At 37.4% G+C, this 144179-nt stretch overlaps 1 protein-coding gene across 1 annotated transcript in view; it reads right to left on the bottom strand.

Moving 5' to 3' along the window:
• Positions 1-140191: 140191 nt before the first annotated feature.
• LOC142915939 (uncharacterized) overlaps positions 140192-144179 on the bottom strand; it is a 13014-nt gene continuing 9026 nt past the window's right edge. The window contains exons 4-5 of the mRNA XM_076061564.1: positions 141603-142200; positions 140192-140462 (exon numbers count right to left, since the gene is read on the bottom strand). Coding sequence (XP_075917679.1) covers positions 140388-140462; positions 141603-142200 — 673 coding nt within the window. The 3' untranslated portion in view covers positions 140192-140387. The remainder of the gene's footprint in view (positions 140463-141602; positions 142201-144179) is intronic.

Below are 144179 nucleotides of genomic sequence, written 5' to 3'. Positions count from 1 at the left end.
GTTCATGTATATATGGCTCCTGGTTCATGCATATATGGCTTCTGGTTCATGCATATATGGCTTCTGGGTAATATATATATGGCTTCTGGATCATGTATATATGGGTTCTGGTTCATGTATATATGGCTTCTGTTTCATGTATATATGGCTTCTGATTCATGTGTATATTGCTTCTGGTTCATGTATATATTGCTTCTGGTTCATGTATATATTGCTTCTGGTTCATGTATATATGGCTTCTGGTTCATGTATATATGCCTTCTGGTTCATGTGTATATGGCTTCTGGTTCATGTATATATGGCTTCTGGTTCATGTATATATGGCTTTTGCTTCATGTATATATGCCTTCTGGTTCATGTATATATGCCTTCTGGTTCCTGTATATATGGCTTCTGGTTCATGTATATATGGCTGCTGGTTCATGTATATATGGCTTCTGGATCATGTATATATGGCTTCTGGTTCATGTATATATGGCTTCTGGTTCATGTATATATGGCTTCTGGTTCATGTATATATTGCTTCTGGATCATGTATATATGGCTTCTGGATCATGTATATGGCTTCTGGGTCATGTATATATGGCTTCTGGTTCATGTATATATAGCTTCCGGATCATGTATATATGGCTTTTGATTCATGTATATATGGCTTCTGGTCCATGTATATATGGCTTCTGGTTCATGTATATATGGCTTCTGGTTCATGTATATATGGCTTCTGGTTCATGTATATATGGCTTCTGGGTCATGTATATATGGCTTCTGGATCATGTATATATGGGTTCTGGTTCATGTATATATGGCTTCTGTTTCATGTATATATGGCTTCTGGTTCATGTGTATATTGCTTCTGGTTCATGTATATATGGCTTCTGGTTCATGTATATATGGCTTCTTATTCATGTATATATGGCTTCTGATTCATGTATATATGGCTTATGGGTCATGTATATATGGCTTCTGGATCATGTATATATGGGTTCTGGTTCATGTATATATGGCTTCTGGTTCATGTGTATATTGCTTCTGGTTCATGTATATATGGCTTCTGGTTCATGTATATATGGCTTCTGGTTCATGTATATATGGCTTCTGGGTCATGTATATATAGCTTCTGGTTCATGCATATATGGCTTCTGGTTCATGCATATATGGCTTCTGGTTCATGCATATATGGCTTCTGGGTAATGTATATATGGCTTCTGGATCATGTATATATGGGTTCTGGTTCATGTATATATGGCTTCTGTTTCATGTATATATGGCTTCTGGTTCATGTGTATATTGCTTCTGGTTCATGTATATATTGCTTCTGGTTCATGTATATATTGCTTCTGGTTCATGTATATATGGCTTCTGGTTCATGTGTATATGGCTTCTGGTTCATGTATATATGGCTTCTGGTTCATGTATATATGGCTTTTGCTTCATGTATATATGCCTTCTGGTTCATGTATATATGCCTTCTGGTTCCTGTATATATGGCTTCTGGTTCATGTCTATATGGCTGCTGGTTCATGTATATATGGCTTCTGGATCATGTATATATGGCTTCTGGTTCATGTATATATGGCTTCTGGTTCATGTATATATGGCTTCTGGTTCATGTATATATTGCTTCTGGATCATGTATATATGGGTTCTGGTTCATGTATATATGGCTTCTGTTTCATGTATATATGGCTTCTGGTTCATGTGTATATTGCTTCTGGTTCATGTATATATGGCTTCTGGTTCATGTATATATGGCTTCTGGTTCATGTATATATGGCTTCTGGGTCATGTATATATGGGTTCTGGTTCATGTATATATGGCTTCTGGTTCATGTGTATATTGCTTCTGGTTCATGTATATATGGCTTCTGGTTCATGTATATATGGCTTCTTATTCATGTATATATGGCTTCTGATTCATGTATATATGGCTTCTGGGTCATGTATATATGGCTTATGGATCATGTATATATGGCTTCTGGTTCATGTATATATGGCTTCTGGTTCATGTGTATATTGCTTCTGGTTCATGTATATATGGCTTCTGGTTCATGTATATATGGCTTCTTATTCATGTATATATGGCTTCTGATTCATGTATATATGGCTTCTGGGTCATGTATATATGGCTTCTGGATCATGTATATATGGCTTCTGGTTCATGTATATATGGCTTCTGGTTCATGTATATATGGCTTCTGGTTCATGGATATATGGCTTCTGGTTCATGTATATATGGCTTCTGGTTCATGTATATATGGCTTTTGCTTCATGTAAATATGCCTTCTGGTTCATGTATATATGCCTTCTGGTTCCTGTATATATGGCTTCTGGTTCATGTATATATGGCTGCTGGTTCATGTATATATGGCTTCTGGATCATGTATATATGGCTTCTGGTTCATGTATATATGGCTTCTGGTTCATGTATATATTGCTTCTGGATCATGTATATATGGCTTCTGGATCATGTATTTGGCTTCTGGGTCATGTATATATGGCTTCTGGGTCATGTATATATGGGTTCTGGTTCATGTATATATGGCTTCTGTTTCATGTATATATGGCTTCTGTTTCATGTATATATGGCTTCCGGTTCATGTGTATATTGCTTCTGGTTCATGTATATATGGCTTCTGGTTCATGTATATATGGCTTCTGATTCATGTATATATGGCTTCTGGGTCATGTATATATGGCTTCTGGATCATGTATATATGGCTTCTGGATCATGTATATATGGGTTCTGGTTCATGTATATATGGCTTCTGGTTCATGTATATATGGCTTCTGGGTCATGTATATATGGCTTCTGGATCATGTATATGGCTTCTGGGTCATGTATATATGGCTTCTGGTTCATGTATATATAGCTTCCGGATCATGTATATATGGCTTTTGATTCATGTATATATGGCTTCTGGTCCATGTATATATGGCTTCTGGTTCATGTATATATGGCTTCTGATTCATGTATATATGGCTTCTGGGTCATGTATATATGGCTTCTGGTTGATGTATATATAGCTTCTTGTTCATGTATATATGGCTTCTGGTTCATGTATATATGGCTTCTGGTTCATGTATATATGGCTTCTGGGTCATGTAGATATGGCTTCTGGATCATGTATATGGCTTCTGGGTCATGTATATATGGATTCTGGTTCATGTATATATAGCTTCCGGATCATGTATATATGGCTTTTGATTCATGTATATATGGCTTCTGGTCCATGTATATATGGCTTCTGGTTCATGTATATATGGCTTCTGGTTCATGTATATATGGCTTCTGGTTGATGTATATATGGCTTCTGGTTCATGTATATATGGCTTCTGGTTCATGTATATATGGCTTCTGGTTCATGTATATATGGCTTCTGGTTCATGTATATATGGCTTCTGGATCATGTATATATGGCTTCTGGTTCATGTATATATGGCTTCTGGTTCATGTATATATGGCTTCTGGTTCATGTATATATAGCTTCCGGATCATGTATATATGGCTTTTGATTCATGTATATATGGCTTCTGGTCCATGTATATATGGCTTCTGGTTCATGTATATATGGCTTCTGGTTCATGTATATATGGCTTCTGGTTGATGTATATATGGCTTCTGGTTCATGTATATATGGCTTCTGGTTCATGTATATATGGCTGCTGGTTCATGTATATATGGCTTCTGGATCATGTATATATGGCTTCTGGTTCATGTATATATGGCTTCTGGTTCATGTATATATGGCTTCTGGTTCATGTATATATTGCTTCTGGATCATGTATATGGCTTCTGGGTCATGTATATATGGCTTCTGGTTCATGTATATATGGCTTCTGGTTCATGTATATATAGCTTCCGGATCATGTATATATGGCTTTTGATTCATGTATATATGGCTTCTGGTCCATGTATATATGGCTTCTGGTTCATGTATATATGGCTTCTGGTTCATGTATATATGGCTTCTGGGTCATGTATATATGGCTTCTGGATCATGTATATATGGGTTCTGGTTCATGTATATATGGCTTCTGTTTCATGTATATATGGCTTCTGGTTCATGTATATATGGCTTCTGGGTCATGTATATATGGCTTCTGGGTCATGTATATATAGCTTCTGGTTCATGTATATATGGCTTCTGGTTCATGCATATATGGCTTCTGGTTCATGCATATATGGCTTCTGGGTAATATATATGGCTTCTGGATCATGTATATATGGGTTCTGGTTCATGTATATTTGGCTTCTGTTTCATGTATATATGGCTTCTGATTCATGTGTATATTGCTTCTGGTTCATGTATATATTGCTTCTGGTTCATGTATATATTGCTTCTGGTTCATGTATATATGGCTTCTGGTTCATGTATATATGGCTTCTGGTTCATGTGTATATGGCTTCTGGTTCATGTATATATGGCTTCTGGTTCATGTATATATGGCTTTTGCTTCATGTATATATGCCTTCTGGTTCATGTATATATGCCTTCTGGTTCCTGTATATATGGCTTCTGGTTCATGTATATATGGCTGCTGGTTCATGTATATATGGCTTCTGGATCATGTATATATGGCTTCTGGTTCATGTATATATGGCTTCTGGTTCATGTATATATGGCTTCTGGTTCATGTATATATTGCTTCTGGATCATGTATATATGGCTTCTGGATCATGTATATGGCTTCTGGGTCATGTATATATGGCTTCTGGTTCATGTATATATAGCTTCCGGATCATGTATATATGGCTTTTGATTCATGTATATATGGCTTCTGGTCCATGTATATATGGCTTCTGGTTCATGTATATATGGCTTCTGGTTCATGTATATATGGCTTCTGGTTCATGTATATATGGCTTCTGGGTCATGTATATATGGCTTCTGGATCATGTATATATGGGTTCTGGTTCATGTATATATAGCTTCCGGATCATGTATATATGGCTTTTGATTCATGTATATATGGCTTCTGGTCCATGTATATATGGCTTCTGGTTCATGTATATATGGCTTCTGGTTCATGTATATATGGCTTCTGGTTCATGTATATATGGCTTCTGGGTCATGTATATATGGCTTCTGGATCATGTATATATGGCTTCTGGTTCATGTATATATGGCTTCTGTTTCATGTATATATGGCTTCTGGTTCATGTGTATATTGCTTCTGGTTCATGTATATATGGCTTCTGGTTCATGTATATATGGCTTCTGATTCATGTATATATGGCTTCTGGATCATGTATATATGGCTTCTGGTTCATGTATATATGGCTTCTGGTTCATGTATATATGGCTTCTGGTTCATGTATATATTGCTTCTGGATCATGTATATGGCTTCTGGGTCATGTATATATGGCTTCTGGTTCATGTATATATGGCTTCTGGTTCATGTATATATAGCTTCCGGATCATGTATATATGGCTTCTGGTTCATGTATATATGGCTTCTGATTCATGTATATATGGCTTCTGGGTCATGTATATATGGCTTCTGGATCATGTATATATGGCTTCTGGATCATGTATATATGGGTTCTGGTTCATGTATATATGGCTTCTGGTTCATGTATATATGGCTTCTGGGTCATGTATATATGGCTTCTGGATCATGTATATGGCTTCTGGGTCATGTATATATGGCTTCTGGTTCATGTATATATAGCTTCCGGATCATGTATATATGGCTTTTGATTCATGTATATATGGCTTCTGGTCCATGTATATATGGCTTCTGGTTCATGTATATATGGCTTCTGATTCATGTATATATGGCTTCTGGGTCATGTATATATGGCTTCTGGTTGATGTATATATAGCTTCTTGTTCATGTATATATGGCTTCTGGTTCATGTATATATGGCTTCTGGTTCATGTATATATGGCTTCTGGGTCATGTGGATATGGCTTCTGGATCATGTATATGGCTTCTGGGTCATGTATATATGGATTCTGGTTCATGTATATATAGCTTCCGGATCATGTATATATGGCTTTTGATTCATGTATATATGGCTTCTGGTCCATGTATATATGGCTTCTGGTTCATGTATATATGGCTTCTGGTTCATGTATATATGGCTTCTGGTTGATGTATATATGGCTTCTGGTTCATGTATATATGGCTTCTGGTTCATGTATATATGGCTTCTGGTTCATGTATATATGGCTTCTGGTTCATGTATATATGGCTTCTGGATCATGTATATATGGCTTCTGGTTCATGTATATATGGCTTCTGGTTCATGTATATATGGCTTCTGGTTCATGTATATATAGCTTCCGGATCATGTATATATGGCTTTTGATTCATGTATATATGGCTTCTGGTCCATGTATATATGGCTTCTGGTTCATGTATATATGGCTTCTGGTTCATGTATATATGGCTTCTGGTTGATGTATATATGGCTTCTGGTTCATGTATATATGGCTTCTGGTTCATGTATATATGGCTGCTGGTTCATGTATATATGGCTTCTGGATCATGTATATATGGCTTCTGGTTCATGTATATATGGCTTCTGGTTCATGTATATATGGCTTCTGGTTCATGTATATATTGCTTCTGGATCATGTATATGGCTTCTGGGTCATGTATATATGGCTTCTGGTTCATGTATATATGGCTTCTGGTTCATGTATATATAGCTTCCGGATCATGTATATATGGCTTTTGATTCATGTATATATGGCTTCTGGTCCATGTATATATGGCTTCTGGTTCATGTATATATGGCTTCTGGTTCATGTATATATGGCTTCTGGGTCATGTATATATGGCTTCTGGATCATGTATATATGGGTTCTGGTTCATGTATATATGGCTTCTGTTTCATGTATATATGGCTTCTGGTTCATGTATATATGGCTTCTGGGTCATGTATATATGGCTTCTGGGTCATGTATATATAGCTTCTGGTTCATGTATATATGGCTTCTGGTTCATGCATATATGGCTTCTGGTTCATGCATATATGGCTTCTGGGTAATATATATATGGCTTCTGGATCATGTATATATGGGTTCTGGTTCATGTATATTTGGCTTCTGTTTCATGTATATATGGCTTCTGATTCATGTGTATATTGCTTCTGGTTCATGTATATATTGCTTCTGGTTCATGTATATATTGCTTCTGGTTCATGTATATATGGCTTCTGGTTCATGTATATATGGCTTCTGGTTCATGTGTATATGGCTTCTGGTTCATGTATATATGGCTTCTGGTTCATGTATATATGGCTTTTGCTTCATGTATATATGCCTTCTGGTTCATGTATATATGCCTTCTGGTTCCTGTATATATGGCTTCTGGTTCATGTATATATGGCTGCTGGTTCATGTATATATGGCTTCTGGATCATGTATATATGGCTTCTGGTTCATGTATATATGGCTTCTGGTTCATGTATATATGGCTTCTGGTTCATGTATATATTGCTTCTGGATCATGTATATATGGCTTCTGGGTCATGTATATATGGCTTCTGGATCATGTATATATGGCTTCTGGATCATGTATATATGGGTTCTGGTTCATGTATATATGGCTTCTGGTTCATGTATATATGGCTTCTGGGTCATGTATATATGGCTTCTGGATCATGTATATGGCTTCTGGGTCATGTATATATGGCTTCTGGTCCATGTATATATGGCTTCTGGTTCATGTATATATGGCTTCTGGTTCATGTATATATGGCTTCTGGGTCATGTATATATGGCTTCTGGATCATGTATATATGGGTTCTGGTTCATGTATATATGGCTTCTGTTTCATGTATATATGGCTTCTGGTTCATGTATATATGGCTTCTGGGTCATGTATATATGGCTTCTGGTTCATGTATATATAGCTTCCGGATCATGTATATATGGCTTTTGATTCATGTATATATGGCTTCTGGTCCATGTATATATGGCTTCTGGTTCATGTATATATGGCTTCTGGTTCATGTATATATGGCTTCTGGGTCATGTATATATGGCTTCTGGATCATGTATATATGGGTTCTGGTTCATGTATATATGGCTTCTGTTTCATGTATATATGGCTTCTGGTTCATGTATATATGGCTTCTGGGTCATGTATATATGGCTTCTGGGTCATGTATATATAGCTTCTGGTTCATGTATATATGGCTTCTGGTTCATGCATATATGGCTTCTGGTTCATGCATATATGGCTTCTGGGTAATATATATATGGCTTCTGGATCATGTATATATGGGTTCTGGTTCATGTATATTTGGCTTCTGTTTCATGTATATATGGCTTCTGATTCATGTGTATATTGCTTCTGGTTCATGTATATATTGCTTCTGGTTCATGTATATATTGCTTCTGGTTCATGTATATATGGCTTCTGGTTCATGTATATATGGCTTCTGGTTCATGTGTATATGGCTTCTGGTTCATGTATATATGGCTTCTGGTTCATGTATATATGGCTTTTGCTTCATGTATATATGCCTTCTGGTTCATGTATATATGCCTTCTGGTTCCTGTATATATGGCTTCTGGTTCATGTATATATGGCTGCTGGTTCATGTATATATGGCTTCTGGATCATGTATATATGGCTTCTGGTTCATGTATATATGGCTTCTGGTTCATGTATATATGGCTTCTGGTTCATGTATATATTGCTTCTGGATCATGTATATATGGCTTCTGGGTCATGTATATATGGCTTCTGGATCATGTATATATGGCTTCTGGATCATGTATATATGGGTTCTGGTTCATGTATATATGGCTTCTGGTTCATGTATATATGGCTTCTGGGTCATGTATATATGGCTTCTGGATCATGTATATGGCTTCTGGGTCATGTATATATGGCTTCTGGTTCATGTATATATAGCTTCCGGATCATGTATATATGGCTTTTGATTCATGTATATATGGCTTCTGGTCCATGTATATATGGCTTCTGGTTCATGTATATATGGCTTCTGATTCATGTATATATGGCTTCTGGGTCATGTATATATGGCTTCTGGTTGATGTATATATAGCTTCTTGTTCATGTATATATGGCTTCTGGTTCATGTATATATGGCTTCTGGTTCATGTATATATGGCTTCTGGGTCATGTAGATATGGCTTCTGGATCATGTATATGGCTTCTGGGTCATGTATATATGGATTCTGGTTCATGTATATATAGCTTCCGGATCATGTATATATGGCTTTTGATTCATGTATATATGGCTTCTGGTCCATGTATATATGGCTTCTGGTTCATGTATATATGGCTTCTGGTTCATGTATATATGGCTTCTGGTTGATGTATATATGGCTTCTGGTTCATGTATATATGGCTTCTGGTTCATGTATATATGGCTTCTGGTTCATGTATATATGGCTTCTGGTTCATGTATATATGGCTTCTGGATCATGTATATATGGCTTCTGGTTCATGTATATATGGCTTCTGGTTCATGTATATATGGCTTCTGGTTCATGTATATATAGCTTCCGGATCATGTATATATGGCTTTTGATTCATGTATATATGGCTTCTGGTCCATGTATATATGGCTTCTGGTTCATGTATATATGGCTTCTGGTTCATGTATATATGGCTTCTGGTTCATGTATATATGGCTTCTGGTTCATGTATATATAGCTTCCGGATCATGTATATATGGCTGCTGGTTCATGTATATATGGCTTCTGGATCATGTATATATGGCTTCTGGTTCATGTATATATGGCTTCTGGTTCATGTATATATGGCTTCTGGTTCATGTATATATTGCTTCTGGATCATGTATATGGCTTCTGGGTCATGTATATATGGCTTCTGGTTCATGTATATATGGCTTCTGGTTCATGTATATATAGCTTCCGGATCATGTATATATGGCTTTTGATTCATGTATATATGGCTTCTGGTCCATGTATATATGGCTTCTGGTTCATGTATATATGGCTTCTGGTTCATGTATATATGGCTTCTGGGTCATGTATATATGGCTTCTGGATCATGTATATATGGGTTCTGGTTCATGTATATATGGCTTCTGTTTCATGTATATATGGCTTCTGGTTCATGTATATATGGCTTCTGGGTCATGTATATATGGCTTCTGGGTCATGTATATATAGCTTCTGGTTCATGTATATATGGCTTCTGGTTCATGCATATATGGCTTCTGGTTCATGCATATATGGCTTCTGGGTAATATATATATGGCTTCTGGATCATGTATATATGGGTTCTGGTTCATGTATATTTGGCTTCTGTTTCATGTATATATGGCTTCTGATTCATGTGTATATTGCTTCTGGTTCATGTATATATTGCTTCTGGTTCATGTATATATTGCTTCTGGTTCATGTATATATGGCTTCTGGTTCATGTATATATGGCTTCTGGTTCATGTGTATATGGCTTCTGGTTCATGTATATATGGCTTCTGGTTCATGTATATATGGCTTTTGCTTCATGTATATATGCCTTCTGGTTCATGTATATATGCCTTCTGGTTCCTGTATATATGGCTTCTGGTTCATGTATATATGGCTGCTGGTTCATGTATATATGGCTTCTGGATCATGTATATATGGCTTCTGGTTCATGTATATATGGCTTCTGGTTCATGTATATATGGCTTCTGGTTCATGTATATATTGCTTCTGGATCATGTATATATGGCTTCTGGATCATGTATATGGCTTCTGGGTCATGTATATATGGCTTCTGGTTCATGTATATATAGCTTCCGGATCATGTATATATGGCTTTTGATTCATGTATATATGGCTTCTGGTCCATGTATATATGGCTTCTGGTTCATGTATATATGGCTTCTGGTTCATGTATATATGGCTTCTGGTTCATGTATATATGGCTTCTGGGTCATGTATATATGGCTTCTGGATCATGTATATATGGGTTCTGGTTCATGTATATATAGCTTCCGGATCATGTATATATGGCTTTTGATTCATGTATATATGGCTTCTGGTCCATGTATATATGGCTTCTGGTTCATGTATATATGGCTTCTGGTTCATGTATATATGGCTTCTGGTTCATGTATATATGGCTTCTGGGTCATGTATATATGGCTTCTGGATCATGTATATATGGCTTCTGGTTCATGTATATATGGCTTCTGTTTCATGTATATATGGCTTCTGGTTCATGTGTATATTGCTTCTGGTTCATGTATATATGGCTTCTGGTTCATGTATATATGGCTTCTGATTCATGTATATATGGCTTCTGGATCATGTATATATGGCTTCTGGTTCATGTATATATGGCTTCTGGTTCATGTATATATGGCTTCTGGTTCATGTATATATTGCTTCTGGATCATGTATATGGCTTCTGGGTCATGTATATATGGCTTCTGGTTCATGTATATATGGCTTCTGGTTCATGTATATATAGCTTCCGGATCATGTATATATGGCTTTTGATTCATGTATATATGGCTTCTGGTCCATGTATATATGGCTTCTGGTTCATGTATATATGGCTTCTGGTTCATGTATATATGGCTTCTGGTTCATGTATATATGGCTTCTGGGTCATGTATATATGGCTTCTGGATCATGTATATATGGGTTCTGGTTCATGTATATATGGCTTCTGTTTCATGTATATATGGCTTCTGGTTCATGTATATATGGCTTCTGGGTCATGTATATATGGCTTCTGGGTCATGTATATATAGCTTCTGGTTCATGTATATATGGCTTCTGGTTCATGCATATATGGCTTCTGGTTCATGCATATATGGCTTCTGGGTAATATATATATGGCTTCTGGATCATGTATATATGGGTTCTGGTTCATGTATATATGGCTTCTGTTTCATGTATATATGGCTTCTGATTCATGTGTATATTGCTTCTGGTTCATGTATATATTGCTTCTGGTTCATGTATATATTGCTTCTGGTTCATGTATATATGGCTTCTGGTTCATGTATATATGGCTTCTGGTTCATGTGTATATGGCTTCTGGTTCATGTATATATGGCTTCTGGTTCATGTATATATGGCTTTTGCTTCATGTATATATGCCTTCTGGTTCATGTATATATGCCTTCTGGTTCCTGTATATATGGCTTCTGGTTCATGTATATATGGCTGCTGGTTCATGTATATATGGCTTCTGGATCATGTATATATGGCTTCTGGTTCATGTATATATGGCTTCTGGTTCATGTATATATGGCTTCTGGTTCATGTATATATTGCTTCTGGATCATGTATATATGGCTTCTGGATCATGTATATGGCTTCTGGGTCATGTATATATGGCTTCTGGTTCATGTATATATAGCTTCCGGATCATGTATATATGGCTTTTGATTCATGTATATATGGCTTCTGGTCCATGTATATATGGCTTCTGGTTCATGTATATATGGCTTCTGGTTCATGTATATATGGCTTCTGGTTCATGTATATATGGCTTCTGGGTCATGTATATATGGCTTCTGGATCATGTATATATGGGTTCTGGTTCATGTATATATAGCTTCCGGATCATGTATATATGGCTTTTGATTCATGTATATATGGCTTCTGGTCCATGTATATATGGCTTCTGGTTCATGTATATATGGCTTCTGGTTCATGTATATATGGCTTCTGGTTCATGTATATATGGCTTCTGGGTCATGTATATATGGCTTCTGGATCATGTATATATGGCTTCTGGTTCATGTATATATGGCTTCTGTTTCATGTATATATGGCTTCTGGTTCATGTATATATGGCTTCTGGGTCATGTATATATGGCTTCTGGGTCATGTATATATAGCTTCTGGTTCATGTATATATGGCTTCTGGTTCATGCATATATGGCTTCTGGTTCATGCATATATGGCTTCTGGGTAATATATATATATGGCTTCTGGATCATGTATATATGGGTTCTGGTTCATGTATATATGGCTTCTGTTTCATGTATATATGGCTTCTGATTCATGTGTATATTGCTTCTGGTTCATGTATATATTGCTTCTGGTTCATGTATATATTGCTTCTGGTTCATGTATATATGGCTTCTGGTTCATGTATATATGGCTTCTGGTTCATGTGTATATGGCTTCTGGTTCATGTATATATGGCTTCTGGTTCATGTGTATATGGCTTTTGCTTCATGTATATATGCCTTCTGGTTCATGTATATATGCCTTCTGGTTCCTGTATATATGGCTTCTGGTTCATGTATATATGGCTGCTGGTTCATGTATATATGGCTTCTGGATCATGTATATATGGCTTCTGGTTCATGTATATATGGCTTCTGGTTCATGTATATATGGCTTCTGGTTCATGTATATATTGCTTCTGGATCATGTATATATGGCTTCTGGATCATGTATATGGCTTCTGGGTCATGTATATATGGCTTCTGGTTCATGTATATATAGCTTCCGGATCATGTATATATGGCTTTTGATTCATGTATATATGGCTTCTGGTCCATGTATATATGGCTTCTGGTTCATGTATATATGGCTTCTGGGTCATGTATATATGGCTTCTGGATCATGTATATATGGGTTCTGGTTCATGTATATATAGCTTCCGGATCATGTATATATGGCTTTTGATTCATGTATATATGGCTTCTGGTCCATGTATATATGGCTTCTGGTTCATGTATATATGGCTTCTGGTTCATGTATATATGGCTTCTGGTTCATGTATATATGGCTTCTGGGTCATGTATATATGGCTTCTGGATCATGTATATATGGCTTCTGGTTCATGTATATATGGCTTCTGTTTCATGTATATATGGCTTCTGGTTCATGTGTATATTGCTTCTGGTTCATGTATATATGGCTTCTGGTTCATGTATATATGGCTTCTGATTCATGTATATATGGCTTCTGGATCATGTATATATGGCTTCTGGTTCATGTATATATGGCTTCTGGTTCATGTATATATGGCTTCTGGTTCATGTATATATTGCTTCTGGATCATGTATATGGCTTCTGGGTCATGTATATATGGCTTCTGGTTCATGTATATATGGCTTCTGGTTCATGTATATATAGCTTCCGGATCATGTATATATGGCTTTTGATTCATGTATATATGGCTTCTGGTCCATGTATATATGGCTTCTGGTTCATGTATATATGGCTTCTGGTTCATGTATATATGGCTTCTGGTTCATGTATATATGGCTTCTGGGTCATGTATATATGGCTTCTGGATCATGTATATATGGGTTCTGGTTCATGTATATATGGCTTCTGTTTCATGTATATATGGCTTCTGGTTCATGTATATATGGCTTCTGGGTCATGTATATATGGCTTCTGGGTCATGTATATATAGCTTCTGGTTCATGTATATATGGCTTCTGGTTCATGCATATATGGCTTCTGGTTCATGCATATATGGCTTCTGGGTAATATATATGGCTTCTGGATCATGTATTTATGGGTTCTGGTTCATGTATATATGGCTTCTGTTTCATGTATATATGGCTTCTGATTCATGTGTATATTGCTTCTGGTTCATGTATATATTGCTTCTGGTTCATGTATATATTGCTTCTGGTTCATGTATATATGGCTTCTGGTTCATGTATATATGGCTTCTGGTTCATGTGTATATGGCTTCTGGTTCATGTATATATGGCTTCTGGTTCATGTATATATGGCTTTTGCTTCATGTATATATGCCTTCTGGTTCATGTATATATGCCTTCTGGTTCCTGTATATATGGCTTCTGGTTCATGTATATATGGCTGCTGGTTCATGTATATATGGCTTCTGGATCATGTATATATGGCTTCTGGTTCATGTATATATGGCTTCTGGTTCATGTATATATGGCTTCTGGTTCATGTATATATTGCTTCTGGATCATGTATATATGGCTTCTGGATCATGTATATGGCTTCTGGGTCATGTATATATGGCTTCTGGTTCATGTATATATAGCTTCCGGATCATGTATATATGGCTTTTGATTCATGTATATATGGCTTCTGGTCCATGTATATATGGCTTCTGGTTCATGTATATATGGCTTCTGGTTCATGTATATATGGCTTCTGGGTCATGTATATATGGCTTCTGGATCATGTATATATGGGTTCTGGTTCATGTATATATAGCTTCCGGATCATGTATATATGGCTTTTGATTCATGTATATATGGCTTCTGGTCCATGTATATATGGCTTCTGGTTCATGTATATATGGCTTCTGGTTCATGTATATATGGCTTCTGGTTCATGTATATATGGCTTCTGGGTCATGTATATATGGCTTCTGGATCATGTATATATGGCTTCTGGTTCATGTATATATGGCTTCTGTTTCATGTATATATGGCTTCTGGTTCATGTGTATATTGCTTCTGGTTCATGTATATATGGCTTCTGGTTCATGTATATATGGCTTCTGATTCATGTATATATGGCTTCTGGTTGATGTATATATGGCTTCTGGTTCATGTATATATGGCTTCTGGTTCATGTATATATGGCTTCTGGTTCATGTATATATGGCTTCTGGTTCCTGTATATATGGCTTCTGGTTCATGTATATATGGCTGCTGGTTCATGTATATATGGCTTCTGGATCATGTATATATGGCTTCTGGTTCATGTATATATGGCTTCTGGTTCATGTATATATGGCTTCTGGTTCATGTATATATTGCTTCTGGATCATGTATATGGCTTCTGGGTCATGTATATATGGCTTCTGGTTCATGTATATATGGCTTCTGGTTCATGTATATATAGCTTCCGGATCATGTATATATGGCTTTTGATTCATGTATATATTGCTTCTGGTCCATGTATATATGGCTTCTGGTTCATGTATATATGGCTTCTGGTTCATGTATATATGGCTTCTGGTTCATGTATATATGGCTTCTGGGTCATGTATATATGGCTTCTGGATCATGTATATATGGGTTCTGGTTCATGTATATATGGCTTCTGTTTCATGTATATATGGCTTCTGGTTCATGTATATATGGCTTCTGGGTCATGTATATATGGCTTCTGGGTCATGTATATATAGCATCTGGTTCATGTATATATGGCTTCTGGTTCATGCATATATGGCTTCTGGTTCATGCATATATGGCTTCTGGGTAATATATATGGCTTCTGGATCATGTATATATGGGTTCTGGTTCATGTATATATGGCTTCTGTTTCATGTATATATGGCTTCTGATTCATGTGTATATTGCTTCTGGTTCATGTATATATTGCTTCTGGTTCATGTATATATTGCTTCTGGTTCATGTATATATGGCTTCTGGTTCATGTATATATGGCTTCTGGTTCATGTGTATATGGCTTCTGGTTCATGTATATATGGCTTCTGGTTCATGTATATATGGCTTTTGCTTCATGTATATATGCCTTCTGGTTCATGTATATATGCCTTCTGGTTCCTGTATATATGGCTTCTGGTTCATGTATATATGGCTGCTGGTTCATGTATATATGGCTTCTGGATCATGTATATATGGCTTCTGGTTCATGTATATATGGCTTCTGGTTCATGTATATATGGCTTCTGGTTCATGTATATATTGCTTCTGGATCATGTATATATGGCTTCTGGATCATGTATATGGCTTCTGGGTCATGTATATATGGCTTCTGGTTCATGTATATATAGCTTCCGGATCATGTATATATGGCTTTTGATTCATGTATATATGGCTTCTGGTCCATGTATATATGGCTTCTGGTTCATGTATATATGGCTTCTGGTTCATGTATATATGGCTTCTGGTTCATGTATATATGGCTTCTGGGTCATGTATATATGGCTTCTGGATCATGTATATATGGGTTCTGGTTCATGTATATATAGCTTCCGGATCATGTATATATGGCTTTTGATTCATGTATATATGGCTTCTGGTCCATGTATATATGGCTTCTGGTTCATGTATATATGGCTTCTGGTTCATGTATATATGGCTTCTGGTTCATGTATATATGGCTTCTGGGTCATGCATATATGGCTTCTGGATCATGTATATATGGCTTCTGGTTCATGTATATATGGCTTCTGTTTCATGTATATATGGCTTCTGGTTCATGTGTATATTGCTTCTGGTTCATGTATATATGGCTTCTGGTTCATGTATATATGGCTTCTGATTCATGTATATATGGCTTCTGGTTGATGTATATATGGCTTCTGGTTCATGTATATATGGCTTCTGGTTCATGTATATATGGCTTCTGGTTCATGTATATATGGCTTCTGGTTCCTGTATATATGGCTTCTGGTTCATGTATATATGGCTGCTGGTTCATGTATATATGGCTTCTGGATCATGTATATATGGTTTCTGGATCATGTATATATGGCTTCTGGTTCATGTATATATGGCTTCTGGTTCATGTATATATGGCTTCTGGTTCATGTATATATGGCTGCTGGTTCATGTATATATGGCTTCTGGATCATGTATATATGGCTTCTGGATCATGTATATATGGCTTCTGGTTCATGTATATATGGCTTCTGGTTCATGTATATATGGCTTCTGGTTCATGTATATATGGCTTCTGGATCATGTATATATGGCTTCTGGTTCATGTATATATGGCTTCTGGTTCATGTATATATGGCTTCTGGTTCATGTATATATAGCTTCCGGATCATGTATATATGGCTTTTGATTCATGTATATATGGCTTCTGGTCCATGTATATATGGCTTCTGGTTCATGTATATATGGCTTCTGGTTCATGTATATATGGCTTCTGGTTGATGTATATATGGCTTCTGGTTCATGTATATATGGCTTCTGGTTCATGTATATATGGCTGCTGGTTCATGTATATATGGCTTCTGGATCATGTATATATGGCTTCTGGTTCATGTATATATGGCTTCTTGTTCATTTTTATATGGCTTCTGGTTCATGTATATATGGCTTCTGGATCATGTATATGGCTTCTGGGTCATGTATATATGGCTTCTGGTTCATGTATATATAGCTTCTGGTTCATGTATATATAGCTTCCGGATCATGTATATATGGCTTTTGATTCATGTATATATGGCTTCTGGTCCATGTATATATGGCTTCTGGTTCATGTATATATGGCTTCTGGTTCATGTATATATGGCTTCTGGTTCATGTATATATGGCTTCTGGGTCATGTATATATGGCTTCTGGATCATGTATATATGGGTTCTGGTTCATGTATATATGGCTTCTGTTTCATGTATATATGGCTTCTGGTTCATGTATATATGGCTTCTGGGTCATGTATATATGGCTTCTGGGTCATGTATATATAGCTTCTGGTTCATGTATATATGGCTTCTGGTTCATGCATATATGGCTTCTGGTTCATGCATATATGGCTTCTGGGTAATATATATATGGCTTCTGGATCATGTATATATGGGTTCTGGTTCATGTATATATGGCTTCTGTTTCATGTATATATGGCTTCTGATTCATGTGTATATTGCTTCTGGTTCATGTATATATTGCTTCTGGTTCATGTATATATTGCTTCTGGTTCATGTATATATGGCTTCTGGTTCATGTATATATGGCTTCTGGTTCATGTGTATATGGCTTCTGGTTCATGTATATATGGCTTCTGGTTCATGTATATATGGCTTTTGCTTCATGTATATATGCCTTCTGGTTCATGTATATATGCCTTCTGGTTCCTGTATATATGGCTTCTGGATCATGTATATATGGCTTCTGGTTCATGTATATATGGCTTCTGGTTCATGTATATATTGCTTCTGGATCATGTATATATGGCTTCTGGATCATGTATATGGCTTCTGGGTCATGTATATATGGCTTCTGGTTCATGTATATATAGCTTCCGGATCATGTATATATGGCTTTTGATTCATGTATATATGGCTTCTGGTCCATGTATATATGGCTTCTGGTTCATGTATATATGGCTTCTGGTTCATGTATATATGGCTTCTGGGTCATGTATATATGGCTTCTGGTTCATGTATATATGGGTTCTGGTTCATGTATATATGGCTTCTGTTTCATGTATATATGGCTTCTGGTTCATGTGTATATTGCTTCTGGTTCATGTATATATGGCTTCTGGTTCATGTATATATGGCTTCTTATTCATGTATATATGGCTTCTGATTCATGTATATATGGCTTCTGGGTCATGTATATATGGCTTCTGGATCATGTATATATGGGTTCTGGTTCATGTATATATGGCTTCTGGTTCATGTGTATATTGCTTCTGGTTCATGTATATATGGCTTCTGGTTCATGTATATATGGCTTCTGGTTCATGTATATATGGCTTCTGGGTCATGTATATATGGCTTCTGGTTCATGTGTATATTGCTTCTGGTTCATGTATATATTGCTTCTGGTTCATGTATATATGGCTTCTGGTTCATGTATATATGGCTGCTGGTTCATGTATATATGGCTTCTGGAACATGTATATATGGCTTCTGGATCATGTATATATGGCTTCTGGTTCATGTATATATGGCTTCTGGTTCATGTATATATGGCTTCTGGTTCATGTATATATGGCTTCTGGATCATGTATATATGGCTTCTGGTTCATGTATATATGGCTTCTGGTTCATGTATATATGGCTTCTGGTTCATGTATATATAGCTTCCGGATCATGTATATATGGCTTTTGATTCATGTATATATGGCTTCTGGTCCATGTATATATGGCTTCTGGTTCATGTATATATGGCTTCTGGTTCATGTATATATGGCTTCTGGTTCATGTATATATGGCTGCTGGTTCATGTATATATGGCTTCTGGATCATGTATATATGGCTTCTGGTTCATGTATATATGGCTTCTTGTTCATTTTTATATGGCTTCTGGTTCATGTATATATGGCTTCTGGATCATGTATATGGCTTCTGGGTCATGTATATATGGCTTCTGGTTCATGTATATATAGCTTCTGGTTCATGTATATATAGCTTCCGGATCATGTATATATGGCTTTTGATTCATGTATATATGGCTTCTGGTCCATGTATATATGGCTTCTGGTTCATGTATATATGGCTTCTGGTTCATGTATATATGGCTTCTGGTTCATGTATATATGGCTTCTGGGTCATGTATATATGGCTTCTGGATCATGTATATATGGGTTCTGGTTCATGTATATATGGCTTCTGTTTCATGTATATATGGCTTCTGGTTCATGTATATATGGCTTCTGGGTCATGTATATATGGCTTCTGGGTCATGTATATATAGCTTCTGGTTCATGTATATATGGCTTCTGGTTCATGCATATATGGCTTCTGGTTCATGCATATATGGCTTCTGGGTAATATATATATGGCTTCTGGATCATGTATATATGGGTTCTGGTTCATGTATATATGGCTTCTGTTTCATGTATATATGGCTTCTGATTCATGTGTATATTGCTTCTGGTTCATGTATATATTGCTTCTGGTTCATGTATATATTGCTTCTGGTTCATGTATATATGGCTTCTGGTTCATGTATATATGGCTTCTGGTTCATGTGTATATGGCTTCTGGTTCATGTATATATGGCTTCTGGTTCATGTATATATGGCTTTTGCTTCATGTATATATGCCTTCTGGTTCATGTATATATGCCTTCTGGTTCCTGTATATATGGCTTCTGGATCATGTATATATGGCTTCTGGTTCATGTATATATGGCTTCTGGTTCATGTATATATTGCTTCTGGATCATGTATATATGGCTGCTGGATCATGTATATGGCTTCTGGGTCATGTATATATGGCTTCTGGTTCATGTATATATAGCTTCCGGATCATGTATATATGGCTTTTGATTCATGTATATATGGCTTCTGGTCCATGTATATATGGCTTCTGGTTCATGTATATATGGCTTCTGGTTCATGTATATATGGCTTCTGGGTCATGTATATATGGCTTCTGGTTCATGTATATATGGGTTCTGGTTCATGTATATATGGCTTCTGTTTCATGTATATATGGCTTCTGGTTCATGTGTATATTGCTTCTGGTTCATGTATATATGGCTTCTGGTTCATGTATATATGGCTTCTTATTCATGTATATATGGCTTCTGATTCATGTATATATGGCTTCTGGGTCATGTATATATGGCTTCTGGATCATGTATATATGGGTTCTGGTTCATGTATATATGGCTTCTGGTTCATGTGTATATTGCTTCTGGTTCATGTATATATGGCTTCTGGTTCATGTATATATGGCTTCTGGTTCATGTATATATGGCTTCTGGGTCATGTATATATGGCTTCTGGTTCATGTGTATATTGCTTCTGGTTCATGTATATATTGCTTCTGGTTCATGTATATATTGCTTCTGGTTCATGTATATATGGCTTCTGGTTCATGTGTATATGGCTTCTGGTTCATGTATATATGGCTTCTGGTTCATGTATATATGGCTTTTGCTTCATGTATATATGGCTTCTGATTCATGTATATATAGCTTCCGGATCATGTATATATGGCTTTTGATTCATGTATATATGGCTTCTGGTCCATGTATATATGGCTTCTGGTTCATGTATATATGGCTTCTGGTTCATGTATATATGGCTTCTGGTTCATGTATATATGGCTTCTGGGTCATGCATATATGGCTTCTGGATCATGTATATATGGCTTCTGGTTCATGTATATATGGCTTCTGTTTCATGTATATATGGCTTCTGGTTCATGTGTATATTGCTTCTGGTTCATGTATATATGGCTTCTGGTTCATGTATATATGGCTTCTGATTCATGTATATATGGCTTCTGGTTGATGTATATATGGCTTCTGGTTCATGTATATATGGCTTCTGGTTCATGTATATATGGCTTCTGGTTCATGTATATATGGCTTCTGGTTCCTGTATATATGGCTTCTGGTTCATGTATATATGGCTGCTGGTTCATGTATATATGGCTTCTGGATCATGTATATATGGCTTCTGGATCATGTATATATGGCTTCTGGTTCATGTATATATGGCTTCTGGTTCATGTATATATGGCTTCTGGTTCATGTATATATGGCTGCTGGTTCATGTATATATGGCTTCTGGTTCATGTATATATGGCTTCTGGTTCATGTATATATGGCTTCTGGATCATGTATATATGGCTTCTGGTTCATGTATATATGGCTTCTGGTTCATGTATATATGGCTTCTGGTTCATGTATATATAGCTTCCGGATCATGTATATATGGCTTTTGATTCATGTATATATGGCTTCTGGTCCATGTATATATGGCTTCTGGTTCATGTATATATGGCTTCTGGTTCATGTATATATGGCTTCTGGTTGATGTATATATGGCTTCTGGTTCATGTATATATGGCTTCTGGTTCATGTATATATGGCTGCTGGTTCATGTATATATGGCTTCTGGATCATGTATATATGGCTTCTGGTTCATGTATATATGGCTTCTTGTTCATTTTTATATGGCTTCTGGTTCATGTATATATGGCTTCTGGATCATGTATATGGCTTCTGGGTCATGTATATATGGCTTCTGGTTCATGTATATATAGCTTCTGGTTCATGTATATATAGCTTCCGGATCATGTATATATGGCTTTTGATTCATGTATATATGGCTTCTGGTCCATGTATATATGGCTTCTGGTTCATGTATATATGGCTTCTGGTTCATGTATATATGGCTTCTGGTTCATGTATATATGGCTTCTGGGTCATGTATATATGGCTTCTGGATCATGTATATATGGGTTCTGGTTCATGTATATATGGCTTCTGTTTCATGTATATATGGCTTCTGGTTCATGTATATATGGCTTCTGGGTCATGTATATATGGCTTCTGGGTCATGTATATATAGCTTCTGGTTCATGTATATATGGCTTCTGGTTCATGCATATATGGCTTCTGGTTCATGCATATATGGCTTCTGGGTAATATATATGGCTTCTGGATCATGTATATATGGGTTCTGGTTCATGTATATATGGCTTCTGTTTCATGTATATATGGCTTCTGATTCATGTGTATATTGCTTCTGGTTCATGTATATATTGCTTCTGGTTCATGTATATATTGCTTCTGGTTCATGTATATATGGCTTCTGGTTCATGTATATATGGCTTCTGGTTCATGTGTATATGGCTTCTGGTTCATGTATATATGGCTTCTGGTTCATGTATATATGGCTTTTGCTTCATGTATATATGCCTTCTGGTTCCTGTATATATGGCTTCTGGATCATGTATATATGGCTTCTGGTTCATGTATATATGGCTTCTGGTTCATGTATATATTGCTTCTGGATCATGTATATATGGCTTCTGGATCATGTATATGGCTTCTGGGTCATGTATATATGGCTTCTGGTTCATGTATATATAGCTTCCGGATCATGTATATATGGCTTTTGATTCATGTATATATGGCTTCTGGTCCATGTATATATGGCTTCTGGTTCATGTATATATGGCTTCTGGTTCATGTATATATGGCTTCTGGGTCATGTATATATGGCTTCTGGTTCATGTATATATGGGTTCTGGTTCATGTATATATGGCTTCTGTTTCATGTATATATGGCTTCTGGTTCATGTGTATATTGCTTCTGGTTCATGTATATATGGCTTCTGGTTCATGTATATATGGCTTCTTATTCATGTATATATGGCTTCTGATTCATGTATATATGGCTTCTGGGTCATGTATATATGGCTTCTGGATCATGTATATATGGGTTCTGGTTCATGTATATATGGCTTCTGGTTCATGTGTATATTGCTTCTGGTTCATGTATATATGGCTTCTGGTTCATGTATATATGGCTTCTGGTTCATGTATATATGGCTTCTGGGTCATGTATATATGGCTTCTGGATCATGTATATATTGCTTCTGGTTCATGTATATATGGCTTCTGGTTCATGTGTATATGGCTTCTGGTTCATGTATATATGGCTTCTGGTTCATGTATATATGGCTTTTGCTTCATGTATATATGGCTTCTGATTCATGTATATATGCCTTCTGGTTCCTGTATATATGGCTTCTGGTTCATGTCTATATGGCTGCTGGTTCATGTATATATGGCTTCTGGATCATGTATATATGGCTTCTGGTTCATGTATATATGGCTTCTGTTTCATGTATATATGGTTTCCGGTTCATGTGTATATTGCTTCTGGTTCATGTATATATGGCTTCTGGTTCATGTATATATGGCTTCTGGTTCATGTATATATGGCTTCTGGGTCATGTATATATGGGTTCTGGTTCATGTATATATGGCTTCTGATTCATGTGTATATTGCTTCTGGTTCATGTATATATGGCTTCTGGTTCATGTATATATGGCTTCTTATTCATGTATATATGGCTTCTGATTCATGTATATATGGCTTCTGGGTCATGTATATATGGCTTCTGGATCATGTATATATGGCTTCTGATTCATGTATATATGGCTTCTGGTTAATGTGTATATTGCTTCTGGTTCATGTATATATGGCTTCTGGTTCATGTATATATGGCTTCTTATTCATGTATATATGGCTTCTGATTCATGTATATATGGCTTCTGGATCATGTTTATATGGCTTCTGGATCATGTATATATGGCTTCTGGTTCATGTATATATGGCTTCTGGTTCATGTATATATGGCTTCTGGTTCATGGATATATGGCTTCTGGTTCATGTATATATGGCTTCTGGTTCATGTATATATGGCTTTTGCTTCATGTAAATATGCCTTCTGGTTCATGTATATATGCCTTCTGGTTCCTGTATATATGGCTTCTGGTTCATGTATATATGGCTGCTGGTTCATGTATATATGGCTTCTGGATCATGTATATATGGCTTCTGGTTCATGTATATATGGCTTCTGGTTCATGTATATATTGCTTCTGGATCATGTATATATGGCTTCTGGATCATGTATTTGGCTTCTGGGTCATGTATATATGGCTTCTGGGTCATGTATATATGGGTTCTGGTTCATGTATATATGGCTTCTGTTTCATGTATATATGGCTTCCGGTTCATGTGTATATTGCTTCTGGTTCATGTATATATGGCTTCTGGTTCATGTATATATGGCTTCTGATTCATGTATATATGGCTTCTGGGTCATGTATATATGGCTTCTGGATCATGTATATACGGCTTCTGGATCATGTATATATGGGTTCTGGTTCATGTATATATGGCTTCTGGTTCATGTATATATGGCTTCTGGGTCATGTATATATGGCTTCTGGATCATGTATATGGCTTCTGGGTCATGTATATATGGCTTCTGGTTCATGTATATATAGCTTCCGGATCATGTATATATGGCTTTTGATTCATGTATATATGGCTTCTGGTCCATGTATATATGGCTTCTGGTTCATGTATATATGGCTTCTGGTTCATGTATATATGGCTTCTGGTTGATGTATATATGGCTTCTGGTTGATGTATATATGGCTTCTGGTTCATGTATATATAGCTTCTGGTTCATGTATATATGGCTTCTGGTTCATGTATATATGGCTTCTGGTTCATGTATATATGGCTTCTGGGTCATGTATATATGGCTTCTGGATCATGTATATATGGGTTCTGGTTCATGTATATATGGCTTCTGTTTCATGTATATATGGCTTCCGGTTCATGTGTATATTGCTTCTGGTTCATGTATATATGGCTTCTGGTTCATGTATATATGGCTTCTGATTCATGTATATATGGCTTCTGGGTCATGTATATATGGCTTCTGGGTCATGTATATATGGGTTCTGGTTCATGTGTATATTGCTTCTGGTTCATGTATATATGGCTTCTGGTTCATGTATATATGGCTTCTGGTTCATGTATATATGGCTTCTGATTCATGGATATATGGCTTCTGGTTCATGTATATATGGCTTCTGGTTCATGTGTATATGGCTTCTGGTTCATGTGTATATTGCTTCTGGTTCATGTATATATTGCTTCTGGTTCATGTATATATGGCTTCTGGTTCATGTGTATATGGCTTCTGGTTCATGTATATATGGCTTCTGGTTCATGTATATATGGCTTTTGCTTCATGTATATATGCCTTCTGGATCATGTATATATGGCTTCTGGTTCATGTATATATGGCTTCTGGTTCATGTATATATGGCTTCTGGTTCATGTATATATTGCTTCTGGATCATGTATATATGGGTTCTGGTTCATGTATATATGGCTTCTGTTTCATGTATATATGGCTTCTGATTCATGTGTATATTGCTTCTGGTTCATGTATATATTGCTTCTGGTTCATGTATATATTGCTTCTGGTTCATGTATATATGGCTTCTGGTTCATGTATATATGGCTTCTGGTTCATGTGTATATGGCTTCTGGTTCATGTATATATGGCTTCTGGTTCATGTATATATGGCTTTTGCTTCATGTATATATGCCTTCTGGTTCCTGTATATATGGCTTCTGGATCATGTATATATGGCTTCTGGTTCATGTATATATGGCTTCTGGTTCATGTATATATTGCTTCTGGATCATGTATATATGGCTTCTGGATCATGTATATGGCTTCTGGGTCATGTATATATGGCTTCTGGTTCATGTATATATAGCTTCCGGATCATGTATATATGGCTTTTGATTCATGTATATATGGCTTCTGGTCCATGTATATATGGCTTCTGGTTCATGTATATATGGCTTCTGGTTCATGTATATATGGCTTCTGGGTCATGTATATATGGCTTCTGGTTCATGTATATATGGGTTCTGGTTCATGTATATATGGCTTCTGTTTCATGTATATATGGCTTCTGGTTCATGTGTATATTGCTTCTGGTTCATGTATATATGGCTTCTGGTTCATGTATATATGGCTTCTTATTCATGTATATATGGCTTCTGATTCATGTATATATGGCTTCTGGGTCATGTATATATGGCTTCTGGATCATGTATATATGGGTTCTGGTTCATGTATATATAGCTTCTGGTTCATGTGTATATTGCTTCTGGTTCATGTATATATGGCTTCTGGTTCATGTATATATGGCTTCTGGTTCATGTATATATGGCTTCTGGGTCATGTATATATGGCTTCTGGTTCATGTGTATATTGCTTCTGGTTCATGTATATATTGCTTCTGGTTCATGTATATATTGCTTCTGGTTCATGTATATATGGCTTCTGGTTCATGTGTATATGGCTTCTGGTTCATGTATATATGGCTTCTGGTTCATGTATATATGGCTTTTGCTTCATGTATATATGGCTTCTGATTCATGTATATATGCCTTCTGGTTCCTGTATATATGGCTTCTGGTTCATGTCTATATGGCTGCTGGTTCATGTATATATGGCTTCTGGATCATGTATATATGGCTTCTGGTTCATGTATATATGGCTTCTGTTTCATGTATATATGGTTTCCGGTTCATGTGTATATTGCTTCTGGTTCATGTATATATGGCTTCTGGTTCATGTATATATGGCTTCTGGTTCATGTATATATGGCTTCTGGGTCATGTATATATGGGTTCTGGTTCATGTATATATGGCTTCTGATTCATGTGTATATTGCTTCTGGTTCATGTATATATGGCTTCTGGTTCATGTATATATGGCTTCTTATTCATGTATATATGGCTTCTGATTCATGTATATATGGCTTCTGGGTCATGTATATATGGCTTCTGGATCATGTATATATGGCTTCTGGTTCATGTATATATGGCTTCTGGTTCATGTGTATATTGCTTCTGGTTCATGTATATATGGCTTCTGGTTCATGTATATATGGCTTCTTATTCATGTATATATGGCTTCTGATTCATGTATATATGGCTTCTGGATCATGTTTATATGGCTTCTGGATCATGTATATATGGCTTCTGGTTCATGTATATATGGCTTCTGGTTCATGTATATATGGCTTCTGGTTCATGGATATATGGCTTCTGGTTCATGTATATATGGCTTCTGGTTCATGTATATATGGCTTTTGCTTCATGTAAATATGCCTTCTGGTTCATGTATATATGCCTTCTGGTTCCTGTATATATGGCTTCTGGTTCATGTATATATGGCTGCTGGTTCATGTATATATGGCTTCTGGATCATGTATATATGGCTTCTGGTTCATGTATATATGGCTTCTGGTTCATGTATATATTGCTTCTGGATCATGTATATATGGCTTCTGGATCATGTATTTGGCTTCTGGGTCATGTATATATGGCTTCTGGGTCATGTATATATGGGTTCTGGTTCATGTATATATGGCTTCTGTTTCATGTATATATGGCTTCCGGTTCATGTGTATATTGCTTCTGGTTCATGTATATATGGCTTCTGGTTCATGTATATATGGCTTCTGATTCATGTATATATGGCTTCTGGGTCATGTATATATGGCTTCTGGATCATGTATATACGGCTTCTGGATCATGTATATATGGGTTCTGGTTCATGTATATATGGCTTCTGGTTCATGTATATATGGCTTCTGGGTCATGTATATATGGCTTCTGGATCATGTATATGGCTTCTGGGTCATGTATATATGGCTTCTGGTTCATGTATATATAGCTTCCGGATCATGTATATATGGCTTTTGATTCATGTATATATGGCTTCTGGTCCATGTATATATGGCTTCTGGTTCATGTATATATGGCTTCTGGTTCATGTATATATGGCTTCTGGTTGATGTATATATGGCTTCTGGTTCATGTATATATAGCTTCTGGTTCATGTATATATGGCTTCTGGTTCATGTATATATGGCTTCTGGTTCATGTATATATGGCTTCTGGGTCATGTATATATGGCTTCTGGATCATGTATATATGGGTTCTGGTTCATGTATATATGGCTTCTGTTTCATGTATATATGGCTTCCGGTTCATGTGTATATTGCTTCTGGTTCATGTATATATGGCTTCTGGTTCATGTATATATGGCTTCTGATTCATGTATATATGGCTTCTGGGTCATGTATATATGGCTTCTGGGTCATGTATATATGGGTTCTGGTTCATGTGTATATTGCTTCTGGTTCATGTATATATGGCTTCTGGTTCATGTATATATGGCTTCTGGTTCATGTATATATGGCTTCTGATTCATGGATATATGGCTTCTGGTTCATGTATATATGGCTTCTGGTTCATGTGTATATGGCTTCTGGTTCATGTGTATATTGCTTCTGGTTCATGTATATATTGCTTCTGGTTCATGTATATATGGCTTCTGGTTCATGTGTATATGGCTTCTGGTTCATGTATATATGGCTTCTGGTTCATGTATATATGGCTTTTGCTTCATGTATATATGCCTTCTGGATCATGTATATATGGCTTCTGGTTCATGTATATATGGCTTCTGGTTCATGTATATATGGCTTCTGGTTCATGTATATATTGCTTCTGGATCATGTATATATGGCTTCTGGATCATGTATATATGGCTTCTGGGTTATGTATATATGGGTTCTGGGTCATGTATATATGGGTTCTGGTTCATGTATATATGGCTTCTGTTTCATGTATATATGGCTTCCGGTTCATGTGTATATTGCTTCTGGTTCATGTATATATGGCTTCTGGTTCATGTATATATGGCTTCTGATTCATGTATATATGGCTTCTGGGTCATGCATATATGGCTTCTGGATCATGTATATATGGCTTCTGGATCATCTATATATGGGTTCTGGTTCATGTATATATGGCTTCTGGTTCATGTGTATATTACTTCTGGTTCATGTATATATGGCTTCTGGTTCATGTATATATGGCTTCTGGTTCATGTATATATGGCTTCTGATTCATGGATATATGGCTTCTGGTTCATGTATATATGGCTTCTGGTTCATGTATATATGGCTTTTGCTTCATGTATATATGCCTTCTGGTTAATGTATATATGCCTTCTGGTTCCTGTATATATGGCTGCTGGTTCATGTATATATGGCTGCTGGTTCATGTATATATGGCTTCTGGATCATGTATATATGGCTTCTGGTTCATGTATATATGGCTTCTGGTTCATGTATATATGGCTTCTGGTTCATGTATATATGGCTTCTGGTTCATGTATATATTGCTTCTGGATCATGTATATATGGGTTCTGGTTCATGTATCTATGGCTTCTGTTTCATGTATATATGGCTTCCGGTTCATGTGTATATTGCTTCTGGTTCATGTATATATGGCTTCTGGTTCATGTATATATGGCTTCTGGTTCATGTGTATATTGCTTCTGGTTCATGTATATATGGCTTCTGGTTCATGTATATATGGCTTCTTATTCATGTATATATGGCTTCTGATTCATGTATATATGGCTTCTGGGTCATGTATATATGGCTTCTGGATCATGTATATATGGCTTCTGGTTCATGTATATATGGCTTCTGGTTCATGTATATATGGCTTCTGGTTCATGGATATATGGCTTCTGGTTCATGTATATATGGCTTCTGGTTCATGTATATATGGCTTTTGCTTCATGTAAATATGCCTTCTGGTTCATGTATATATGCCTTCTGGTTCCTGTATGTATGGCTTCTGGTTCATGTATATATGGCTGCTGGTTCATGTATATATGGCTTCTGGATCATGTATATATGGCTTCTGGTTCATGTATATATGGCTTCTGGTTCATGTATATATTGCTTCTGGATCATGTATATATGGCTTCTGGATCATGTATTTGGCTTCTGGGTCATGTATATATGGCTTCTGGGTCATGTATATATGGGTTCTGGTTCATGTATATATGGCTTCTGTTTCATGTATATATGGCTTCCGGTTCATGTGTATATTGCTTCTGGTTCATGTATATATGGCTTCTGGTTCATGTATATATGGCTTCTGATTCATGTATATATGGCTTCTGGGTCATGTATATATGGCTTCTGGATCATGTATATACGGCTTCTGGATCATGTATATATGGGTTCTGGTTCATGTATATATGGCTTCTGGTTCATGTATATATGGCTTCTGGGTCATGTATATATGGCTTCTGGATCATGTATATGGCTTCTGGGTCATGTATATATGGCTTCTGGTTCATGTATATATAGCTTCCGGATCATGTATATATGGCTTTTTATTCATATATATATGGCTTCTGGCCCATGTATATATGGCTTCTGGTTCATGTATATATGGCTTCCGGATCATGTATATATGGCTTTTTATTCATATATATATGGCTTCTGGCCCATGTATATATGGCTTCTGGTTCATGTATATATGGCTTCTGGTTCATGTATATATGGCTTCTGGTTGATGTATATATGGCTTCTGGTTCATGTATATATGGCTTCTGGTTCATGTATATATGGCTTCTGGTTCATGTATATATGGCTTCTGGTTCATGTGTATATTGCTTCTGGTTCATGTATATATTGCTTCTGGTTCATGTATATATGGCTTCTGGTTCATGTGTATATGGCTTCTGGTTCATGTATATATGGCTTCTGGTTCATGTATATATGGCTTTTGCTTCATGTATATATGCCTTCTGGATCATGTATATATGGCTTCTGGTTCATGTATATATGGCTTCTGGTTCATGTATATATGGCTTCTTGTTCATGTATATATTGCTTCTGGATCATGTATATATGGCTTCTGGATCATGTATATATGGCTTCTGGGTTATGTATATATGGGTTCTGGGTCATGTATATATGGGTTCTGGTTCATGTATATATGGCTTCTGTTTCATGTATATATGGCTTCCGGTTCATGTGTATATTGCTTCTGGTTCATGTATATATGGCTTCTGGTTCATGTATATATGGCTTCTGATTCATGTATATATGGCTTCTGGGTCATGCATATATGGCTTCTGGATCATGTATATATGGCTTCTGGATCATGTATATATGGGTTCTGGTTCATGTATATATGGCTTCTGGTTCATGTGTATATTACTTCTGGTTCATGTATATATGGCTTCTGGTTCATGTATATATGGCTTCTGGTTCATGTATATATGGCTTCTGATTCATGGATATATGGCTTCTGGTTCATGTATATATGGCTTCTGGTTCATGTATATATGGTCTTTGCTTCATGTATATATGCCTTCTGGTTAATGTATATTTGCCTTCTGGTTCCTGTATATATGGCTGCTGGTTCATGTATATATGGCTGCTGGTTCATGTATATATGGCTGCTGGTTCATGTATATATGGCTTCTGGTTCATGTATATATGGCTTCTGGATCATGTATATATGGCTTCTGGTTCATGTATATATTGCTTCTGGATCATGTATATATGGCTTCTGGATCATGTATATGGCTTCTGGGTCATGTATATATGGCTTCTGGTTCATGTATATATAGCTTCCGGATCATGTATATATGGCTTTTGATTCATGTATATATGGCTTCTGGTCCATGTATATATGGCTTCTGGTTCATGTATATATGGCTTCTGGTTCATGTATATATGGCTTCTGGTTGATGTATATATGGCTTCTGGTTCATGTATATATAGCTTCTGGTTCATGTATATATGGCTTCTGGTTCATGTATATATGGCTTCTGGTTCATGTATATATGGCTTCTGGGTCATGTATATATGGCTTCTGGATCATGTATATATGGCTTCTGGTTCATGTATATATTGCTTCTGGATCATGTATATATGGCTTCTGGATCATGTATATGGCTTCTGGGTCATGTATATATGGCTTCTGGTTCATGTATATATAGCTTCCGGATCATGTATATATGGCTTTTGATTCATGTATATATGGCTTCTGGTCCTTGTATATATGGCTTCTGGTTCATGTATATATGGCTTCTGGTTCATGTATATATGGCTTCTGGTTGATGTATATATGGCTTCTGGTTCATGTATATATAGCTTCTGGTTCATGTATATATGGCTTCTGGTTCATGTATATATGGCTTCTGGTTCATGTATATATGGCTTCTGGGTCATGTATATATAGCTTCTGGTTCATGTATATATGGCTTCTGGTTCATGCATATATGGCTTCTGGTTCATGCATATATGGCTTCTGGGTAATGTATATATGGCTTCTGGATCATGTATATATGGGTTCTGGTTCATGTATATATGGCTTCTGTTTCATGTATATATGGCTTCTGGTTCATGTGTATATTGCTTCTGGTTCATGTATATATTGCTTCTGGTTCATGTATATATTGCTTCTGGTTCATGTATATATGGCTTCTGGTTCATGTGTATATGGCTTCTGGTTCATGTATATATGGCTTCTGGTTCATGTATATATGGCTTTTGCTTCATGTATATATGGCTTCTGGTTCATGTATATATGCCTTCTGGTTCCTGTATATATGGCTTCTGGTTCATGTCTATATGGCTGCTGGTTCATGTATATATGGCTTCTGGATCATGTATATATGGCTTCTGGTTCATGTATATATGGCTTCTGGTTCATGTATATATGGCTTCTGGTTCATGTATATATTGCTTCTGGATCATATATATATGGGTTCTGGTTCATGTATATATGGCTTCTGTTTCATGTATATATGGTTTCCGGTTCATGTGTATATTGCTTCTGGTTCATGTATATATGGCTTCTGGTTCATGTATATATGGCTTCTGGTTCATGTATATATGGCTTCTGGGTCATGTATATATGGGTTCTGGTTCATGTATATATGGCTTCTGATTCATGTGTATATTGCTTCTGGTTCATGTATATATGGCTTCTGGTTCATGTATATATGGCTTCTTATTCATGTATATATGGCTTCTGATTCATGTATATATGGCTTCTGGGTCATGTATATATGGCTTCTGGATCATGTATATATGGCTTCTGGTTCATGTATATATGGCTTCTGGTTCATGTGTATATTGCTTCTGGTTCATGTATATATGGCTTCTGGTTCATGTATATATGGCTTCTTATTCATGTATATATGGCTTCTGATTCATGTATATATGGCTTCTGGATCATGTATATATGGCTTCTGGATCATGTATATATGGCTTCTGGTTCATGTATATATGGCTTCTGGTTCATGTATATATGGCTTCTGGTTCATGGATATATGGCTTCTGGTTCATGTATATATGGCTTCTGGTTCATGTATATATGGCTTTTGCTTCATGTAAATATGCCTTCTGGTTCATGTATATATGCCTTCTGGTTCCTGTATATATGGCTTCTGGTTCATGTATATATGGCTGCTGGTTCATGTATATATGGCTTCTGGATCATGTATATATGGCTTCTGGTTCATGTATATATGGCTTCTGGTTCATGTATGTATTGCTTCTGGATCATGTATATATGGCTTCTGGATCATGTATTTGGCTTCTGGGTCATGTATATATGGCTTCTGGGTCATGTATATATGGGTTCTGGTTCATGTATATATGGCTTCTGTTTCATGTATATATGGCTTCCGGTTCATGTGTATATTGCTTCTGGTTCATGTGTATATTGCTTCTGGTTCATGTATATATGGCTTCTGGTTCATGTATATATGGCTTCTGATTCATGTATATATGGCTTCTGGGTCATGTATATATGGCTTCTGGATCATGTATATACGGCTTCTGGATCATGTATATATGGGTTCTGGTTCATGTATATATGGCTTCTGGTTCATGTATATATGGCTTCTGGGTCATGTATATATGGTTTCTGGATCATGTATATGGCTTCTGGGTCATGTATATATGGCTTCTGGTTCATGTATATATAGCTTCCGGATCATGTATATATGGCTTTTGATTCATGTATATATGGCTTCTGGTCCATGTATATATGGCTTCTGGTTCATGTATATATGGCTTCTGGTTCATGTATATATGGCTTCTGGTTGATGTATATATGGCTTCTGGTTCATGTATATATAGCTTCTGGTTCATGTATATATGGCTTCTGGTTCATGTATATATGGCTTCTGGTTCATGTATATATGGCTTCTGGGTCATGTATATATGGCTTCTGGATCATGTATATATGGGTTCTGGTTCATGTATATATGGCTTCTGTTTCATGTATATATGGCTTCCGGTTCATGTGTATATTGCTTCTGGTTCATGTATATATGGCTTCTGGTTCATGTATATATGGCTTCTGATTCATGTATATATGGCTTCTGGGTCATGTATATATGGCTTCTGGGTCATGTATATATGGCTTCTGGATCATGTATATATGGGTTCTGGTTCATGTGTATATTGCTTCTGGTTCATGTATATATGGCTTCTGGTTCATGTATATATGGCTTCTGGTTCATGTATATATGGCTTCTGATTCATGGATATATGGCTTCTGGTTCATGTATATATGGCTTCTGGTTCATGTGTATATGGCTTCTGGTTCATGTGTATATTGCTTCTGGTTCATGTATATATTGCTTCTGGTTCATGTATATATGGCTTCTGGTTCATGTGTATATGGCTTCTGGTTCATGTATATATGGCATCTGGTTCATGTATATATGGCTTTTGCTTCATGTATATATGCCTTCTGGATCATGTATATATGGCTTCTGGTTCATGTATATATGGCTTCTGGTTCATGTATATATGGCTTCTGGTTCATGTATATATTGCTTCTGGATCATGTATATATGGCTTCTGGATCATGTATATATGGCTTCTGGGTAATGTATATATGGGTTCTGGGTCATGTATATATGGGTTCTGGTTCATGTATATATGGCTTCTGTTTCATGTATATATGGCTTCCGGTTCATGTGTATATTGCTTCTGGTTCATGTATATATGGCTTCTGGTTCATGTATATATGGCTTCTGATTCATGTATATATGGCTTCTGGGTCATGCATATATGGCTTCTGGATCATGTATATATGGCTTCTGGATCATGTATATATGGGTTCTGGTTCATGTATATATGGCTTCTGGTTCATGTGTATATTACTTCTGGTTCATGTATATATGGCTTCTGGTTCATGTATATATGGCTTCTGGTTCATGTATATATGGCTTCTGATTCATGGATATATGGCTTCTGGTTCATGTATATATGGCTTCTGGTTCATGTATATATGGCTTTTGCTTCATGTATATATGCCTTCTGGTTAATGTATATATGCCTTCTGGTTCCTGTATATATGGCTGCTGGTTCATGTATATATGGCTGCTGGTTCATGTATATATGGCTTCTGGATCATGTATATATGGCTTCTGGTTCATGTATATATGGCTTCTGGTTCATGTATATATGGCTTCTGGTTCATGTATATATGGCTTCTGGTTCATGTATATATTGCTTCTGGATCATGTATATATGGGTTCTGGTTCATGTATCTATGGCTTCTGTTTCATGTATATATGGCTTCCGGTTCATGTGTATATTGCTTCTGGTTCATGTATATATGGCTTCTGGTTCATGTATATATGGCTTCTGGTTCATGTATATATGGCTTCTGGGTCATGTATATATGGGTTCTGGTTCATGTATATATGGCTTCTGATTCATGTGTATATTGCTTCTGGTTCATGTATATATGGCTTCTGGTTCATGTATATATGGCTTCTGGTTCATGTATATATGGCTTCTTATTCATGTATATATGGCTTCTGATTCATGTATATATGGCTTCTGGGTCATGTATATATGGCTTCTGGATCATGTATATATGGCTTCTGGTTCATGTATATATGGCTTCTGGTTCATGTATATATGGCTTCTGGTTCATGGATATATGGCTTCTGGTTCATGTATATATGGCTTCTGGTTCATGTATATATGGCTTTTGCTTCATGTAAATATGCCTTCTGGTTCATGTATATATGCCTTCTGGTTCCTGTATGTATGGCTTCTGGTTCATGTATATATGGCTGCTGGTTCATGTATATATGGCTTCTGGATCATGTATATATGGCTTCTGGTTCATGTATATATGGCTTCTGTTTCATGTATATATGGCTTCTGGTTCATGTGTATATTGCTTCTGGTTCATGTATATATTGCTTCTGGTTCATGTATATATTGCTTCTGGTTCATGTATATATGGCTTCTGGTTCATGTGTATATGGCTTCTGGTTCATGTATATATGGCTTCTGGTTCATGTATATATGGCTTTTGCTTCATGTATATATGGCTTCTGGTTCATGTATATATGCCTTCTGGTTCCTGTATATATGGCTTCTGGTTCATGTCTATATGGCTGCTGGTTCATGTATATATGGCTTCTGGATCATGTATATATGGCTTCTGGTTCATGTATATATGGCTTCTGGTTCATGTATATATGGCTTCTGGTTCATGTATATATTGCTTCTGGATCATATATATATGGGTTCTGGTTCATGTATATATGGCTTCTGTTTCATGTATATATGGTTTCCGGTTCATGTGTATATTGCTTCTGGTTCATGTATATATGGCTTCTGGTTCATGTATATATGGCTTCTGGTTCATGTATATATGGCTTCTGGGTCATGTATATATGGGTTCTGGTTCATGTATATATGGCTTCTGATTCATGTGTATATTGCTTCTGGTTCATGTATATATGGCTTCTGGTTCATGTATATATGGCTTCTTATTCATGTATATATGGCTTCTGATTCATGTATATATGGCTTCTGGGTCATGTATATATGGCTTCTGGATCATGTATATATGGCTTCTGGTTCATGTATATATGGCTTCTGGTTCATGTGTATATTGCTTCTGGTTCATGTATATATGGCTTCTGGTTCATGTATATATGGCTTCTTATTCATGTATATATGGCTTCTGATTCATGTATATATGGCTTCTGGATCATGTATATATGGCTTCTGGATCATGTATATATGGCTTCTGGTTCATGTATATATGGCTTCTGGTTCATGTATATATGGCTTCTGGTTCATGGATATATGGCTTCTGGTTCATGTATATATGGCTTCTGGTTCATGTATATATGGCTTTTGCTTCATGTAAATATGCCTTCTGGTTCATGTATATATGCCTTCTGGTTCCTGTATATATGGCTTCTGGTTCATGTATATATGGCTGCTGGTTCATGTATATATGGCTTCTGGATCATGTATATATGGCTTCTGGTTCATGTATATATGGCTTCTGGTTCATGTATGTATTGCTTCTGGATCATGTATATATGGCTTCTGGATCATGTATTTGGCTTCTGGGTCATGTATATATGGCTTCTGGGTCATGTATATATGGGTTCTGGTTCATGTATATATGGCTTCTGTTTCATGTATATATGGCTTCCGGTTCATGTGTATATTGCTTCTGGTTCATGTGTATATTGCTTCTGGTTCATGTATATATGGCTTCTGGTTCATGTATATATGGCTTCTGATTCATGTATATATGGCTTCTGGGTCATGTATATATGGCTTCTGGATCATGTATATACGGCTTCTGGATCATGTATATATGGGTTCTGGTTCATGTATATATGGCTTCTGGTTCATGTATATATGGCTTCTGGGTCATGTATATATGGTTTCTGGATCATGTATATGGCTTCTGGGTCATGTATATATGGCTTCTGGTTCATGTATATATAGCTTCCGGATCATGTATATATGGCTTTTGATTCATGTATATATGGCTTCTGGTCCATGTATATATGGCTTCTGGTTCATGTATATATGGCTTCTGGTTCATGTATATATGGCTTCTGGTTGATGTATATATGGCTTCTGGTTCATGTATATATAGCTTCTGGTTCATGTATATATGGCTTCTGGTTCATGTATATATGGCTTCTGGTTCATGTATATATGGCTTCTGGGTCATGTATATATGGCTTCTGGATCATGTATATATGGGTTCTGGTTCATGTATATATGGCTTCTGTTTCATGTATATATGGCTTCCGGTTCATGTGTATATTGCTTCTGGTTCATGTATATATGGCTTCTGGTTCATGTATATATGGCTTCTGATTCATGTATATATGGCTTCTGGGTCATGTATATATGGCTTCTGGGTCATGTATATATGGCTTCTGGATCATGTATATATGGGTTCTGGTTCATGTGTATATTGCTTCTGGTTCATGTATATATGGCTTCTGGTTCATGTATATATGGCTTCTGGTTCATGTATATATGGCTTCTGATTCATGGATATATGGCTTCTGGTTCATGTATATATGGCTTCTGGTTCATGTGTATATGGCTTCTGGTTCATGTGTATATTGCTTCTGGTTCATGTATATATTGCTTCTGGTTCATGTATATATGGCTTCTGGTTCATGTGTATATGGCTTCTGGTTCATGTATATATGGCTTCTGGTTCATGTATATATGGCTTTTGCTTCATGTATATATGCCTTCTGGATCATGTATATATGGCTTCTGGTTCATGTATATATGGCTTCTGGTTCATGTATATATGGCTTCTGGTTCATGTATATATTGCTTCTGGATCATGTATATATGGCTTCTGGATCATGTATATATGGCTTCTGGGTAATGTATATATGGGTTCTGGGTCATGTATATATGGGTTCTGGTTCATGTATATATGGCTTCTGTTTCATGTATATATGGCTTCCGGTTCATGTGTATATTGCTTCTGGTTCATGTATATATGGCTTCTGGTTCATGTATATATGGCTTCTGATTCATGTATATATGGCTTCTGGGTCATGCATATATGGCTTCTGGATCATGTATATATGGCTTCTGGATCATGTATATATGGGTTCTGGTTCATGTATATATGGCTTCTGGTTCATGTGTATATTACTTCTGGTTCATGTATATATGGCTTCTGGTTCATGTATATATGGCTTCTGGTTCATGTATATATGGCTTCTGATTCATGGATATATGGCTTCTGGTTCATGTATATATGGCTTCTGGTTCATGTATATATGGCTTTTGCTTCATGTATATATGCCTTCTGGTTAATGTATATATGCCTTCTGGTTCCTGTATATATGGCTGCTGGTTCATGTATATATGGCTGCTGGTTCATGTATATATGGCTTCTGGATCATGTATATATGGCTTCTGGTTCATGTATATATGGCTTCTGGTTCATGTATATATGGCTTCTGGTTCATGTATATATGGCTTCTGGTTCATGTATATATTGCTTCTGGATCATGTATATATGGGTTCTGGTTCATGTATCTATGGCTTCTGTTTCATGTATATATGGCTTCCGGTTCATGTGTATATTGCTTCTGGTTCATGTATATATGGCTTCTGGTTCATGTATATATGGCTTCTGGTTCATGTATATATGGCTTCTGGGTCATGTATATATGGGTTCTGGTTCATGTATATATGGCTTCTGATTCATGTGTATATTGCTTCTGGTTCATGTATATATGGCTTCTGGTTCATGTATATATGGCTTCTGGGTCATGTATATATGGCTTCTTATTCATGTATATATGGCTTCTGGATCATGTATATATGGGTTCTGGTTCATATATATGGCTTCTGTTTCATGTATATATGGCTTCCGGTTCATGTGTATATTGCTTCTGGTTCATGTATATATTGCTTCTGGTTCATGTATATATGGCTTCTGGTTCATGTATATATGGCTGCTGGTTCATGTATATATGGCTTCTGGATCATGTATATATGGCTTCTGGTTCATGTATATATTGCTTCTGGATCATGTATATATGGCTTCTGGATCATGTATATGGCTTCTGGGTCATGTATATATGGCTTCTGGTTCATGTATATATAGCTTCCGGATCATGTATATATGGCTTTTGATTCATGTATATATGGCTTCTGGTCCTTGTATATATGGCTTCTGGTTCATGTATATATGGCTTCTGGTTCATGTATATATGGCTTCTGGTTGATGTATATATGGCTTCTGGTTCATGTATATATAGCTTCTGGTTCATGTATATATGGCTTCTGGTTCATGTATATATGGGTTCTGGTTCATGTATATATGGCTTCTGGGTCATGTATATATGGCTTCTGGATCATGTATATATGGGTTCTGGTTCATGTATATATGGCTTCTGTTTCATGTATATATGGCTTCCGGTTCATGTGTATATTGCTTCTGGTTCATGTATATATGGCTTCTGGTTCATGTATATATGGCTTCTAATTCATGTATATATGGCTTCCTGGGTCATGTATATATGGCTTCTGGATCATGTATATATGGCTTCTGGTTCATGTATATATGGCTTCTGGTTCATGTGTATATGGCTTCTGGATCATGTATATATTGCTTCTGGTTTATGTATATATGGCTTCTGGTTCATGTGTATATGGCTTCTGGTTCATGTATATATGGCTTCTGGTTCATGTATATATGGCTTTTGCTTCATGTATATATGCCTTCTGGTTCATGTATATATGGCTTCTGGTTCCTGTTTATATGGCTTCTGGTTCATGTATATATGGCTGCTGGTTCATGTATATATGGCTTCTGGATCATGTATATATGGCTTCTGGTTCATGTATATATGGCTTCTGGTTCATGTATATATGGCTTCTGGTTCATGTATATATTGCTTCTGGATCATGTATATATGGCTTCTGGATCATGTATATATGGCTTCTGGGTCATGTATATATGGCTTCTGGTTCATGTATATATAGCTTCCGGATCATGTATATATGGCTTTTGATTCATGTATATATGGCTTCTGGTTCATGTGTATATTGCTTCTGGTTCATGTATATATGGCTTCTGATTCATGGATATATGGCTTCTGGTTCATGTGTATATTGCTTCTGGTTCATGTATATATTGCTTCTGGATCATGTATATATGGGTTCTGGTTCATGTATATATGGCTTCTGTTTCATGTATATATGGCTTCCGGTTCATGTGTATATTGCTTCTGGTTCATGTATATATGGCTTCCTGGGTCATGTATATATGGCTTCTGGATCATGTATATATGGCTTCTGGTTCATGTATATATGGCTTCTGGTTCATGTGTATATGGCTTCTGGATCATGTATATATTGCTTCTGGTTCATGTATATATGGCTTCTGGTTCATGTATATATAGCTTCCGGATCATGTATATATGGCTTTTGATTCATGTATATATGGCTTCTGGTTCATGTGTATATTGCTTCTGGTTCATGTATATATGGCTTCTGATTCATGGATATATGGCTTCTGGTTCATGTGTATATTGCTTCTGGTTCATGTATATATTGCTTCTGGATCATGTATATATGGGTTCTGGTTCATGTATATATGGCTTCTGTTTCATGTATATATGGCTTCCGGTTCATGTGTATATTGCTTCTGGTTCATGTATATATGGCTTCCTGGGTCATGTATATATGGCTTCTGGATCATGTATATATGGCTTCTGGTTCATGTATATATGGCTTCTGGTTCATGTGTATATGGCTTCTGGATCATGTATATATTGCTTCTGGTTCATGTATATATGGCTTCTGGTTCATGTGTATATGGCTTTTGCTTCATGTATATATGCCTTCTGGTTCATGTATATATGGCTTCTGGTTCCTGTTTATATGGCTTCTGGTTCATGTATATATGGCTGCTGGTTCATGTATATATGGCTTCTGGATCATGTATATATGGCTTCTGGTTCATGTATATATGGCTTCTGGTTCATGTATATATGGCTTCTGGTTCATGTATATATTGCTTCTGGATCATGTATATATGGCTTCTGGATCATGTATATATGGCTTCTGGGTCATGTATATATGGCTTCTGGTTCATGTATATATAGCTTCCGGATCATGTATATATGGCTTTTGATTCATGTATATATGGCTTCTGGTTCATGTGTATATTGCTTCTGGTTCATGTATATATGGCTTCTGATTCATGGATATATGGCTTCTGGTTCATGTGTATATTGCTTCTGGTTCATGTATATATTGCTTCTGGTTCATGTATATATGGCTTCTGGTTCATGTGTATATGGCTTCTGGTTCATGTATATATGGCTTCTGGTTCATGTATATATGGCTTTTGCTTCATGTATATATGCCCTCTGGTTCATGTATATATGGCTTCTGGTTCCTGTTTATATGGCTTCTGGTTCATGTATATATGGCTGCTGGTTCATGTATATATGGCTTCTGGATCATGTATATATGGCTTCTGGTTCATGTATATATGGCTTCTGGTTCATGTATATATGGCTTCTGGTTCATGTATATATTGCTTCTGGATCATGTATATATGGCTTCTGGATCATGTATATATGGCTTCTGGGTCATGTATATATGGCTTCTGGTTCATGTATATATAGCTTCCGGATCATGTATATATGGCTTTTGATTCATGTATATATGGCTTCTGGTTCATGTATATATGGCTTCTGGTTCATGTATATATGGCTTCTGGTTCATGTATATATGGCTTCTGGTTCATGTATATATGGCTTCTGGGTCATGTATATATGGCTTCTGGATCATGTATATATGGGTTCTGGTTCATGTATATATGGCTTCTGGTTCATGTATATATGGCTTCTGGTTCATGTATATATGGCTTTTGCTTCATGTATATATGCCTTCTGGTTCATGTATATATGCCTTCTGGTTCCTGTATATATGGCTTCTGGTTCATGTATATATGGCTGCTGGTTCATGTATATATGGCTTCTGGATCATGTATATATGGCTTCTGGTTCATGTATATATGGCTTCTGGTTCATGTATATATGGCTTCTGGATCATGTATATATGGCTTCTGGATCATGTATATGGCTTCTGGGTCATGTATATATAGCTTCTGGTTCATGTATATATAGCTTCCGGATCATGTATATATGGCTTTTGATTCATGTATATATGGCTTCTGGTCCATGTATATATGGCTTCTGGTTCATGTATATATGGCTTCTGGTTCATGTATATATGGCTTCTGGGTCATGTATATATGGCTTCTGGATCATGTATATATGGGTTCTGGTTCATGTATATATGGCTTCTGGTTCATGTATATATGGCTTCTGGTTCATGTATATATGGCTTCTGGTTCATGTGTATATTGCTTCTGGTTCATGTATATATTGCTTCTGGTTCATGTATATATGGCTTCTGGTTCATGTGTATATGGCTTCTGGTTCATGTATATATGGCTTCTGGTTCATGTATATATGGCTTTTGCTTCATGTATATATGCCTTCTGGTTCATGTATATATGGCTTCTGGTTCCTGTATATATGGCTTCTGGTTCATGTATATATGGCTGTTGGTTCATGTATATATGGCTTCTGGATCATGTATATATGGCTTCTGGTTCATGTATATATGGCTTCTGGTTCATGTATATATGGCTTCTGGTTCATGTATATATTGCTTCTGGATCATGTATATATGGCTTCTGGATCATGTATATGGCTTCTGGGTCATGTATATATGGCTTCTGGATCATGTATATATGGGTTCTGGTTCATGTATATATGGCTTCTGGTTCATGTATATATGGCTTCTGGTTCATGTATATATGGCTTCTGGTTCATGTATATATGGCTTCTGGTTGATGTATATATGGCTTCTGGTTCATGTATATATAGCTTCTGTTTCATGTATATATGGCTTCTGGTTCATGTATATATGGCTTCTGGTTCATGTATATATGGCTTCTGGGTCATGTATATATGGCTTCTGGATCATGTATATATGGGTTCTGGTTCATATATATATGGCTTCTGTTTCATGTATATATGGCTTCCGGTTCATGTGTATATTGCTTCTGGTTCATGTATATATTGCTTCTGGTTCATGTATATATGGCTTCTGGTTCATGTATATATGGCTGCTGGTTCATGTATATATGGCTTCTGGATCATGTATATATGGCTTCTGGTTCATGTATATATTGCTTCTGGATCATGTATATATGGCTTCTGGATCATGTATATGGCTTCTGGGTCATGTATATATGGCTTCTGGTTCATGTATATATAGCTTCCGGATCATGTATATATGGCTTTTGATTCATGTATATATGGCTTCTGGTCCTTGTATATATGGCTTCTGGTTCATGTATATATGGCTTCTGGTTCATGTATATATGGCTTCTGGTTGATGTATATATGGCTTCTGGTTCATGTATATATAGCTTCTGGTTCATGTATATATGGCTTCTGGTTCATGTATATATGGGTTCTGGTTCATGTATATATGGCTTCTGGGTCATGTATATATGGCTTCTGGATCATGTATATATGGGTTCTGGTTCATGTATATATGGCTTCTGTTTCATGTATATATGGCTTCCGGTTCATGTGTATATTGCTTCTGGTTCATGTATATATGGCTTCTGGTTCATGTATATATGGCTTCTGATTCATGTATATATGGCTTCCTGGGTCATGTATATATGGCTTCTGGATCATGTATATATGGCTTCTGGTTCATGTATATATGGCTTCTGGTTCATGTGTATATGGCTTCTGGATCATGTATATATTGCTTCTGGTTCATGTATATATGGCTTCTGGTTCATGTGTATATGGCTTCTGGTTCATGTATATATGGCTTCTGGTTCATGTATATATGGCTTCTGGTTCATGTATATATTGCTTCTGGATCATGTATATATGGCTTCTGGATCATGTATATATGGCTTCTGGGTCATGTATATATGGCTTCTGGTTCATGTATATATAGCTTCCGGATCATGTATATATGGCTTTTGATTCATGTATATATGGCTTCTGGTTCATGTGTATATTGCTTCTGGTTCATGTATATATGGCTTCTGATTCATGGATATATGGCTTCTGGTTCATGTGTATATTGCTTCTGGTTCATGTATATATTGCTTCTGGATCATGTATATATGGGTTCTGGTTCATGTATATATGGCTTCTGTTTCATGTATATATGGCTTCCGGTTCATGTGTATATTGCTTCTGGTTCATGTATATATGGCTTCTGGTTCATGTATATATGGCTTCTGATTCATGTATATATGGCTTCCTGGGTCATGTATATATGGCTTCTGGATCATGTATATATGGCTTCTGGTTCATGTATATATGGCTTCTGGTTCATGTGTATATGGCTTCTGGATCATGTATATATTGCTTCTGGTTCATGTATATATGGCTTCTGGTTCATGTGTATATGGCTTTTGCTTCATGTATATATGCCTTCTGGTTCATGTATATATGGCTTCTGGTTCCTGTTTATATGGCTTCTGGTTCATGTATATATGGCTGCTGGTTCATGTATATATGGCTTCTGGATCATGTATATATGGCTTCTGGTTCATGTATATATGGCTTCTGGTTCATGTATATATGGCTTCTGGTTCATGTATATATTGCTTCTGGATCATGTATATATGGCTTCTGGATCATGTATATATGGCTTCTGGGTCATGTATATATGGCTTCTGGTTCATGTATATATAGCTTCCGGATCATGTATATATGGCTTTTGATTCATGTATATATGGCTTCTGGTTCATGTGTATATTGCTTCTGGTTCATGTATATATGGCTTCTGATTCATGGATATATGGCTTCTGGTTCATGTGTATATTGCTTCTGGTTCATGTATATATTGCTTCTGGTTCATGTATATATGGCTTCTGGTTCATGTGTATATGGCTTCTGGTTCATGTATATATGGCTTCTGGTTCATGTATATATGGCTGCTGGTTCATGTATATATGGCTTCTGGATCATGTATATATGGCTTCTGGTTCATGTATATATGGCTTCTGGTTCATGTATATATGGCTTCTGGTTCATGTATATATTGCTTCTGGATCATGTATATATGGCTTCTGGATCATGTATATATGGCTTCTGGGTCATGTATATATGGCTTCTGGTTCATGTATATATAGCTTCCGGATCATGTATATATGGCTTTGATTCATGTATATATGGCTTCTGGTTCATGTATATATGGCTTCTGGTTCATGTATATATGGCTTCTGGTTCATGTATATATGGCTTCTGGTTCATGTATATATGGCTTCTGGGTCATGTATATATGGCTTCTGGATCATGTATATATGGCTTCTGGTTCATGTATATATGGCTTCTGGGTCATGTATATATGGCTTCTGGATCATGTATATATGGGTTCTGGTTCATGTATATATGGCTTCTGGTTCATGTATATATGGCTTTTGCTTCATGTATATATGCCTTCTGGTTCATGTATATATGCCTTCTGGTTCCTGTATATATGGCTTCTGGTTCATGTATATATGGCTGCTGGTTCATGTATATATGGCTTCTGGATCATGTATATATGGCTTCTGGTTCATGTATATATGGCTTCTGGTTCATGTATATATGGCTTCTGGATCATGTATATATGGCTTCTGGATCATGTATATGGCTTCTGGGTCATGTATATATAGCTTCTGGTTCATGTATATATAGCTTCCGGATCATGTATATATGGCTTTTGATTCATGTATATATGGCTTCTGGTCCATGTATATATGGCTTCTGGTTCATGTATATATGGCTTCTGGTTCATGTATATATGGCTTCTGGGTCATGTATATATGGCTTCTGGATCATGTATATATGGGTTCTGGTTCATGTATATATGGCTTCTGGTTCATGTATATATGGCTTCTGGTTCATGTATATATGGCTTCTGGTTCATGTGTATATTGCTTCTGGTTCATGTATATATTGCTTCTGGTTCATGTATATATGGCTTCTGGTTCATGTGTATATGGCTTCTGGTTCATGTATATATGGCTTCTGGTTCATGTATATATGGCTTTTGCTTCATGTATATATGCCTTCTGGTTCATGTATATATGGCTTCTGGTTCCTGTATATATGGCTTCTGGTTCATGTATATATGGCTGTTGGTTCATGTATATATGGCTTCTGGATCATGTATATATGGCTTCTGGTTCATGTATATATGGCTTCTGGTTCATGTATATATGGCTTCTGGTTCATGTATATATTGCTTCTGGATCATGTATATATGGCTTCTGGATCATGTATATGGCTTCTGGGTCATGTATATATGGCTTCTGGATCATGTATATATGGGTTCTGGTTCATGTATATATGGCTTCTGGTTCATGTATATATGGCTTCTGGTTCATGTATATATGGCTTCTGGTTCATGTATATATGGCTTCTGGTTGATGTATATATGGCTTCTGGTTCATGTATATATAGCTTCTGGTTCATGTATATATGGCTTCTGGTTCATGTATATATGGCTTCTGGTTCATGTATATATGGCTTCTGGGTCATGTATATATGGCTTCTGGATCATGTATATATGGGTTCTGGTTCATATATATATGGCTTCTGTTTCATGTATATATGGCTTCCGGTTCATGTGTATATTGCTTCTGGTTCATGTATATATTGCTTCTGGTTCATGTATATATGGCTTCTGGTTCATGTATATATGGCTGCTGGTTCATGTATATATGGCTTCTGGATCATGTATATATGGCTTCTGGTTCATGTATATATTGCTTCTGGATCATGTATATATGGCTTCTGGATCATGTATATGGCTTCTGGGTCATGTATATATGGCTTCTGGTTCATGTATATATAGCTTCCGGATCATGTATATATGGCTTTTGATTCATGTATATATGGCTTCTGGTCCTTGTATATATGGCTTCTGGTTCATGTATATATGGCTTCTGGTTCATGTATATATGGCTTCTGGTTGATGTATATATGGCTTCTGGTTCATGTATATATAGCTTCTGGTTCATGTATATATGGCTTCTGGTTCATGTATATATGGGTTCTGGTTCATGTATATATGGCTTCTGGGTCATGTATATATGGCTTCTGGATCATGTATATATGGGTTCTGGTTCATGTATATATGGCTTCTGTTTCATGTATATATGGCTTCCGGTTCATGTGTATATTGCTTCTGGTTCATGTATATATGGCTTCTGGTTCATGTATATATGGCTTCTGATTCATGTATATATGGCTTCCTGGGTCATGTATATATGGCTTCTGGATCATGTATATATGGCTTCTGGTTCATGTATATATGGCTTCTGGTTCATGTGTATATGGCTTCTGGATCATGTATATATTGCTTCTGGTTCATGTATATATGGCTTCTGGTTCATGTGTATATGGCTTCTGGTTCATGTATATATGGCTTCTGGTTCATGTATATATGGCTTTTGCTTCATGTATATATGCCTTCTGGTTCATGTATATATGGCTTCTGGTTCCTGTTTATATGGCTTCTGGTTCATGTATATATGGCTGCTGGTTCATGTATATATGGCTTCTGGATCATGTATATATGGCTTCTGGTTCATGTATATATGGCTTCTGGTTCATGTATATATGGCTTCTGGTTCATGTATATATTGCTTCTGGATCATGTATATATGGCTTCTGGATCATGTATATATGGCTTCTGGGTCATGTATATATGGCTTCTGGTTCATGTATATATAGCTTCCGGATCATGTATATATGGCTTTTGATTCATGTATATATGGCTTCTGGTTCATGTGTATATTGCTTCTGGTTCATGTATATATGGCTTCTGATTCATGGATATATGGCTTCTGGTTCATGTGTATATTGCTTCTGGTTCATGTATATATTGCTTCTGGATCATGTATATATGGGTTCTGGTTCATGTATATATGGCTTCTGTTTCATGTATATATGGCTTCCGGTTCATGTGTATATTGCTTCTGGTTCATGTATATATGGCTTCTGGTTCATGTATATATGGCTTCTGATTCATGTATATATGGCTTCCTGGGTTATGTATATATGGCTTCTGGATCATGTATATATGGCTTCTGGTTCATGTATATATGGCTTCTGGTTCATGTGTATATGGCTTCTGGATCATGTATATATTGCTTCTGGTTCATGTATATATGGCTTCTGGTTCATGTGTATATGGCTTCTGGATCATGTATATGGCTTCTGGGTCATGTATATATGGCTTCTGGTTCATGTATATATGGCTTCTGGTCCATGTATATATGGCTTCTGGTTCATGTATATATTGCTTCTGGATCATGTATATATGGCTTCTGGATCATGTATATGGCTTCTGGGTCATGTTTATATGGCTTCTGGTTCATGTGTATATTGCTTCTGGTTCATGTATATATGGCTTCTGGTTCATGTATATATGGCTTCTGGTTCATGTGTATATTGCTTCTGGTTCATGTATATATTGCTTCTGGTTCATGTATATATGGCTTCTGGTTCATGTGTATATGGCTTCTGGTTCATGTATATATGGCTTCTGGTTCATGTATATATGGCTTTTGCTTCATGTATATATGCCTTCTGGTTCATGTATATATGGCTTCTGGTTCCTGTATATATGGCTTCTGGTTCATGTATATATGGCTGTTGGTTCATGTATATATGGCTTCTGGATCATGTATATATGGCTTCTGGTTCATGTATATATGGCTTCTGGTTCATGTATATATGGCTTTTGGTTCATGTATATATTGCTTCTGGATCATGTATATATGGCTTCTGGATCATGTATATGGCTTCTGGGTCATGTATATATGGCTTCTGGTTCATGTATATATGGCTTCTGGTCCATGTATATATGGCTTCTGGTTCATGTATATATGGCTTCTGGTTCATGTATATATGGCTTCTGGTTCATGTATATATTGCTTCTGGATCATGTATATATGGCTTCTGGTCCATGTATATATGGCTTCTGGATCATGTATATATTGCTTCTGGATCATGTATATATGGCTTCTGGATCATGTATATGGCTTCTGGGTCATGTATATATGGCTTCTGGTTCATGTATATATGGCTTCTGGTCCATGTATATATGGCTTCTGGTTCATGTATATATGGCTTCTGGTTCATGTATATATGGCTTCTGGTTCATGTATATATTGCTTCTGGATCATGTATATATGGCTTCTGGTTCATGTATATATGGCTTCTGGTTCATGTATATATGGCTTCTGGGTCATGTATATATGGCTTCTGGATCATGTATATATGGGTTCTGGTTCATGTATATATGGCTTCTGGTTCATGTGTATATTGCTTCTGGTTCATGTATATATGGCTTCTGGTTCATGTATATATGGCTTCTGGTTCATGTGTATATTGCTTCTGGTTCATGTATATATTGCTTCTGGTTCATGTATATATGGCTTCTGGTTCATGTGTATATGGCTTCTGGTTCATGTATATATGGCTTCTGGTTCATGTATAAATGGCTTTTGCTTCATGTATATATGCCTTCTGGTTCATGTATATATGGCTTCTGGTTCCTGTATATATGGCTTCTGGTTCATGTATATATGGCTGCTGGTTCATGTATATATGGCTTCTGGATCATGTATATATGGCTTCTGGTTCATGTATATATGGCTTCTGGTTCATGTATATATGGCTTCTGGTTCATGTATATATTGCTTCTGGATCATGTATATATGGCTTCTGGATCATGTATATGGCTTCCGGTTCATGTGTATATTGCTTCTGGTTCATGTATATATGGCTTCTGGTTCATGTATATATGGCTTCTGGTTCATGTATATATGGCTTCTGGTTCATGTATATATGGCTTCTGGTTCAAGTATATATTGCTACTGGATCATGTATATATGGCTTCTGGATCATGTATATATGGCTTCTGGATCATGTATATATGGCTTCTGGGTCATGTATATATGGGTTCTGGTTCATGTATATATGGCTTCTGTTTCATGTATATATGGCTTCTGGGTCATGTATATATGGCTTCTGGTTCATGTATATATGGCTTCTGGTTCATGTATATATGGCTTCTGGTTCATGCATATATGGCTTCTGGTCCATGTATATATGGCTTCTGGTTCATGTATATATGGCTTCTGGTTCATGTATATATAGCTTCTGGTTCATGTATATATGGCTTCTGGTTCATGTATATATGGCTTCTGGTTCATGTATATATGGCTTCTGGGTCATGTATATATGGCTTCTGGATCATGTATATATGGGTTCTGGTTCATGTATATATGGCTTCTGGTTCATGTGTATATTGCTTCTGGTTCATGTATATATGGCTTCTGGTTCATGTATATATGGCTTCTGGTTCATGTATATATGGCTTCTGATTCATGGATATATGGCTTCTGGTTCATGTATATATGGCTTCTGGTTCATGTATATATGGCTTCTGGTTCATGTGTATATTGCTTCTGGTTCATGTATATATTGCTTCTGGTTCATGTATATATGGCTTCTGGTTCATGTATATATGGCTTCTGGTTCATGTATATATGGCTTTTGCTTCATGTATATATGCCTTCTGGTTCATGTATATATGGCTTCTGGTTCCTGTATATATGGCTTCTGGTTCATGTATATATGGCTGCTGGTTCATGTATATATGGCTTCTGGTTCATGTATATATGGCTTCTGGTTCATGTATATATGGCTTCTGGTTCATGTATATATGGCTTCTGGTTCATGTATATATTGCTTCTGGATCATGTATATATGGCTTCTGGATCATGTATATATGGCTTCTGGATCATGTATATGGCTTCTGGGTCATGTATATATGGCTTCTGGTTCATGTATATATAGCTTCCGGATCATGTATATATGGCTTTTGATTCATGTATATATGGCTTCTGGTCCATGTATATATGGCTTCTGGTTCATGTATATATGGCTTCTGGGTCATGTATATATGGCTTCTGGATCATGTATATATGGGTTCTGGTTCATGTATATATGGCTTCTGTTTCATGTATATATGGCTTCTGGTTCATGTGTATATTGCTTCTGGTTCATGTATATATGGCTTCTGGTTCATGTATATATGGCTTCTGATTCATGTATATATGGCTTCTGGGTCATGTATATATGGCTTCTGGATCATGTATATATTGGTTCTGGTTCATGTATATATGGCTTCTGGTTCATGTGTATATTGCTTCTGGTTCATGTATATATGGCTTCTGGTTCATGTATATATGGCTTCTGGTTCATGTATATATGGCTTCTGGGTAATGTATATATAGCTTCTGGTTCATGTATATATGGCTTCTGGTTCATGCATATATGGCTTCTGGTTCATGCATATATGGCTTCTGGGTAATGTATATATGGCTTCTGGATCATGTATATATGGGTTCTGGTTCATGTATATATGGCTTCTGTTTCATGTATATATGGCTTCTGGTTCATGTGTATATTGCTTCTGGTTCATGTATATATTGCTTCTGGTTCATGTATATATGGCTTCTGGTTCATGTATATATGGCTTCTGGTTCATGTATATATGGCTTTTGCTTCATGTATATATGCCTTCTGGTTCATGTATATATGGCTTCTGGTTCCTGTATATATGGCTTCTGGTTCATGTATATATGGCTGCTGGTTCATGTATATATGGCTTCTGGATCATGTATATATGGCTTCTGGTTCATGTATATATGGCTTCTGGTTCATGTCTATATGGCTTCTGGTTCATGTATATATTGCTTCTGGATCATGTATATATGGCTTCTGGATAATGTATATGGCTTCTGGGTCATGTATATATGGCTTCTGGTTCATGTATATATAGCTTCCGGATCATGTATATATGGCTTTTGATTCATGTATATATGGCTTCTGGTCCATGTATATATGGCTTCTGGTTCATGTATATATGGCTTCTGGTTCATGTATATATGGCTTCTGGTTGATGTATATATGGCTTCTGGTTCATGTATATATGGCTTCTGGTTCATGTATATATGGCTTCTGGTTCATGTATATATGGCTTCTGGTTCCTGTATATATGGCTTCTGGTTCATGTATATATGGCTGCTGGTTCATGTATATATGGCTTCTGGATCATGTATATATGGCTTCTGGATCATGTATATATGGCTTCTGGTTCATGTATATATGGCTTCTGGTTCATGTATATATGGCTTTTGCTTCATGTATATATGCCTTCTGGTTCATGTATATATGCCTTCTGGTTCCTGTATATATGGCTTCTGGTTCATGTATATATGGCTGCTGGTTCATGTATATATGGCTTCTGGATCATGTATATATGGCTTCTGGTTCATGTATATATGGCTTCTGGTTCATGTATATATGGCTTCTGGTTCATGTATATATTGCTTCTGGATCATGTATATATTGCTTCTGGATCATGTATATATGGCTTCTGGATCATGTATATGGCTTCTGGGTCATGTATATATGGGTTCTGGTTCATGTATATATGGCTTCTGTTTCATGTATATATGGCTTCCGGTTCATGTGTATATTGCTTCTGGTTCATGTATATATGGCTTCTGGTTCATGTATATATGGCTTCTGATTCATGTATATATGGCTTCTGGGTCATGTATATATGGCTTCTGGATCATGTATATATGGCTTCTGGATCATGTATATATGGGTTCTGGTTCATGTATATATGGCTTCTGGTTCATGTGTATATTGCTTCTGGTTCATGTATTGTTGGCTTCTGGTTCATGTATATATGGCTTCTGGTTCATGTATATATGGCTTCTGATTCATGGATATATGGCTTCTGGTTCATGTATATATGGCTTCTGGTTCATGTATATATGGCTTCTGGTTCATGTATATATTGCTTCTGGATCATGTATATATGGCTTCTGGATCATGTATATGGCTTCTGGGTCATGTATATATGGCTTCTGGTTCATGTATATATAGCTTCCGGATCATGTATATATGGCTTTTGATTCATGTATATATGGCTTCTGGTCCATGTATATATGGCTTCTGGTTCATGTATATATGGCTTCTGGTTCATGTATATATGGCTTCTGGTTGATGTATATATGGCTTCTGGTTCATGTATATATAGCTTCTGGTTCATGTATATATGGCTTTTGCTTCATGTATATATGCCTTCAGGTTCATGTATATATGGCTTCTGGTTCCTGTATATATGGCTTCTGGTTCATGTATATATGGCTGCTGGTTCATGTATATATGGCTTCTGGATCATGTATATATGGCTTCTGGTTCATGTATATATGGCTTCTGGTTCATGTATATATGGCTTCTGGTTCATGTATATATTGCTTCTGGATCATGTATATATGGCTTCTGGATCATGTATATGGCTTCTGGGTCATGTATATATGGCTTCTGGTTCATGTATATATAGCTTCCGGATCATGTATATATGGCTTTTGATTCATGTATATATGGCTTCTGGTCCATGTATATATGGCTTCTGGTTCATGTATATATGGCTTCTGGTTCATGTATATATGGCTTCTGGTTCATGTATATATGGCTTCTGGGTCATGTATATATGGCTTCTGGATCATGTATATATGGGTTCTGGTTCATGTATATATGGCTTCTGTTTCATGTATATATGGCTTCTGGTTCATGTGTATATTGCTTCTTGGTTCATGTATATATGGCTTCTGGTTCATGTATATATGGCTTCTGATTCATGTATATATGGCTTCTGATTCATGTATATATGGCTTCTGGGTCATGTATATATGGCTTCTGGATCATGTATATATGGGTTCTGGTTCATGTATATATGGCTTCTGGTTCATGTGTATATTGCTTCTGGTTCATGTATATATGGCTTCTGGTTCATGTATATATGGCTTCTGGTTCATGTATATATGGCTTCTGGGTCATGTATATATAGCTTCTGGTTCATGTATATATGGCTTCTGGTTAATGCATATATGGCTTCTGGTTCATGCATATATGGCTTCTGGGTAATGTATATATGGCTTCTGGATCATGTATATATGGGTTCTGGTTCATGTATATATGGCTTCTGTTTCATGTATATATGGCTTCTGGTTCATGTGTATATTGCTTCTGGTTCATGTATATATTGCTTCTGGTTCATGTATATATTGCTTCTGGTTCATGTATATATGGCTTCTGGTTCATGTGTATATGGCTTCTGGTCCATGTGTATATGGCTTCTGGTTCATGTATATATGGCTTCTGGTTCATGTATATATGGCTTTTGCTTCATGTATATATGCCTTCTGGTTCATGTATATATGCCTTCTGGTTCCTGTATATATGGCTTCTGGTTCATGTATATATGGCTTCTGGTTCATGTATATATGGCTTCTGGTTCATGTATATATGGCTTCTGGTTCATGTATATATTGCTTCTGGATCATGTATATATGGCTTCTGGAACATGTATATGGCTTCTGGGTCATGTATATATAGCTTCTGGTTCATGTATATATAGCTTCCGGATCATGTATATATGGCTTTTGATTCATGTATATATGGCTTCTGGTCCATGTATATATGGCTTCTGGTTCATGTATATATGGCTTCTGGTTCATGTATATATGGCTTCTGGTTGATGTATATATGGCTTCTGGTTCTTGTATATATAGCTTCTGGATCATGTATATATGGCTTCTGGAACATGTATATGGCTTCTGGGTCATGTATATATAGCTTCTGGTTCATGTATATATAGCTTCCGGATCATGTATATATGGCTTTTGATTCATGTATATATGGCTTCTGGTCCATGTATATATGGCTTCTGGTTCATGTATATATGGCTTCTGGTTCATGTATATATGGCTTCTGGTTGATGTATATATGGCTTCTGGTTCTTGTATATATAGCTTCTGGTTCATGTATATATGGCTTCTGGTTCATGTATATATGGCTTCTGGATCATGTATATATGGCTTCTGGTTCATGTATATATTGCTTCTGGATCATGTATATATGGCTTCTGGATCATGTATATGGCTTCTGAGTCATGTATATATGGCTTCTGGTTCATGTATATATAGCTTCCGGATCATGTATATATGGCTTTTGATTCATGTATATATGGCTTCTGGTCCATGTATATATGGCTTCTGGTTCATGTATATATGGCTTCTGGTTCATGTATATATGGCTTCTGGTTGATGTATATATGGCTTCTGGTTCATGTATATATAGCTTCTGGTTCATGTATATATGGCTTCTGGTTCATGTATATATGGCTTCTGGTTCATGTATATATGGCTTCTGGGTCATGTATATATGGCTTCTGGATCATGTATATATGGGTTCTGGTTCATATATATATGGCTTCTGTTTCATGTATATATGGCTTCCGGTTCATGTGTATATTGCTTCTGGTTCATGTATATATGGCTTCTGGTTCATGTATATATGGCTTCTGGTTCATGTATATATGGCTGCTGGTTCATGTATATATGGCTTCTGGATCATGTATATATGGCTTCTGGTTCATGTATATATTGCTTCTGGATCATGTATATATGGCTTCTGGATCATGTATATGGCTTCTGGGTCATGTATATATGGCTTCTGGTTCATGTATATATAGCTTCCGGATCATGTATATATGGCTTTTGATTCATGTATATATGGCTTCTGGTCCTTGTATATATGGCTTCTGGTTCATGTATATATGGCTTCTGGTTCATGTATATATGGCTTCTGGTTGATGTATATATGGCTTCTGGTTCATGTATATATAGCTTCTGGTTCATGTATATATGGCTTCTGGTTCATGTATATATGGGTTCTGGTTCATGTATATATGGCTTCTGGGTCATGTATATATGGCTTCTGGATCATGTATATATGGGTTCTGGTTCATGTATATATGGCTTCTGGATCATGTATATATGGCTTCTGGTTCATGTATATATAGCTTCTGGTTCATGTATATATGGCTTCCGGTTCATGTGTATATTGCTTCTGGTTCATGTATATATGGCTTCTGGTTCATGTATATATGGCTTCTGATTCATGTATATATGGCTTCCTGGGTCATGTATATATGGCTTCTGGATCATGTATATATGGCTTTTGCTTCATGTATATATAGCTTCTGGTTCATGTATATATGGCTTCTGGTTCATGTATATATGGCTTCTGGTTCATGTATATATGGCTTCTGGGTCATGTATATATGGCTTCTGGATCATGTATATATGGGTTCTGGTTCATATATATATGGCTTCTGTTTCATGTATATATGGCTTCCGGTTCATGTGTATATTGCTTCTGGTTCATGTATATATGGCTTCTGGTTCATGTATATATGGCTTCTGGTTCATGTATATATGGCTGCTGGTTCATGTATATATGGCTTCTGGATCATGTATATATGGCTTCTGGTTCATGTATATATTGCTTCTGGATCATGTATATATGGCTTCTGGATCATGTATATGGCTTCTGGGTCATGTATATATGGCTTCTGGTTCATGTATATATAGCTTCCGGATCATGTATATATGGCTTTTGATTCATGTATATATGGCTTCTGGTCCTTGTATATATGGCTTCTGGTTCATGTATATATGGCTTCTGGTTCATGTATATATGGCTTCTGGTTGATGTATATATGGCTTCTGGTTCATGTATATATAGCTTCTGGTTCATGTATATATGGCTTCTGGTTCATGTATATATGGGTTCTGGTTCATGTGTATATGGCTTTTGCTTCATGTATATATGCCTTCTGGTTCATGTATATATGGCTTCTGGTTCCTGTTTATATGGCTTCTGGTTCATGTATATATGGCAGCTGGTTCATGTATATATGGCTTCTGGATCATGTATATATGGCTTCTGGTTCATGTATATATGGCTTCTGGTTCATGTATATATGGCTTCTGGTTCATGTATATATTGCTTCTGGATCATGTATATATGGCTTCTGGATCATGTATATATGGCTTCTGGGTCATGTATATATGGCTTCTGGTTCATGTATATATAGCTTCCGGATCATGTATATATGGCTTTTGATTCATGTATATATGGCTTCTGGTTCATGTGTATATTGCTTCTGGTTCATGTATATATGGCTTCTGATTCATGGATATATGGCTTCTGGTTCATGTGTATATTGCTTCTGGTTCATGTATATATTGCTTCTGGTTCATGTATATATGGCTTCTGGTTCATGTGTATATGGCTTCTGGTTCATGTATATATGGCTTCTGGTTCATGTATATATGGCTTTTGCTTCATGTATATATGCCTTCTGGTTCATGTATATATGGCTTCTGGTTCCTGTTTATATGGCTTCTGGTTCATGTATATATGGCTGCTGGTTCATGTATATATGGCTTCTGGATCATGTATATATGGCTTCTGGTTCATGTATATATGGCTTCTGGTTCATGTATATATGGCTTCTGGTTCATGTATATATTGCTTCTGGATCATGTATATATGGCTTCTGGATCATGTATATATGGCTTCTGGGTCATGTATATATGGCTTCTGGTTCATGTATATATAGCTTCCGGATCATGTATATATGGCTTTTGATTCATGTATATATGGCTTCTGGTTCATGTATATATGGCTTCTGGTTCATGTATATATGGCTTCTGGTTCATGTATATATGGCTTCTGGTTCATGTATATATGGCTTCTGGGTCATGTATATATGGCTTCTGGATCATGTATATATGTGTTCTGGTTCATGTATATATGGCTTCTGGTTCATGTATATATGGCTTCTGGTTCATGTATATATGGCTTTTGCTTCATGTATATATGCCTTCTGGTTCATGTATATATGCCTTCTGGTTCCTGTATATATGGCTTCTGGTTCATGTATATATGGCTGCTGGTTCATGTATATATGGCTTCTGGATCATGTATATATGGCTTCTGGTTCATGTATATATGGCTTCTGGTTCATGTATATATGGCTTCTGGATCATGTATATATGGCTTCTGGATCATGTATATGGCTTCTGGGTCATGTATATATAGCTTCTGGTTCATGTATATATAGCTTCCGGATCATGTATATATGGCTTTTGATTCATGTATATATGGCTTCTGGTCCATGTATATATGGCTTCTGGTTCATGTATATATGGCTTCTGGTTCATGTATATATGGCTTCTGGGTCATGTATATATGGCTTCTGGATCATGTATATATGGGTTCTGGTTCATGTATATATGGCTTCTGGTTCATGTATATATGGCTTCTGGTTCATGTATATATGGCTTCTGGTTCATGTGTATATTGCTTCTGGTTCATGTATATATTGCTTCTGGTTCATGTATATATGGCTTCTGGTTCATGTGTATATGGCTTCTGGTTCATGTATATATGGCTTCTGGTTCATGTATATATGGCTTTTGCTTCATGTATATATGCCTTCTGGTTCATGTATATATGGCTTCTGGTTCCTGTATATATGGCTTCTGGTTCATGTATATATGGCTGTTGGTTCATGTATATATGGCTTCTGGATCATGTATATATGGCTTCTGGTTCATGTATATATGGCTTCTGGTTCATGTATATATGGCTTCTGGTTCATGTGTATATGGCTTCTGGATCATGTATATATTGCTTCTGGTTCATGTATATATGGCTTCTGGTTCATGTGTATATGGCTTCTGGTTCATGTATATATGGCTTCTGGTTCATGTATATATGGCTTTTGCTTCATGTATATATGCCTTCTGGTTCATGTATATATGGCTTCTGGTTCCTGTTTATATGGCTTCTGGTTCATGTATATATGGCTGCTGGTTCATGTATATATGGCTTCTGGATCATGTATATATGGCTTCTGGTTCATGTATATATGGCTTCTGGTTCATGTATATATGGCTTCTGGTTCATGTATATATTGCTTCTGGATCATGTATATATGGCTTCTGGATCATGTATATATGGCTTCTGGGTCATGTATATATGGCTTCTGGTTCATGCATATATAGCTTCCGGATCATGTATATATGGCTTTTGATTCATGTATATATGGCTTCTGGTTCATGTGTATATTGCTTCTGGTTCATGTATATATGGCTTCTGATTCATGGATATATGGCTTCTGGTTCATGTGTATATTGCTTCTGGTTCATGTATATATTGCTTCTGGATCATGTATATATGGATTCTGGTTCATGTATATATGGCTGCTGGTTCATGTATATATGGCTTCTGGATCATGTATATATGGCTTCTGGTTCATGTATATATGGCTTCTGGTTCATGTATATATGGCTTCTGGTTCATGTATATATTGCTTCTGGATCATGTATATATGGCTTCTGGATCATGTATATATGGCTTCTGGGTCATGTATATATGGCTTCTGGTTCATGTATATATAGCTTCCGGATCATGTATATATGGCTTTTGATTCATGTATATATGGCTTCTGGTTCATGTATATATGGCTTCTGGTTCATGTATATATGGCTTCTGGTTCATGTATATATGGCTTCTGGTTCATGTATATATGGCTTCTGGGTCATGTATATATGGCTTCTGGATCATGTATATATGTGTTCTGGTTCATGTATATATGGCTTCTGGTTCATGTATATATGGCTTCTGGTTCATGTATATATGGCTTTTGCTTCATGTATATATGCCTTCTGGTTCATGTATATATGCCTTCTGGTTCCTGTATATATGGCTTCTGGTTCATGTATATATGGCTGCTGGTTCATGTATATATGGCTTCTGGATCATGTATATATGGCTTCTGGTTCATGTATATATGGCTTCTGGTTCATGTATATATGGCTTCTGGATCATGTATATATGGCTTCTGGATCATGTATATGGCTTCTGGGTCATGTATATATAGCTTCTGGTTCATGTATATATAGCTTCCGGATCATGTATATATGGCTTTTGATTCATGTATATATGGCTTCTGGTCCATGTATATATGGCTTCTGGTTCATGTATATATGGCTTCTGGTTCATGTATATATGGCTTCTGGGTCATGTATATATGGCTTCTGGATCATGTATATATGGGTTCTGGTTCATGTATATATGGCTTCTGGTTCATGTATATATGGCTTCTGGTTCATGTATATATGGCTTCTGGTTCATGTGTATATTGCTTCTGGTTCATGTATATATTGCTTCTGGTTCATGTATATATGGCTTCTGGTTCATGTGTATATGGCTTCTGGTTCATGTATATATGGCTTCTGGTTCATGTATATATGGCTTTTGCTTCATGTATATATGCCTTCTGGTTCATGTATATATGGCTTCTGGTTCCTGTATATATGGCTTCTGGTTCATGTATATATGGCTGTTGGTTCATGTATATATGGCTTCTGGATCATGTATATATGGCTTCTGGTTCATGTATATATGGCTTCTGGTTCATGTATATATGGCTTCTGGTTCATGTATATATTGCTTCTGGATCATGTATATATGGCTTCTGGATCATGTATATGGCTTCTGGGTCATGTATATATGGCTTCTGGTTCATGTATATATGGCTTCTGGTCCATGTATATATGGTTTCTGGTTCATGTATATATGGCTTCTGGTTCATGTATATATGGCTTCTGGTTCATGTATATATTGCTTCTGGATCATGTATATATGGCTTCTGGTCCATGTATATATGGCTTCTGGATCATGTATATATTGCTTCTGGATCATGTATATATGGCTTCTGGATCATGTATATGGCTTCTGGGTCATGTATATATGGCTTCTGGTTCATGTGTATATTGCTTCTGGTTCATGTATATATGGCTTCTGGTTCATGTATATATGGCTTCTGGTTCATGTGTATATTGCTTCTGGTTCATGTATATATTGCTTCTGGTTCATGTATATATGGCTTCTGGTTCATGTGTATATGGCTTCTGGTTCATGTATATATGGCTTCTGGTTCATGTATATATGGCTTTTGCTTCATGTATATATGCCTTCTGGTTCATGTATATATGGCTTCTGGTTCCTGTATATATGGCTTCTGGTTCATGTATATATGGCTGTTGGTTCATGTATATATGGCTTCTGGATCATGTATATATGGCTTCTGGTTCATGTATATATGGCTTCTGGTTCATGTATATATGGCTTCTGGTTCATGTATATATTGCTTCTGGATCATGTATATATGGCTTCTGGATCATGTATATGGCTTCTGGGTCATGTATATATGGCTTCTGGTTCATGTATATATGGCTTCTGGTCCATGTATATATGGCTTCTGGTTCATGTATATATGGCTTCTGGTTCATGTATATATGGCTTCTGGTTCATGTATATATTGCTTCTGGATCATGTATATATGGCTTCTGGTCCATGTATATATGGCTTCTGGATCATGTATATATTGCTTCTGGATCATGTATATATTGCTTCTGGATCATGTATATATGGCTTCTGGGTCATGTATATATGGCTTCTGGTTCATGTATATATGGCTTCTGGTCCATGTATATATGGCTTCTGGTTCATGTATATATGGCTTCTGGTTCATGTATATATGGCTTCTGGTTCATGTATATATGGCTTCTGGTTCATGTATATATGGCTTCTGGTTCATGTATATATGGCTTCTGGGTCATGTATATATGGCTTCTGGATCATGTATATATGGGTTCTGGTTCATGTATATATGGCTTCTGGTTCATGTGTATATTGCTTCTGGTTCATGTATATATGGCTTCTGGTTCATGTATATATGGCTTCTGGTTCATGTGTATATTGCTTCTGGTTCATGTATATATTGCTTCTGGTTCATGTATATATGGCTTCTGGTTCATGTGTATATGGCTTCTGGTTCATGTATATATGGCTTCTGGTTCATGTATAAATGGCTTTTGCTTCATGTATATATGCCTTCTGGTTCATGTATATATGGCTTCTGGTTCCTGTATATATGGCTTCTGGTTCATGTATATATGGCTGCTGGTTCATGTATATATGGCTTCTGGATCATGTATATATGGCTTCTGGTTCATGTATATATGGCTTCTGGTTCATGTATATATGGCTTCTGGTTCATGTATATATTGCTTCTGGATCATGTATATATGGCTTCTGGATCATGTATATGGCTTCTGGGTCATGTATATATGGCTTCTGGTTCATGTATATATGGCTTCTGGTCCATGTATATATGGCTTCTGGTTCATGTATATATGGCTTCTGGTTCATGTATATATGGCTTCTGGTTCAAGTATATATTGCTTCTGGATCATGTATATATGGCTTCTGGATCATGTATATATGGCTTCTGGATCATGTATATATGGCTTCTGGGTCATGTATATATGGGTTCTGGTTCATGTATATATGGCTTCTGTTTCATGTATATATGGCTTCCGGTTCATGTGTATATTGCTTCTGGTTCATGTATATATGGCTTCTGGTTCATGTATATATGGCTTCTGATTCATGTATATATGGCTTCTGGGTCATGTATATATGGCTTCTGGATCATGTATATATGGCTTCTGGATCATGTATATATGGGTTCTGGTTCATGTATATATGGCTTCTGGTTCATGTGTATATTGCTTCTGGTTCATGTATATATGGCTTCTGGTTCATGTATATATGGCTTCTGGTTCATGTATATATGGCTTCTGATTCATGGATATATGGCTTCTGGTTCATGTATATATGGCTTCTGGTTCATGTATATATGGCTTCTGGTTCATGCATATATTGCTTCTGGATCATGTATATATGGCTTCTGGATCATGTATATGGCTTCTGGGTCATGTATATATGGCTTCTGGGTCATGTATATATGGGTTCTGGTTCATGTATATATGGCTTCTGTTTCATGTATATATGGCTTCCGGTTCATGTGTATATTGCTTCTGGTTCATGTATATATGGCTTCTGGTTCATGTATATATGGCTTCTGGTTCATGTATATATGGCTTCTGGATCATGTATATATGGGTTCTGGTTCATGTATATATGGCTTCTGGTTCATGTGTATATTGCTTCTGGTTCATGTATATATGGCTTCTGGTTCATGTATATATGGCTTCTGGTTTCAAGTATATATGGCTTCTGATTCATGGATATATGGCTTCTGGTTCATGTATATATGGCTTCTGGTTCATGTATATATGGCTTTTGCTTCATGTATATATGCCTTCTGGTTCATGTATATATGCCTTCTGGTTCCTGTATATATGGATTCTGGTTCATGTATATATGGCTGCTGGTTCATGTATATATGGCTTATGGATCATGTATATATGGCTTCTGGTTCATGTATATATGGCTTCTGGTTCATGTATATATGGCTTCTGGTTCATGTATATATTGCTTCTGGATCATGTATATATGGCTTCTGGATCATGTATATGGCTTCTCGGTCATGTATATATGGCTTCTGGTTCATGTATATATAGCTTCCGGATCATGTATATATGGCTTTTGATTCATGTATATATGGCTTCTGGTCCATGTATATATGGCTTCTGGTTCATGTATATATGGCTTCTGGTTCATGTATATATAGCTTCTGGTTCATGTATATATGGCTTCTGGTTCATGTATATATGGCTTCTGGTTCATGTATATATGGCTTCTGGGTCATGTATATATGGCTTCTGGATCATGTATATATGGGTTCTGGTTCATGTATATATGGCTTCTGTTTCATGTGTATATGGCTTCCGGTTCATGTGTATATTGCTTCTGGTTCATGTATATATGGCTTCGTGTTCATGTATATATGGCTTCTGATTCATGTATATATGGCTTCTGGGTCATGTATATATGGCTTCTGGATCATGTATATATGGGTTCTGGTTCATGTATATATGGCTTCTGGTTCATGTGTATATTGCTTCTGGTTCATGTATATATGGCTTCTGGTTCATGTATATATGGCTTCTGGTTCATGTATATATGGCTTCTGATTCATGGATATATGGCTTCTGGTTCATGTATATATGGCTTCTGGTTCATGTATATATGGCTTCTGGTTCATGTGTATATTGCTTCTGGTTCATGTATATATTGCTTCTGGTTCATGTATATATTGCTTCTGGTTCATGTGTATATGGCTTCTGGTTCATGTATATATGGCTTCTGGTTCATGTATATATGGCTTCTGGTTCATGTATATATGGCTTTTGCTTCATGTATATATGCCTTCTGGTTCATGTATATATGGCTTCTGGTTCCTGTATATATGGCTTCTGGTTCATGTATATATGGCTTCTGGTTCATGTATATATGGCTTCTGGTTCATGTATATATTGCTTCTGGATCATGTATATATGGCTTCTGGATCATGTATATGGCTTCTGGGTCATGTATATATGGCTTCTGGTTCATGTATATATAGCTTTCGGATCATGTATATATGGCTTTTGATTCATGTATATATGGCTTCTGGTCCATGTATATATGGCTTCTGGTTCATGTATATATGGCTTCTGGTTCATGTATATATGGCTTCTGGTTCATGTATATATGGCTTCTGGGTCATGTATATATGGCTTCTGGATCATGTATATATGGGTTCTGGTTCATGTATATATGGCTTCTGGTTCATGTATATATGGCTTCTGGTTCATGTATATATGGCTTTTGCTTCATGTATATATGCCTTCTGGTTCATGTATATATGCCTTCTGGTTCCTGTATATATGGCTTCTGGTTCATGTATATATGGCTGCTGGTTCATGTATATATGGCTTCTGGATCATGTATATATGGCTTCTGGTTCATGTATATATGGCTTCTGGTTCATGTATATATGGCTTCTGGTTCATGTATATATTGCTTCTGGATCATGTATATATGGCTTCTGGATCATGTATATGGCTTCTGGGTCATGTATATATGGCTTCGGGTTCATGTATATATAGCTTCCGGATCATGTATATATGGCTTTTGATTCATGTATATATGGCTTCTGGTCCATGTATATATGGCTTCTGGTTCATGTATATATGGCTTCTGGTTCATGTATATATAGCTTCTGGTTCATGTATATATGGCTTCTGGTTCATGTATATATGGCTTCTGGTTCATGTATATATGGCTTCTGGGTCATGTATATATGGCTTCTGGATCATGTATATATGGGTTCTGGTTCATGTATATATGGCTTCTGGTTCATGTGTATATTGCTTCTGGTTCATGTATATATGGCTTCTGGTTCATGTATATATGGCTTCTGGTTCATGTATATATGGCTTCTGATTCATGGATATATGGCTTCTTGTTCATGTATATATGGCTTCTGGTTCATGTATATATGCCTTCTGGTTCATGTGTATATTGCTTCTGGTTCATGTATATATTGCTTCTGGTTCATGTATATATGGCTTCTGGTTCATGTGTATATGGCTTCTGGTTCATGTATATATGGCTTCTGGTTCATGTATATATGGCTTTTGCTTCATGTATATATGCCTTCTGGTTCATGTATATATGGCTTCTGGTTCCTGTATATATGGCTTCTGGTTCATGTATATATGGCTGCTGGTTCATGTATATATGGCTTCTGGTTCATGTATATATGGCTTCTGGTTCATGTATATATGGCTTCTGGTTCATGTATATATGGCTTCTGGTTCATGTATATATTGCTTCTGGATCATGTATATATGGCTTCTGGATCATGTATATATGGCTTCTGGATCATGTATATGGCTTCTGGGTCATGTATATATGGCTTCTGGTTCATGTATATATAGCTTCCGGATCATGTATATATGGCTTTTGATTCATGTATATATGGCTTCTGGTCCATGTATATATGGCTTCTGGTTCATGTATATATGGCTTCTGGGTCATGTATATATGGCTTCTGGATCATGTATATATGGGTTCTGGTTCATGTATATATGGCTTCTGTTTCATGTATATATGGCTTCTGGTTCATGTGTATATTGCTTCTGGTTCATGTATATATGGCTTCTGGTTCATGTATATATGGCTTCTGATTCATGTATATATGGCTTCTGGGTCATGTATATATGGCTTCTGGATCATGTATATATTGGTTCTGGTTCATGTATATATGGCTTCTGGTTCATGTGTATATTGCTTCTGGTTCATGTATATATGGCTTCTGGTTCATGTATATATGGCTTCTGGTTCATGTATATATGGCTTCTGGGTAATGTATATATAGCTTCTGGTTCATGTATATATGGCTTCTGGTTCATGCATATATGGCTTCTGGTTCATGCATATATGGCTTCTGGGTAATGTATATATGGCTTCTGGATCATGTATATATGGGTTCTGGTTCATGTATATATGGCTTCTGTTTCATGTATATATGGCTTCTGGTTCATGTGTATATTGCTTCTGGTTCATGTATATATTGCTTCTGGTTCATGTATATATGGCTTCTGGTTCATGTATATATGGCTTCTGGTTCATGTGTATATGGCTTCTGGTTCATGTATATATGGCTTCTGGTTCATGTATATATGGCTTTTGCTTCATGTATATATGCCTTCTGGTTCATGTATATATGGCTTCTGGTTCCTGTATATATGGCTTCTGGTTCATGTATATATGGCTGCTGGTTCATGTATATATGGCTGCTGGTTCATGTATATATGGCTTCTGGATCATGTATATATGGCTTCTGGTTCATGTATATATGGCTTCTGGTTCATGTATATATGGCTTCTGGTTCATGTATATATGGCTTTTGCTTCATGTATATATGCCTTCTGGTTCATGTATATATGGCTTCTGGTTCCTGTATATATGGCTTCTGGTTCATGTATATATGGCTGCTGGTTCATGTATATATTGCTTCTGGATCATGTATATATGGCTTCTGGATAATGTATATGGCTTCTGGGTCATGTATATATGGCTTCTGGTTCATGTATATATAGCTTCCGGATCATGTATATATGGCTTTTGATTCATGTATATATGGCTTCTGGTCCATGTATATATGGCTTCTGGTTCATGTATATATGGCTTCTGGTTCATGTATATATGGCTTCTGGTTGATGTATATATGGCTTCTGGTTCATGTATATATGGCTTCTGGTTCATGTATATATGGCTTCTGGTTCATGTATATATGGCTTCTGGTTCCTGTATATATGGCTTCTGGTTCATGTATATATGGCTGCTGGTTCATGTATATATGGCTTCTGGATCATGTATATATGGCTTCTGGATCATGTATATATGGCTTCTGGTTCATGTATATATGGCTTCTGGTTCATGTATATATGGCTTTTGCTTCATGTATATATGCCTTCTGGTTCATGTATATATGCCTTCTGGTTCCTGTATATATGGCTTCTGGTTCATGTATATATGGCTGCTGGTTCATGTATATATGGCTTCTGGATCATGTATATATGGCTTCTGGTTCATGTATATATGGCTTCTGGTTCATGTATATATGGCTTCTGGTTCATGTATATATTGCTTCTGGATCATGTATATATTGCTTCTGGATCATGTATATATGGCTTCTGGATCATGTATATGGCTTCTGGGTCATGTATATATGGGTTCTGGTTCATGTATATATGGCTTCTGTTTCATGTATATATGGCTTCCGGTTCATGTGTATATGGCTTCTGGTTCATGTATATATGGCTTCTGGTTCATGTATATATGGCTTTTGCTTCATGTATATATGGCTTCTGGTCCATGTATATATGGCTTCTGGTTCATGTATATATGGCTTCTGGTTCATGTATATATGGCTTCTGGTTCAAGTATATATTGCTTCTGGATCATGTATATATGGCTTCTGGATCATGTATATATGGCTTCTGGATCATGTATATATGGCTTCTGGGTCATGTATATATGGGTTCTGGTTCATGTATATATGGCTTCTGTTTCATGTATATATGGCTTCCGGTTCATGTGTATATTGCTTCTGGTTCATGTATATATGGCTTCTGGTTCATGTATATATGGCTTCTGATTCATGTATATATGGCTTCTGGGTCATGTATATATGGCTTCTGGATCATGTATATATGGCTTCTGGATCATGTATATATGGGTTCTGGTTCATGTATATATGGCTTCTGGTTCATGTGTATATTGCTTCTGGTTCATGTATATATGGCTTCTGGTTCATGTATATATGGCTTCTGGTTCATGTATATATGGCTTCTGATTCATGGATATATGGCTTCTGGTTCATGTATATATGGCTTCTGGTTCATGTATATATGGCTTCTGGTTCATGCATATATTGCTTCTGGATCATGTATATATGGCTTCTGGATCATGTATATGGCTTCTGGGTCATGTATATATGGCTTCTGGGTCATGTATATATGGGTTCTGGTTCATGTATATATGGCTTCTGTTTCATGTATATATGGCTTCCGGTTCATGTGTATATTGCTTCTGGTTCATGTATATATGGCTTCTGGTTCATGTATATATGGCTTCTGGTTCATGTATATATGGCTTCTGGATCATGTATATATGGGTTCTGGTTCATGTATATATGGCTTCTGGTTCATGTGTATATTGCTTCTGGTTCATGTATATATGGCTTCTGGTTCATGTATATATGGCTTCTGGTTTCAAGTATATATGGCTTCTGATTCATGGATATATGGCTTCTGGTTCATGTATATATGGCTTCTGGTTCATGTATATATGGCTTTTGCTTCATGTATATATGCCTTCTGGTTCATGTATATATGCCTTCTGGTTCCTGTATATATGGATTCTGGTTCATGTATATATGGCTGCTGGTTCATGTATATATGGCTTATGGATCATGTATATATGGCTTCTGGTTCATGTATATATGGCTTCTGGTTCATGTATATATGGCTTCTGGTTCATGTATATATTGCTTCTGGATCATGTATATATGGCTTCTGGATCATGTATATGGCTTCTCGGTCATGTATATATGGCTTCTGGTTCATGTATATATAGCTTCCGGATCATGTATATATGGCTTTTGATTCATGTATATATGGCTTCTGGTCCATGTATATATGGCTTCTGGTTCATGTATATATGGCTTCTGGTTCATGTATATATAGCTTCTGGTTCATGTATATATGGCTTCTGGTTCATGTATATATGGCTTCTGGTTCATGTATATATGGCTTCTGGGTCATGTATATATGGCTTCTGGATCATGTATATATGGGTTCTGGTTCATGTATATATGGCTTCTGTTTCATGTGTATATGGCTTCCGGTTCATGTGTATATTGCTTCTGGTTCATGTATATATGGCTTCGTGTTCATGTATATATGGCTTCTGATTCATGTATATATGGCTTCTGGGTCATGTATATATGGCTTCTGGATCATGTATATATGGGTTCTGGTTCATGTATATATGGCTTCTGGTTCATGTGTATATTGCTTCTGGTTCATGTATATATGGCTTCTGGTTCATGTATATATGGCTTCTGGTTCATGTATATATGGCTTCTGATTCATGGATATATGGCTTCTGGTTCATGTATATATGGCTTCTGGTTCATGTATATATGGCTTCTGGTTCATGTGTATATTGCTTCTGGTTCATGTATATATTGCTTCTGGTTCATGTATATATTGCTTCTGGTTCATGTGTATATGGCTTCTGGTTCATGTATATATGGCTTCTGGTTCATGTATATATGGCTTCTGGTTCATGTATATATGGCTTTTGCTTCATGTATATATGCCTTCTGGTTCATGTATATATGGCTTCTGGTTCCTGTATATATGGCTTCTGGTTCATGTATATATGGCTTCTGGTTCATGTATATATGGCTTCTGGTTCATGTATATATTGCTTCTGGATCATGTATATATGGCTTCTGGATCATGTATATGGCTTCTGGGTCATGTATATATGGCTTCTGGTTCATGTATATATAGCTTTCGGATCATGTATATATGGCTTTTGATTCATGTATATATGGCTTCTGGTCCATGTATATATGGCTTCTGGTTCATGTATATATGGCTTCTGGTTCATGTATATATGGCTTCTGGTTCATGTATATATGGCTTCTGGGTCATGTATATATGGCTTCTGGATCATGTATATATGGGTTCTGGTTCATGTATATATGGCTTCTGGTTCATGTATATATGGCTTCTGGTTCATGTATATATGGCTTTTGCTTCATGTATATATGCCTTCTGGTTCATGTATATATGCCTTCTGGTTCCTGTATATATGGCTTCTGGTTCATGTATATATGGCTGCTGGTTCATGTATATATGGCTTCTGGATCATGTATATATGGCTTCTGGTTCATGTATATATGGCTTCTGGTTCATGTATATATGGCTTCTGGTTCATGTATATATTGCTTCTGGATCATGTATATATGGCTTCTGGATCATGTATATGGCTTCTGGGTCATGTATATATGGCTTCGGGTTCATGTATATATAGCTTCCGGATCATGTATATATGGCTTTTGATTCATGTATATATGGCTTCTGGTCCATGTATATATGGCTTCTGGTTCATGTATATATGGCTTCTGGTTCATGTATATATAGCTTCTGGTTCATGTATATATGGCTTCTGGTTCATGTATATATGGCTTCTGGTTCATGTATATATGGCTTCTGGGTCATGTATATATGGCTTCTGGATCATGTATATATGGGTTCTGGTTCATGTATATATGGCTTCTGGTTCATGTGTATATTGCTTCTGGTTCATGTATATATGGCTTCTGGTTCATGTATATATGGCTTCTGGTTCATGTATATATGGCTTCTGATTCATGGATATATGGCTTCTTGTTCATGTATATATGGCTTCTGGTTCATGTATATATGCCTTCTGGTTCATGTGTATATTGCTTCTGGTTCATGTATATATTGCTTCTGGTTCATGTATATATGGCTTCTGGTTCATGTGTATATGGCTTCTGGTTCATGTATATATGGCTTCTGGTTCATGTATATATGGCTTTTGCTTCATGTATATATGCCTTCTGGTTCATGTATATATGGCTTCTGGTTCCTGTATATATGGCTTCTGGTTCATGTATATATGGCTGCTGGTTCATGTATATATGGCTTCTGGTTCATGTATATATGGCTTCTGGTTCATGTATATATGGCTTCTGGTTCATGTATATATGGCTTCTGGTTCATGTATATATTGCTTCTGGATCATGTATATATGGCTTCTGGATCATGTATATATGGCTTCTGGATCATGTATATGGCTTCTGGGTCATGTATATATGGCTTCTGGTTCATGTATATATAGCTTCCGGATCATGTATATATGGCTTTTGATTCATGTATATATGGCTTCTGGTCCATGTATATATGGCTTCTGGTTCATGTATATATGGCTTCTGGGTCATGTATATATGGCTTCTGGATCATGTATATATGGGTTCTGGTTCATGTATATATGGCTTCTGTTTCATGTATATATGGCTTCTGGTTCATGTGTATATTGCTTCTGGTTCATGTATATATGGCTTCTGGTTCATGTATATATGGCTTCTGATTCATGTATATATGGCTTCTGGGTCATGTATATATGGCTTCTGGATCATGTATATATTGGTTCTGGTTCATGTATATATGGCTTCTGGTTCATGTGTATATTGCTTCTGGTTCATGTATATATGGCTTCTGGTTCATGTATATATGGCTTCTGGTTCATGTATATATGGCTTCTGGGTAATGTATATATAGCTTCTGGTTCATGTATATATGGCTTCTGGTTCATGCATATATGGCTTCTGGTTCATGCATATATGGCTTCTGGGTAATGTATATATGGCTTCTGGATCATGTATATATGGGTTCTGGTTCATGTATATATGGCTTCTGTTTCATGTATATATGGCTTCTGGTTCATGTGTATATTGCTTCTGGTTCATGTATATATTGCTTCTGGTTCATGTATATATGGCTTCTGGTTCATGTATATATGGCTTCTGGTTCATGTGTATATGGCTTCTGGTTCATGTATATATGGCTTCTGGTTCATGTATATATGGCTTTTGCTTCATGTATATATGCCTTCTGGTTCATGTATATATGGCTTCTGGTTCCTGTATATATGGCTTCTGGTTCATGTATATATGGCTGCTGGTTCATGTATATATGGCTGCTGGTTCATGTATATATGGCTTCTGGATCATGTATATATGGCTTCTGGTTCATGTATATATGGCTTCTGGTTCATGTATATATGGCTTCTGGTTCATGTATATATGGCTTTTGCTTCATGTATATATGCCTTCTGGTTCATGTATATATGGCTTCTGGTTCCTGTATATATGGCTTCTGGTTCATGTATATATGGCTGCTGGTTCATGTATATATTGCTTCTGGATCATGTATATATGGCTTCTGGATAATGTATATGGCTTCTGGGTCATGTATATATGGCTTCTGGTTCATGTATATATAGCTTCCGGATCATGTATATATGGCTTTTGATTCATGTATATATGGCTTCTGGTCCATGTATATATGGCTTCTGGTTCATGTATATATGGCTTCTGGTTCATGTATATATGGCTTCTGGTTGATGTATATATGGCTTCTGGTTCATGTATATATGGCTTCTGGTTCATGTATATATGGCTTCTGGTTCATGTATATATGGCTTCTGGTTCCTGTATATATGGCTTCTGGTTCATGTATATATGGCTGCTGGTTCATGTATATATGGCTTCTGGATCATGTATATATGGCTTCTGGATCATGTATATATGGCTTCTGGTTCATGTATATATGGCTTCTGGTTCATGTATATATGGCTTTTGCTTCATGTATATATGCCTTCTGGTTCATGTATATATGCCTTCTGGTTCCTGTATATATGGCTTCTGGTTCATGTATATATGGCTGCTGGTTCATGTATATATGGCTTCTGGATCATGTATATATGGCTTCTGGTTCATGTATATATGGCTTCTGGTTCATGTATATATGGCTTCTGGTTCATGTATATATTGCTTCTGGATCATGTATATATTGCTTCTGGATCATGTATATATGGCTTCTGGATCATGTATATGGCTTCTGGGTCATGTATATATGGGTTCTGGTTCATGTATATATGGCTTCTGTTTCATGTATATATGGCTTCCGGTTCATGTGTATATTGCTTCTGGTTCATGTATATATGGCTTCTGGTTCATGTATATATGGCTTCTGATTCATGTATATATGGCTTCTGGGTCATGTATATATGGCTTCTGGATCATGTATATATGGCTTCTGGATCATGTATATATGGGTTCTGGTTCATGTATATATGGCTTCTGGTTCATGTGTATATTGCTTCTGGTTCATGTATATATGGCTTCTGGTTCATGTATATATGGCTTCTGGTTCATGTATATATGGCTTCTGATTCATGGATATATGGCTTCTGGTTCATGTATATATGGCTTCTGGTTCATGTATATATGGCTTCTGGTTCATGTATATATTGCTTCTGGATCATGTATATATGGCTTCTGGATCATGTATATGGCTTCTGGGTCATGTATATATGGCTTCTGGTTCATGTATATATAGCTTCCGGATCATGTATATATGGCTTTTGATTCATGTATATATGGCTTCTGGTCCATGTATATATGGCTTCTGGTTCATGTATATATGGCTTCTGGTTCATGTATATATGGCTTCTGGTTGATGTATATATGGCTTCTGGTTCATGTATATATAGCTTCTGGTTCATGTATATATGGCTTTTGCTTCATGTATATATGCCTTCTGGTTCATGTATATATGGCTTCTGGTTCCTGTATATATGGCTTCTGGTTCATGTATATATGGCTGCTGGTTCATGTATATATGGCTTCTGGATCATGTATATATGGCTTCTGGTTCATGTATATATGGCTTCTGGTTCATGTATATATTGCTTCTGGATCATGTATATATGGCTTCTGGATCATGTATATGGCTTCTGGGTCATGTATATATGGCTTCTGGTTCATGTATATATGGCTTCTGGTTCATGTATATATGGCTTCTGGTTCATGTATATATTGCTTCTGGATCATGTATATATGGCTTCTGGATCATGTATATGGCTTCTGGGTCATGTATATATGGCTTCTGGTTCATGTATATATAGCTTCCGGATCATGTATATATGGCTTTTGATTCATGTATATATGGCTTCTGGTCCATGTATATATGGCTTCTGGTTCATGTATATATGGCTTCTGGTTCATGTATATATGGCTTCTGGTTCATGTATATATGGCTTCTGGGTCATGTATATATGGCTTCTGGATCATGTATATATGGGTTCTGGTTCATGTATATATGGCTTCTGTTTCATGTATATATGGCTTCTGGTTCATGTGTATATTGCTTCTTGGTTCATGTATATATGGCTTCTGGTTCATGTATATATGGCTTCTGATTCATGTATATATGGCTTCTGGGTCATGTATATATGGCTTCTGGATCATGTATATATGGGTTCTGGTTCATGTATATATGGCTTCTGGTTCATGTGTATATTGCTTCTGGTTCATGTATATATGGCTTCTGGTTCATGTATATATGGCTTCTGGTTCATGTATATATGGCTTCTGGGTCATGTATATATAGCTTCTGGTTCATGTATATATGGCTTCTGGTTAATGCATATATGGCTTCTGGTTCATGCATATATGGCTTCTGGGTAATGTATATATGGCTTCTGGATCATGTATATATGGGTTCTGGTTCATGTATATATGGCTTCTGTTTCATGTATATATGGCTTCTGGTTCATGTGTATATTGCTTCTGGTTCATGTATATATTGCTTCTGGTTCATGTATATATTGCTTCTGGTTCATGTATATATGGCTTCTGGTTCATGTGTATATGGCTTCTGGTTCATGTGTATATGGCTTCTGGTTCATGTATATATGGCTTCTGGTTCATGTATATATGGCTTCTGGTTCATGTATATATGGCTTTTGCTTCATGTATATATGCCTTCTGGTTCCTGTATATATGGCTTCTGGTTCATGTATATATGGCTTCTGGTTCATGTATATATGGCTTCTGGTTCATGTATATATGGCTTCTGGTTCATGTATATATTGCTTCTGGATCATGTATATATGGCTTCTGGAACATGTATATGGCTTCTGGAACATGTATATGGCTTCTGGGTCATGTATATATAGCTTCCCGATCATGTATATATGGCTTTTGATTCATGTATATATGGCTTCTGGTCCATGTATATATGGCTTCTGGTTCATGTATATATGGCTTCTGGTTCATGTATATATGGCTTCTGGTTGATGTATATATGGCTTCTGGTTCTTGTATATATAGCTTCTGGTTCATGTATATATGGCTTCTGGTTCATGTATATATGGCTTCTGGGTCATGTATATATGGCTTCTGGATCATGTATATATGGGTTCTGGTTCATGTATATATGGCTTCTGTTTCATGTATATATGGCTTCCGGTTCATGTGTATATTGCTTCTGGTTCATGTATATATGGCTTCTGGTTCATGTATATATGGCTTCTGATTCATGTATATATGGCTTCTGGGTCATGTATATATGGCTTCTGGATCATGTATATATGGGTTCTGGTTCATGTATATATGGCTTCTGGTTCATGTGTATATTGCTTCTGGTTCATGTATATATGGCTTCTGGTTCATGTATATATGGCTTCTGATTCATGCATATATGGCTTCTGGTTCATGTATATATGGCTTCTGGTTCATGTATATATGGCTTCTGGTTCCTGCATATATGGCTTCTGGTTGATGTATTTATGGCTTCTGGTTCATGTATATATGGCTTCTGGTTCATGTATATATGGGTTCTGGTTCATGTATATATGGCTTCTGTTTCATGTATATATGGCTTCCGGTTCATGTGTATATTGCTTCTGGTTCATGTATATATGGCTTTTGGTTCATTTATATATGGCTTCTGATTCATGTATATATGGCTTCTGGGTCATGTATATATGGCTTCTGGATCATGTATATATGGGTTCTGGTTCATGTATATATGGCTTCTGGTTCATGTGTATATTGCTTCTGGTTCATGTATATATGGCTTCTGGTTCATGTATATATGGCTTCTGGTTCATGTATATATGGCTTCTGATTCATGGATATATGGCTTCTGGTTCATGTATATATGGCTTCTGGTTCATGTATATATGGCTTCTGGTTCCTGCATATATGGCTTCTGGTTGATGTATTTATGGCTTCTGGTTCATGTATATATGGCTTCTGGTTCATGTATATATGGCTTCTGATTCATGTATATATGGCTTCTGGGTCATGTATATATGGCTTCCGGTTCATGTGTATATTGCTTCTGGTTCATGTATATATGGCTTCTGGTTCATGTATATATGGCTTCTGATTCATGTATATATGGCTTCTGGGTCATGTATATATGGCTTCTGGATCATGTATATATGGGTTCTGGTTCATGTATATATGGCTTCTGGTTCATGTGTATATTGCTTCTGGTTCATGTATATATGGCTTCTGGTTCATGTATATATGGCTTCTGGTTCATGTATATATGGCTTCTGATTCATGGATATATGGCTTCTGGTTCATGTATATATGGCTTCTGGTTCATGTATATATGGCTTCTGGTTCCTGCATATATGGCTTCTGGTTGATGTATTTATGGCTTCTGGTTCATGTATATATGGCTTCTGGTTCATGTATATATGGCTTCTGATTCATGTATATATGGCTTCTGGGTCATGTATATATGGCTACCGGTTCATGTGTATATTGCTTCTGGTTCATGTATATATGGCTTCTGGTTCATGTGTATATTGCTTCTGGTTCATGTATATATGGCTTCTGGTTCATGTATATATGGCTTCTGGTTCATGTATATATGGCTTCTGATTCATGGATATATGGCTTCTGGTTCATGTATATATGGCTTCTGATTCATGGATATATGGCTTCTGGTTCATGTATATATGGCTTCTGGTTCATGTATATATGGCTTCTGGTTCATGTGTATATTGCTTCTGGTTCATGTATATATTGCTTCTGGTTCATGTATATATGGCTTCTGGTTCATGTGTATATGACTTCTGGTTCATGTATATATGGCTTCTGGTTCATGTATATATGGCTTTTGCTTCATGTATATATGCCTTCTGGTTCATGTATATATGGCTTCTGGTTCCTGTATATATGGCTTCTGGTTCATGTATATATGGCTGCTGGTTCATGTATATATGGCTTCTGGTTCATGTATATATGGCTTCTGGTTAATGTATATATGGCTTCTGGTTCATGTATATATGGCTTCTGGTTCATGTATATATTGCTTCTGGATCATGTATATATGGCTTCTGGATCATGTATATATGGCTTCTGGATCATGTATATGGCTTCTGGGTCATGTATATATGGCTTCTGGTTCATGTATATATAGCTTCCGGATCATGTATATATGGCTTTTGATTCATGTATATATGGCTTCTGGTCCATGTATATATGGCTTCTGGTTCATGTATATATGGCTTCTGGGTCATGTATATATGGCTTCTGGATCATGTATATATGGGTTCTGGTTCATGTATATATGGCTTCTGTTTCATGTATATATGGCTTCTGGTTCATGTGTATATTGCTTCTGGTTCATGTATATATGGCTTCTGGTTCATGTATATATGGCTTCTGATTCATGTATATATGGCTTCTGGGTCATGTATATATGGCTTCTGGATCATGTATATATTGGTTCTGGTTCATGTATATATGGCTTCTGGTTCATGTGTATATTGCTTCTGGTTCATGTATATATGGCTTCTGGTTCATGTATATATGGCTTCTGGTTCATGTATATATGGCTTCTGGGTAATGTATATATAGCTTCTGGTTCATGTATATATGGCTTCTGGTTCATGCATATATGGCTTCTGGTTCATGCATATATGGCTTCTGGGTAATGTATATATGGCTTCTGGATCATGTATATATGGGTTCTGGTTCATGTATATATGGCTTCTGTTTCATGTATATATGGCTGCTGGTTCATGCTTCTGGTTCATGTATATATGGCTTCTGGTTCATGTATATATGGCTTCTGGTTCATGTATATATGGCTTCTGGTTCATGTATATATTGCTTCTGGATCATGTATATATGGCTTCTGGATCATGTATATATGGCTTCTGGATCATGTATATGGCTTCTGGGTCATGTATATATGGCTTCTGGTTCATGTATATATAGCTTCCGGATCATGTATATATGGCTTTTGATTCATGTATATATGGCTTCTGGTCCATGTATATATGGCTTCTGGTTCATGTATATATGGCTTCTGGGTCATGTATATATGGGTTCTGGTTCATGTATATATGGCTTCTGTTTCATGTATATATGGCTTCTGGTTCATGTGTATATTGCTTCTGGTTCATGTATATATGGCTTCTGGTTCATGTATATATGGCTTCTGATTCATGTATATATGGCTTCTGGGTCATGTATATATGGCTTCTGGATCATGTATATATTGGTTCTGGTTCATGTATATATGGCTTCTGGTTCATGTGTATATTGCTTCTGGTTCATGTATATATGGCTTCTGGTTCATGTATATATGGCTTCTGGTTCATGTATATATGGCTTCTGGGTAATGTATATATAGCTTCTGGTTCATGTATATATGGCTTCTGGTTCATGCATATATGGCTTCTGGTTCATGCATATATGGCTTCTGGGTAATGTATATATGGCTTCTGGATCATGTATATATGGGTTCTGGTTCATGTATATATGGCTTCTGTTTCATGTATATATGGCTTCTGGTTCATGTGTATATTGCTTCTGGTTCATGTATATATTGCTTCTGGTTCATGTATATATGGCTTCTGGTTCATGTATATATGGCTTCTGGTTCATGTGTATATGGCTTCTGGTTCATGTATATATGGCTTCTGGTTCATGTATATATGGCTTTTGCTTCATGTATATATGCCTTCTGGTTCATGTATATATGGCTTCTGGTTCCTGTATATATGGCTTCTGGTTCATGTATATATGGCTGCTGGTTCATGTATATATGGCTTCTGGATCATGTATATATGGCTTCTGGTTCATGTATATATGGCTTCTGGTTCATGTCTATATGGCTTCTGGTTCATGTATATATTGCTTCTGGATCATGTATATATGGCTTCTGGATAATGTATATGGCTTCTGGGTCATGTATATATGGCTTCTGGTTCATGTATATATAGCTTCCGGATCATGTATATATGGCTTTTGATTCATGTATATATGGCTTCTGGTTCATGTATATATGGCTTCTGGTTCATGTATATATGGCTTCTGGTTCATGTATATATGGCTTCTGGTTCCTGTATATATGGCTTCTGGTTCATGTATATATGGCTGCTGGTTCATGTATATATGGCTTCTGGATCATGTATATATGGCTTCTGGATCATGTATATATGGCTTCTGGTTCATGTATATATGGCTTCTGGTTCATGTATATATGGCTTTTGCTTCATGTATATATGCCTTCTGGTTCATGTATATATGCCTTCTGGTTCCTGTATATATGGCTTCTGGTTCATGTATATATGGCTGCTGGTTCATGTATATATGGCTTCTGGATCATGTATATATGGCTTCTGGTTCATGTATATATGGCTTCTGGTTCATGTATATATGGCTTCTGGTTCATGTATATATTGCTTCTGGATCATGTATATATTGCTTCTGGATCATGTATATATGGCTTCTGGATCATGTATATGGCTTCTGGGTCATGTATATATGGGTTCTGGTTCATGTATATATGGCTTCTGTTTCATGTATATATGGCTTCCGGTTCATGTGTATATTGCTTCTGGTTCATGTATATATGGCTTCTGGTTCATGTATATATGTCTTCTGATTCATGTATATATGGCTTCTGGGTCATGTATATATGGCTTCTGGATCATGTATATATGGCTTCTGGATCATGTATATATGGGTTCTGGTTCATGTATATATGGCTTCTGGTTCATGTGTATATTGCTTCTGGTTCATGTATATATGGCTTCTGGTTCATGTATATATGGCTTCTGGTTCATGTATATATGGCTTCTGATTCATGGATATATGGCTTCTGGTTCATGTATATATGGCTTCTGGTTCATGTATATATGGCTTCTGGTTCATGTATATATTGCTTCTGGATCATGTATATATGGCTTCTGGATCATGTATATGGCTTCTGGGTCATGTATATATGGCTTCTGGTTCATGTATATATAGCTTCCGGATCATGTATATATGGCTTTTGATTCATGTATATATGGCTTCTGGTCCATGTATATATGGCTTCTGGTTCATGTATATATGGCTTCTGGTTCATGTATATATGGCTTCTGGTTGATGTATATATGGCTTCTGGTTCATGTATATATAGCTTCTGGTTCATGTATATATGGCTTTTGCTTCATGTATATATGCCTTCTGGTTCATGTATATATGGCTTCTGGTTCCTGTATATATGGCTTCTGGTTCATGTATATATGGCTGCTGGTTCATGTATATATGGCTTCTGGATCATGTATATATGGCTTCTGGTTCATGTATATATGGCTTCTGGTTCATGTATATATGGCTTCTGGTTCATGTATATATTGCTTCTGGATCATGTATATATGGCTTCTGGATCATGTATATGGCTTCTGGGTCATGTATATATGGCTTCTGGTTCATGTATATATAGCTTCCGGATCATGTATATATGGCTTTTGATTCATGTATATATGGCTTCTGGTCCATGTATATATGGCTTCTGGTTCATGTATATATGGCTTCTGGTTCATGTATATATGGCTTCTGGTTCATGTATATATGGCTTCTGGGTCATGTATATATTGCTTCTGGATCATGTATATATGGGTTCTGGTTCATGTATATATGGCTTCTGTTTCATGTATATATGGCTTCTGGTTCATGTGTATATTGCTTCTTGGTTCATGTATATATGGCTTCTGGTTCATGTATATATGGCTTCTGGATCATGTATATATTGGTTCTGGTTCATGTATATATGGCTTCTGGTTCATGTGTATATTGCTTCTGGTTCATGTATATATGGCTTCTGGTTCATGTATATATGGCTTCTGGTTCATGTATATATGGCTTCTGGGTAATGTATATATAGCTTCTGGTTCATGTATATATGGCTTCTGGTTCATGCATATATGGCTTCTGGTTCATGCATATATGGCTTCTGGGTAATGTATATATGGCTTCTGGATCATGTATATATGGGTTCTGGTTCATGTATATATGGCTTCTGTTTCATGTATATATGGCTTCTGGTTCATGTGTATATTGCTTCTGGTTCATGTATATATTGCTTCTGGTTCATGTATATATGGCTTCTGGTTCATGTATATATGGCTTCTGGTTCATGTGTATATGGCTTCTGGTTCATGTATATATGGCTTCTGGTTCATGTATATATGGCTTTTGCTTCATGTATATATGCCTTCTGGTTCATGTATATATGGCTTCTGGTTCCTGTATATATGGCTTCTGGTTCATGTATATATGGCTGCTGGTTCATGTATATATGGCTTCTGGATCATGTATATATGGCTTCTGGTTCATGTATATATGGCTTCTGGTTCATGTCTATATGGCTTCTGGTTCATGTATATATTGCTTCTGGATCATGTATATATGGCTTCTGGATAATGTATATGGCTTCTGGGTCATGTATATATGGCTTCTGGTTCATGTATATATAGCTTCCGGATCATGTATATATGGCTTTTGATTCATGTATATATGGCTTCTGGTTCATGTATATATGGCTTCTGGTTCATGTATATATGGCTTCTGGTTCATGTATATATGGCTTCTGGTTCCTGTATATATGGCTTCTGGTTCATGTATATATGGCTGCTGGTTCATGTATATATGGCTTCTGGATCATGTATATATGGCTTCTGGATCATGTATATATGGCTTCTGGTTCATGTATATATGGCTTCTGGTTCATGTATATATGGCTTTTGCTTCATGTATATATGCCTTCTGGTTCATGTATATATGCCTTCTGGTTCCTGTATATATGGCTTCTGGTTCATGTATATATGGCTGCTGGTTCATGTATATATGGCTTCTGGATCATGTATATATGGCTTCTGGTTCATGTATATATGGCTTCTGGTTCATGTATATATGGCTTCTGGTTCATGTATATATTGCTTCTGGATCATGTATATATTGCTTCTGGATCATGTATATATGGCTTCTGGATCATGTATATGGCTTCTGGGTCATGTATATATGGGTTCTGGTTCATGTATATATGGCTTCTGTTTCATGTATATATGGCTTCCGGTTCATGTGTATATTGCTTCTGGTTCATGTATATATGGCTTCTGGTTCATGTATATATGTCTTCTGATTCATGTATATATGGCTTCTGGGTCATGTATATATGGCTTCTGGATCATGTATATATGGCTTCTGGATCATGTATATATGGGTTCTGGTTCATGTATATATGGCTTCTGGTTCATGTGTATATTGCTTCTGGTTCATGTATATATGGCTTCTGGTTCATGTATATATGGCTTCTGGTTCATGTATATATGGCTTCTGATTCATGGATATATGGCTTCTGGTTCATGTATATATGGCTTCTGGTTCATGTATATATGGCTTCTGGTTCATGTATATATTGCTTCTGGATCATGTATATATGGCTTCTGGATCATGTATATGGCTTCTGGGTCATGTATATATGGCTTCTGGTTCATGTATATATAGCTTCCGGATCATGTATATATGGCTTTTGATTCATGTATATATGGCTTCTGGTCCATGTATATATGGCTTCTGGTTCATGTATATATGGCTTCTGGTTCATGTATATATGGCTTCTGGTTGATGTATATATGGCTTCTGGTTCATGTATATATAGCTTCTGGTTCATGTATATATGGCTTTTGCTTCATGTATATATGCCTTCTGGTTCATGTATATATGGCTTCTGGTTCCTGTATATATGGCTTCTGGTTCATGTATATATGGCTGCTGGTTCATGTATATATGGCTTCTGGATCATGTATATATGGCTTCTGGTTCATGTATATATGGCTTCTGGTTCATGTATATATGGCTTCTGGTTCATGTATATATTGCTTCTGGATCATGTATATATGGCTTCTGGATCATGTATATGGCTTCTGGGTCATGTATATATGGCTTCTGGTTCATGTATATATAGCTTCCGGATCATGTATATATGGCTTTTGATTCATGTATATATGGCTTCTGGTCCATGTATATATGGCTTCTGGTTCATGTATATATGGCTTCTGGTTCATGTATATATGGCTTCTGGTTCATGTATATATGGCTTCTGGGTCATGTATATATTGCTTCTGGATCATGTATATATGGGTTCTGGTTCATGTATATATGGCTTCTGTTTCATGTATATATGGCTTCTGGTTCATGTGTATATTGCTTCTTGGTTCATGTATATATGGCTTCTGGTTCATGTATATATGGCTTCTGATTCATGTATATATGGCTTCTGATTCATGTATATATGGCTTCTGGGTCATGTATATATGGCTTCTGGATCATGTATATATGGGTTCTGGTTCATGTATATATGGCTTCTGGTTCATGTGTATATTGCTTCTGGTTCATGTATATATGGCTTCTGGTTCATGTATATATGGCTTCTGGTTCATGTATATATGGCTTCTGGGTCATGTATATATAGCTTCTGGTTCATGTATATATGGCTTCTGGTTAATGCATATATGGCTTCTGGTTCATATATATGGCTTCTGGGTAATGTATATATGGCTTCTGGATCATGTATATATTGCTTCTGGATCATGTATATATGGCTTCTGGATCATGTATATGGCTTCTGGGTCATGTATATATGGGTTCTGGTTCATGTATATATGGCTTCTGTTTCATGTATATATGGCTTCCGGTTCATGTGTATATTGCTTCTGGTTCATGTATATATGGCTTCTGGTTCATGTATATATGTCTTCTGATTCATGTATATATGGCTTCTGGGTCATGTATATATGGCTTCTGGATCATGTATATATGGCTTCTGGATCATGTATATATGGGTTCTGGTTCATGTATATATGGCTTCTGGTTCATGTGTATATTGCTTCTGGTTCATGTATATATGGCTTCTGGTTCATGTATATATGGCTTCTGGTTCATGTATATATGGCTTCTGATTCATGGATATATGGCTTCTGGTTCATGTATATATGGCTTCTGGTTCATGTATATATGGCTTCTGGTTCATGTATATATTGCTTCTGGATCATGTATGTATGGCTTCTGGATCATGTATATGGCTTCTGGGTCATGTATATATGGCTTCTGGTTCATGTATATATAGCTTCCGGATCATGTATATATGGCTTTTGATTCATGTATATATGGCTTCTGGTCCATGTATATATGGCTTCTGGTTCATGTATATATGGCTTCTGGTTCATGTATATATGGCTTCTGGTTCATGTATATATGGCTTCTGGGTCATGTATATATGGCTTCTGGATCATGTATATATGGGTTCTGGTTCATGTATATATGGCTTCTGGTTCATGTATATATGGCTTCTGGTTCATGTATATATGGCTTTTGCTTCATGTATATATGCCTTCTGGTTCATGTATATATGCCTTCTGGTTCCTGTATATATGGCTTCTGGTTCATGTATATATGGCTGCTGGTTCATGTATATATGGCTTCTGGATCATGTATATATGGCTTCTGGTTCATGTATATATGGCTTCTGGTTCATGTATATATGGCTTCTGGTTCATGTATATATTGCTTCTGGATCATGTATATATGGCTTCTGGATCATGTATATGGCTTCTGGGTCATGTATATATGGCTTCGGGTTCATGTATATATAGCTTCCGGATCATGTATATATGGCTTTTGATTCATGTATATATGGCTTCTGGTCCATGTATATATGGCTTCTGGTTCATGTATATATGGCTTCTGGTTCATGTATATATAGCTTCTGGTTCATGTATATATGGCTTCTGGTTCATGTATATATGGCTTCTGGTTCATGTATATATGGCTTCTGGGTCATGTATATATGGCTTCTGGATCATGTATATATGGGTTCTGGTTCATGTATATATGGCTTCTGGTTCATGTGTATATTGCTTCTGGTTCATGTATATATGGCTTCTGGTTCATGTATATATGGCTTCTGGTTCATGTATATATGGCTTCTGATTCATGGATATATGGCTTCTTGTTCATGTATATATGGCTTCTGGTTCATGTATATATGCCTTCTGGTTCATGTGTATATTGCTTCTGGTTCATGTATATATTGCTTCTGGTTCATGTATATATGGCTTCTGGTTCATGTGTATATGGCTTCTGGTTCATGTATATATGGCTTCTGGTTCATGTATATATGGCTTTTGCTTCATGTATATATGCCTTCTGGTTCATGTATATATGGCTTCTGGTTCCTGTATATATGGCTTCTGGTTCATGTATATATGGCTGCTGGTTCATGTATATATGGCTTCTGGTTCATGTATATATGGCTTCTGGTTCATGTATATATGGCTTCTGGTTCATGTATATATGGCTTCTGGTTCATGTATATATTGCTTCTGGATCATGTATATATGGCTTCTGGATCATGTATATATGGCTTCTGGATCATGTATATGGCTTCTGGGTCATGTATATATGGCTTCTGGTTCATGTATATATAGCTTCCGGATCATGTATATATGGCTTTTGATTCATGTATATATGGCTTCTGGTCCATGTATATATGGCTTCTGGTTCATGTATATATGGCTTCTGGGTCATGTATATATGGCTTCTGGATCATGTATATATGGGTTCTGGTTCATGTATATATGGCTTCTGTTTCATGTATATATGGCTTCTGGTTCATGTGTATATTGCTTCTGGTTCATGTATATATGGCTTCTGGTTCATGTATATATGGCTTCTGATTCATGTATATATGGCTTCTGGGTCATGTATATATGGCTTCTGGATCATGTATATATTGGTTCTGGTTCATGTATATATGGCTTCTGGTTCATGTGTATATTGCTTCTGGTTCATGTATATATGGCTTCTGGTTCATGTATATATGGCTTCTGGTTCATGTATATATGGCTTCTGGGTAATGTATATATAGCTTCTGGTTCATGTATATATGGCTTCTGGTTCATGCATATATGGCTTCTGGTTCATGCATATATGGCTTCTGGGTAATGTATATATGGCTTCTGGATCATGTATATATGGGTTCTGGTTCATGTATATATGGCTTCTGTTTCATGTATATATGGCTTCTGGTTCATGTGTATATTGCTTCTGGTTCATGTATATATTGCTTCTGGTTCATGTATATATGGCTTCTGGTTCATGTATATATGGCTTCTGGTTCATGTGTATATGGCTTCTGGTTCATGTATATATGGCTTCTGGTTCATGTATATATGGCTTTTGCTTCATGTATATATGCCTTCTGGTTCATGTATATATGGCTTCTGGTTCCTGTATATATGGCTTCTGGTTCATGTATATATGGCTGCTGGTTCATGTATATATGGCTGCTGGTTCATGTATATATGGCTTCTGGATCATGTATATATGGCTTCTGGTTCATGTATATATGGCTTCTGGTTCATGTATATATGGCTTCTGGTTCATGTATATATGGCTTTTGCTTCATGTATATATGCCTTCTGGTTCATGTATATATGGCTTCTGGTTCCTGTATATATGGCTTCTGGTTCATGTATATATGGCTGCTGGTTCATGTATATATTGCTTCTGGATCATGTATATATGGCTTCTGGATAATGTATATGGCTTCTGGGTCATGTATATATGGCTTCTGGTTCATGTATATATAGCTTCCGGATCATGTATATATGGCTTTTGATTCATGTATATATGGCTTCTGGTCCATGTATATATGGCTTCTGGTTCATGTATATATGGCTTCTGGTTCATGTATATATGGCTTCTGGTTGATGTATATATGGCTTCTGGTTCATGTATATATGGCTTCTGGTTCATGTATATATGGCTTCTGGTTCATGTATATATGGCTTCTGGTTCCTGTATATATGGCTTCTGGTTCATGTATATATGGCTGCTGGTTCATGTATATATGGCTTCTGGATCATGTATATATGGCTTCTGGATCATGTATATATGGCTTCTGGTTCATGTATATATGGCTTCTGGTTCATGTATATATGGCTTTTGCTTCATGTATATATGCCTTCTGGTTCATGTATATATGCCTTCTGGTTCCTGTATATATGGCTTCTGGTTCATGTATATATGGCTGCTGGTTCATGTATATATGGCTTCTGGATCATGTATATATGGCTTCTGGTTCATGTATATATGGCTTCTGGTTCATGTATATATGGCTTCTGGTTCATGTATATATTGCTTCTGGATCATGTATATATTGCTTCTGGATCATGTATATATGGCTTCTGGATCATGTATATGGCTTCTGGGTCATGTATATATGGGTTCTGGTTCATGTATATATGGCTTCTGTTTCATGTATATATGGCTTCCGGTTCATGTGTATATGGCTTCTGGTTCATGTATATATGGCTTCTGGTTCATGTATATATGGCTTTTGCTTCATGTATATATGGCTTCTGGTCCATGTATATATGGCTTCTGGTTCATGTATATATGGCTTCTGGTTCATGTATATATGGCTTCTGGTTCAAGTATATATTGCTTCTGGATCATGTATATATGGCTTCTGGATCATGTATATATGGCTTCTGGATCATGTATATATGGCTTCTGGGTCATGTATATATGGGTTCTGGTTCATGTATATATGGCTTCTGTTTCATGTATATATGGCTTCCGGTTCATGTGTATATTGCTTCTGGTTCATGTATATATGGCTTCTGGTTCATGTATATATGGCTTCTGATTCATGTATATATGGCTTCTGGGTCATGTATATATGGCTTCTGGATCATGTATATATGGCTTCTGGATCATGTATATATGGGTTCTGGTTCATGTATATATGGCTTCTGGTTCATGTGTATATTGCTTCTGGTTCATGTATATATGGCTTCTGGTTCATGTATATATGGCTTCTGGTTCATGTATATATGGCTTCTGATTCATGGATATATGGCTTCTGGTTCATGTATATATGGCTTCTGGTTCATGTATATATGGCTTCTGGTTCATGCATATATTGCTTCTGGATCATGTATATATGGCTTCTGGATCATGTATATGGCTTCTGGGTCATGTATATATGGCTTCTGGGTCATGTATATATGGGTTCTGGTTCATGTATATATGGCTTCTGTTTCATGTATATATGGCTTCCGGTTCATGTGTATATTGCTTCTGGTTCATGTATATATGGCTTCTGGTTCATGTATATATGGCTTCTGGTTCATGTATATATGGCTTCTGGATCATGTATATATGGGTTCTGGTTCATGTATATATGGCTTCTGGTTCATGTGTATATTGCTTCTGGTTCATGTATATATGGCTTCTGGTTCATGTATATATGGCTTCTGGTTTCAAGTATATATGGCTTCTGATTCATGGATATATGGCTTCTGGTTCATGTATATATGGCTTCTGGTTCATGTATATATGGCTTTTGCTTCATGTATATATGCCTTCTGGTTCATGTATATATGCCTTCTGGTTCCTGTATATATGGATTCTGGTTCATGTATATATGGCTGCTGGTTCATGTATATATGGCTTATGGATCATGTATATATGGCTTCTGGTTCATGTATATATGGCTTCTGGTTCATGTATATATGGCTTCTGGTTCATGTATATATTGCTTCTGGATCATGTATATATGGCTTCTGGATCATGTATATGGCTTCTCGGTCATGTATATATGGCTTCTGGTTCATGTATATATAGCTTCCGGATCATGTATATATGGCTTTTGATTCATGTATATATGGCTTCTGGTCCATGTATATATGGCTTCTGGTTCATGTATATATGGCTTCTGGTTCATGTATATATAGCTTCTGGTTCATGTATATATGGCTTCTGGTTCATGTATATATGGCTTCTGGTTCATGTATATATGGCTTCTGGGTCATGTATATATGGCTTCTGGATCATGTATATATGGGTTCTGGTTCATGTATATATGGCTTCTGTTTCATGTGTATATGGCTTCCGGTTCATGTGTATATTGCTTCTGGTTCATGTATATATGGCTTCGTGTTCATGTATATATGGCTTCTGATTCATGTATATATGGCTTCTGGGTCATGTATATATGGCTTCTGGATCATGTATATATGGGTTCTGGTTCATGTATATATGGCTTCTGGTTCATGTGTATATTGCTTCTGGTTCATGTATATATGGCTTCTGGTTCATGTATATATGGCTTCTGGTTCATGTATATATGGCTTCTGATTCATGGATATATGGCTTCTGGTTCATGTATATATGGCTTCTGGTTCATGTATATATGGCTTCTGGTTCATGTGTATATTGCTTCTGGTTCATGTATATATTGCTTCTGGTTCATGTATATATTGCTTCTGGTTCATGTGTATATGGCTTCTGGTTCATGTATATATGGCTTCTGGTTCATGTATATATGGCTTCTGGTTCATGTATATATGGCTTTTGCTTCATGTATATATGCCTTCTGGTTCATGTATATATGGCTTCTGGTTCCTGTATATATGGCTTCTGGTTCATGTATATATGGCTTCTGGTTCATGTATATATGGCTTCTGGTTCATGTATATATTGCTTCTGGATCATGTATATATGGCTTCTGGATCATGTATATGGCTTCTGGGTCATGTATATATGGCTTCTGGTTCATGTATATATAGCTTTCGGATCATGTATATATGGCTTTTGATTCATGTATATATGGCTTCTGGTCCATGTATATATGGCTTCTGGTTCATGTATATATGGCTTCTGGTTCATGTATATATGGCTTCTGGTTCATGTATATATGGCTTCTGGGTCATGTATATATGGCTTCTGGATCATGTATATATGGGTTCTGGTTCATGTATATATGGCTTCTGGTTCATGTATATATGGCTTCTGGTTCATGTATATATGGCTTTTGCTTCATGTATATATGCCTTCTGGTTCATGTATATATGCCTTCTGGTTCCTGTATATATGGCTTCTGGTTCATGTATATATGGCTGCTGGTTCATGTATATATGGCTTCTGGATCATGTATATATGGCTTCTGGTTCATGTATATATGGCTTCTGGTTCATGTATATATGGCTTCTGGTTCATGTATATATTGCTTCTGGATCATGTATATATGGCTTCTGGATCATGTATATGGCTTCTGGGTCATGTATATATGGCTTCGGGTTCATGTATATATAGCTTCCGGATCATGTATATATGGCTTTTGATTCATGTATATATGGCTTCTGGTCCATGTATATATGGCTTCTGGTTCATGTATATATGGCTTCTGGTTCATGTATATATAGCTTCTGGTTCATGTATATATGGCTTCTGGTTCATGTATATATGGCTTCTGGTTCATGTATATATGGCTTCTGGGTCATGTATATATGGCTTCTGGATCATGTATATATGGGTTCTGGTTCATGTATATATGGCTTCTGGTTCATGTGTATATTGCTTCTGGTTCATGTATATATGGCTTCTGGTTCATGTATATATGGCTTCTGGTTCATGTATATATGGCTTCTGATTCATGGATATATGGCTTCTTGTTCATGTATATATGGCTTCTGGTTCATGTATATATGCCTTCTGGTTCATGTGTATATTGCTTCTGGTTCATGTATATATTGCTTCTGGTTCATGTATATATGGCTTCTGGTTCATGTGTATATGGCTTCTGGTTCATGTATATATGGCTTCTGGTTCATGTATATATGGCTTTTGCTTCATGTATATATGCCTTCTGGTTCATGTATATATGGCTTCTGGTTCCTGTATATATGGCTTCTGGTTCATGTATATATGGCTGCTGGTTCATGTATATATGGCTTCTGGTTCATGTATATATGGCTTCTGGTTCATGTATATATGGCTTCTGGTTCATGTATATATGGCTTCTGGTTCATGTATATATTGCTTCTGGATCATGTATATATGGCTTCTGGATCATGTATATATGGCTTCTGGATCATGTATATGGCTTCTGGGTCATGTATATATGGCTTCTGGTTCATGTATATATAGCTTCCGGATCATGTATATATGGCTTTTGATTCATGTATATATGGCTTCTGGTCCATGTATATATGGCTTCTGGTTCATGTATATATGGCTTCTGGGTCATGTATATATGGCTTCTGGATCATGTATATATGGGTTCTGGTTCATGTATATATGGCTTCTGTTTCATGTATATATGGCTTCTGGTTCATGTGTATATTGCTTCTGGTTCATGTATATATGGCTTCTGGTTCATGTATATATGGCTTCTGATTCATGTATATATGGCTTCTGGGTCATGTATATATGGCTTCTGGATCATGTATATATTGGTTCTGGTTCATGTATATATGGCTTCTGGTTCATGTGTATATTGCTTCTGGTTCATGTATATATGGCTTCTGGTTCATGTATATATGGCTTCTGGTTCATGTATATATGGCTTCTGGGTAATGTATATATAGCTTCTGGTTCATGTATATATGGCTTCTGGTTCATGCATATATGGCTTCTGGTTCATGCATATATGGCTTCTGGGTAATGTATATATGGCTTCTGGATCATGTATATATGGGTTCTGGTTCATGTATATATGGCTTCTGTTTCATGTATATATGGCTTCTGGTTCATGTGTATATTGCTTCTGGTTCATGTATATATTGCTTCTGGTTCATGTATATATGGCTTCTGGTTCATGTATATATGGCTTCTGGTTCATGTGTATATGGCTTCTGGTTCATGTATATATGGCTTCTGGTTCATGTATATATGGCTTTTGCTTCATGTATATATGCCTTCTGGTTCATGTATATATGGCTTCTGGTTCCTGTATATATGGCTTCTGGTTCATGTATATATGGCTGCTGGTTCATGTATATATGGCTGCTGGTTCATGTATATATGGCTTCTGGATCATGTATATATGGCTTCTGGTTCATGTATATATGGCTTCTGGTTCATGTATATATGGCTTCTGGTTCATGTATATATGGCTTTTGCTTCATGTATATATGCCTTCTGGTTCATGTATATATGGCTTCTGGTTCCTGTATATATGGCTTCTGGTTCATGTATATATGGCTGCTGGTTCATGTATATATTGCTTCTGGATCATGTATATATGGCTTCTGGATAATGTATATGGCTTCTGGGTCATGTATATATGGCTTCTGGTTCATGTATATATAGCTTCCGGATCATGTATATATGGCTTTTGATTCATGTATATATGGCTTCTGGTCCATGTATATATGGCTTCTGGTTCATGTATATATGGCTTCTGGTTCATGTATATATGGCTTCTGGTTGATGTATATATGGCTTCTGGTTCATGTATATATGGCTTCTGGTTCATGTATATATGGCTTCTGGTTCATGTATATATGGCTTCTGGTTCCTGTATATATGGCTTCTGGTTCATGTATATATGGCTGCTGGTTCATGTATATATGGCTTCTGGATCATGTATATATGGCTTCTGGATCATGTATATATGGCTTCTGGTTCATGTATATATGGCTTCTGGTTCATGTATATATGGCTTTTGCTTCATGTATATATGCCTTCTGGTTCATGTATATATGCCTTCTGGTTCCTGTATATATGGCTTCTGGTTCATGTATATATGGCTGCTGGTTCATGTATATATGGCTTCTGGATCATGTATATATGGCTTCTGGTTCATGTATATATGGCTTCTGGTTCATGTATATATGGCTTCTGGTTCATGTATATATTGCTTCTGGATCATGTATATATTGCTTCTGGATCATGTATATATGGCTTCTGGATCATGTATATGGCTTCTGGGTCATGTATATATGGGTTCTGGTTCATGTATATATGGCTTCTGTTTCATGTATATATGGCTTCCGGTTCATGTGTATATTGCTTCTGGTTCATGTATATATGGCTTCTGGTTCATGTATATATGGCTTCTGATTCATGTATATATGGCTTCTGGGTCATGTATATATGGCTTCTGGATCATGTATATATGGCTTCTGGATCATGTATATATGGGTTCTGGTTCATGTATATATGGCTTCTGGTTCATGTGTATATTGCTTCTGGTTCATGTATATATGGCTTCTGGTTCATGTATATATGGCTTCTGGTTCATGTATATATGGCTTCTGATTCATGGATATATGGCTTCTGGTTCATGTATATATGGCTTCTGGTTCATGTATATATGGCTTCTGGTTCATGTATATATTGCTTCTGGATCATGTATATATGGCTTCTGGATCATGTATATGGCTTCTGGGTCATGTATATATGGCTTCTGGTTCATGTATATATAGCTTCCGGATCATGTATATATGGCTTTTGATTCATGTATATATGGCTTCTGGTCCATGTATATATGGCTTCTGGTTCATGTATATATGGCTTCTGGTTCATGTATATATGGCTTCTGGTTGATGTATATATGGCTTCTGGTTCATGTATATATAGCTTCTGGTTCATGTATATATGGCTTTTGCTTCATGTATATATGCCTTCTGGTTCATGTATATATGGCTTCTGGTTCCTGTATATATGGCTTCTGGTTCATGTATATATGGCTGCTGGTTCATGTATATATGGCTTCTGGATCATGTATATATGGCTTCTGGTTCATGTATATATGGCTTCTGGTTCATGTATATATTGCTTCTGGATCATGTATATATGGCTTCTGGATCATGTATATGGCTTCTGGGTCATGTATATATGGCTTCTGGTTCATGTATATATGGCTTCTGGTTCATGTATATATGGCTTCTGGTTCATGTATATATTGCTTCTGGATCATGTATATATGGCTTCTGGATCATGTATATGGCTTCTGGGTCATGTATATATGGCTTCTGGTTCATGTATATATAGCTTCCGGATCATGTATATATGGCTTTTGATTCATGTATATATGGCTTCTGGTCCATGTATATATGGCTTCTGGTTCATGTATATATGGCTTCTGGTTCATGTATATATGGCTTCTGGTTCATGTATATATGGCTTCTGGGTCATGTATATATGGCTTCTGGATCATGTATATATGGGTTCTGGTTCATGTATATATGGCTTCTGTTTCATGTATATATGGCTTCTGGTTCATGTGTATATTGCTTCTTGGTTCATGTATATATGGCTTCTGGTTCATGTATATATGGCTTCTGATTCATGTATATATGGCTTCTGGGTCATGTATATATGGCTTCTGGATCATGTATATATGGGTTCTGGTTCATGTATATATGGCTTCTGGTTCATGTGTATATTGCTTCTGGTTCATGTATATATGGCTTCTGGTTCATGTATATATGGCTTCTGGTTCATGTATATATGGCTTCTGGGTCATGTATATATAGCTTCTGGTTCATGTATATATGGCTTCTGGTTAATGCATATATGGCTTCTGGTTCATGCATATATGGCTTCTGGGTAATGTATATATGGCTTCTGGATCATGTATATATGGGTTCTGGTTCATGTATATATGGCTTCTGTTTCATGTATATATGGCTTCTGGTTCATGTGTATATTGCTTCTGGTTCATGTATATATTGCTTCTGGTTCATGTATATATTGCTTCTGGTTCATGTATATATGGCTTCTGGTTCATGTGTATATGGCTTCTGGTTCATGTGTATATGGCTTCTGGTTCATGTATATATGGCTTCTGGTTCATGTATATATGGCTTCTGGTTCATGTATATATGGCTTTTGCTTCATGTATATATGCCTTCTGGTTCCTGTATATATGGCTTCTGGTTCATGTATATATGGCTTCTGGTTCATGTATATATGGCTTCTGGTTCATGTATATATGGCTTCTGGTTCATGTATATATTGCTTCTGGATCATGTATATATGGCTTCTGGAACATGTATATGGCTTCTGGAACATGTATATGGCTTCTGGGTCATGTATATATAGCTTCCCGATCATGTATATATGGCTTTTGATTCATGTATATATGGCTTCTGGTCCATGTATATATGGCTTCTGGTTCATGTATATATGGCTTCTGGTTCATGTATATATGGCTTCTGGTTGATGTATATATGGCTTCTGGTTCTTGTATATATAGCTTCTGGTTCATGTATATATGGCTTCTGGTTCATGTATATATGGCTTCTGGGTCATGTATATATGGCTTCTGGATCATGTATATATGGGTTCTGGTTCATGTATATATGGCTTCTGTTTCATGTATATATGGCTTCCGGTTCATGTGTATATTGCTTCTGGTTCATGTATATATGGCTTCTGGTTCATGTATATATGGCTTCTGATTCATGTATATATGGCTTCTGGGTCATGTATATATGGCTTCTGGATCATGTATATATGGGTTCTGGTTCATGTATATATGGCTTCTGGTTCATGTGTATATTGCTTCTGGTTCATGTATATATGGCTTCTGGTTCATGTATATATGGCTTCTGATTCATGCATATATGGCTTCTGGTTCATGTATATATGGCTTCTGGTTCATGTATATATGGCTTCTGGTTCCTGCATATATGGCTTCTGGTTGATGTATTTATGGCTTCTGGTTCATGTATATATGGCTTCTGGTTCATGTATATATGGGTTCTGGTTCATGTATATATGGCTTCTGTTTCATGTATATATGGCTTCCGGTTCATGTGTATATTGCTTCTGGTTCATGTATATATGGCTTTTGGTTCATTTATATATGGCTTCTGATTCATGTATATATGGCTTCTGGGTCATGTATATATGGCTTCTGGATCATGTATATATGGGTTCTGGTTCATGTATATATGGCTTCTGGTTCATGTGTATATTGCTTCTGGTTCATGTATATATGGCTTCTGGTTCATGTATATATGGCTTCTGGTTCATGTATATATGGCTTCTGATTCATGGATATATGGCTTCTGGTTCATGTATATATGGCTTCTGGTTCATGTATATATGGCTTCTGGTTCCTGCATATATGGCTTCTGGTTGATGTATTTATGGCTTCTGGTTCATGTATATATGGCTTCTGGTTCATGTATATATGGCTTCTGATTCATGTATATATGGCTTCTGGGTCATGTATATATGGCTTCCGGTTCATGTGTATATTGCTTCTGGTTCATGTATATATGGCTTCTGGTTCATGTATATATGGCTTCTGATTCATGTATATATGGCTTCTGGGTCATGTATATATGGCTTCTGGATCATGTATATATGGGTTCTGGTTCATGTATATATGGCTTCTGGTTCATGTGTATATTGCTTCTGGTTCATGTATATATGGCTTCTGGTTCATGTATATATGGCTTCTGGTTCATGTATATATGGCTTCTGATTCATGGATATATGGCTTCTGGTTCATGTATATATGGCTTCTGGTTCATGTATATATGGCTTCTGGTTCCTGCATATATGGCTTCTGGTTGATGTATTTATGGCTTCTGGTTCATGTATATATGGCTTCTGGTTCATGTATATATGGCTTCTGATTCATGTATATATGGCTTCTGGGTCATGTATATATGGCTACCGGTTCATGTGTATATTGCTTCTGGTTCATGTATATATGGCTTCTGGTTCATGTGTATATTGCTTCTGGTTCATGTATATATGGCTTCTGGTTCATGTATATATGGCTTCTGGTTCATGTATATATGGCTTCTGATTCATGGATATATGGCTTCTGGTTCATGTATATATGGCTTCTGATTCATGGATATATGGCTTCTGGTTCATGTATATATGGCTTCTGGTTCATGTATATATGGCTTCTGGTTCATGTGTATATTGCTTCTGGTTCATGTATATATTGCTTCTGGTTCATGTATATATGGCTTCTGGTTCATGTGTATATGACTTCTGGTTCATGTATATATGGCTTCTGGTTCATGTATATATGGCTTTTGCTTCATGTATATATGCCTTCTGGTTCATGTATATATGGCTTCTGGTTCCTGTATATATGGCTTCTGGTTCATGTATATATGGCTGCTGGTTCATGTATATATGGCTTCTGGTTCATGTATATATGGCTTCTGGTTAATGTATATATGGCTTCTGGTTCATGTATATATGGCTTCTGGTTCATGTATATATTGCTTCTGGATCATGTATATATGGCTTCTGGATCATGTATATATGGCTTCTGGATCATGTATATGGCTTCTGGGTCATGTATATATGGCTTCTGGTTCATGTATATATAGCTTCCGGATCATGTATATATGGCTTTTGATTCATGTATATATGGCTTCTGGTCCATGTATATATGGCTTCTGGTTCATGTATATATGGCTTCTGGGTCATGTATATATGGCTTCTGGATCATGTATATATGGGTTCTGGTTCATGTATATATGGCTTCTGTTTCATGTATATATGGCTTCTGGTTCATGTGTATATTGCTTCTGGTTCATGTATATATGGCTTCTGGTTCATGTATATATGGCTTCTGATTCATGTATATATGGCTTCTGGGTCATGTATATATGGCTTCTGGATCATGTATATATTGGTTCTGGTTCATGTATATATGGCTTCTGGTTCATGTGTATATTGCTTCTGGTTCATGTATATATGGCTTCTGGTTCATGTATATATGGCTTCTGGTTCATGTATATATGGCTTCTGGGTAATGTATATATAGCTTCTGGTTCATGTATATATGGCTTCTGGTTCATGCATATATGGCTTCTGGTTCATGCATATATGGCTTCTGGGTAATGTATATATGGCTTCTGGATCATGTATATATGGGTTCTGGTTCATGTATATATGGCTTCTGTTTCATGTATATATGGCTGCTGGTTCATGCTTCTGGTTCATGTATATATGGCTTCTGGTTCATGTATATATGGCTTCTGGTTCATGTATATATGGCTTCTGGTTCATGTATATATTGCTTCTGGATCATGTATATATGGCTTCTGGATCATGTATATATGGCTTCTGGATCATGTATATGGCTTCTGGGTCATGTATATATGGCTTCTGGTTCATGTATATATAGCTTCCGGATCATGTATATATGGCTTTTGATTCATGTATATATGGCTTCTGGTCCATGTATATATGGCTTCTGGTTCATGTATATATGGCTTCTGGGTCATGTATATATGGGTTCTGGTTCATGTATATATGGCTTCTGTTTCATGTATATATGGCTTCTGGTTCATGTGTATATTGCTTCTGGTTCATGTATATATGGCTTCTGGTTCATGTATATATGGCTTCTGATTCATGTATATATGGCTTCTGGGTCATGTATATATGGCTTCTGGATCATGTATATATTGGTTCTGGTTCATGTATATATGGCTTCTGGTTCATGTGTATATTGCTTCTGGTTCATGTATATATGGCTTCTGGTTCATGTATATATGGCTTCTGGTTCATGTATATATGGCTTCTGGGTAATGTATATATAGCTTCTGGTTCATGTATATATGGCTTCTGGTTCATGCATATATGGCTTCTGGTTCATGCATATATGGCTTCTGGGTAATGTATATATGGCTTCTGGATCATGTATATATGGGTTCTGGTTCATGTATATATGGCTTCTGTTTCATGTATATATGGCTTCTGGTTCATGTGTATATTGCTTCTGGTTCATGTATATATTGCTTCTGGTTCATGTATATATGGCTTCTGGTTCATGTATATATGGCTTCTGGTTCATGTGTATATGGCTTCTGGTTCATGTATATATGGCTTCTGGTTCATGTATATATGGCTTTTGCTTCATGTATATATGCCTTCTGGTTCATGTATATATGGCTTCTGGTTCCTGTATATATGGCTTCTGGTTCATGTATATATGGCTGCTGGTTCATGTATATATGGCTTCTGGATCATGTATATATGGCTTCTGGTTCATGTATATATGGCTTCTGGTTCATGTCTATATGGCTTCTGGTTCATGTATATATTGCTTCTGGATCATGTATATATGGCTTCTGGATAATGTATATGGCTTCTGGGTCATGTATATATGGCTTCTGGTTCATGTATATATAGCTTCCGGATCATGTATATATGGCTTTTGATTCATGTATATATGGCTTCTGGTTCATGTATATATGGCTTCTGGTTCATGTATATATGGCTTCTGGTTCATGTATATATGGCTTCTGGTTCCTGTATATATGGCTTCTGGTTCATGTATATATGGCTGCTGGTTCATGTATATATGGCTTCTGGATCATGTATATATGGCTTCTGGATCATGTATATATGGCTTCTGGTTCATGTATATATGGCTTCTGGTTCATGTATATATGGCTTTTGCTTCATGTATATATGCCTTCTGGTTCATGTATATATGCCTTCTGGTTCCTGTATATATGGCTTCTGGTTCATGTATATATGGCTGCTGGTTCATGTATATATGGCTTCTGGATCATGTATATATGGCTTCTGGTTCATGTATATATGGCTTCTGGTTCATGTATATATGGCTTCTGGTTCATGTATATATTGCTTCTGGATCATGTATATATTGCTTCTGGATCATGTATATATGGCTTCTGGATCATGTATATGGCTTCTGGGTCATGTATATATGGGTTCTGGTTCATGTATATATGGCTTCTGTTTCATGTATATATGGCTTCCGGTTCATGTGTATATTGCTTCTGGTTCATGTATATATGGCTTCTGGTTCATGTATATATGTCTTCTGATTCATGTATATATGGCTTCTGGGTCATGTATATATGGCTTCTGGATCATGTATATATGGCTTCTGGATCATGTATATATGGGTTCTGGTTCATGTATATATGGCTTCTGGTTCATGTGTATATTGCTTCTGGTTCATGTATATATGGCTTCTGGTTCATGTATATATGGCTTCTGGTTCATGTATATATGGCTTCTGATTCATGGATATATGGCTTCTGGTTCATGTATATATGGCTTCTGGTTCATGTATATATGGCTTCTGGTTCATGTATATATTGCTTCTGGATCATGTATATATGGCTTCTGGATCATGTATATGGCTTCTGGGTCATGTATATATGGCTTCTGGTTCATGTATATATAGCTTCCGGATCATGTATATATGGCTTTTGATTCATGTATATATGGCTTCTGGTCCATGTATATATGGCTTCTGGTTCATGTATATATGGCTTCTGGTTCATGTATATATGGCTTCTGGTTGATGTATATATGGCTTCTGGTTCATGTATATATAGCTTCTGGTTCATGTATATATGGCTTTTGCTTCATGTATATATGCCTTCTGGTTCATGTATATATGGCTTCTGGTTCCTGTATATATGGCTTCTGGTTCATGTATATATGGCTGCTGGTTCATGTATATATGGCTTCTGGATCATGTATATATGGCTTCTGGTTCATGTATATATGGCTTCTGGTTCATGTATATATGGCTTCTGGTTCATGTATATATTGCTTCTGGATCATGTATATATGGCTTCTGGATCATGTATATGGCTTCTGGGTCATGTATATATGGCTTCTGGTTCATGTATATATAGCTTCCGGATCATGTATATATGGCTTTTGATTCATGTATATATGGCTTCTGGTCCATGTATATATGGCTTCTGGTTCATGTATATATGGCTTCTGGTTCATGTATATATGGCTTCTGGTTCATGTATATATGGCTTCTGGGTCATGTATATATTGCTTCTGGATCATGTATATATGGGTTCTGGTTCATGTATATATGGCTTCTGTTTCATGTATATATGGCTTCTGGTTCATGTGTATATTGCTTCTTGGTTCATGTATATATGGCTTCTGGTTCATGTATATATGGCTTCTGGATCATGTATATATTGGTTCTGGTTCATGTATATATGGCTTCTGGTTCATGTGTATATTGCTTCTGGTTCATGTATATATGGCTTCTGGTTCATGTATATATGGCTTCTGGTTCATGTATATATGGCTTCTGGGTAATGTATATATAGCTTCTGGTTCATGTATATATGGCTTCTGGTTCATGCATATATGGCTTCTGGTTCATGCATATATGGCTTCTGGGTAATGTATATATGGCTTCTGGATCATGTATATATGGGTTCTGGTTCATGTATATATGGCTTCTGTTTCATGTATATATGGCTTCTGGTTCATGTGTATATTGCTTCTGGTTCATGTATATATTGCTTCTGGTTCATGTATATATGGCTTCTGGTTCATGTATATATGGCTTCTGGTTCATGTGTATATGGCTTCTGGTTCATGTATATATGGCTTCTGGTTCATGTATATATGGCTTTTGCTTCATGTATATATGCCTTCTGGTTCATGTATATATGGCTTCTGGTTCCTGTATATATGGCTTCTGGTTCATGTATATATGGCTGCTGGTTCATGTATATATGGCTTCTGGATCATGTATATATGGCTTCTGGTTCATGTATATATGGCTTCTGGTTCATGTCTATATGGCTTCTGGTTCATGTATATATTGCTTCTGGATCATGTATATATGGCTTCTGGATAATGTATATGGCTTCTGGGTCATGTATATATGGCTTCTGGTTCATGTATATATAGCTTCCGGATCATGTATATATGGCTTTTGATTCATGTATATATGGCTTCTGGTTCATGTATATATGGCTTCTGGTTCATGTATATATGGCTTCTGGTTCATGTATATATGGCTTCTGGTTCCTGTATATATGGCTTCTGGTTCATGTATATATGGCTGCTGGTTCATGTATATATGGCTTCTGGATCATGTATATATGGCTTCTGGATCATGTATATATGGCTTCTGGTTCATGTATATATGGCTTCTGGTTCATGTATATATGGCTTTTGCTTCATGTATATATGCCTTCTGGTTCATGTATATATGCCTTCTGGTTCCTGTATATATGGCTTCTGGTTCATGTATATATGGCTGCTGGTTCATGTATATATGGCTTCTGGATCATGTATATATGGCTTCTGGTTCATGTATATATGGCTTCTGGTTCATGTATATATGGCTTCTGGTTCATGTATATATTGCTTCTGGATCATGTATATATTGCTTCTGGATCATGTATATATGGCTTCTGGATCATGTATATGGCTTCTGGGTCATGTATATATGGGTTCTGGTTCATGTATATATGGCTTCTGTTTCATGTATATATGGCTTCCGGTTCATGTGTATATTGCTTCTGGTTCATGTATATATGGCTTCTGGTTCATGTATATATGTCTTCTGATTCATGTATATATGGCTTCTGGGTCATGTATATATGGCTTCTGGATCATGTATATATGGCTTCTGGATCATGTATATATGGGTTCTGGTTCATGTATATATGGCTTCTGGTTCATGTGTATATTGCTTCTGGTTCATGTATATATGGCTTCTGGTTCATGTATATATGGCTTCTGGTTCATGTATATATGGCTTCTGATTCATGGATATATGGCTTCTGGTTCATGTATATATGGCTTCTGGTTCATGTATATATGGCTTCTGGTTCATGTATATATTGCTTCTGGATCATGTATATATGGCTTCTGGATCATGTATATGGCTTCTGGGTCATGTATATATGGCTTCTGGTTCATGTATATATAGCTTCCGGATCATGTATATATGGCTTTTGATTCATGTATATATGGCTTCTGGTCCATGTATATATGGCTTCTGGTTCATGTATATATGGCTTCTGGTTCATGTATATATGGCTTCTGGTTGATGTATATATGGCTTCTGGTTCATGTATATATAGCTTCTGGTTCATGTATATATGGCTTTTGCTTCATGTATATATGCCTTCTGGTTCATGTATATATGGCTTCTGGTTCCTGTATATATGGCTTCTGGTTCATGTATATATGGCTGCTGGTTCATGTATATATGGCTTCTGGATCATGTATATATGGCTTCTGGTTCATGTATATATGGCTTCTGGTTCATGTATATATGGCTTCTGGTTCATGTATATATTGCTTCTGGATCATGTATATATGGCTTCTGGATCATGTATATGGCTTCTGGGTCATGTATATATGGCTTCTGGTTCATGTATATATAGCTTCCGGATCATGTATATATGGCTTTTGATTCATGTATATATGGCTTCTGGTCCATGTATATATGGCTTCTGGTTCATGTATATATGGCTTCTGGTTCATGTATATATGGCTTCTGGTTCATGTATATATGGCTTCTGGGTCATGTATATATTGCTTCTGGATCATGTATATATGGGTTCTGGTTCATGTATATATGGCTTCTGTTTCATGTATATATGGCTTCTGGTTCATGTGTATATTGCTTCTTGGTTCATGTATATATGGCTTCTGGTTCATGTATATATGGCTTCTGATTCATGTATATATGGCTTCTGATTCATGTATATATGGCTTCTGGGTCATGTATATATGGCTTCTGGATCATGTATATATGGGTTCTGGTTCATGTATATATGGCTTCTGGTTCATGTGTATATTGCTTCTGGTTCATGTATATATGGCTTCTGGTTCATGTATATATGGCTTCTGGTTCATGTATATATGGCTTCTGGGTCATGTATATATAGCTTCTGGTTCATGTATATATGGCTTCTGGTTAATGCATATATGGCTTCTGGTTCATATATATGGCTTCTGGGTAATGTATATATGGCTTCTGGATCATGTATATATTGCTTCTGGATCATGTATATATGGCTTCTGGATCATGTATATGGCTTCTGGGTCATGTATATATGGGTTCTGGTTCATGTATATATGGCTTCTGTTTCATGTATATATGGCTTCCGGTTCATGTGTATATTGCTTCTGGTTCATGTATATATGGCTTCTGGTTCATGTATATATGTCTTCTGATTCATGTATATATGGCTTCTGGGTCATGTATATATGGCTTCTGGATCATGTATATATGGCTTCTGGATCATGTATATATGGGTTCTGGTTCATGTATATATGGCTTCTGGTTCATGTGTATATTGCTTCTGGTTCATGTATATATGGCTTCTGGTTCATGTATATATGGCTTCTGGTTCATGTATATATGGCTTCTGATTCATGGATATATGGCTTCTGGTTCATGTATATATGGCTTCTGGTTCATGTATATATGGCTTCTGGTTCATGTATATATTGCTTCTGGATCATGTATGTATGGCTTCTGGATCATGTATATGGCTTCTGGGTCATGTATATATGGCTTCTGGTTCATGTATATATAGCTTCCGGATCATGTATATATGGCTTTTGATTCATGTATATATGGCTTCTGGTCCATGTATATATGGCTTCTGGTTCATGTATATATGGCTTCTGGTTCATGTATATATGGCTTCTGGTTCATGTATATATGGCTTCTGGGTCATGTATATATGGCTTCTGGATCATGTATATATGGGTTCTGGTTCATGTATATATGGCTTCTGGTTCATGTATATATGGCTTCTGGTTCATGTATATATGGCTTTTGCTTCATGTATATATGCCTTCTGGTTCATGTATATATGCCTTCTGGTTCCTGTATATATGGCTTCTGGTTCATGTATATATGGCTGCTGGTTCATGTATATATGGCTTCTGGATCATGTATATATGGCTTCTGGTTCATGTATATATGGCTTCTGGTTCATGTATATATGGCTTCTGGTTCATGTATATATTGCTTCTGGATCATGTATATATGGCTTCTGGATCATGTATATGGCTTCTGGGTCATGTATATATGGCTTCGGGTTCATGTATATATAGCTTCCGGATCATGTATATATGGCTTTTGATTCATGTATATATGGCTTCTGGTCCATGTATATATGGCTTCTGGTTCATGTATATATGGCTTCTGGTTCATGTATATATAGCTTCTGGTTCATGTATATATGGCTTCTGGTTCATGTATATATGGCTTCTGGTTCATGTATATATGGCTTCTGGGTCATGTATATATGGCTTCTGGATCATGTATATATGGGTTCTGGTTCATGTATATATGGCTTCTGGTTCATGTGTATATTGCTTCTGGTTCATGTATATATGGCTTCTGGTTCATGTATATATGGCTTCTGGTTCATGTATATATGGCTTCTGATTCATGGATATATGGCTTCTTGTTCATGTATATATGGCTTCTGGTTCATGTATATATGCCTTCTGGTTCATGTGTATATTGCTTCTGGTTCATGTATATATTGCTTCTGGTTCATGTATATATGGCTTCTGGTTCATGTGTATATGGCTTCTGGTTCATGTATATATGGCTTCTGGTTCATGTATATATGGCTTTTGCTTCATGTATATATGCCTTCTGGTTCATGTATATATGGCTTCTGGTTCCTGTATATATGGCTTCTGGTTCATGTATATATGGCTGCTGGTTCATGTATATATGGCTTCTGGTTCATGTATATATGGCTTCTGGTTCATGTATATATGGCTTCTGGTTCATGTATATATGGCTTCTGGTTCATGTATATATTGCTTCTGGATCATGTATATATGGCTTCTGGATCATGTATATATGGCTTCTGGATCATGTATATGGCTTCTGGGTCATGTATATATGGCTTCTGGTTCATGTATATATAGCTTCCGGATCATGTATATATGGCTTTTGATTCATGTATATATGGCTTCTGGTCCATGTATATATGGCTTCTGGTTCATGTATATATGGCTTCTGGGTCATGTATATATGGCTTCTGGATCATGTATATATGGGTTCTGGTTCATGTATATATGGCTTCTGTTTCATGTATATATGGCTTCTGGTTCATGTGTATATTGCTTCTGGTTCATGTATATATGGCTTCTGGTTCATGTATATATGGCTTCTGATTCATGTATATATGGCTTCTGGGTCATGTATATATGGCTTCTGGATCATGTATATATTGGTTCTGGTTCATGTATATATGGCTTCTGGTTCATGTGTATATTGCTTCTGGTTCATGTATATATGGCTTCTGGTTCATGTATATATGGCTTCTGGTTCATGTATATATGGCTTCTGGGTAATGTATATATAGCTTCTGGTTCATGTATATATGGCTTCTGGTTCATGCATATATGGCTTCTGGTTCATGCATATATGGCTTCTGGGTAATGTATATATGGCTTCTGGATCATGTATATATGGGTTCTGGTTCATGTATATATGGCTTCTGTTTCATGTATATATGGCTTCTGGTTCATGTGTATATTGCTTCTGGTTCATGTATATATTGCTTCTGGTTCATGTATATATGGCTTCTGGTTCATGTATATATGGCTTCTGGTTCATGTGTATATGGCTTCTGGTTCATGTATATATGGCTTCTGGTTCATGTATATATGGCTTTTGCTTCATGTATATATGCCTTCTGGTTCATGTATATATGGCTTCTGGTTCCTGTATATATGGCTTCTGGTTCATGTATATATGGCTGCTGGTTCATGTATATATGGCTGCTGGTTCATGTATATATGGCTTCTGGATCATGTATATATGGCTTCTGGTTCATGTATATATGGCTTCTGGTTCATGTATATATGGCTTCTGGTTCATGTATATATGGCTTTTGCTTCATGTATATATGCCTTCTGGTTCATGTATATATGGCTTCTGGTTCCTGTATATATGGCTTCTGGTTCATGTATATATGGCTGCTGGTTCATGTATATATTGCTTCTGGATCATGTATATATGGCTTCTGGATAATGTATATGGCTTCTGGGTCATGTATATATGGCTTCTGGTTCATGTATATATAGCTTCCGGATCATGTATATATGGCTTTTGATTCATGTATATATGGCTTCTGGTCCATGTATATATGGCTTCTGGTTCATGTATATATGGCTTCTGGTTCATGTATATATGGCTTCTGGTTGATGTATATATGGCTTCTGGTTCATGTATATATGGCTTCTGGTTCATGTATATATGGCTTCTGGTTCATGTATATATGGCTTCTGGTTCCTGTATATATGGCTTCTGGTTCATGTATATATGGCTGCTGGTTCATGTATATATGGCTTCTGGATCATGTATATATGGCTTCTGGATCATGTATATATGGCTTCTGGTTCATGTATATATGGCTTCTGGTTCATGTATATATGGCTTTTGCTTCATGTATATATGCCTTCTGGTTCATGTATATATGCCTTCTGGTTCCTGTATATATGGCTTCTGGTTCATGTATATATGGCTGCTGGTTCATGTATATATGGCTTCTGGATCATGTATATATGGCTTCTGGTTCATGTATATATGGCTTCTGGTTCATGTATATATGGCTTCTGGTTCATGTATATATTGCTTCTGGATCATGTATATATTGCTTCTGGATCATGTATATATGGCTTCTGGATCATGTATATGGCTTCTGGGTCATGTATATATGGGTTCTGGTTCATGTATATATGGCTTCTGTTTCATGTATATATGGCTTCCGGTTCATGTGTATATGGCTTCTGGTTCATGTATATATGGCTTCTGGTTCATGTATATATGGCTTTTGCTTCATGTATATATGGCTTCTGGTCCATGTATATATGGCTTCTGGTTCATGTATATATGGCTTCTGGTTCATGTATATATGGCTTCTGGTTCAAGTATATATTGCTTCTGGATCATGTATATATGGCTTCTGGATCATGTATATATGGCTTCTGGATCATGTATATATGGCTTCTGGGTCATGTATATATGGGTTCTGGTTCATGTATATATGGCTTCTGTTTCATGTATATATGGCTTCCGGTTCATGTGTATATTGCTTCTGGTTCATGTATATATGGCTTCTGGTTCATGTATATATGGCTTCTGATTCATGTATATATGGCTTCTGGGTCATGTATATATGGCTTCTGGATCATGTATATATGGCTTCTGGATCATGTATATATGGGTTCTGGTTCATGTATATATGGCTTCTGGTTCATGTGTATATTGCTTCTGGTTCATGTATATATGGCTTCTGGTTCATGTATATATGGCTTCTGGTTCATGTATATATGGCTTCTGATTCATGGATATATGGCTTCTGGTTCATGTATATATGGCTTCTGGTTCATGTATATATGGCTTCTGGTTCATGCATATATTGCTTCTGGATCATGTATATATGGCTTCTGGATCATGTATATGGCTTCTGGGTCATGTATATATGGCTTCTGGGTCATGTATATATGGGTTCTGGTTCATGTATATATGGCTTCTGTTTCATGTATATATGGCTTCCGGTTCATGTGTATATTGCTTCTGGTTCATGTATATATGGCTTCTGGTTCATGTATATATGGCTTCTGGTTCATGTATATATGGCTTCTGGATCATGTATATATGGGTTCTGGTTCATGTATATATGGCTTCTGGTTCATGTGTATATTGCTTCTGGTTCATGTATATATGGCTTCTGGTTCATGTATATATGGCTTCTGGTTTCAAGTATATATGGCTTCTGATTCATGGATATATGGCTTCTGGTTCATGTATATATGGCTTCTGGTTCATGTATATATGGCTTTTGCTTCATGTATATATGCCTTCTGGTTCATGTATATATGCCTTCTGGTTCCTGTATATATGGATTCTGGTTCATGTATATATGGCTGCTGGTTCATGTATATATGGCTTATGGATCATGTATATATGGCTTCTGGTTCATGTATATATGGCTTCTGGTTCATGTATATATGGCTTCTGGTTCATGTATATATTGCTTCTGGATCATGTATATATGGCTTCTGGATCATGTATATGGCTTCTCGGTCATGTATATATGGCTTCTGGTTCATGTATATATAGCTTCCGGATCATGTATATATGGCTTTTGATTCATGTATATATGGCTTCTGGTCCATGTATATATGGCTTCTGGTTCATGTATATATGGCTTCTGGTTCATGTATATATAGCTTCTGGTTCATGTATATATGGCTTCTGGTTCATGTATATATGGCTTCTGGTTCATGTATATATGGCTTCTGGGTCATGTATATATGGCTTCTGGATCATGTATATATGGGTTCTGGTTCATGTATATATGGCTTCTGTTTCATGTGTATATGGCTTCCGGTTCATGTGTATATTGCTTCTGGTTCATGTATATATGGCTTCGTGTTCATGTATATATGGCTTCTGATTCATGTATATATGGCTTCTGGGTCATGTATATATGGCTTCTGGATCATGTATATATGGGTTCTGGTTCATGTATATATGGCTTCTGGTTCATGTGTATATTGCTTCTGGTTCATGTATATATGGCTTCTGGTTCATGTATATATGGCTTCTGGTTCATGTATATATGGCTTCTGATTCATGGATATATGGCTTCTGGTTCATGTATATATGGCTTCTGGTTCATGTATATATGGCTTCTGGTTCATGTGTATATTGCTTCTGGTTCATGTATATATTGCTTCTGGTTCATGTATATATTGCTTCTGGTTCATGTGTATATGGCTTCTGGTTCATGTATATATGGCTTCTGGTTCATGTATATATGGCTTCTGGTTCATGTATATATGGCTTTTGCTTCATGTATATATGCCTTCTGGTTCATGTATATATGGCTTCTGGTTCCTGTATATATGGCTTCTGGTTCATGTATATATGGCTTCTGGTTCATGTATATATGGCTTCTGGTTCATGTATATATTGCTTCTGGATCATGTATATATGGCTTCTGGATCATGTATATGGCTTCTGGGTCATGTATATATGGCTTCTGGTTCATGTATATATAGCTTTCGGATCATGTATATATGGCTTTTGATTCATGTATATATGGCTTCTGGTCCATGTATATATGGCTTCTGGTTCATGTATATATGGCTTCTGGTTCATGTATATATGGCTTCTGGTTCATGTATATATGGCTTCTGGGTCATGTATATATGGCTTCTGGATCATGTATATATGGGTTCTGGTTCATGTATATATGGCTTCTGGTTCATGTATATATGGCTTCTGGTTCATGTATATATGGCTTTTGCTTCATGTATATATGCCTTCTGGTTCATGTATATATGCCTTCTGGTTCCTGTATATATGGCTTCTGGTTCATGTATATATGGCTGCTGGTTCATGTATATATGGCTTCTGGATCATGTATATATGGCTTCTGGTTCATGTATATATGGCTTCTGGTTCATGTATATATGGCTTCTGGTTCATGTATATATTGCTTCTGGATCATGTATATATGGCTTCTGGATCATGTATATGGCTTCTGGGTCATGTATATATGGCTTCGGGTTCATGTATATATAGCTTCCGGATCATGTATATATGGCTTTTGATTCATGTATATATGGCTTCTGGTCCATGTATATATGGCTTCTGGTTCATGTATATATGGCTTCTGGTTCATGTATATATAGCTTCTGGTTCATGTATATATGGCTTCTGGTTCATGTATATATGGCTTCTGGTTCATGTATATATGGCTTCTGGGTCATGTATATATGGCTTCTGGATCATGTATATATGGGTTCTGGTTCATGTATATATGGCTTCTGGTTCATGTGTATATTGCTTCTGGTTCATGTATATATGGCTTCTGGTTCATGTATATATGGCTTCTGGTTCATGTATATATGGCTTCTGATTCATGGATATATGGCTTCTTGTTCATGTATATATGGCTTCTGGTTCATGTATATATGCCTTCTGGTTCATGTGTATATTGCTTCTGGTTCATGTATATATTGCTTCTGGTTCATGTATATATGGCTTCTGGTTCATGTGTATATGGCTTCTGGTTCATGTATATATGGCTTCTGGTTCATGTATATATGGCTTTTGCTTCATGTATATATGCCTTCTGGTTCATGTATATATGGCTTCTGGTTCCTGTATATATGGCTTCTGGTTCATGTATATATGGCTGCTGGTTCATGTATATATGGCTTCTGGTTCATGTATATATGGCTTCTGGTTCATGTATATATGGCTTCTGGTTCATGTATATATGGCTTCTGGTTCATGTATATATTGCTTCTGGATCATGTATATATGGCTTCTGGATCATGTATATATGGCTTCTGGATCATGTATATGGCTTCTGGGTCATGTATATATGGCTTCTGGTTCATGTATATATAGCTTCCGGATCATGTATATATGGCTTTTGATTCATGTATATATGGCTTCTGGTCCATGTATATATGGCTTCTGGTTCATGTATATATGGCTTCTGGGTCATGTATATATGGCTTCTGGATCATGTATATATGGGTTCTGGTTCATGTATATATGGCTTCTGTTTCATGTATATATGGCTTCTGGTTCATGTGTATATTGCTTCTGGTTCATGTATATATGGCTTCTGGTTCATGTATATATGGCTTCTGATTCATGTATATATGGCTTCTGGGTCATGTATATATGGCTTCTGGATCATGTATATATTGGTTCTGGTTCATGTATATATGGCTTCTGGTTCATGTGTATATTGCTTCTGGTTCATGTATATATGGCTTCTGGTTCATGTATATATGGCTTCTGGTTCATGTATATATGGCTTCTGGGTAATGTATATATAGCTTCTGGTTCATGTATATATGGCTTCTGGTTCATGCATATATGGCTTCTGGTTCATGCATATATGGCTTCTGGGTAATGTATATATGGCTTCTGGATCATGTATATATGGGTTCTGGTTCATGTATATATGGCTTCTGTTTCATGTATATATGGCTTCTGGTTCATGTGTATATTGCTTCTGGTTCATGTATATATTGCTTCTGGTTCATGTATATATGGCTTCTGGTTCATGTATATATGGCTTCTGGTTCATGTGTATATGGCTTCTGGTTCATGTATATATGGCTTCTGGTTCATGTATATATGGCTTTTGCTTCATGTATATATGCCTTCTGGTTCATGTATATATGGCTTCTGGTTCCTGTATATATGGCTTCTGGTTCATGTATATATGGCTGCTGGTTCATGTATATATGGCTGCTGGTTCATGTATATATGGCTTCTGGATCATGTATATATGGCTTCTGGTTCATGTATATATGGCTTCTGGTTCATGTATATATGGCTTCTGGTTCATGTATATATGGCTTTTGCTTCATGTATATATGCCTTCTGGTTCATGTATATATGGCTTCTGGTTCCTGTATATATGGCTTCTGGTTCATGTATATATGGCTGCTGGTTCATGTATATATTGCTTCTGGATCATGTATATATGGCTTCTGGATAATGTATATGGCTTCTGGGTCATGTATATATGGCTTCTGGTTCATGTATATATAGCTTCCGGATCATGTATATATGGCTTTTGATTCATGTATATATGGCTTCTGGTCCATGTATATATGGCTTCTGGTTCATGTATATATGGCTTCTGGTTCATGTATATATGGCTTCTGGTTGATGTATATATGGCTTCTGGTTCATGTATATATGGCTTCTGGTTCATGTATATATGGCTTCTGGTTCATGTATATATGGCTTCTGGTTCCTGTATATATGGCTTCTGGTTCATGTATATATGGCTGCTGGTTCATGTATATATGGCTTCTGGATCATGTATATATGGCTTCTGGATCATGTATATATGGCTTCTGGTTCATGTATATATGGCTTCTGGTTCATGTATATATGGCTTTTGCTTCATGTATATATGCCTTCTGGTTCATGTATATATGCCTTCTGGTTCCTGTATATATGGCTTCTGGTTCATGTATATATGGCTGCTGGTTCATGTATATATGGCTTCTGGATCATGTATATATGGCTTCTGGTTCATGTATATATGGCTTCTGGTTCATGTATATATGGCTTCTGGTTCATGTATATATTGCTTCTGGATCATGTATATATTGCTTCTGGATCATGTATATATGGCTTCTGGATCATGTATATGGCTTCTGGGTCATGTATATATGGGTTCTGGTTCATGTATATATGGCTTCTGTTTCATGTATATATGGCTTCCGGTTCATGTGTATATTGCTTCTGGTTCATGTATATATGGCTTCTGGTTCATGTATATATGGCTTCTGATTCATGTATATATGGCTTCTGGGTCATGTATATATGGCTTCTGGATCATGTATATATGGCTTCTGGATCATGTATATATGGGTTCTGGTTCATGTATATATGGCTTCTGGTTCATGTGTATATTGCTTCTGGTTCATGTATATATGGCTTCTGGTTCATGTATATATGGCTTCTGGTTCATGTATATATGGCTTCTGATTCATGGATATATGGCTTCTGGTTCATGTATATATGGCTTCTGGTTCATGTATATATGGCTTCTGGTTCATGTATATATTGCTTCTGGATCATGTATATATGGCTTCTGGATCATGTATATGGCTTCTGGGTCATGTATATATGGCTTCTGGTTCATGTATATATAGCTTCCGGATCATGTATATATGGCTTTTGATTCATGTATATATGGCTTCTGGTCCATGTATATATGGCTTCTGGTTCATGTATATATGGCTTCTGGTTCATGTATATATGGCTTCTGGTTGATGTATATATGGCTTCTGGTTCATGTATATATAGCTTCTGGTTCATGTATATATGGCTTTTGCTTCATGTATATATGCCTTCTGGTTCATGTATATATGGCTTCTGGTTCCTGTATATATGGCTTCTGGTTCATGTATATATGGCTGCTGGTTCATGTATATATGGCTTCTGGATCATGTATATATGGCTTCTGGTTCATGTATATATGGCTTCTGGTTCATGTATATATTGCTTCTGGATCATGTATATATGGCTTCTGGATCATGTATATGGCTTCTGGGTCATGTATATATGGCTTCTGGTTCATGTATATATGGCTTCTGGTTCATGTATATATGGCTTCTGGTTCATGTATATATTGCTTCTGGATCATGTATATATGGCTTCTGGATCATGTATATGGCTTCTGGGTCATGTATATATGGCTTCTGGTTCATGTATATATAGCTTCCGGATCATGTATATATGGCTTTTGATTCATGTATATATGGCTTCTGGTCCATGTATATATGGCTTCTGGTTCATGTATATATGGCTTCTGGTTCATGTATATATGGCTTCTGGTTCATGTATATATGGCTTCTGGGTCATGTATATATGGCTTCTGGATCATGTATATATGGGTTCTGGTTCATGTATATATGGCTTCTGTTTCATGTATATATGGCTTCTGGTTCATGTGTATATTGCTTCTTGGTTCATGTATATATGGCTTCTGGTTCATGTATATATGGCTTCTGATTCATGTATATATGGCTTCTGGGTCATGTATATATGGCTTCTGGATCATGTATATATGGGTTCTGGTTCATGTATATATGGCTTCTGGTTCATGTGTATATTGCTTCTGGTTCATGTATATATGGCTTCTGGTTCATGTATATATGGCTTCTGGTTCATGTATATATGGCTTCTGGGTCATGTATATATAGCTTCTGGTTCATGTATATATGGCTTCTGGTTAATGCATATATGGCTTCTGGTTCATGCATATATGGCTTCTGGGTAATGTATATATGGCTTCTGGATCATGTATATATGGGTTCTGGTTCATGTATATATGGCTTCTGTTTCATGTATATATGGCTTCTGGTTCATGTGTATATTGCTTCTGGTTCATGTATATATTGCTTCTGGTTCATGTATATATTGCTTCTGGTTCATGTATATATGGCTTCTGGTTCATGTGTATATGGCTTCTGGTTCATGTGTATATGGCTTCTGGTTCATGTATATATGGCTTCTGGTTCATGTATATATGGCTTCTGGTTCATGTATATATGGCTTTTGCTTCATGTATATATGCCTTCTGGTTCCTGTATATATGGCTTCTGGTTCATGTATATATGGCTTCTGGTTCATGTATATATGGCTTCTGGTTCATGTATATATGGCTTCTGGTTCATGTATATATTGCTTCTGGATCATGTATATATGGCTTCTGGAACATGTATATGGCTTCTGGAACATGTATATGGCTTCTGGGTCATGTATATATAGCTTCCCGATCATGTATATATGGCTTTTGATTCATGTATATATGGCTTCTGGTCCATGTATATATGGCTTCTGGTTCATGTATATATGGCTTCTGGTTCATGTATATATGGCTTCTGGTTGATGTATATATGGCTTCTGGTTCTTGTATATATAGCTTCTGGTTCATGTATATATGGCTTCTGGTTCATGTATATATGGCTTCTGGGTCATGTATATATGGCTTCTGGATCATGTATATATGGGTTCTGGTTCATGTATATATGGCTTCTGTTTCATGTATATATGGCTTCCGGTTCATGTGTATATTGCTTCTGGTTCATGTATATATGGCTTCTGGTTCATGTATATATGGCTTCTGATTCATGTATATATGGCTTCTGGGTCATGTATATATGGCTTCTGGATCATGTATATATGGGTTCTGGTTCATGTATATATGGCTTCTGGTTCATGTGTATATTGCTTCTGGTTCATGTATATATGGCTTCTGGTTCATGTATATATGGCTTCTGATTCATGCATATATGGCTTCTGGTTCATGTATATATGGCTTCTGGTTCATGTATATATGGCTTCTGGTTCCTGCATATATGGCTTCTGGTTGATGTATTTATGGCTTCTGGTTCATGTATATATGGCTTCTGGTTCATGTATATATGGGTTCTGGTTCATGTATATATGGCTTCTGTTTCATGTATATATGGCTTCCGGTTCATGTGTATATTGCTTCTGGTTCATGTATATATGGCTTTTGGTTCATTTATATATGGCTTCTGATTCATGTATATATGGCTTCTGGGTCATGTATATATGGCTTCTGGATCATGTATATATGGGTTCTGGTTCATGTATATATGGCTTCTGGTTCATGTGTATATTGCTTCTGGTTCATGTATATATGGCTTCTGGTTCATGTATATATGGCTTCTGGTTCATGTATATATGGCTTCTGATTCATGGATATATGGCTTCTGGTTCATGTATATATGGCTTCTGGTTCATGTATATATGGCTTCTGGTTCCTGCATATATGGCTTCTGGTTGATGTATTTATGGCTTCTGGTTCATGTATATATGGCTTCTGGTTCATGTATATATGGCTTCTGATTCATGTATATATGGCTTCTGGGTCATGTATATATGGCTTCCGGTTCATGTGTATATTGCTTCTGGTTCATGTATATATGGCTTCTGGTTCATGTATATATGGCTTCTGATTCATGTATATATGGCTTCTGGGTCATGTATATATGGCTTCTGGATCATGTATATATGGGTTCTGGTTCATGTATATATGGCTTCTGGTTCATGTGTATATTGCTTCTGGTTCATGTATATATGGCTTCTGGTTCATGTATATATGGCTTCTGGTTCATGTATATATGGCTTCTGATTCATGGATATATGGCTTCTGGTTCATGTATATATGGCTTCTGGTTCATGTATATATGGCTTCTGGTTCCTGCATATATGGCTTCTGGTTGATGTATTTATGGCTTCTGGTTCATGTATATATGGCTTCTGGTTCATGTATATATGGCTTCTGATTCATGTATATATGGCTTCTGGGTCATGTATATATGGCTACCGGTTCATGTGTATATTGCTTCTGGTTCATGTATATATGGCTTCTGGTTCATGTGTATATTGCTTCTGGTTCATGTATATATGGCTTCTGGTTCATGTATATATGGCTTCTGGTTCATGTATATATGGCTTCTGATTCATGGATATATGGCTTCTGGTTCATGTATATATGGCTTCTGATTCATGGATATATGGCTTCTGGTTCATGTATATATGGCTTCTGGTTCATGTATATATGGCTTCTGGTTCATGTGTATATTGCTTCTGGTTCATGTATATATTGCTTCTGGTTCATGTATATATGGCTTCTGGTTCATGTGTATATGACTTCTGGTTCATGTATATATGGCTTCTGGTTCATGTATATATGGCTTTTGCTTCATGTATATATGCCTTCTGGTTCATGTATATATGGCTTCTGGTTCCTGTATATATGGCTTCTGGTTCATGTATATATGGCTGCTGGTTCATGTATATATGGCTTCTGGTTCATGTATATATGGCTTCTGGTTAATGTATATATGGCTTCTGGTTCATGTATATATGGCTTCTGGTTCATGTATATATTGCTTCTGGATCATGTATATATGGCTTCTGGATCATGTATATATGGCTTCTGGATCATGTATATGGCTTCTGGGTCATGTATATATGGCTTCTGGTTCATGTATATATAGCTTCCGGATCATGTATATATGGCTTTTGATTCATGTATATATGGCTTCTGGTCCATGTATATATGGCTTCTGGTTCATGTATATATGGCTTCTGGGTCATGTATATATGGCTTCTGGATCATGTATATATGGGTTCTGGTTCATGTATATATGGCTTCTGTTTCATGTATATATGGCTTCTGGTTCATGTGTATATTGCTTCTGGTTCATGTATATATGGCTTCTGGTTCATGTATATATGGCTTCTGATTCATGTATATATGGCTTCTGGGTCATGTATATATGGCTTCTGGATCATGTATATATTGGTTCTGGTTCATGTATATATGGCTTCTGGTTCATGTGTATATTGCTTCTGGTTCATGTATATATGGCTTCTGGTTCATGTATATATGGCTTCTGGTTCATGTATATATGGCTTCTGGGTAATGTATATATAGCTTCTGGTTCATGTATATATGGCTTCTGGTTCATGCATATATGGCTTCTGGTTCATGCATATATGGCTTCTGGGTAATGTATATATGGCTTCTGGATCATGTATATATGGGTTCTGGTTCATGTATATATGGCTTCTGTTTCATGTATATATGGCTGCTGGTTCATGCTTCTGGTTCATGTATATATGGCTTCTGGTTCATGTATATATGGCTTCTGGTTCATGTATATATGGCTTCTGGTTCATGTATATATTGCTTCTGGATCATGTATATATGGCTTCTGGATCATGTATATATGGCTTCTGGATCATGTATATGGCTTCTGGGTCATGTATATATGGCTTCTGGTTCATGTATATATAGCTTCCGGATCATGTATATATGGCTTTTGATTCATGTATATATGGCTTCTGGTCCATGTATATATGGCTTCTGGTTCATGTATATATGGCTTCTGGGTCATGTATATATGGGTTCTGGTTCATGTATATATGGCTTCTGTTTCATGTATATATGGCTTCTGGTTCATGTGTATATTGCTTCTGGTTCATGTATATATGGCTTCTGGTTCATGTATATATGGCTTCTGATTCATGTATATATGGCTTCTGGGTCATGTATATATGGCTTCTGGATCATGTATATATTGGTTCTGGTTCATGTATATATGGCTTCTGGTTCATGTGTATATTGCTTCTGGTTCATGTATATATGGCTTCTGGTTCATGTATATATGGCTTCTGGTTCATGTATATATGGCTTCTGGGTAATGTATATATAGCTTCTGGTTCATGTATATATGGCTTCTGGTTCATGCATATATGGCTTCTGGTTCATGCATATATGGCTTCTGGGTAATGTATATATGGCTTCTGGATCATGTATATATGGGTTCTGGTTCATGTATATATGGCTTCTGTTTCATGTATATATGGCTTCTGGTTCATGTGTATATTGCTTCTGGTTCATGTATATATTGCTTCTGGTTCATGTATATATGGCTTCTGGTTCATGTATATATGGCTTCTGGTTCATGTGTATATGGCTTCTGGTTCATGTATATATGGCTTCTGGTTCATGTATATATGGCTTTTGCTTCATGTATATATGCCTTCTGGTTCATGTATATATGGCTTCTGGTTCCTGTATATATGGCTTCTGGTTCATGTATATATGGCTGCTGGTTCATGTATATATGGCTTCTGGATCATGTATATATGGCTTCTGGTTCATGTATATATGGCTTCTGGTTCATGTCTATATGGCTTCTGGTTCATGTATATATTGCTTCTGGATCATGTATATATGGCTTCTGGATAATGTATATGGCTTCTGGGTCATGTATATATGGCTTCTGGTTCATGTATATATAGCTTCCGGATCATGTATATATGGCTTTTGATTCATGTATATATGGCTTCTGGTTCATGTATATATGGCTTCTGGTTCATGTATATATGGCTTCTGGTTCATGTATATATGGCTTCTGGTTCCTGTATATATGGCTTCTGGTTCATGTATATATGGCTGCTGGTTCATGTATATATGGCTTCTGGATCATGTATATATGGCTTCTGGATCATGTATATATGGCTTCTGGTTCATGTATATATGGCTTCTGGTTCATGTATATATGGCTTTTGCTTCATGTATATATGCCTTCTGGTTCATGTATATATGCCTTCTGGTTCCTGTATATATGGCTTCTGGTTCATGTATATATGGCTGCTGGTTCATGTATATATGGCTTCTGGATCATGTATATATGGCTTCTGGTTCATGTATATATGGCTTCTGGTTCATGTATATATGGCTTCTGGTTCATGTATATATTGCTTCTGGATCATGTATATATTGCTTCTGGATCATGTATATATGGCTTCTGGATCATGTATATGGCTTCTGGGTCATGTATATATGGGTTCTGGTTCATGTATATATGGCTTCTGTTTCATGTATATATGGCTTCCGGTTCATGTGTATATTGCTTCTGGTTCATGTATATATGGCTTCTGGTTCATGTATATATGTCTTCTGATTCATGTATATATGGCTTCTGGGTCATGTATATATGGCTTCTGGATCATGTATATATGGCTTCTGGATCATGTATATATGGGTTCTGGTTCATGTATATATGGCTTCTGGTTCATGTGTATATTGCTTCTGGTTCATGTATATATGGCTTCTGGTTCATGTATATATGGCTTCTGGTTCATGTATATATGGCTTCTGATTCATGGATATATGGCTTCTGGTTCATGTATATATGGCTTCTGGTTCATGTATATATGGCTTCTGGTTCATGTATATATTGCTTCTGGATCATGTATATATGGCTTCTGGATCATGTATATGGCTTCTGGGTCATGTATATATGGCTTCTGGTTCATGTATATATAGCTTCCGGATCATGTATATATGGCTTTTGATTCATGTATATATGGCTTCTGGTCCATGTATATATGGCTTCTGGTTCATGTATATATGGCTTCTGGTTCATGTATATATGGCTTCTGGTTGATGTATATATGGCTTCTGGTTCATGTATATATAGCTTCTGGTTCATGTATATATGGCTTTTGCTTCATGTATATATGCCTTCTGGTTCATGTATATATGGCTTCTGGTTCCTGTATATATGGCTTCTGGTTCATGTATATATGGCTGCTGGTTCATGTATATATGGCTTCTGGATCATGTATATATGGCTTCTGGTTCATGTATATATGGCTTCTGGTTCATGTATATATGGCTTCTGGTTCATGTATATATTGCTTCTGGATCATGTATATATGGCTTCTGGATCATGTATATGGCTTCTGGGTCATGTATATATGGCTTCTGGTTCATGTATATATAGCTTCCGGATCATGTATATATGGCTTTTGATTCATGTATATATGGCTTCTGGTCCATGTATATATGGCTTCTGGTTCATGTATATATGGCTTCTGGTTCATGTATATATGGCTTCTGGTTCATGTATATATGGCTTCTGGGTCATGTATATATTGCTTCTGGATCATGTATATATGGGTTCTGGTTCATGTATATATGGCTTCTGTTTCATGTATATATGGCTTCTGGTTCATGTGTATATTGCTTCTTGGTTCATGTATATATGGCTTCTGGTTCATGTATATATGGCTTCTGATTCATGTATATATGGCTTCTGATTCATGTATATATGGCTTCTGGGTCATGTATATATGGCTTCTGGATCATGTATATATGGGTTCTGGTTCATGTATATATGGCTTCTGGTTCATGTGTATATTGCTTCTGGTTCATGTATATATGGCTTCTGGTTCATGTATATATGGCTTCTGGTTCATGTATATATGGCTTCTGGGTCATGTATATATAGCTTCTGGTTCATGTATATATGGCTTCTGGTTAATGCATATATGGCTTCTGGTTCATATATATGGCTTCTGGGTAATGTATATATGGCTTCTGGATCATGTATATATTGCTTCTGGATCATGTATATATGGCTTCTGGATCATGTATATGGCTTCTGGGTCATGTATATATGGGTTCTGGTTCATGTATATATGGCTTCTGTTTCATGTATATATGGCTTCCGGTTCATGTGTATATTGCTTCTGGTTCATGTATATATGGCTTCTGGTTCATGTATATATGTCTTCTGATTCATGTATATATGGCTTCTGGGTCATGTATATATGGCTTCTGGATCATGTATATATGGCTTCTGGATCATGTATATATGGGTTCTGGTTCATGTATATATGGCTTCTGGTTCATGTGTATATTGCTTCTGGTTCATGTATATATGGCTTCTGGTTCATGTATATATGGCTTCTGGTTCATGTATATATGGCTTCTGATTCATGGATATATGGCTTCTGGTTCATGTATATATGGCTTCTGGTTCATGTATATATGGCTTCTGGTTCATGTATATATTGCTTCTGGATCATGTATGTATGGCTTCTGGATCATGTATATGGCTTCTGGGTCATGTATATATGGCTTCTGGTTCATGTATATATAGCTTCCGGATCATGTATATATGGCTTTTGATTCATGTATATATGGCTTCTGGTCCATGTATATATGGCTTCTGGTTCATGTATATATGGCTTCTGGTTCATGTATATATGGCTTCTGGTTGATGTATATATGGCTTCTGGTTCATGTATATATAGCTTCTGGTTCATGTATATATGGCTTTTGCTTCATGTATATATGCCTTCTGGTTCATGTATATATGGCTTCTGGTTCGTGTATATATGGCTTCTGGTTCATGTATATATGGCTGCTGGTTCATGTATATATGGCTTCTGGATCATGTATATATGGCTTCTGGTTCATGTATATATGGCTTCTGGTTCATGTATATATGGCTTCTGGTTCATGTATATATTGCTTCTGGATCATGTATATATGGCTTCTGGATCATGTATATGGCTTCTGGGTCATGTATATATGGCTTCTGGTTCATGTATATATAGCTTCCGGATCATGTATATATGGCTTTTGATTCATGTATATATGGCTTCTGGTCCATGTATATATGGCTTCTGGTTCATGTATATATGGCTTCTGGTTCATGTATATATGGCTTCTGGTTCATGTATATATGGCTTCTGGGTCATGTATATATGGCTTCTGGATCATGTATATATGGGTTCTGGTTCATGTATATATGGCTTCTGTTTCATGTATATATGGCTTCTGGTTCATGTGTATATTGCTTCTTGGTTCATGTATATATGGCTTCTGGTTCATGTATATATGGCTTCTGATTCATGTATATATGGCTTCTGATTCATGTATATATGGCTTCTGGGTCATGTATATATGGCTTCTGGATCATGTATATATGGGTTCTGGTTCATGTATATATGGCTTCTGGTTCATGTGTATATTGCTTCTGGTTCATGTATATATGGCTTCTGGTTCATGTATATATGGCTTCTGGTTCATGTATATATGGCTTCTGGGTCATGTATATATAGCTTCTGGTTCATGTATATATGGCTTCTGGTTAATGCATATATGGCTTCTGGTTCATGCATATATGGCTTCTGGGTAATGTATATATGGCTTCTGGATCATGTATATATGGGTTCTGGTTCATGTATATATGGCTTCTGTTTCATGTATATATGGCTTCTGGTTCATGTGTATATTGCTTCTGGTTCATGTATATATTGCTTCTGGTTCATGTATATATTGCTTCTGGTTCATGTATATATGGCTTCTGGTTCATGTGTATATGGCTTCTGGTTCATGTGTATATGGCTTCTGGTTCATGTATATATGGCTTCTGGTTCATGTATATATGGCTTTTGCTTCATGTATATATGCCTTCTGGTTCATGTATATATGCCTTCTGGTTCCTGTATATATGGCTTCTGGTTCATGTATATATGGCTTCTGGTTCATGTATATATGGCTTCTGGTTCATGTATATATGGCTTCTGGTTCATGTATATATTGCTTCTGGATCATGTATATATGGCTTCTGGATCATGTATATGGCTTCTGGGTCATGTATATATAGCTTCTGGTTCATGTATATATAGCTTCCGGATCATGTATATATGGCTTTTGATTCATGTATATATGGCTTCTGGTCCATGTATATATGGCTTCTGGTTCATGTATATATGGCTTCTGGTTCATGTATATATGGCTTCTGGTTGATGTATATATGGCTTCTGGTTCTTGTATATATAGCTTCTGGTTCATGTATATATGGCTTCTGGTTCATGTATATATGGCTTCTGGGTCATGTATATATGGCTTCTGGATCATGTATATATGGGTTCTGGTTCATGTATATATGGCTTCTGTTTCATGTATATATGGCTTCCGGTTCATGTGTATATTGCTTCTGGTTCATGTATATATGGCTTCTGGTTCATGTATATATGGCTTCTGATTCATGTATATATGGCTTCTGGGTCATGTATATATGGCTTCTGGATCATGTATATATGGGTTCTGGTTCATGTATATATGGCTTCTGGTTCATGTGTATATTGCTTCTGGTTCATGTATATATGGCTTCTGGTTCATGTATATATGGCTTCTGGTTCATGTATATATGGCTTGTGATTCATGCATATATGGCTTCTGGTTCATGTATATATGGCTTCTGGTTCATGTATATATGGCTTCTGGTTCCTGCATATATGGCTTCTGGTTGATGTATTTATGGCTTCTGGTTCATGTATATATGGCTTCTGGTTCATGTATATATGGCTTCTGGGTCATGTATATATGGCTTCTGGATCATGTATATATGGGTTCTGGTTCATGTATATATGGCTTCTGTTTCATGTATATATGGCTTCCGGTTCATGTGTATATTGCTTCTGGTTCATGTATATATGGCTTTTGGTTCATTTATATATGGCTTCTGATTCATGTATATATGGCTTCTGGGTCATGTATATATGGCTTCTGGATCATGTATATATGGGTTCTGGTTCATGTATATATGGCTTCTGGTTCATGTATATATGGCTTCTGGTTCATGTATATATGGCTTCTGGGTCATGTATATATGGCTTCTGGATCATGTATATATGGGTTCTGGTTCATGTATATATGGCTTCTGGTTCATGTGTATATTGCTTCTGGTTCATGTATATATGGCTTCTGGTTCATGTATACATGGCTTCTGGTTCATGTATATATGGCTTCTGATTCATGGATATATGGCTTCTGGTTCATGTATATATGGCTTCTGGTTCATGTATATATGGCTTCTGGTTCCTGCATATATGGCTTCTGGATCATGTATATATGGGTTCTGGTTCATGTATATATGGCTTCTGGTTCATGTATATATGGCTTCTGATTCATGTATATATGGCTTCTGGGTCATGTATATATGGCTTCTGGATCATGTATATATGGGTTCTGGTTCATGTATATATGGCTTCTGGTTCATGTATATATAGCTTCTGGTTCATGTGTATATGGCTTCTGGTTCATGTGTATATTGCTTCTGGTTCATGTATATATGGCTTTTGGTTCATGTATATCTGGCTTCTGGTTCATGTATATATGGCTTCTGGTTCCTGCATATATGGCTTCTGGTTGATGTATTTATGGCTTCTGGTTCATGTATATATGGCTTCTGGTTCATGTATATATGGCTTCTGATTCATGTATATATGGCTTCTGGGTCATGTATATATGGCTTCCGGTTCATGTGTATATTGCTTCTGGTTCATGTATATATGGCTTCTGGTTCATGTATATATGACTTCTGGTTCATGTATATATGGCTTCTGGTTCCTGCATATATGGCTTCTGGTTGATGTATTTATGGCTTCTGGTTCATGTATATATGGCTTCTGGTTCATGTATATATGGCTTCTGATTCATGTATATATGGCTTCTGGGTCATGTATATATGGCTTCCGGTTCATGTGTATATTGCTTCTGGTTCATGTATATATGGCTTCTGATTCATGTATATATGGCTTCTGGTTCATGTATATATGGCTTCTGGTTCATGTATATATGGCTTCTGGTTCCTGCATATATGGCTTCTGGTTGATGTATTTATGGCTTCTGGTTCATGTATATATGGCTTCTGGTTCATGTATATATGGCTTCTGATTCATGTATATATGGCTTCTGGGTCATGTATATATGGCTTCTGGGTCATGTATATATGGCTTCTGGATCATGTATATATGGGTTCTGGTTCATGTATATATGGCTTCTGGTTCATGTATATATGGCTTCTGGTTCATGTGTATATTGCTTCTGGTTCATGTATATCTGGCTTCTGGGTCATGTATATATGGCTTCTGGATCATGTATATATGGGTTCTGGTTCATGTATATATTGCTTCTGGTTCATGTATATATGGCTTCTGGTTCATGTGTATATTGCTTCTGGTTCATGTATATATGGCTTCTGGTTCATGTATATCTGGCTTCTGGGTCATGTATATATGGCTTCTGGATCATGTATATATGGGTTCTGGTTCATGTATATATGGCTTCTGTTTCATGTATATATGGCTTCTGTTTCATGTATATATGGCTTCCGGTTCATGTGTATATTGCTTCCGGTTCATGTATGTATGGCTTCTGGTTCATGTATATATGGCTTCTGATTCATGTATATATGGCTTCTGGGTCATGTATATATGGCTTCTGGATCATGTATATATGGGTTCTGGTTCATGTATATATGGCTTCTGGTTCATGTGTATATTGCTTCTGGTTCATGTATATATGGCTTCTGGCTCATGTATATATGGCTTCTGGTTCATGTATATATGGCTTCTGGTTCATGTATATATGGCTTCTGGTTCATGTATATATGGCTTCTGGTTCCTGCATATATGGCTTCTGGTTGATGTATATATGGCTTCTGGTTCATGTATATATGGCTTCTGATTCATGTATATATGGCTTCTGGGTCATGTATATATGGCTTCCGGTTCATGTGTATATTGCTTCTGGTTCATGTATATATGGCTTCTGGTTCATGTATATGTGGCTTCTGATTCATGTATATATGGCTTCTGGGTCATGTATATATGGCTTCTGGATCATGTATATATGGGTTCTGGTTCATGTATATATGGCTTCTGGTTCATGTGTATATTGCTTCTGGTTCATGTATATATGGCTTCTGGTTCATGTATATATGGCTTCTGGTTCATGTATATATGGCTTCTGATTCATGGATATATGGCTTCTGGTTCATGTATATATGGCTTCTGGTTCATGTATATATGGCTTCTGGTTCCTGCATATATGGCTTCTGGTTGATGTATTTATGGCTTCTGGTTCATGTATATATGGCTTCTGGTTCATGTATATATGGCTTCTGATTCATGTATATATGGCTTCTGGTTCATGTATATATGGCTTCTGGTTCATGTATATATGGCTTCTGGTTCATGTATATATGGCTTCTGGTTCCTGCATATATGGCTTCTGGTTGATGTATTTATGGCTTCTGGTTCATGTATATATGGCTTCTGGTTCATGTATATATGGCTTCTGATTCATGTATATATGGCTTCTGGGTCATGTATATATGGCTTCCGGTTCATGTGTATATTGCTTCTGGTTCATGTATATATGGCTTCTGGTTCATGTATATATGGCTTCTCATTCATGTATATATGGCTTCTGGGTCATGTATATATGGCTTCTGGATCATGTATATATGGGTTCTGGTTCATGTATATATGGCTTCTGGTTCATGTGTATATTGCTTCTGGTTCATGTATATATGGCTTCTGGTTCATGTATATATGGCTTCTGGTTCATGTATATATGGCTTCTGATTCATGGATATATGGCTTCTGGTTCATGTATATATGGCTTCTGGTTCATGTATATATGGCTTCTGGTTCCTGCATATATGGCTTCTGGTTGATGTATTTATGGCTTCTGGTTCATGTATATATGGCTTCTGGTTCATGTATATATGGCTTCTGATTCATGTATATATGGCTTCTGGGTCATGTATATATGGCTTCCGGTTCATGTGTATATTGCTTCTGGTTCATGTATATATGGCTTCTGGTTCATGTGTATATTGCTTCTGGTTCATGTATATATGGCTTCTGGTTCATGTATATATGGCTTCTGGTTCATGTATATATGGCTTCTGGTTCATGTATATATGGCTTCTGGTTCATGTATATATGGCTTCTGGTTCCTGCATATATGGCTTCTGGTTGATGTATTTATGGCTTCTGGTTCATGTATATATGGCTTCTGGTTCATGTATATATGGCTTCTGATTCATGTATATATGGCTTCTGGTTCATGTATATATGGCTTCCGGTTCATGTCTATATTGCTTCTGGTTCATGTATATATGGCTTCTGGTTCATGTATATATGGCTTCTGATTCATGTATATATGGCTTCTGGATCATGTATATATGGGTTCTGGTTCATGTATATATGGCTTCTGGTTCATGTGTATATTGCTTCTGGTTCATGTATATATGGCTTCTGGTTCATGTATATATGGCTTCTGGTTCATGTATATATGGCTTCTGATTCATGGATATATGGCTTCTGGTTCATGTATATATGGCTTCTGGTTCATGTATATATGGCTTCTGGTTCCTGCATATATGGCTTCTGGTTGATGTATTTATGGCTTCTGGTTCATGTATATATGGCTTCTGGTTCATGTATATATGGCTTCTGATTCATGTATATATGGCTTCTGGGTCATGTATATATGGCTTCTGGATCATGTATATATGGGTTCTGGTTCATGTATGTATGGCTTCTGGTTCATGTATATATAGCTTCTGGTTCATGTGTATATGGCTTCTGGTTCATGTGTATATTGCTTCTGGTTCATGTATATATGGCTTCTGGTTCATGTATATCTGGCTTCTGGTTCATGTATATATGGCTTCTGGTTCATGTATATATGGCTTCTGGATCATGTATATATGGCTTCTGGTTCATGTATATATGGCTTCTGGTTCATGTATATATGGCTTCTGGATCATGTATATATGGGTTCTGGTTCATGTATATATGGCTTCTGGTTCATGTATATATGGCTTCTGGTTCATGTATATATGGCTTCTGGTTCATGTATATATGGCTTCTGGTTCATGTATATATGGCTTCTGGGTCATGTATATATGGCTTCGGGATCATGTATATATGGCTTCTGGATCATGTATATATGGCTTCTGGTTCATGTATATATGTCTTCTGGTTCATGTATATATGGCTTCTGGATCATGTATATATGGCTTCTGGATCATGTATATATGGCTTCTGGGTCATGTATATATGGCTTCTGGTTCATGTATATATGGCTTGTGGTTCATGCAGAAACGGCGCATAGCGAATGTGGTGCCTTCGAGTACTCTAACATGGTAATGTGTTACTGCCTTGTGTACTGTGTGAAGCACGTGGTTTTTATTCCACGTGCTTTTTAGTAAATGGTTCGCAGAAGTGATTGGTGGTGGCCCGTGGCTGCACGTGCGCGTGGGATCAGGTAGCTGGTGGTACAGTTTTGAGGGGTGTGACCCCCGTTCAAGAGATAACTATACCATCTCTTTCCTTGCCCCAAGCCACGGCTATACAACGAGTAGAGCCAGAGTTACGATCCAGACTTGGTCCTGCCACACACCTTGCAGGGTGAAGTTGCACCACAGGTGAGCCTCGGTGCTGTAATCAATCACAAGTCCACACCGCTGGCTGCATGCCCAGGGGAATCGCCAATCGTCAAGGAACATGCTTTGGGGGGCATTGTGTTACGCGGTTTGTTGGTTTCAGTAACATTTATTTTATGGACGATTTTCCATAAAAAAAACACATCGTTGTGTAGACTTGCCACTCACTACCAGTCTGAACGGATTACTCTGCTGTGTTGGTCAACTTCGGTGATTTTATCTCGTGCATAACATTTCAAGTGAATGCCTGTAATAAGTACGTTAAGATAAATATTTACTCCTATGATTATTTCACTGACTTATTTAGCATGCTGATATTTCTTTACAAACAGATATTTTTTTTTAATCAATCGACCTATTGCTTATTTGGATTAATAGTATTTCATTAAAAAGCATACTTTATTTTTTTGCTGTGAATCACATTTTAAATATATGTATACACAATGTTGGGCATGTTATTGTTAGAATGTTTAATAATTGCACCACACAGTGGAATAATTTGTCAATACATAAAAAAAATATTCGTTACAAGTTTAAACGGAATGCATTTAAGAAAAAACACACAAATGTAGTTTGCTTGGTAATAATTAATGAATATTAATATACTTTTTATTTAAAGCTTTCGTGACTGCAGGGATTCATATTCTTGGTTCTTTCGGTAAAGTCACCACGTAGAAGGGAAACAATAAAATAATAAAAATATAAAAAATAAAATTATTATTCTTGGTTCTTTCGGTAAAGTCACGTAGAAGGGTAACAATAAATTTTTTAAAAAAATTATCACGACGTTTCGGCTGCAACCACAAGCAATCATCATCAAGCATGAAAACCCACAGCCGAGAAATTTTATATTTTATTGTTTCCCTTCTACGTGACTTTACCCAAAGAACCGAGAATATGAATAATATATGAAGGACACTCTTAATAATGCAGGGCTAGTAGATGAGTCATCGCCCTGCACGTCAAACACCCCGTCTGTTGTGCTATGCAGACAGCGAGTTAATGGAGGTACATTAAGTAGGTTCGGTGATCTACTATACATACAGATGTTTGAGTATCAACCCTCTGTGTATTGCAATGGTAGTCTCTGTGTAACGTTTTTGTTTCTCATAAGCAAGGAAACTGAGTAAAAAAAGATGGAACAAATGTCCCGAGGCATCGTTTGATAAAAAAAAACACTCCCTGAGTGCTTGGGGGAAAAGTGACGATGGGAAGGAATTTGAATGTCGACCAGTGCGAAGGAAGAAGCCGACGTAGTTGTGTTGTGACTTGCAAAATGTTGGTTGAACGTTGCATGGATAAAGACAAAACAGTCTGCTCAACTCAATCTTCCACATTGATGTGGAAACAGAAACAACACCAAAGTTGGTCCTAAGCAGCTCAAGAAAAAACACATTCAAGAGCCTTCAACTTCGGTTTCATTTCGTTATAAAGTTTAGTATTAGGTGTGAGAAGAGGTTTTTCTGGCAACAAAACATGCGAAGTCTATCGTGGAAGGGGGGGAAGGGGGAAATGGAAAGCTTGCACGCACACGCAGTGTACGCTAAGTCGATCCACGTTGTCCAGAGTGCACACATCAGGTAGGGCTTACATGGTCCACTGAATGCCAATTGTCCATGGAGTTCGCTTTAACTCTTATTAACTACACCGGGGTTTGGCTACTGTGAAAAAACATTTTAGAATCTCTCGGACTGATTGGAATGGACTTAAAATCACTTATAAAATATAATATACAGTATACGAAGTTCCCAGCCTAAAACAATATTGTCATCTAGTTGTCCACGGACCTGAAACGCCGATTACGCATGTGGGCAGGCTCAGCATGCGCATGTTCCGCCCTTGTTTCAATCCAATGATGGATGAGGGTCTCCTCATGGCATTCAGGTCGTGGGGCCTTATTTCACTTGACTTCAACGCTGTTCAGTGAATGTTGGTGAAGGCAGGGCGCATAGACGCAGGAGCATAGTACAGCACAACACTTTTTATGCACAGTTGCTGAAACGCAGCCCCCGCATGTGGGGAATATTAATGTGTAAATGTACATTCTTCCGTCTCCGTGTGGAGAATATTTATGTAGATTTTGAAAAACCTGATGCTCTATCAATGATCTCCGCGGGTAGGTGTACGAATCTCTGCAGTCACGAAAGCTTTAAATCGAAATTTAAAAGCCGCGCTGTTAAAATCTCAATGCCATATGGCGGTCAGGGGTATGGCCTGCAGGGGCCGTACGACGAGAGCGAGCTCTTGACCACCGCTCGAGAGAGCACACCACCGCTATGCCAACGCACCGCGTCTCCCTCGCTCAAATGAGCGCTCGTCTCTGCTGAGGGCCCTGCGCAAGCGGTGATAACGCCGCATTTCCATTGGCTCATCAACAACACGTGACTTCCCACTACAGCGGCACGAGTAACGTGATCGACCCTGCAGGGATGATGGGCTTTGAGTCGACCCCCGGTCAGGGGTTTAACTCATGCCTTCGTCTGCTGTAGGTAGTGGCTTCTGACCAGGTGAAGGTTGTTATCCAGAGCGTTGCCCCTGAATATGCAATTCAAACGCAAGGGTTCCATTTTGCTGGGGCAGGTAGACGGCTCTAAATGTCTCCTGCTGACAAGATATGGCCCAGAGATCATGCGCTGCTGAGCATTCCAGACCCAATGCATGTATAATTCTGCCAAAAGAGCAGATCACTAAGTCATACAGCTGAATGGGCATATTCCGTGTTACGATCAATAATCGTAACAGTGATGTATTCCTCTGGCATGGGTTACTATCAAAATGGTGATAATCAATAAAGACTTACTTTCATTAAAAGAAAGGTCATAGATTAGCTTATAAATAATACCAATCTACTTAAAATATGATAAATTGTGTGACTTGGCCTTTGATATTGACTGCACGGAATACAAGGCAGGTGATTTAAATGTGATATGTATGTTATGTTGTACAGTAATGGGCGAGTTCGTGTGTATGTGAAGATCGTCTTTCAGTGCTAGGAGACTGAAAAAGTGCAGTGGAATATATCACAATTGGACACCTATGGATAAGAGAACACCCAGACGTTAGAGATGTCAAAATGACTGGTCAAAAAAAAAGTGAGTGGGCTTGATTGAGCAAGACGTGAGAATTGACGATGGCTGGTGGTCAAGGCTAGTGACGGATTGGCAGCTAAAGGACAGATTTCGAAGGTCTTCATTCAGCAATGAATTGTTCATGACCGCTGATGATATCAACGGATATTACTGGTTCAGGCGCACGGCTTACAATCAGAAAGATGTCAAATCTTAGTTCCGGATCAACTCAGGTTAAACAGGTACCACTTGTTTTATATTTTTATTATTTTATTGTTTCCCTTCTACGTGGTGGTGACTTTACCGAAATAACCAAGAATATGAATCCCTGCAGTCACGAAGGCTTTAAATCATCGTTTGTCCTCTGAAGAGAATGGCTCCATCATGGGAATATGCAATTAAAGCCGTCGGTTTAGAGCCGCTGACGTCGATGAGTTTCACCGCGTTGTTAAGTTTAACATTAAGACAGCGGCTCTGAACTGAACTGCTAAGCTGCAATTCCAAATGAACAAGAGAACTGCGTGCAACGTGTATTTCTTGCTGCAAAACGAAGGTGGCCTTTACACCGTAGAATCTGGATACAGGCACAGCACTTGGGAGCACGGCCAGTTCTGCTTATATCCAACAGAGTGTGTCTGTATCAGACGTTACCCTTTGCCTCCGCCCACCTGTGTAATATACGGCACGCGTTGCTTATAAGCGAAATGTGCTTACGTTAGAACTGTGCTTATATTAGGCGTGCTCATGCCCAGCGTCTGCTGTTAAATGAGCATGAGGGACATGAGCTGCGTCCCTAAATAATGGACAATATCATTTATCACACGTGATCACCCACTGCTACGCTACCCTTGAAACCATTTCTCTGATGCTAACACTGAACCTCATGATTCGTAATTCCCGCGTGTGTCTGCCTCGATGAGCTTTGGAAATAAATGCTGAATACCAAGAATCCTATACGTGATGTACTATTGTGATGCACTATTCCCCCATGTACTATTCTGTTACGTATCATATCATGTATTGTATGCCCCGCACACCAGGGTACTGTATGTCTGGAATCACATCTTTTACAGACGGAACCAGATCACGTATTTTATGTAATGTGTTGAAACGGACCTGGATCTTGTGTTTATTCAAGATTTTGGAGATCTTTTTTGTGATCCCCGCAATGTAGGGTAAAGTGATGGTTTTGAAAGGCTCCTCAAGAGGGTCCTTCTTCATGGTTTGAGTGATAGCTTTGCAGATTGTAGTCGGAGTAACCATTAGCCTTAAGAGCTTGGTGTACGTGCTTGAGTTCACTGCCTATGTATTCCTGGTCGGATATGCATAATAAATAAACACAAGATCCAGGTCCGTTTCAACACATTACATAAAATCCGTGATCTGGTTCCGTCTGTAAAAGATGTGATTCCGGACATACAATACCCTGGTGTCTACAAACTAAGTTGCCTCTGTGGTAGTAGTTACATTGGAGAAACCAAACGCCATGTCTCGGACCGCATTCGTGAACACAAAGCAGACCTTAAACACGGTAGGACCAACACCTCGGCCGTGGCAGATCATTATAATTCAGTAGGCTCACATGACATTGACTTTTCCAAGACAGAGGTTCTTTGTAAGCCATCTGGCTACCATGAGAGATTCGTTCATGAGGCTATACACATATACAAGCACAGAGACAATTTCAACCGAGAAGATGGATTCTGGCTTAGCAATCATTGGAAAGATTTGATAAACCATTTCAGGTCTTAATTGATTGTTCACGCTTACAGTGGCTTTCAGACAGCATACATTAAATTTTTCGTCTCCCCCCTCCTCTTTTCAGAACATAGATGGACTCATCCTTCTAAATAAACTGCCAAATTGCTGCGCGTGGCGCTAACGTTTTTTTTAATAAATAAATAACCGTTTAAAAATAAATACATTTATGCAAACCGACACACCTGATGACGACCGTTTGTGTTATGGTCGAAACGTGAGAATTTTTATTGTTTTATATATTTTATTATTTTGTTTCCCTTCAACGTGACTTTACCGAAAGAACTAAGAATTTGAATTACTGCAGTCACGAAAGCTTTAAATCAAAATTCACTATATAGTATTCATTATATATTGTAGTGTATACCCAGTTGCTGTGAATAGCTCAGATGTGTAGGCCTTGACTTCAACATAGCCATTTCTGTGACCAGTCACAAGCTAATCACTCAGTTATTTCAATGCTAAATTCGTCTAGTTATTTCAATGCTAAATTCTCCTGTTTGATTTGTACTAGATGCCTCTGTGAATGTGTATGCTCTGACTTTAACATAGCTATTTCTGTGACCAGTTACAAGCTAATTACTCAGCTATTTCAATGCTAAATTCTATGCTAATTCCTTTGTCAAGGGGTACCTCTGCGGATGTGTATGCTTTAACTTAGCTATTTCAATGCTAAATTCTATGCTAATTCCTTTGTCAAGGGGTGCTTCTGCGGATGTGTATGCTTTAACTTTAACATAGCCATTTCTGTGACCAGTCGCAAGCTAATCACTCAGCCATTTCAATGCTAGATTCTATGCTAATTCCTTTGTCAAGGCGCTTTGTTTCTTCTCACACAGCTTAAAGGTCGCGATCTGAGCATGGCTTTTTCACTCCAGCGCTGTCCTCCAGACAGTCTCGTCCTTTCACCTGATGAAGGCCGCTTGTGTTGTGGCCGAAACGTCGTGAGAATATTATTGTGTTATTTTATTTTATCAATTTATTATTTTATTCTCATTCTACGTGGTGACTTTACCGAAAGAACCAAAGAAGATGAATCCTTGCAGTCACGAAAGCTTTAAATCGAAATTCCATCAGGTGCTTATTTAATGCCGAGATGACGTCGGGGATGCTCAATGCACGTCCAGATGACGACTTGCAACTGTAAGTAATCAAATATCTCTGTTCTAATGATGGCTGGGGATTGGCTAAAATGTCAGCATTCTATATCGTGTCTTTCCACTCATCAAACCTTTAATACAACTACTTGTGTTTAGTTTGTTGTCCATCCCCTGCACCGACCATTAGCATGGTTGGCTACGTACGGTACCAAAGAAGTTCAACATACATACATACAAACCTGTAAATAATGGGAAATATCAATGTTTGTTACACAGAAAGTCCTGTTTAGCCAGTCACCCAGCTAGTATGCAGTTGAGATTCGTGTTGCACGAGCACAGAACAAGAAGATCCGTACCGGGAAATAGGAATGTGCCAAGAGGTGCAGGCAAAAATAATGCTTCAAGAATTTTTTTTTAACAACAACAATGAAAACATAACAGAATAACAGTGCAGGCTGGAAAAGGCAGAAATGTGTTGTAAACAGCACACGGCCATTGCACGCTATGCAAATAAAAATGACCAATTGACAACAGCTGCATCACTTCTGCTTTCGGAATGTCACATTTGTCTTCGGTGGTGATCGAAGACAAGATAACCATAATGCACTCCTTCAGGAAATGGCGACATTTCTTTCTATTGGTAATCCGTGTTTATCATGATGTGGGTTTTTGTTTTCTGGTTTCCCTCTGCACGACACTATGCAAAAAAATGAGAGGTTTTACCCTTTCCGGCAAGAATACCGGTGTTACGTTGTTCAAACAACAGACACCCCATCACAAGGCATCAACTCTGCATTAACCACACTTGGAAACAAAAATGCTTTGATATTGCCCCAAGTGTCTGTATCGGCTATCCGGGAGATCTTTTCCTTTGGTGTTGCTGCTGCTGCTGCCGTGGTGGGGACGGAACGCAATCGACAGCGAACATCCGCTGGTGGGGAGCGGTGGCGCAGTGGTTAGCGCACCGCGCTACGAACCTGGTGGACACAAGTGGCTCCTTTTCAGTGAGACACATCTCATCATGGAACCTGCCTCCTGGTTCGTTACAGTCACACACACACAGACATCTCATTATAATAATAATACTTTCATCTCACGTAGCAGCACACACAAAGACAAAGGTAATAGTCACATACAGACATCTCATTATAATAATAATACTTTCATCTCACGTAGCAGCACACACAAAGACAAAGGTTATAGTCACACACACACAGACATCTCATTAAAATAATACATCTCACGTAGCAGCACACACAAAGGTTATAGTCACACACACACACAGACATCTCATTATAATAATAACTTTAATCTCACGTAGCAGCACACACAAAGACAAAGGTTCCCGTATAGCTCGCACAGACCCTTGGGGCAAGTGCTACCAAGGTCGTGACGACGCACGAGGGGGATGGGTGAGGTGGCAGCTTCCTCAGCGGCCATTTTTGTCTCTCCCACGAATGCTGCTGCTGATGATGATGTTGTTCACAGATCGCTACCCCAGGTGCTCGTTTAAGTCTGAGCCGACCTAGGGGAGTTTACCGCCGGTCCGCACGATCGCCACCGATGCGCGAGTCCGTCGTGAATTGGGAAGCGGGATTCGGTGGCACCGGGTTCGTATGGGCAGTGCGCTAACCACTGCGCCACCGCTCCCCAGGTACATTGGCCTACGCATCATCATGCGTACACACACACGCACACACATACACACACACGTACACACGCACACACACACGTACACACCCGCACACACACGTACACACACACACACACGTACAGACACACTGACTGTCGTGCGTGTCAAGTCACGTGCATGCCGGGTGTGTGCTCACTGTCATCAGGAAACGTTTATTAAGAAGTCTATTTACTCTTTAATTCAGCAGGACGTGTTTATTTAAAGTTGCGCATTTTGACGTGACGTCACATTTCTCAAACACCCCCCCCCCACCTCGTCACACATCGTCACAAATGTCTGACCCCTCCCCCACCCCCCCCAGCTGTGTTCCGTCATTTATGGACGGCCCCTTAACACACGTTTCAGCTATCATTTGTATTACTATACTCATCCTATCTACGATATTCATTATACAACCTATCCAGACTAGGATTCAAAGTCTAAATCTTATCCTGGCTATCATTTGTATTGCCGGACTTATCACGTCTATGATAAGCATTAAACAGCCCCGCCGTGACTGAGATGGACAATACGAATATCTTAGCACTATGAGAATCACTGCAGAGCTTGCGTTAACTAGAACCGATAACGCTCACAATCATTCATCAATTAAGCGATACGTAAGGTCTAACTTATACACGTTACGACTAAGCAAAATGGGCCTCAATTCTGGCAGCCCAAACAATAGAACAATTTCAAACGCCGCAAAATCGTCAACAACTATTTAATACTTATTTAAAACAATTAACAAACAAGCGTACGCACAGACACACACAGACACACACACAGACACACACACAGACACAGTGACACACACACACAGACACACACACAGACACACACACAGACACACAGACAGACACACACACACAGACAGACACATACACACAGACAGACACACACACAGACACACAGACACACACACAGACACACAGACACACACACAGACACACACAGACACACACACAGACACACACACACAGACACACACAGACACACACACAGACACACACACAGTGACACACACAGACACACAGACACACACGCCGATCAAACCCCCTAACATCGATGCGCTAGCCGTGCGGATCGCACGCCCAGAGAGAGACGAGACATCGCCCTGGAGAGAGACGCCGCCACCACCCATCATCGCCCTCCTCCGTGTTCGCGTGAATCACCTTCGCCACCTTCGCCACCGTCATCGTCCACACCGCCGCCGCGTCTGACTAAAGAGTTTCGTGGGGGGCTACGGCAACTGGAGGGGGGGGGGAGGAGGGCGGGGGACAGCCCCCCAGGACCTGGGAAGCTCTCCCTCACGCCAAAAACAAAACCTTCACTCGCGACGTCGTCGCCATCGCCGCCAACGACCGGGACGTGACTAGAGCGGCACGCGGACGAGGGGGACCCACTACCAGGGTCCCTCTACCGGGGTCCCCCTACCAGGGTCCCTCTACCAGGGTCCCACTACCAGGGTCCCTCTACCAGGGTCCCTCTACCTGGGTCCCTCTACCAGGGTCCCTCTACTGGGGTCCCTCTACCAGGGTCCCACTACCGGGGTCCCTCTACCGGGGTCCCTCTACCAGGGTCCCTCTACCGGGGTCCCTCTACCGGGGTCTCTCTACCGGGGTCCCTCTACCAGGGTCCCTCTACCGGGGTCCCTCTACCGGGGTCCCTCTACCAGGGTCCCTCTACCGGGGTCCCTCTACCAGGGTCCCCGCTAGTCTGAGGCGCTAGTCTGAGGCGCTAGTCTGAGGCGCCAGTCTGAGGCGCTAGTCTCAGGCGCTAGTATGAGGCGCCAGTCTGAGGCGCTAGTCTGAGGCGCTAGTCTGAGGTGCTAGTCTGAGGCACCAGTCTGAGGCGCTAGTCTGAGGCACTAGTCTGAGGCACTAGTCTGAGGCGCTAGTCTGAGGCGCTAGTCTGAGGCGCCAGTCTGAGGTGCTAGTCTGAGGCGCCAGTCTGAGGCGCTAGTCTGAGGCGCTAGTCTGAGGTGCTAGTCTGAGGCGCTAGTCTGAGGTACTAGTCTGAGGCGCTAGTCTGAGGTGCTAGTCTGAGGCGGTGCCCTCGTGAGGGCCGCTCCTGCGGCTGCGCTTGCTGGGAATCTCCTCCTGGCTGCAGCCCTGGAAAGGGAGGGGGTGGGGAGTTACCCACACACAGAGACCCATAGACTCACCACACATAGAGACCCATAGACTCACCACACACAGAGACCCATAGACTCACCACACACAGAGACCCATAGACTCACCACACACAGAGACCCATAGACTCACCACACACAGAGACCCATAGACTCACCACACAGAGACCCATAGACTCACCACACACAGAGACCCATAGACTCACCACACATAGAGACCCATATACTCACCACACACAGATACCCATAGACTCACCACACACAGAGACCCATAGACTCACCACACACAGAGACCCATAGACTCACCACACACAGAGACCCACAGACTCACCACACACAGAGACTCATAGACTCACCACACACAGAGACCCATAGACTCACCACACACAGAGACCCATAGACTCACCACACACAGAGACTCATAGACTCACCACACACAGAGACCCATAGACTCACCACACACAGAGACCCATAGATTCACCACACACAGAGACTCATAGACTCACCACACACAGAGACCCATAGACTCACCACACACAGAGACCCATAGACTCACCACACACAGAGACTCATAGACTCACCACACACAGAGACCCATAGACTCACCACACACAGAGTCACAGCATTACCGTCCGACACCAATGAGGTAGGGGATCGTTTCGCTGGACAGACAAACACACGCACACTTACACACAAACACACATACACACAAACACACGTACACACACACGTACACATCCACACACACACACGTACACACAAACACACACACATACACACAAACACACATACACACACAAACACATATATACACACACACACACGTACACACACAAACACGCACACATACACACAAACACACATAAACACATATACACACACACGTACACACACAAACACGCACACATACACACAAACACACACACACGTACACACACAAACACACGTACACGCACACACACACGCACACGCACGCACACGTACACACACACAAACACGCACACATACACACAAACACACACACACGCACACAAATACACATACACACAAACACACGTACACACGCACACACATACACACGTACACACACACACACCACGCATCGTGACGGTGCCCTCACCAGGTCAGCCAGCAGTGGAGTGAACTTCCCACTGCTGCTGTTGCCGCTGCTGCTGCTGTTGTTGTTGCTGCTGCTGCTGTTGTTGCTGGGTAGCTCCTCGGTGCCCGGCCCTCGTAGAACCTCGGTTCCACTCCTGGCCAGGGCTGACGCACGGACAGCGCCACCACCACCACCACCAGCGACCATTCCTCCTCCGCCGGCAACGAGCTCGGCGCCAGCGGCGCCGTCGGCACCGAGCCGGGGCGCCGGCGACGCCGCCGACGGGCACAGCCGCGCCACCACGGCGCTCACGTTGTCGGCCTTGGTGCCGAGCCGGTGCCAGCGGGACAGCGCCTCCGCCACCAGCGCCTGCGCCAGCGTCAGGTCTACACCGCTGCTGCTGCTGCTGTTGCTGCTGCTGCTGCTGCTGGCACCACCGGCACAACAACCAGCACCACCAGCAGCACAACCACCGGCACAACCACCGGCAGCACCACCAGCACAACCACCGGAACCACCAGCAGCACAACCAGCGGCAGCACCACCAGCACAACCACCGGCACCACCACCAGCACAACCACCGGCACCACCAGCAGCGCAACCACCGGCACCACCGCCGCTGGCCTGCAGGATGAGACGTGTAAGTGCATGTAGACGTGTGTGTGTGTATGTATATAGTGTGTGTGCGTAGACGTGTGTGTGCGTAGACATGTGTGTGTAGACGTGTGTGTGTATATGTAGACGTGTGTGTGTGTAGACATAGTGTGTGTGTGTGCATGTAGACGTGTGTGTGTGTATGTAGACGTGTGTGTGTGTGTATGTAGACGTGTGTGTGTGTGTGTATATTGTGTGTGTGTATGTAGACGTGTGTGTATGTAGACGTGTGTGTATATGTGTGTGTGTGTATGTAGACGTGTGTGTGTGTATGTAGACGTGTATGTAGACGTGTGTGTGTGTGTGTAGACGTGTTTGTGTGTATGTAGACGTGTGTGTGTGTATGTAGACGTGTGTGTGTGTAGACGTGTGTGTGTGTGTATGTAGACGTGTGTGTGTGTATGTAGACGTGTGTGTATATGTGTGTGTGTGTATGTAGACGTGTGTGTGTATGCAGACGTGTGTGTGTGTATGTAGACGTGTGTGTGCATGTAGACGTGTGTGTGTGTAGACGTGTGTGTGTGTGTATATAGTGTGTGTATGTATAGTGTGTGTGTGTGCATGTAGACGTGTGTGTGTGTAGACGTGTGTGTGTGTGTATGTAGACGTGTGTGTGTGTATGTAGACGTGTGTGTGTGTGTAGACGTGTGTGTGTGTAGACGTGTGTGTGTATATAGACGTGTGTGTGTGTGTGTATGTAGACGTGTGTGTGTATGTAGACGTGTGTGTGTGTATGTAGACGTGTGTATATGTGTGTGTGTATGTAGACGTGTGTGCGTGTATGTAGACGTGTGTGTGTGTGTAGACGTGTGTGTGTGTATGTAGACGTGTGTGTGTATGTAGACGTGTGTGTGTGTGTATATATAGTGTGTGTGTGTATGTAGACGTGTGTGTGTATGTAGACGTGTGTGTGTGTATGTAGACGTGTGTGTGTGTATGTAGACGTGTGTGTGTGTGTATGTAGACGTGTGTGTGTGTGTATGTAGACGTGTGTGTGTGTATGTAGACGTGTGTGTGTGTATGTAGACGTGTGTATGTTGACGTGTGTGTGTATGTAGACGTGTGTGTGTATGTAGACGTGTGTGTGTATATGTGTGTGTGTGTCTGGACCACTGGACGGGTTCCGTAGGATTGGAAGTATGCCCTGGTGGTCCCCCTTTTTAAGAAGGGGGACCGCACAGACTGTAACAACTACAGGGGCATCTCACTCCTCAGTGTGCCGGGAAAGGTCCTGGCAAGGATTATTCAACATCGCCTTGCCAGGCACGCTGAGGAGAGGCTTGCGGAACCCCAATGCGGTTTCAGGAAAGGGCGGTCCTGCACAGATGCCATATTTTCTGTCCGTCTGCTACAGCAGAGGTGTAGGGAATTCCAACAAGACCTACATCTCTGCTTTATTGACCTGGTCAAGGCCTATGATACCATCAGTAGGCCTGGGCTCTGGGTCGTTCTTCGTGCTTTTGGAGTACCTGACCCTCTGCTCACGATCATTAAGGACCTTCATGATAGTGAGCGGGCCCGGGTAAAACTACGTGGCCGGGAGTCAGAGCCATTCCCTGCACACCTTGGGGTGCGACAGGGATGTCCTCTGGCTCCCACATTATTTAACATATATTTTGACCACGTAGTTCATGAAGCCTTCAATAGCTGTACCGGGGGAATCTCCATATGGTACAGATATAATGGGAGGCTAATCGATGCCCGGGTGCGGTCAAGGGATGGCTCCCTATTGCTCAACCACGTTATGTATGCTGATGATTTGGTAATAGCTGCTCAGTCAGAGGAGGAGTTGGAGACGCTGCTGCTGAGACTGGAGCGTGCCACTAAGAGGTGGGGCCTTACCATCAGCCCCACCAAAACTAAGCACCTGCCTGGGTATTTTGTACCATCGGACACTCCACCCCCACAACTCCCAATCGGTGATGGGGCAGTTGTGGAGAGAGT

Source organism: Petromyzon marinus, unplaced genomic scaffold (assembly GCF_048934315.1).
Source record: "Petromyzon marinus isolate PM22_M1 ecotype Great Lakes invasive population unplaced genomic scaffold, UKy_Petmar_22M1.pri1.0 PM_G_Scaffold_37, whole genome shotgun sequence".
Lineage (NCBI taxonomy): Eukaryota > Metazoa > Chordata > Hyperoartia > Petromyzontiformes > Petromyzontidae > Petromyzon > Petromyzon marinus.
This window is presented reverse-complemented; position numbering and strand designations above follow the sequence as displayed.